Genomic DNA, 144,179 nt, shown 5'->3' on the forward strand with positions numbered 1-144,179 from the left:
TTTGTGAGTTGTAGGGTATGCAGAAGGTGTAGTTACTGTGACGGTTAGTTTTCTAGATTGGGGGAGGCCTTCTGTCTCAGTCTGATCCAATGCTCTGCGTGGTCTCTCTGGTTGTTTGGCAGAGGAGGTCTTAGGAGTCCCTGATGGGGTAGGAATATTGGTTGATAGTTTGGCTGCAGATAATGTTCCAGGACTCTCTGCTAGATTAGGGGAGGGCCCTAGAGCTGCCTGGGAGGCAGGAGCACTTATAGCTGTTGGAGAGAGAGTGGTCTGTAATTTCCCAGTGTAGGGAGAGCTTGCCTGTGAAGGTTGCAGAGTAGGAGGGACAGGGGCTAGGCGAACTACTACTGGCGTTGAAGTGTTAAATTGAAACTTAGATGAGATCACAGGGTCAGATTCATCAAGAGGCACTTTGTTGAGAAATTCTAGTATGGTTTGAGGAGACCGGGGTGTTCTGGTTTTTGCTCTCCTCTTACTTTTCTGTTTCTTTTTCTTGGACTTGTTCACTTTGGGAGGCTGGAGGCCAACTTGGTCTGAATCGTCTGCTACAGCATTCTCGTCAGCCGACGATGAGGATGTTTCTCTTGAGCTCATGTCTAAGGGTTGTATGGTTTGGGTCAAAGACCAATAAAGCTATAATAAAGCAATTGTAAGGGGTTGCTCCTGAGTAATCTGATTTCTTCTGAAAGGTCTACCGGAGGTTTAACGGGGTTGAAATTTTTTACGCCTCAAGAGGACTGAAAAAGCCGCCGAACGAAAGCGTCAGGCCCGTGTGATGATCTGAAGCCGCACATCAACGCCTCGAAAATCCCCGAGTTATCCCCAGAACACAAGTGGGGGGAAGAAGTAGCCAGCGGTGAGCGTGGCCCTAGAGAGAGGAACCGACGGCGTAGCCAACTGCTTTTGTTCTATAGTCGGGAATTGGAAGTACTGTATTGATAAAATCATCCAAGAAATAAATAAAACATTACCTGAGGAAGATGCAGGCGATTTGGCATTATTACCGGACAGATCATCTTTAGAACATCTTTCTCGAAAATCAAAACAGTATAACCGCACAAATTATTAATTTTAATCGGAGCTCATTCGTAGGCTGCCACACACTATACGCGCACGAATTTGCTCCAAATCAAAACTATGTACATATCGTATTCTCAGCAATATCCACTAGGCCTAACTGTCAACAATACGTGTTTGACTACAGCAAAGCGTTAGCAGAATGCTAAGCCTAAAGGGATTAGGTCTATGACGAGAGAGTACAGTCCAGATAACCCTCGTAATAACAAAAATTTTTCACTCACTTAATCCAATTGCGAAGTTCTTTTAGCTGGTACATTTTTCCAGTGGAAGAAAACACTTTAAACACATTAAAATAACTCAACATTCAGGAGCTCCAGAACACGTGGCTACACTGAATGACGGCCATTTGCAAACTCCCATCCTACGGGTGCGGGATTTTAGCGAGCTGAGCACTAACGGTGAATAATGGACCCGGACCTGGCTCCTCGAGCTTGGGATGGGCATTAGGCGGCAGCTGCCCAGGTGTTGGCAGCTCGCTAGTTCGAAGAGGCCTGAAACACTTCTTTCAGGCCGTTTCACAGAAGTTTTGTGCTGTCGCAGGTGTTCAAGGTGGAGATGAGCATTTGCCTAGGTGCCACCCTGACTCAAGAACATAAAAAAAAAAAAAAGTTCTGGCCAGCCCGATCAGTAGATCTCAATTCCTATGATTTCTGGCTATGGGGATACCTGAAAGACAGAGTTTACCATGGCGGCATACAGACGCTTGTCGATTTGAAAACAAGCATTAAACGCATGTAGCCAACATCCCCAATGAGATGCTACGCGAAACTGTGTCGCACGCAGACCGGCAGAGGGCGATTCAAGCCTGCCATGACATTGTGTTTTTGTGCTCCTGCTTTTATTGAATATATCTACTGATCTAGGCCACCCCCTTACTGAAGAAATGTCACCTCGCTTTTACGAAGTATTGGTGAGTTTAGTGATATAAGTTTGGTAAAGAGTGGTAAAGGGGTTGTTAAGAAATAAGCAGATGATGATTTACAGAGTTGTAAATTTTTTTTTTTTAATGAGATTTCTCCATAGATTTTCAATGGTATACCTAAGACTAACGTGGCTGACTACCTGTAGTGTGACATAGAGTCACACAGGAAAAGCATTGGCAGCCATTGTACTTAACAGAAGCCAATAGGAAGTCCTTATTGATGTTTTTGGAGGGAAAACTTTCTTGGTAGTGGCCATCTTGTCTGTAGCGCCATCTATATAGAATAAGTTAAAATAATATAATTGAAATGGAAAATATAAAACCCTCAAAGGGCTCTAGTGTATGAGTGGACAGTATTTTCATACCACTATACATAGAAATATATATTGGCTCTTTTGGGCTATTTTTGGTGTGCCCTTTGAACTCAAATATCTGTTCACCTATTGGTTGAATTGGGATCAAACTTTGTACAGAGATCCCAGTCCAAATTACTCAATTTACATAATTATTTTGGTGCCACCTGATGGCTAGAACAGAAGTTACAAAACTCATTATTTTGCAATTTTTCGTCCGGCTGGTTAGACAGACCATAGTTTTCCAGTACTGTATATAAACTTTATATGTTGTTTTTTTGAAAGGTTATTGGTAAGTACTTTGAATATAAGGATCCAGACCGGAAGAATAACTTGAAAGAAGATAAATTCAAATTGGAGTGATACAAAATATTTTAATTTCAGGGATGGCTGGAATATTATTTGAAATTATATATTTTGTGTGTACTGTTTCATTCATCAACACAACACTATGGATTCTAGTGCATCACCTGTGCATGATTCTGATGGGGACTTGCCTTCGTCGGTTGCAGATAAGCCTACTAAATCAGCTGGGAAAAAATATCCCATAGTACTAAAATTAACAAGAAGTGATCAGGACAATTCGGCAGATGATAAATCTATTTCATCTGCTTCTGATCCCAGTAGTTCTGACCTAAATAAAAATCCAAATCAAAACAAAGATCAAAGCAAAGACACAGTTGCCAACGCTTTGGCTAATGCACAAGAATTCGTGCAAAGTACATCATTCACTGTAGCCTTGGACCTAGGGGAGTCTTTAGATACCTCGGTGGTACTTTCAACAATGACCAAGATTAAACAAGCACTCGGAGAGTTTTTATCTGCAGATAGCAGCAAAATCACTAAGGCAGCCTCAAACTATATACATCGTTTGTGGTCAGACCTGGAGTCACTTACAAATGCATTACTGATCGACAATGAACGATTGAAAATAAAAACATCAGAATTACAAATACGCACTGAGATTTTTCACCATCTAATCAAGGACCAACCCAAACAGCATACCTTTGCTGAAGCAGTTAGAGGATCAACTGCTGCTGCAGCAGGCATTCAACCTACTGAAAATATTGTACATAAACCTAGAGGAGAAGATGAAAAATTACAACATCATTTTTCTCAACTTCATTTGGACGAAGGTGTTATGCTCCCATCAAAAAATAACTTTAGTGACCCTAAAAACACCATTATATTGAGACCTAATGCCGATTCTGAAATTTCATCCAGTCAGGATGTTAGAATTAAAGTGACAGAGGTGTTCAAAAAAGAACATCGAGATATTAAAATCAAAAATATGAGGTTACTAAGAAACAAAGGCCTCGATTGAAACTACTAACCCAATGGATGCAGATAAAATTAGCAAATTGACGCAGCTGACAAATGCAGGTTTGTCTATGGACAAACCACAGTTACTAGACCCCCACAGTTTTAATTTACGATATGCCAAAAGAATATACAAAGGAGGATATTTTATAAGATTTGTTTTTAAAGAACCTAAAAGATCATGGGTTTGAACAAGAGGAAGTTAAAAACGGTAGAACGTTCAGATGTAATTCAGGCTCTGGAAATAAAATAACAAACTGGGTAATAGGATTCATCCCCCAAATTTTTAAATGCTTAATACAGAATGATCGTATCTTTCTTGGCTTCACTTCACATAAATTCCGTCTTTTCACAGTGGTTACTAAATGTTTCCGCTGTCTGGCCTATGGCCATTCGGCTTTAAATTGCACACATAAGACCGTGTCTTGTGGCCACTGTGGAGGCGGTGGACATGTGTTTTCTGAATGCACACACACAGGGAAGAACCCCCTCGGTGTGTCAATTGTAAAAGACGCAACAGAGATTATCAGCATTCAGTCGGAGACAGTAACTGTCCGGAATATAAATGAGCTGTTGAACTAGTAAACCAGAAAACTCAATGAATAATACGGCCACTACAAATTTTTCTAACGTTGTGGATGTGAATTTTGAGGGTACAAAAATCCTGCAAATAAACTGCCAGCGTTCATGAGTGGTCATGGATGAAGTAAGAGTGGCGATGATTGAAAATAATTATGATCTTATATGTTTTCAAGAACTTTATTATTCGGCACAAGTAGGGCCGAATAATAAAGCTTTATTCAAAGAGCTATGGGATTCCCGTTGTCCCTCAGAATTGTTCATTCTATAGAAACCCCTCCTAAAACTGCAATAGCAATATGCAATCATGAATTAGTAGTGACAACCATCTCGGGAGAGTGTACAGACACTGTAACTTGTCTTCTGATCTCGTCTCCAATTATTACTTTTCATCTAGTTTCTCTGTATTGCCCTCCGTCAGTAGATATTTAAACGTCCTTACATCAGCTGGATCGTATATGCACAAAATTTGCTTCAGGGAATTTAATTATATGCGCTGACTTAAATGCCAAATCATCTTTTTGGCACAGCAGAATTTCAGACAACAGGTTCTGCTGTGGAAAATTTAATATTGTCTTATAATTTAGTAGTTCAAAATTTGCCAAACAGACCTTACACATTCTCGTCCTTAAATGGAACATCAAACATTTATTCAACTATCACCTCTGTTAAACTGGACGGAGAGATAACTGATTGGAATGTTCTATCATCACTTATTAACACTATAAAACTTAACAAACTAAAAATATCACCAACAAAGACCAACTTTATGACCTTCAAAGCTCATTTTAATAGACCTCCTAAGATCTTGATAGACAACTCTCAAATCCCATATGTGTCCCAAAACAAATATTTAGGCATCCTAATCGATGATAAATTAAGCTTTCTGCCACATGTATGCAAATTTAGAGATAAAATAAGGAATTTTACTGCCTCAATAATAATAATATCAAGGAAAGAATGGGGACTTTGTAAAAAGATCTTGTTTTTATATTATAAAACAATATTTCTGCCAATAGTCTCATATGTGGCAACCATTTAGTATCACGGAGTCATAATGGTTAAAATGAAAATGAAACTTATTTCTCTTCAAAGATCCACATTATTTGTTTTAAATTCCTCTAGAACTGTATCAAACAATGCATTACAAATCTTAGCAGGAACCATTCCCCTGGATCTGTATATCGTATTCAAGGGGATGACAGGTCGGCTTAGGAAAGGTTTGGCTTCGGAACTAATGGGAATAACATCTGATCCACTGAACGAGGTCAAAAAAGAGAAGAAAAAATTGTGGGAACATCTGACATCTGTGCGGCAGGATTGGTGGAATGCCAGCGAACATGGAATAATTATGAGGCAATTTATAACCAAAGTGGACTTTACTGCCGCCAAGGAAATAAATCCTTGGTTTGCTCCTTCGATGAATACAACTTACTTATTAACGGGACATGGCTCCCTCAAAGCCGAGTTACATGAACGTGGACTTGAGCCAGACTCTTACTGCACTTGTGGGGGTGTGGAAACTTGGTCTCATGTTTAATTCGACTGCCCACAGTATCTTCAGGCAGGTCTAGAGTTGTTTAGCAGTGTACTGGATCTGACAGAGGATAACGTAACTCCCTTGGTCGAAAACTGTAGGAATTTTAATGCTTTACAGACATTTTCAGCGACTGTTTTCAGTGACTGTTTTAAAAGAAGACTAGAAATAAGATCCCTTCACCCTCGAGGTAATTAGACGTAGGATGTACATATGAATTATTAAAGAAACGTATACTAAGATTATTTGATTAGTTTCTCAGCTGGTTGGAAGTCGCAGATCGGATGCTTGGATAGAATTCTAATGGGAGGATATATACAGGAACCCTCTGGTGTTAATAGGATTCTCTAAAGAATTTTTATTGGTTCTGTGGTGTGATACCTGAAATTAAAAACTAAGGAACCAGATGGAAACATAGTTTACAAGCATAACTTCTTATGACCAAGTTATACCTTGTGTGACATCTAGATTTGTGACCATATAGATATGAACTACCACATACATACACTTGAAAACTACATGAACTTAATGAAACGTGTTTTTCACAACGAGAACTTTTTTAAGTGAAAATATTCCATTTGCTTACCTCTGGACTGTCATTGGATTTCCAAAATACACAAGTTAGGATTCTCGAGAAAAAGAGAATAATTAGAAGACTTCAGCAACTGAAGAGAACCACCTGAAGAAGATTTTTTTTAAGACTTATGCTGGCACAGAACGGAGAAGACTACTGGGACTGACTTCTTTCTTGAATGAAATCAAACTGGACAGTTCAACTTGTGACTTCATTTGAAAATAAAAAAATGTACTGAAAACAATTGGACTGTGGTGAAAAAGACCAAGACCTTAGAAAATCATGTATATATGTTAATATAATTGTTATAATTATTTTGCCAGAACATCCTCCTTGCCTTAGAGTGGTTGGTCCTGGTGACTCGGGACCAAAATTACATATCTCCTAAGAACAGGAGTGTTTGGTCAAGATACTCAGACCATAAATGTATATAACCACTAGTTTTTTTCTGGCTCTCAGGTATGGGCTATCTGAGCGAGATTGCAGGCACCCACCAGTATTGCACTACCCCTGGTGGGTGCGAGATTTTCGGTGGTAATTACACCGGTACAGGATGACTGTTGTCGGTGCTAGGGATGGGCACCAGGCTGCAGCTGCCCATACGTTGGCTGCACCCTGGTGGCATAATAGCCTGACACAAACAAAACAACACACATTAATATTGCACACATACACTGACACTTTTCAGGCCCATTATGCAGAGTTTCTGCACCATAACAGAGTACAAAGGTGGAGATGGGCTAACGCCTAGGAGCTACCCCGATATAAGAACACACACACACACAGTACCTTAATTACGATTATATCGAATGTATATATATACAATAATGTCTATAAAACTGTGTATAATCTTGTATATAAATTGCTTATATCATGACAATGTACATAAAATTGTGTGTGTAAATAAATGGAAAAAAATGGAATGGAATCACACGCAGTCCTCCGTTTTCAGAATGTCATCTCAAGTGAAAGAAAGCACATAGAACAATATCTGTAGATTTCTAAGTTCTGCTATTAAAATCTAATCCTAAGTTAAGTATTCCATCTCATGTTTACAGTTCCCCTGGTGGAGGATATTTGAACTAATTTTTTTTCTTCTACAAATCGCTTCCCCCATACCCTAAATGACATACCCACCGATTTTTACAGCTGTCTCTAACTGTTTCGACACTAGGATCTCCTGAATAGGGAAACTTATTTTATAATACCCGGTATTTCGTGTTGTTATTTTCTGTGTGGCTTTAGTAAATTCAGTTCTTGTAAAAAAAGGTTAAATGTAATGACGTATATTTCGTGATTCTGAAAATTTTACACTTTCTAAATAAATTTATAGTATGCTATTTTCTGAACTATCTTATTCATTTGTAAAATTCTGCATTTTAAATTTTATTATTACGTTTCTTTGTCCTTATGACAAAATGGGGAATTAATGATATTTTTAATAATCCAAAATGGGATATTTTATAAAACTATTTTTCTGATAAGAAGTATTAGATAAAACTCTTTTAAGGAATCTTACAAGATTACCTAGGGTTTAGAATCATTTTGAGGCCCTAGATTTTAATATACAAGTAAATTATGACCTTGGAATCTCAGTAAATTTAGGAATCCCTATCGCACCTGCTGTGTGGGTATGCTCCGAAAGGGGTTCGTAAAATGAATCCTTGGCTTTATTATTGATCCCATCTTGCATCCGAAGTTTGGTAGAATTCAGAAGCATTTTAAAGTGTATGAACGAATATTTTGGAGTAACTAAACCCTACTGAACAAAGATAAGCAACATAATAAAAAGTCTAATCCTTTCTCTCACCTTCTTCTTATAAGTTACTAATTCCCCGTAGCTTTGCTGATTTTGCTGAGTGTTTTTTTCGTCCAGCAAAACAGGCAAATCGACTAGAAAACACGCAATTTACAGACACAAATACAGGTTAATGTATTAAATTACAGGTAACCCTAATATACTATATATATATTTTTTTCTGAGATGCGGTGATAGCTGTGTGCGGGTCTCGAGACACACTGCAGGCCAGTGGTGTGACCAAAAAAAATTTTTGAAGGGTAGACAGCACAAACAGCCCTCGCCTGTAGACATTTGGTATAATCATCTTCCTCCTCATACCAGGTGGAAAAGACCTTGGTTCAATGAAGCGAATAATTTTTAAGGGCTTTTTTCACAAGGTGGCTGATTTAATCGAACTCAGGCGAGAGTAGCATATATATTTTTTCTCCCGGAAAGTCGGATTTTTCTTCTGGCAAACTGTAAATTGACCACAGAACCCATGCAATTTATAGACATATTATGTACAGCTCAATGTGGCCTAATTTGCTGATGCACCTAAAACCTTACAACAACCAACCAACCAGACCGAAAATATTGCTAGATTTACAAGTTTACACATAACAAAACAGTGATATAATGGTGAAACATGTTCTCTGCAGGGTTTTATCTCCCCCCCCCCATGGTGGATAGGCCAATGCTGAGAACGCTGGTAATCCAGCTTGCATCATAGAGCTGCATACCAGATCAACAATAGGAATGTTGTGAGAAGCAATCTCTCGCAATAGCTATTCTCTAGTGATATTGATAGAGCATTGATGGACATGACCTTGAAACAATTCTGAGACCAGCTTCTGCCCTTCCTATGCTCAATCTTAAACGCTATTTTCTAGCAGGACAATGGCCACAAATAGCTGTCGTACCAAATAGTGCTTATCATGTGCAGTATGAATGTGTGTATGTACGTATTCTGTCAACAGTGGCACCCGAACTATAGTTCACCTCTGCCGAGTTGTGTTGTAACAGTACATTGTTACAATGTACTGTTACAATGTAGTGTTAATTTTGTGCATATAAGTGTGAGTTGTTAGTACTGGTAATGGCAAATGATGCAAGGAAGCAAGTTTATATAGCATCAGACAAAAAAGAAATAAAACACTACACACATCATCCGTCCATCCCCCTCTAATAAAGTGGCTAACTTTTCATTAAATTATTTTAAACTTGCCTACCTCAGAACAACACCAAATGATTCATTCAACAAACAATCATTCTCTGGCTGAAAGCAAATTTTCACACATCTATCCAACAACTACTCTTTGGCAATTTAAATTTGTTTCCTCATATGTGTCATCTGCACAAGATTTACAAGAGTTACGATACCAACAAGAGTTACGATACCATCCCCGTTTAATTTACTCAATCCGTTAAAAAAAATACTTCAGTCAGGTCTCTTCATAGATGCATACTTTCTGGACGCTGCAATTTGTACGATTGTAGTCTTTATGGTAAGAGTATACTCTTCTGCCATTAACTAACATTGTTGCTCTCCTCTTCACCCGTTCAAACAGATCTACATCCTTCTTAAAATGGGGCTTCCACGGATGTATGCAGTACTGAATATGCAACGTATCTCCTTGCCCCTGCTGCCAAAAGTCTTGTGCATCATTGCAAAACCCAATGACTACTCCAGCAGTCTGTTTACACTCTCAGAGAACTTCATATTAAACTGTACAATTATCCCAGATCTTTTTCTTTCTCTGCTACTTTGAGTGGGATGACAGTACCCAAGTGAAATGTTATCCTGGGATTAGTGCTTTCCGTATGCACTACTCTGCATTTTTTAATGTTAAACCTCAATTGCCACTTATTAACCAATTTTTCTGGGTCTCAACGTCGTACCATAATTTCTGTCATTAACCATCTTCGTGTAGTTAAAATTTGACATTAAACTTGATGCTCGTATATCTTCATCTTCATCAGGACAAAAGGTCCAGAAGTGAATCATGAGGGACTCCACTGATAATATTGTTTAAAAAGAGCAGTGCTCATTAATAACAACAATCTACCTTCTGCTACTTAACCGTCTCTTTACCATAACAGTAACATCACCAAAAGTCAGAGAACATTTAGGTGATTTCGTGTTTGACCAAAAAAAAAGAAAATATTAACTTCCTGGAAATTCCTTAGGCGGTCCAAAGCTTTCAACCTCCATGATATTGATTATAATCACTAGACCGTGGTACCGAGTGGAAAAGGGCTTAATTTGAATTCCCATCAAATGTCCGGACACAAATAGCTGTCGTACCAAATAGTGCTTATCATGTGCAGTATGAATGTGTGTATGTACATATTCTGTGAACAGTGGCACCGGAACTATAGTTCACCTCTGCCGAGTTGAACTATAGTTCAACTCTGCAGAGGTGAACTATAGTTGCCCATCAGTAATATGAGAAATTTTTATGGGCTGCTTTCACAATGTGGTAAATTTAGTCTCAGATGAGGGTCGTGCCGCCCCCCCCCCCCCTTTGTAAACTACAAATTTTCGTCCAACAAACAGCGAACCACCAGAAGAATACATGCAATTATAGAATAATACCGGTATATTGACTTCGCGTAGTCTTAATTGCTTTGGGAAAGCAAAGCTTCCAGGAATCAAAATTGCAGAAGACTGAGATATTGATTCAAATATTCCAAACAACAAGATAAAATAGCGCTGCTTAATGTCACTGACAGTTAAATTTTTCCATGCCTTCACGGAGGAATTTTTATCGGCCTTTTTCACAACGTGGCTGGGGTAATCGGTCTGAAGAGAGGGTAGCATGAATATTCCTCCCGAAAAATCGGGTTTTTCGTTCAAGAAAACAGAAAATCAACCACGAACACGCAATTTACAGGCAATATATATATATATTCGCCTTAAACCCTACAACAACAATCAATCAAATAATTTGAGCAGATGGGCTAAGAAGTGGCAACTGAAGTTTAATCTTGACAAATGAAAAGTGCTGCATATGGGTAGAAGTAACCCCTGAGAAACGTACCAACTGTGTGGTACTACACTTAAGGCGGTAGAAAATGAAAAAGACCTGGGAGTAGTTGTGCAGTCAGATATGAAGTTTTCTGAGCAATGCAGACAGGCTGTCAGGGCAGGTCATGGGGTTTTGCTAGCAGGGAAAAGGAGGTGATTATCCCTCTGTATAAGGCAATGGTCAGGCCACGCCTTGAGTACTGCATACAGGTCTGAAGGCCTCATTATAGAAAGGATGTAGATTTGCTTGAGCGTGTACAGAGAAGGGCAACAAGATTCGTGAGAGGAATGAAGGGATCCTCTTACCAAGAGAGGCTTAAGTTCTGCAAATTGCAGTGGCTGGAGACTAGACACCTGCGCGGTGATCTGATTGAGGTGTATAAGGTCTTGAATGGGTTGAGCACGCTGAATTCTGATGGGATCCTTCCACTTGTTCAGATTACGAACCTAAGGGGGCATAAATTCAAATTAAGAAAAGACAGATGTAGAATAGATGTGCGGAAATTTGCCTTTAGCCAGCGGGTGGTTAATTGCTGGAACAAACTTCCATCTGTCGTTGTGGAACTTGAGAGGTTAAATAAATTTAAGGAGGAACTGGACAGGCATTTGGAGGGAATGGTGTGATTTTTTTTTTTTTTTTTTTGGCTGATGCTGCATAAGCTCATACACATGCTTTCTTGCATCACATGCCACTACTACTACTACTACAACTACTACTAATCAATCAATCAAAACATTCGCTTGTAGCAGGTGACTATAATTACTGTTCTTCCCACACAGGGTAGAATATTTCCGAATTCTAATCTCGTCACTGACGCGAAAATGTTTATGATCTTTCGTAAAATGTGACTGAGTTAGTCGGCTTCAGGCAAGGGTTGCTTGGTTTTTCTCCTGAAAATTCGGACTTTTCTTCCAGCAAACAGGAAAATCGACTACGGAATACATCAATTTACAGACACAATGCATTCACATTAAAAATTAATTTATTTACTATATACAGTTTTTCTCATTGTTTATTATTATAAGGCTTAGATGCACTGCAATAATTTTAACATTAAAATTCACTGTCCAACAAGTAATGGACTACTTCTCTGGTTGCAGGAAATGGTTTATGGCTTTGTTAAAATTTTGACCTGAACCGGAAGCCCTAAATTCATTTAAAGCGTTTACGTCAAACAAGGGGTATGCGGAAAGATATAAGGGAATTTTAGAGAAGGATAACAGTTCTCTTCCCCTTGTGAAAATGTCTGAGAATGATATTTCTCAGGAATGAAACATTTCTAAGTCGGAAACAAGATGAAAGTTCAAAAGCAACTAGACAAGCATAAAATACCGTCAGCAGCCAAACACCCTGTATTAGCTGATTAATTCGTCATCTGGCCATGAGATTTCAATGAATTTCAGGTGCAACTGCCAGTAGCAGGAGCAAATTTCCCCTACTCGTAGATGAATGCCATAAATTTTTGCTGGCCAGAGGCTTTTGATAAGAAAAAAGAAAAGCGCACTGCCAATTGGCTTAGTGCAAGGTATACTTATCCTGAATTGTGGATGAATGGAAATGGGTCCTCTGGAAATCAGCATTAGCAAGGCACATGATGCAAGGAAGCAAGCTTATATAGCATCAGCCAAAAAAAAAAAAAAAACACACTTCTCATTTCACCCATCCACTCTCTCCAAATGTTTGTCTAGTTCTGCCTTGAATCTATTTAAGCTATCAACTTTTACAACAACAGATGAAAGTTTGTACCAGCAATCAACCACCTGCTAACTAAAGGCAAACTTCCGCACATCTATCCTACAACTGTCTTTTCTTAATTTGAATTTATGCCCCCTTAGGTTCGTAATCTGAACAAGTAGAAGTATCCCATCAGAATTCAGCGTGCTCAACCCATTCAAGACCTTATACACCTCAATCAGATCACCTCACAAGTGCCTAGTCTCCAGCCGCTGTAATTTGCATAACTTAAGCCTCTCTTGGTAAGAGCAACCCTTCATTCCCCTCACCAGTCTTGTTGCCCTTTTCTGCACACGCTCTAGCAAATCTACATCCTTCCTAAAATGAGGCTGCCAGACCTGTACGCAGTACTCAAGGCGTGGCCTGACCATTGCCTTATACAGAGGGACAATCACCTCCTTTTCCCTGCTAGCAAAATTCCTGTATATCATTGACAAAACCCCATGACCTGCCCTGGCAGCCTGTCTGCATTGCTCAGAAAACTTCATATCTGACTGCACAATTACTCCCAGGTCCTTTTCATTTCTATTGGTAGATCGATTTCTTTTGGATACTCGAAATTCGCATGCTAATATGCCTATTATATCAAATATTCGCCTTCTGCGACACTGTTCAGAATGAAATATTCAGAAAAACGTTTTGTTCTGTTAATTTTGTCGAGCAGTGTAACAATGCTGTAGAATAAATACAGTGTTGTTTAAACTATATAATATTGATGTAAATACACCATAGAAAACTCTTAAACGAAAAATACTACGTTTGTACTGTGTAAGGGCATCATTTTATCTGTATCTCATATTGTGCTCATCCTTCACAACGAGTTGCCATGTATTGCACTACTTGAATAAGTAACGCTTATTCGAGGTAGAAGACTGTTGTTACTTATTCTCAGTGGGCACCCACACCCAGACGGCACCGTTTAATCGCATGACAGCCCTTCATCTGTGGGTGGGCAGGTACTCTGGTATTGCCTGGTATCGCGTTACTTCGAGGTAGTGCAATACATGACAACTCGTTGTGAAGGATGAGCACAATATGAGATACAAATAAAATGATGCCCTTTCACACTCCAAACGTAGTTTTATCGTTTAAGAGTTTTCTATGGTGTATTTACACCAATATTATATAGTTTATTCATACCCTTAAACATATGATGCCTTGTAGCATTGACTTTCACTCAAAGTGTTGTTTAAGAAATGTGGAAAATTGCTATTGAAATAGCCATTTTACGAAGGCTTGAATAAAGGTTTAATTATAAAATTTAGTTTTCATTTTCTGATATCTGAAATAACAGTACCCAGTGTTGGATTTACAGATATGTAGTGTAGACAATTATCCATATCTATGGACGGTTACTCCTATTTTAGAATATTTCGTTGGGACTTACGAAAAATATCGAGCGGTGGTGGTGGATTGCCCGTATAGCTAATAATGGCCAGAAGCTGGGACTTCAATCTGTGCTGACTGTGGACATCTAAAAGCACGCTATCACAAATGAACATTGTTATAAAAAATTAAAAAAAATATATATATATACTGTATATATATATATATATATGTATATATATATATATATATATATACTGTATATATATATATATACATATATATATATATATATATATATATATATATATATATACATATATATATATATATATATATATATACATATATATATATTTATATTTAACTCATAAGCTATATGTTTATGGTTGCCAAGTCGAATCTATCTTGTATTATTCGAATGTGTGTGTGGCTACTATTATTATTATTTCTCCCTGATTAGGGGATTCCACCTCGTGGCAGGTACTGCTACCAAGTACACAGGGTGGTTATTATTATGTCTGGTGTTACTGTTGGTCGAGGAACTCTCTGACTATCCTACAGGTGTTCAGGATTGAGACACTCTGGAGTTCCTTGTAGGTGTTCAGGATTGCGACACTCTGGAATTCCTTGTATGTGTTCGCTGGGAGACCTCTTGCTGTTAGGCTGTTATACAGGGTCTTTGGCATTATACCTGTGGTTGACACGATGATCGTGATGGTCGTTACTTGTTGCATATGCCACATCTCTTTGATCTCCTGTCTTAGGTTCGTGTATTTCCTGATTTTTTTCCCCATGAGTTTTCTACAGGTTGCCAGTGTTGGGTATCGCTATTTCAATCACATAGGTAGCCTTTTCCGTCTTGTCCACAAGGATTATGTCCGGTCTGTTGTGGTGGACTGTCCTATCCGTTAATATGGCGCGGTCTCAGTACAGCTTGTGGTTTGGGGTCTCTAGTACTGCCTGGGGTTCGTACTTGTAGTACGGTACTCTTTCTTCAATCAACTGGTATTTCCTTGCTAGCTTCTGATGTATTATCGTGGCTACCTGGTCAGTCTGGGTGATCACCTTGCATCCCGCGGTGATGTGTTGGATCGTTTCTGAGGCCAGGTGGCATCATTGATATGTGTCATCGAACACTCTGGGCTCCTTGGCGATGTATTTTCTATTGTTCCTAGTATTGATTACCTGGTCTTTGATGGCAAGCATGAACCTTCAGTCTCAAGGAAGAGCGTCCCGCACCATTTCTTCCCTCTGGTGGGGCATGGGCATGCCTCACTGAAAAATTGGGGGTCACCTACCCTATCGACCCTCTTCTTCCTATTTCACCCCCCAGCCTTCACTCTCCCCTCCCAGCACTTTTTCTTGCACAGCGTATAGCCCTACACGTCCAAATTTAAAATACACCAAAAATTTTCGCCCAACCTTTTAGGCACTTTAGAAACAGGCTTTCAGCGTCAAACCCCATATTAGTGCTTTAATGTAAGTGATTTAAAATCAACCGCGGTCGTTCCAATTTTATTTTAGGTCCTAGCCACTAAAATCCCAGGAAAGTAAGTGGCAGGACCTGCCAGAGTACAATTGACTCAATGGTAACACCCGGCTAGCCTCCACGTGGCGAGGTATGGGCAACGTCTGGTCCCATTAGGGGCCTGGCGGCCAATAAGCCGGAGAAACAATGGGCACAACATATAACACTACTCATGACCCACACACTTCTAAATCTCTGGCTTTGACAGGGTACTGTCACCGATACATAGAACATTCGCGGAGATGGGAGAAATCCCAGGAGCCGCTAGACCCTCAATACCTCATACCTCACACCTCATACCTCGTGAGCCATGCATTGGAAGCAATTTTATCTATGATCTTGATAGAAATCATTGTAGTGTCTGCCAGGTTAACTATCTATGTGTCAGGTTAACTATCGCTGTCTTCTGTTGCTCAATGAGGTCTATCAGGCCCCTTCCTCCTTCTTTCCGGGCAATTGTCAGTCTCTCCACGGCTGATTTCGGGTGCCGTTTGCGACCGTTGGTCATTATTGTCCTTGTCTTTCTCATGATATCCTTCAACTCAGTGTTAGTCCAATCTTTGACCCCGAAGGAGTATGTTAGCAGTGGGACTGCGTAGGTGTTTATGGCTTTAACTGTGTTCCCTGCGTTCAGCTTTGCTTTCAGCAGACTTCTGAGTCTCTGATGGTATTTTTCGGTCAGGTAGGCCTTAATTTCCTTGTGCTGTAACTGCTGAGCCTTCATCAGCCCCAAGTATTTGTAGGCCTCTCCCTCTGCCATGGCTTCGATCTCTTTACCAGTGTACAGCTGATAGTTTCGATTGACTAATTTTCCCTGGTGCTATCCGTGGGACTAGACCAAATTCCACCCTAATATCATTGCTGAAATTTATTATTACTATTATTATTATCGAAATTCATGCAGCTTTTAACTGCAGTAGATTGCTTAACTAGTTTTTAAGTATAGCTGTTCCTATAGAGTGCTGTGCAAAATACATTTAGCACCTTTAAGCTTTATCCTCGTATTTCTATTTGATCACGTGATCGTTTGATCATTTACAACCACACTAAATGATCTGCGAAACTTTACAAATCTTGAATGCTTCTTTAGACATTATATGAAAAGTTGTCGTAGCGCCCCATGGTGAGAATTTAAGTTACTTTTAAGTTGCTGAGTGAATGGCGTTTGTCTTTTGTGGATGGTTTTTATAGTTTGTTAATTAATTTTATAGTGTTCTCTTATTTTATTTTCTTGACCTGTACCACAACAATATAGGTGAATTTTATTTTAAACTAAACTATGGTGCAAAATATATCAAAGCGCAGTTAGCCTTTACTGTACTTAAAAATGGAAACTATATTTCATGAGAAGGTAAGTTTACAGAGCATCTTTAGTGATGTTCATGTGACGTTAAGAAGATAAAAAAACAAATGTTTCCTCCTTCGCGAGATTTCGGCTTCAGGTATTAACAGATATTTTGGAATATGATGATGATCATAAATATGGAACTGGTGTAGTTGAGTTTTTCCTTCAGGTTTAATGCTGTGTAATTTTTAATGAAATTACTCTATATCAGTTATTAAAAAAATGTAACAGCCCAGTTACTATCGAACCTAGAATTTCTACCCTTGTGGAGTGGAGATGGAGCGAGGTGACTGATATTTTGACATTCTGAATATGGCCCTGATGAAGGAAACCGATGTATTTCACAGATTCATTTTTGTTGAATGAAAAAGCTGTGCTTCACATTTCTGAAATCAGTCTTGTTCATAACCATAAAGATAAGAATTTGCTTTTCGTGGCGGTTGTGGCATCTTTCACCAGTATGGTAATAGAATTCAACTTGTATCATTGAACATCAGCTTTTTAATGAGAAAACATTAAGTTCTATTAGGTGATCGGAATAGTTTAATAACATGTTTTATTTGTTGTACTTTCATTCGACTATTTTTCGCACCATTTAATAAAATGAATCGCACGTTAACAGTGGGTATTAAATAAGTGGAATTTTATTGTTTTTTGGGTTTGCTGAGTGTTATTATGTATACTAAATGTTTTTATGATAATTAAAAGCGCTTTATAAAAGTAATTTTTCAGTATTCTACTTGAATGTAATCCCTTCTCCTGATTTTTGTATTGGGAATTTATATGACTAATTCACAATGAGTACTAGAAAGGCTTATTGATGAATTTGGTTCTATATTAATTTTAAAATAATTTCTGGAGGTGACTAAAAATATATTTTCTACATAAAGTACAAGGTGTATATGAAAAGTTTCTGGCCTACCAAGTATTTCATTACTTGAAAATGAAATAAATATGATAATATTAAATTACAGAGATTTATATGCATGTAATCCATTTTTTAGACCAGTAGTTCCTATCTTTTGTCACTCAAGTCACACCTGATGTTAAAAGACTCATATTCACTGCGCACCTAAATAGTAATTACCACTGAACTCTGTGGCGGTTTTTCTAATCTCGTGGCACATCAATGTGCCGCGGAACATGGGCTGGGAACCACTGTGTTAGACTAATATCCCAATTATTATATTTTGAGATTAATAAAGTCTGTGATTGTTTACCATTTTTTGTGAAAAATAATTTTGCAAAACAAAAAAGAGAGATGGAATACCTTTTTGATAGGACTTCTGGGAAACAAATTCATAAAGATATGATGGAGACATTATACCAAGGATGCACAACCTTGGGGGGTGTCACAAGGGAGGGTTGGCAATTAAAAAATGTTGAAAAAGAAATCATTCCCAAGCATAATACTTTTATTGTATTGTGTGACATTGTAGGAACTACGTCATGCCAGTTGATAAGTGTTATGTTTCGGTCTTGTTTCTTTCCAAAATCCTTTAATGAACTACCGCATTATAGTTCCTATAATGCCATGCAATATGATACAATAAATAAAAAGTAGTTGAACAATAGTGATATGGTTCCTTTGGATTACTGCACAGTTCCTGCACTTAAAAAAACATTTGTAAGAGCAACATTTTTGGACAAATAATGAGTTTATTCGTGCATTCAAGGAGTGGTTAGAGAGCCAAGACATTTGGTTTCTAAGTCTTCTGATCTTATCCTCCACCTACGATGGCTGTTATTATACTTTTTATGGAAACTTATTAGTCTGTTTCATGGACGTGACATTCTTGGCTAAGGGTGCCTCCGTAGCCAGGTGGGAAGGAGCAGCAGTGCGTAGCACACGCTTCTTGGTTAGACCGGGGTTCGAGCCCGTCACCACCAAATACGGAGGATGCGGAAAGGTCAGGGAATTACCACCACATATCATGAAGCAATATGGCCTTAGTTGCTAATGCTCCAAATAACAACAACATTCTTGGCTAAATGCGTGGAGTGTAAGAGATGTTTTTCTATTCTTCTGTTTTCTTTGTACTGTACCATCTTCATTGTATAAATATAATAAATACTATTTAAAACCTATAAATGATGTATTTTTCATATTATTCCCTAGGTCAGTGGCATGCAAACTTATTTTGTTCGCGACTCCCTTTGTATATATAAAATTGACGCCACCCCGCAATGTAAACCCTGAGGTAGGATGACTAGTTTTTAGAGAAGAAAAATGGCATTTTATAAATTGTGTAGTAGAAATTTTATTAGAGTATTGAGAAAGGAATAAAAAAATTGTTTCCTTTTTAATTTACATGTTAAAATAATTGTTTTATATTTTATTCGAATAGAGCAAAAACTACAAATGAAATTCTTATTTTTCAATTAAGATTACAAAACAATAAAAAATTAACAATTACAAAACAAAACAGTTAATGAGAAGGATGAGCAGGATAACTGATAATATTTGGTCCATATCTGGTGCAACATTTGAAATTGTTAATTTCACTTCATCTTTGCTATTTTGTTTTTATAGCTGTTAATTTTGAAAAACCAACCTCACATAAATATGTAGACCCAAAAGGTAGCAAGGTTTGTTTCTCCATTTTCGAAAATTCTGGATTGTCTCAAAAAGAGAAGGCCAAAACTTTTTCACAAATTGTAGTCTTGAAATGGGCATGTAATGCTTCGTTAGATGACAGATCAATAAGATCTTCCTTTTGCTGAATGGTAATTTCGAGGCATGAAGAAATTTTTCAAAAGAAAGGGATCATGAATCCAATACAACTTTTTTTCTCGAAATACATTAAATCGTTTGAAAAATTGTTAATTAGCATTGTTAGATGAATGGAAATGATATCCCTAAATTGTAAAATGTCAATCGGTATTATTGCTATTAACTTCTTTTTTCTTTTTTTTTTTGTCCTCGCTTTTTTCCCATTATATATATGAGGTCAGCGTTTTTACTGTTTTGGCATGAAATTTTTACGGCCGAATGCCCTTCCTTGACGCCAATTCTCACCCTTTATCCGTGCTGGGGATTTGCGGTGGTCATTCCCTGACCTTCCGCATCCTTCATATTTGGTAGTCATGGGCTCGAACCCCGGTCTAATCAAGGAAGAGTGTGCTACACACCGCTGCTCCTGCCCACCTGGCTACGGAGGCACCAATATTATTGCTATTAACAAAATCAGAAAAACATTGGAACATTGACATGTTCCCATGAAACGTTGCTTTGTATGTAACTGTATTGTTAGCTCAAATTCAGATTTCCAAAGATTAAGCTTCTTTTTGAAAGCTTCTGTTTTATCCTGAGTAATATATTTTTTCCCTTTCCTTGAAGAATTAAATTTAAACCATTAAGTTTTTCAAATATATCAACAAGGTAACTAAGTTTTCCAAGCCATTTCTGATTTGTAAACAATTGAGCAAGGGTTCTGATGTTTATCCGATAAAACCATGTTTGAAGTCAAAAAGAAGTTGCAACACTTTACCACTTGACAACAACTTCACTTTCATACATAAAAGGAGCATTTCATAAGTGGATCCCATTTAATTACAAAGTATAGTGAAAAGCCTGCTATTTAAGCTTTTACTTTTAATAAAGTTGATCACACTGCATCTTTCAAAACTTTGTGCAAATCAGTTTGCATTCCCTTTGCTACTAATGCTTTCCTATGTATAATGCAATAATTAAAAAACTATATTTGGAGCAATTTCCTTTACTTTGCCTTTTAAATCTTTATTTTCTCTTGTTAATGCAGTTACACCATCAGTACCTATCGTGACGCTATTGTTACATGTTAGATTATTTGTTTGAAAGAAAATATTTATAACATTTATAAATATTTATAATCCCTTGTTCAGATTACAAACCTAAGGGGGGCATAAATTCAAATTAAGAAAGGACAGATGTAGAATAGATGTGCGGAAATTTGCCGTTAGACAGTGGGTGGTTAATTGCTGGAACAGACTTCCATCTGTCATTGTGGAAGTTGATAGGTTGAATAAATTTAAGGAGGAACTGGATAGGCATTTGGGGGGGGGATGGTGTATTTGGGGGGGTGATTTCCCCCCCCCCCCTTTTTTTTTTTTTTTTGCTGATGCTGCATAAGCTCATACACTTTCTTTCTTGCATCACATGCCACTACTACTACATTAAAAATCTTCTCGCCCTTCGTTCTTCTAAAGCTTTTCAAAATAGAATATATCTCCAAAATATCTCCCTCGTAGCAGTATCTGACATATACAATAAGTCGAGTAAGGTTTGAAATATCTGTGGATTCATCTTGTTGGCGTTGGGTTTTAGGAGCATTGGTCATATTGTTCCTTATATGCTGTCTATAAATTGTGTGTGTTGTGTGGTTGATTTTCTGTTTGCTAGATGAAAAATCCAGAGTTTCTGGGAGAAAAAACCATGCTACCTGTGCCTGAATCTGACTAGCTCAGCCACATTATGGAAAAAGGTCTATAAAAATTCCTCCCGTCATCAACAGGTCTTTTCCACCTGGTGTGAGGAGGACAGCGATTCTTCCAACAGTGCTACCCACAAGGGCTTTGGATTCATCTAACTGAATTGCAAAAATCGATCTCTATAAATGTAATAAATTGAATTTTATGTTGTCCACGATAACTGTAATATGTCGCGAGACTGTCTCTGGATAGAGGAATGGTTTTTAAATCATTGCCGTACTTTTCTCCATGCATAATTGAAATAATTTTTATTGCAGCAAGGAAGATTCAGCAATACTATGCAATTTCAAATTTTTTCCTATTAAATATGAAACTTCCAATGATGCTCTTAAAGCTTTACAAGGGACTGCCGTATGTTTCTTCATGAAAGATTTCAGACCATGTATGGCATTGGTGTGTCTTTCGAAAACGGATTCAGTTTTTTTCATTAGCTCTGGATGTTTTGTGTTTAAGTGTCTTTTTAATTTAGTAGGTTTCATGCCTTAGCCAGGTTTTTTGTGACATATTACACACACTGGGTTGTTGTTCATCATCAACAATGCTGTAAGTGAAGCCATACTTAATAAATTCCTTTTGATATTTTCTATTCTTTTTCATTCCTTTTGATTCAGAATATGATGGCTCTCTACCAGAAATTGGTGGTTGCGCTACACTTGAAATAACATTAATGTCCAAATTTTCACATGATATATTTCTTACCTTATTATATATATTTCTGAAGTATATGTAGCAACATTATTGTCGTCACTCCTCAACCATTTTGTTCTGATTACCCAACTGTTCATGGTCAAATATATATTTTTTTTTCTTCTTAAAAACAATGAAAATAACAATGAAACGTTCAATATAAAAAGTAGCAGAAGAATGAAAAACACATCCAAGTTGACATGAAAGCACCAAATTACATGCATGCAACAGACTTGCTATATAACATATATTTACTGCCACCACATATAGTTGTACCTCTGGCCTTTAGGCAATTTGAGAATTTGTGCTGTAGGAAGCACGAATTAGAGCTAAAGGGATTACTGTTCAGCAATTGATAGTACTTCATGGTACTACTCAGAAATTGGACAGTACAGTAAGTATTAATACATACTGAGAAGTCACACTAGTCAGCTGCTATCTGTGTGTCCATAGCAAGTGAGCAAATTAAGGTCCTGATGCAAACAATAAGTAAGAATGCCACCTGCATCACATGTATAACCTAAGGTGACCATTCGTCCCCAATTTTCGAGGACAATCCCCAAAACAAGACTTGTCCTGCCTTTTTTTTGTCCCTGATTCTGTATTTCTTCCTTAAAGTTATAAAATAATGAATATGAGACCAGAGCCACGATTTTGCTATTAAAATTAAAACTATTAAAATTCTGCTAATCTGGCAACAGTGTAACCGTTCTGGGAATCCCCGAGGTCTCAACTCGAACATTCGGCCCTGGGCTGTGATCAGTGATGAACAAGACACCAGTGATTTGATGACAGGTTTCTCGTAGGAGTGTTTTTGTAGTGTTGAACACTTGTCTTTCTATTTACTACGTGTGTTTACTGTGTTATTAAATAAAAAAGTTATACAAGATTAAAACTGTAAGTTGCTTTGTTGAATAAAAGTTGCTTGATTTCCAGATTGCTTCATTTCTTTCAGTAGTAGGCTGGCAACTGAAATGTGTAGCACATATAGGTGCCTATATTGAATGAGGCTTGAAGTGGTGAAACCCATGTTTAGTCTCTAGAGCAAAGTTTCCGGCATCCCCCTCCCCCCATACTTCTCCTTCAACCCATGCACGGTACTAAATACTATAGGTTTTGATACCTTTCGTGTTTGGGGTTTTCATAAAAAAAAAATAATAAAAATAAAAGTTGCTTGATTTCCAGATTGCTTCATTTCTTTCAGTAGTAGGCTGTCAACTTTTCAAATACCTCTTAGTAAATACTTCTGAACTTTCTTTTTGTTTTCTGAATGGAGAATCTCTGGATTGGGTGAGAGCAGTAAATTATTACAAATCATTTATTATTAGCACTAAATTATCATGGATCGTTTATAACTAGCACTAAATTATTTAAAAAATAATTATAGTTAATTAAATCAAAAGCTAGCATTAGTTAAGCACTTTATACCAGTGATATTTAACTGGTGGTCTGCAGTGATGATTATCTTTCAAGGTGTATCATCATCATCATCATCAGCCATTTTCAATCCACTGCAGGATGAAGGCCTCTCCAGCAACTTTCCAGTTCCTTCTGTTTTGAGCACTGGCCATCCATTTACTACTCAAAAACTCATGAATTTCATCTATCCATCTCCGCCTTTGTCTTCCAGGTTTTCTTCTAGCTCCTCTTGGGTACCATTCTGTTATTTTCTTAGTCCATCTGTCATCAAGGTGTATGTTAGCATGCAAAATTGGCTTTGTGAAAAATTATCTATTAAGTTTTAATATCTATATGATAAATTTAATTTTTTAAATTGGGTTTGGGTTAATTTGTAAATCATGAGCAGTATTATAAAAAAGTATAACCTCAAATTTGTATTTACTGGTACAAAAATTTTGTAGAAAAAAAAATATAATGGGATATCATTATTCTTTGAGAAAATTTATATGGAATATATTATAATTGAAAATTATAATGACTTTTGAATTATAATTTTGTTACTTTGTGTGGACAAATTCCATAAAAGAGTTTGGAGAAATTAGAATAGTTGCTCTTACATTTCAAAGAAAGGCTTTCAGTCATGTTTGACATAAAAGACCTTAGCAAGCTTACATCTTATATAGATAATGATTTGAGATGATAATGACAGAAGATGAAAAAATACTGTTCAAGCTAAACAATGTTGCCCAAAAGCTTAACATAGAAATTTCAACCACTAAACAGAAGCTTGAATAATGTTTTTTTTTTTTTTTTTTTTTTTTCTTCTCTCTCAAAAACTTTTGTTAAATAGCAATTCAGGTAAACAGTATCCTGTAGGATTCTTGTTTACAGCACAGTCTGACACAGCAGTCTGAACTTTAAGTACTTAACATCTTCTGGCCATAATCTCTTAAGAATTTACTTGGCTTATGTTCTTGTTAAAAGGAAAGGATAAAGTGGAAAAATCCTCTTGATGAAACTGTAAAAGCACAAAATAGGAAAAGCTGCAGCATTATATTTTAATGCAGTCATTGAAGTAAATACACACTTCTGCATTCGGTTTTTGTTTTTTTCAGAAATACATTTAAGTTATTTCAGTGCCTGCATTGAAAGGTAACCTTACAATTTAAACCTGCCATGTAGGGCAAACATGGTCACGTATTAAAGATTGAAGGTGCACATAACCTCTATCATGTGTTTAATTGGAAGTTTTTCTTTTGCATGCTGCTCACTTACAGACTTAATACAATATTTACAAGTCTGTATAAGTCTGCTAATAGAGGTGCCCATCTTCTAATTAAGAGACTATCAAACCTTGAAACCGCTGTTATTGATGGTGCTCCAAATTTCAGGCAACAGTGGATTCACATTTTTGATTATGCTATTTATATAATACAGTAGTATTGGCTAATTAAGTTTACTCATGGATAACAGTATCATCTTTAGCAATATTGGACAAGTTTTAGCCTCTCACTGAAGGAACCAAAGAATCCCAAACAAAATGCTATAATGCATACCATTTAGGAATGCAAAAATACCCAGTTCAAATTTTTTTTTTGTTATACAGTTATATAATAACTGTATTTTGTTATACAGTGATATAATAATTTTTTTTAAATGATTATATCATATTAAATGGCTTCTGCCCTCTCACCCTTCAACCCTATAATACTTTACATGGTAAATTATTATAAGTTCTAATACCTTTCATGTTTGGGTTCATTCAATAAAAAAAAATGAAATTCCGGTTTCACAATAAGTATTAAAATCACACTACTTGTCTGCATAAAGCACAAAATATTGAATATATAAACATAAAACTGGGATTTTAATGGGTTTTTTTTTGTTTTTTTACAGCTTGCATTTATTAAATAAGGGCAATCATTATAGTTCTTAGAGTAAAAGTATCAATGATTCACCCAAAGGTATAGTTTCCTTTTGTTCATTTAGCAAGAAGGATCACTCTGTGCCCAGCATTGCTTAAATGCCTTACTTCAGGGAGAATATTTCACTGCAGTGGATCTTGCGACTCTTGCTGAACAAATTGATGAGGAAGAAAGGAGAAGGATGGCAGAAGGAGGAATGTATAGTGAAGATTACCACAAATTTCTCCAGGTGATTGTTTACACTTAAGATTATATTATTATATTATATTTTACAAATTTAGCCAAAGAATAGTCAAATTTGATTGCTTTACAAGTTAGGATAGTAGTCTCGGTTTTGTGAGCAACTGTAAGTAAACTATGCTTGCTACAAAATACCTCAATCTCATGTGTAGTCATTTCACCATGAGTTTCTTTGTATTTCACTTTAAATAAAAAGCAGTGCTCCAAAGTATATTTCTGTTTATTTCTAGTGCAAGTACCATTAATGCAATTTTAATTTTGGGATTTAAAAAAAAATATTCAAAATAGCTCTGATAGAGAGTAGCGAACAGTTTGCAGACAGGAAAAGAGACGTGACAAGAAAATGTGGCCTAAAACAGAAAGGACAACTGTTAGTCTGTTTCCCCCCTGGCCTACAGGTCTCCTATTTTCCCCATCATGGATTTAGCCCTTTTGGAGCCTCATCATTGGGAAAGTAGCCACTCTAAGTGAATGACCTAATGACCCACTGATGGGAAATATCCACATTATGCAAAATGCTTGGTGGTATGAAAGTTTTTTAAAACTGAAGTGGATTTAGGACAAAAGACTTAGTACATGGCTATTAGCAAACAAAGTTTGCTACAATATGTATGCATCTCGTATTGTGAGGTACTTCATGAGTTGACTCGGCATAATACTGGTACCGAGTGCATGGGGGTGGTTCATTGTATCTGGTTACTATTATTATTATCATTATTATTTTTATATATGTACAGTAAACCCTCGATTTATCAGGCTAATAGGGGTGGAAGGGGGTGTCTGTTAATGGCGAAAGGCCGTTACATCAAATGTAACCTGGGGGGGGGGCATTTTTTATTGTTCTTAATGTAAAAAAAAAAAAAAAACTTTAATACAATATACAGTATTGTACAATATAAAATTATTAAATTATAATAAAGAATATGTAATATTCTGTTGTAAATATAAAATGTTGCAATTTGGCCTTTGATTTACGGATATCAGAAACAGTTTATTTTTTTATACCATAAATTTCACAAACACGTGCTACTGAGACACCTTGTTCTAATTTCTCAATTAGCTCTAATTGCTATGCCACATTTAAGTTCACACACTTTCTTTTAACTCCTCTATCGTTTGATGCCATTTTAAATTGTAAGGATTACAAAATTATTTAATAAATAAAGTCACAATTCAGAAATCACAGAAACACTCTGTATACAACCTGACCGCACGATAGCTTGAGACAGACTGAGACCAAAACAAAGCGAGTCAGTAGACCTGCAGTTTAGTGTCCCGAGTCACTGCCTGTTCTTATCTGTATCTGGAAAAACAGTTATTTGAACATGTTTTCAGAAAGAATTAAAAAACAATTTTCTGGCTACAATTTCCTGAATTTGATTATAAAAATAGTAGGTAATTATCAAAATAATAATGGAAATAGGTAATTATTATTAATTAAAAATTAATAATAACACTGACGTTTTGTATAACCTAAAAAAATAATATGGTTGAGACTAATATGTATATTACTGTATTGTTATTTGTCCAGTCTGTTAAATCTGAAATCCGTTATATCGGGGTCCATTAAATTGAGGGTTTACTGTATATATAAATTCAATACATATAGCATAAAATGGTACCTATCACAACAGATTAAAATTCAAAAACAAAATTGGCAGTGAATATCTGCAGCATACAAAGGACCCTATCAGCCTCTATATAAAGCAAAGCTAATAATAATCATAATAATTCTATATTTACAAAATACTAAATTTTACCAGTTATTATTGAATAAGGCTTACATTGAAAGGCACGTCATCATGGGGCTAGCACCTCTCAATATATGCCATCAATAACAACCAAAACTATCTGTTTCTGCTAGTTATGTGCCAGCCTAACCAAATTTATGTTATACTAAATATAGTATAAATCATAAGTTAAGTTGAAATTTGAGTTGATATAAGTTCATGTAATAATAAGTTATATGAAATTAACAGCAGACTGGCAAAAATAAGCGCTAGCCCTACAGATAGCAAAAACTAAAATAATTAATTTAAACATTATTAAAAATATACAAGTGTTTCCATAACCTATGAAAAAATTATAACCAAGTCTTTCTGTTACTTAAGAAAAAGATACAAGTGTATCTGTTACTTGTGAAAAGCAAAGGTATAAACCAATATTGAAGCGAAAGGAAAAGGCTGCAAGGATAGAAATAGTACCTCAATCTCTCTCGAATACTCTAATAGATTTTGAGGCATAAGATATTAGAGTTAGATAGTATATAGATAAGAGCAAAGGCAAAGAAAATGAATGTAAACTACTTCGGAAAATTACCAGCGATGTAACGCCCCGTCACTTAGCAGGGTTCCTGATAATTCATTGTGTAAAGAAGCATGTACTTATAATAATTATTAAACGTGCATTTATGTATCTGAAGTAAAATTAAAAGTCAGAATAATTAAAATTGCCTATATCAAGTACCGATTAACAATCTTAAAGAACAAAGCAATCCTTACCAATGCATCAGAACTTCTGGTCTTGGCGCATTATAGCCTTAGATGCTAATGCGCCAATAAAATCCAAACCACCAACAACAACAACAACAACAGCATCAGAACTTACAAAAAACGTGGATAAACCCTAGCTGCCACAGGATATGAAAGGAATTTCAAAGCTACCTCTACAAGAAATTAAGATAACGGTTCCCTATTTCTCCAATTAAAAACAATGTGGACAGCAGCAGCGACCTCCGAACATAACTCAAATGCCGGAATATTAATGCTTAAAATTACCAATATCTATTTATGGAAATTAGAGCTGGAAAAGGATATTAGAGCTGGAAAAGGAATTAGAAAATGTGAATTGGAATATCATCAGTTTGGCTGAAACAAGAAGAAGAAATAAATCACTTATAAGTTTATCAAGTGGAAATCTGCTGTACACCAATGGAAACAGTGAAAGGAGTGAAGGTGGAGTTGGGTTTCTGGTCCATAAAGATTTTAAAAACAACATTTTGGAATTCAAAAGTACATCAAGGGTGTCAAGACTAATACTCAAGATTTCTAAGAGGTAAAAGCTAAAGATTATAATGATTTATGCACCAATATCGAGTCATAATGATGAAGAGGTTGAAGAAATGTACACCGAAATTGAGAGTCTTCTAGATGAGCAGAAAACCCACTACACTATTATTATGGGGGACTTCAATGCTAAGGTTGGAAAAAGACAAAACAGCACAGAAAGGGGAACTATAGGAAATTTTGGAATTGGTGAAAGAAAGGAAAGACTTGTGGAATTTGCAGAATCTCAAGGACTGTCAGTAATGAACACTTTTTTCCAAGAAAAGGGTGAACAGAAAGTGGACATGGAAGAGTCCAAATGGATTAACTACTAATGAAATCGACTTCATCCTCACTAACAGAAGATATATTGTGAATGATGTTACCGTCCTGAATAAGGTAATGTTGGAAGTGATCACAGAATGGTAAGATGTACACTTGATATAGATGTAGGAAAGGAAAGGAAAAAACTGACTCGAGTGAATAATACAAAGGTCTTTGAGATAACAGAAGAGGAGAAAAAGCAGTATGTACTGGAACTTAAGAACAAGTTTGAGCTTCTGCAGACTGCTCAGGACCAAGATATCAACGAGGAATATTACAACTTTCTGAAAGTGATAAAGCCCAAAAAACCTATAGGGAAAAAGAAATCCAAAGAAGAAAAAATTAGTCAAGAAATACTTGTCATGATGAACCGAAGACGACAAATGAAGAGCAAGAACCCCCATGGGCTCACATCTGGTGAGTATGGGCTTGGCACACCCAGGGTCCTGAGCTGGATATCATCATTCTTCTCTTCCTTAGTGATTCCTTTCTACTTCTCTCTCTCTCTCTCTCTCTCTCTCTCTCTCTCTCTCTCTCTCTCTCTCTCTCTCAGGGTAAAAGGGAAAATTTTTTTTGGCTGGTGCAGCATAAGCCTCAGGCTTCCTTGCACCATATGAGTTCACTGCCATAAAACAATGTGCAATCTATTATAAACGGGTAGTAAACTCGATCTGATTGCATTTGCAATAACCCGATAACTGGAATTCTGTGGGTTTTTACGTTACAGTATTATGGTGAAATGTTCCCCTTCACTGAAATCTTCAATCATATAAAAAACATAAATAAATTTTCAGAATCTTCTCTTTATTCCTATTTACTTATTACTATGGTGAAGGGAAAGGGACCAACAGAAAGTGCAAGTGGTGGCAGTGCTAGGAAACGAAACAAAGTTGATTTAGAAATGATGATGATTAAGAAGTATGAAACAGGACAAAGTTTTCATCTATTGCACGGGAATTAAGTCTCGCTGCTTCAACAGTGAATGCTATTTTAAAGGACAGTGAGCGTATAAAAGAACATGTTAAAGGATCAACAGTGATCACAAAACAGCGTTCAGTTGCTATATCAAAGATGGAAAAGCTATTGATAATATGGATTGAAAATCAGATTCAGAAGTAAGTGCCCCTGAGTCTAATGGCCATTCAAGCAAAAGCAAGAAGTATTTATGAAGATATTAAGGATAAGTACAGCGAACCCCAAGCCAAGTTCATGGCGAACAACAGGTGGTTTAATAGGTTCAAGCATCACGCTGGTTTCCAAAACATTAAAGTATGCAGTGAAGTCGCCAGTGCCGATTTTGCAGCTGCAGAGAAATTTTGCGGTGTGTTGGAAAAAACCCCTTCTAAATCTCCACAGCCCTCAACTTCTGGCAACGATGCTCGAAAGGTAAAACTTGCTGACATTATGCCTGTCCCCCTCCCCTTTTTTTGTAATTTTATAATTTTGAAATTTTTGTAATTTTGTACACTTTTGTAATTTTTCCTACACATGAGATAAAAAAAAAAAAAAATTTAATAAATAATTCTATTTACATGTTCATTGAACATTTCTTTTTTGCTTCTGTCAAATTCAGTTGTACATAGTTGCGAGTGCTGTATAATAAGCATTTAGGGAAATTCCGACACGTAAAATTCGACTTACGTAGAGTTCCGCGGAATACAATCCTAACATAAGTCGGGAAGTGGCTGTATATTTATTCATACAAAAATGACAGTTCTTTCTGTAAAGCCTCGGTAAACATTTATCTATCAGTTATAAAATTGGAATTGGACCTGAAATCTTCCCAGAGACCAAACAAAAATTTGGCAATGATTTGACTTTACCTTCTTCGGTAATGGTCAGACTTCCAAAATATACTTTCATTTATAGTATATAACAGAGCTATGATGCTCAATACGTTCTATGTTGATATCAGTATTTGTAGAAGAATAAGAGAAATTTACCTCAATATGATACATAGAGCACTTTCGTATGATACTCTCCAGAAATTAAAACAAACAAAAGATTAACACAAAATGATTACAGTAAAAAAAATTAATTAAAGTTAAAACGTAAATTTTGAAAAACAATTTTCAAAGCAAGGAAAATCGTTTTTCAAAATTTACATTTAACTTTAATTTTTTTTTATTTTAATTAAATTTTGAATTGTTTTCAATTGATTTTTTTACTGTAATCATTTTGTGTTAATCTTTTGTTCGTTTTAATTTCTGGAGAGTATCATACAGAAGTGTTCTACATATCATATTGAGGTAAATTTCTCTTCCACAAACTTTCATTTATGTATGGAGCTGGGGGAAGGGCCTATAAAATTGGATTGGGACCTAAAGCTTCCAAATATTTAGTGCCAATCTGACATTTCCTCTAAGCAAAGTCCAAACAACTAACGCATACTTTTATAGATTTTGGCAAGGGGAATGGAATTATGAAATTGGAATTGGGCCTAAAATCTTTCCAATGGCAAACAAAAAAAATATGCTGAAAATTTGGCATTGATCCTAATTTTCTTATTACTTTCTTTTATATATGTGTAATAACATTGTCCATACTTTCAGGATCAATTGAGGACCTGAAAACAATGAAAAAAAATTATATCAACATGTCCAATTCTGAACAGTTGCAGAGTTATGGCTCTTGAATTTAAAAGAAAAATGGCCATGGAATTTTTGTTGGTAAAAAATAATAAATCAAATAAGTAAAATGTTTATATATACTAGGTACATGTTTGTCTATCCTTATTTCCTTTTTTATTTTTTGCCATTGAAAACAGCTCCATAGCATTTTTTTAAAAATTCAAACAAAGTATAGCCCACATGTTATAAAACACTGTGTAGGGGAGGGGACACACACACACACACACACACACACACACACACACACACACACACACACACACACACACACACACACACACACACACAATTTGATAAATATGTATGTAGAAAAAACATTTTCAGTATAGTGCTAATTAACATGCACTCTTTCTACAGGTCCCAGCAGATGATTTTTGTAATAGACTTACAGCAATATATGTACACACAAATAATCTACCTAATAGTAACACTTAAGCCAGGTAAAAGACAAAAGCTGAAACCTGTTCGCTGCTCTTTCATAGCCATCACTACATGAGTCATACTTGTGAAGGTCAAAAGTCCACCATGTAAGATGTTCTGATTGTTTCTTCCATATCAGGAAGGAAATTGGCAGTCCTGTTGCATTGCAGCATAGGAAAGCTCCTAATAATTATTATATTTGCTATCAACATGTATTTTAAATAATCTAAATTTTAAAACTAAAATTAGCTAATAGTGAATACAAATTGAAGTGTTAAAGGTTTTAAATGGATTGAGTAAAACTAAATGTTGATGACATCCTTATTCTTTCTCAAATGATACACATACACAAAGGGAAAAGTTTTAATTATTTGCAGGATAGTTGGAGATAAACTTCCACCTGGTGTTGTGGAAGTTAGTAGTTTCAATAAATTTAAAGGAGAATTGGACAAATTATTAAAAGGGATGAGAAAAAAATTAAGTGGATTATTTACTTTTTTATTTTTTTTTTTTGGCTGATGACAGGAAGCAAGTTTATTCAAGCTTGCTCCCTTGCATCATTTTGCCATTACTAATACAGTAGATGGGTTAAAAACATACAAAAACATTCTGGTAATTGCTTTTTAACATTGTGTGATAATGAAATTTACTGTTTTTAAATATTTCAGCATTGTAAATACTATTACAAAGGAAATTTAATGCTATTGGGAAGTTTCGCTAAAGCTTGCTTGTAATAAAAACTATATAAAGTGAATGTACACTTTTGTTATCTTGAATGGTTAGTGCTGACAGTAAAAGTAAACATTTATTGAAGCCTGAAATGCATGCTGGGCTATATGGAAAGATAACCAAGAAAGCAAGATAAACTCAAAAGATAATATCTTATTTACTGAATGCTGTCATGATCTTTTATTCATTAGAGAAACATTTAGAAAAAAACGCCTTCTTTATCAAGTACACAAAACATAGCATTGTTACAATTCAGATTTGTTGGCTCTTCTTATACTTGTTAGTGATTGTCATAAAATCTGGATTTAATTTTAAAGCAGCACTGTCTGGGAGTGTCCTACTGTCATGAACTTTCACTTATTCTGGGTAGGTTTGTAGGTATGTTCCATCTTGTAAAGCAATTTTAAATGGTCGTGGTGAAGCTCAGATATTGTCAGTAATAGAGCCCTTCAGTGTGATAAAAGTTTACATCTGTACCCTTCATACTTAATATTGTTATACCTGAATATTTTAAAGATCTTTAGAGCATAGAAATTTAAAGTTACCTAAGTCTTATCATCACTATTAAATGTGTTACTTATATGAGGTCTGTTCAAAAAAAGTACACTTTCAGAAACCCAACTTCAAATACACTGAAAGATGAGTTGTTTTATTATTTATATGTGATCAAATCAACCTTCTTTCAAGGATTTTTTTTTTAGTCTAAGAAAAAAGAAAAAAAAAAGTTACATGGAGTCATATCTGATAAATATGTGCATTGTTGGACTTCAGCAGTTCTGTGTTTGACCAAAAAAATAATAAAATTGTACAAGAAACAGTGAATACAATGGCACATTATAAATAGTGAACCAACCAGCTCTTGGAGTTCCACTTTTCTGGTGGTTTTCTGCAAACTGTATCATGAAGGTGTAGCAAACTATATCTATAACCTGTTGCAAACTGTGCATAATCTTTTATCTAAAACAGTCCAATACTATGAGCACTCCTCCAGCACAGGTAAAAAAATTAATTTTTTCTATGCCAAATAACAAATCAACTAACAGTAAACTGAAACACAACTTAGTTTGGAAATAAGTATTATTCATGCTGAAAAATTTACATGCAACCGTCTTGATCAGACAGGCATTAACTGCTAGTAACACATCCAGAAATGATGTGTTACTAACAGTTAATGACTGTTTCTAACATTACTAACAGTTTCTGGATGTGTTACTGCTGCCAGTGACCAGCCAACCCACAGATTCTAAGTGGGAAGTGTTCAGGGATGTAATTGTAGCTACTAAGCTTTTTGAACCAACTAACAGAGATTGTTCAAATTTTAAACCAAAATGGATGTCAGCTGAACTGATGCAGCTAGTAACAGAGAAGAAAAATGCATGGGATGATTATAACTATCAGGCAGGGGACAACACAGAAGCCTACAGTAAGTATAACCTAGTCTGAAATCAAGTCACTATGGAGATTAGGCATGCTAAGGCAGATTACGAAAAGTCTGGCTAAGAATGTAAAGAAAAGTATCAATGAATTCTTTGCTTATGTTTAACAGTAGAAGAAAAGAGATTAGCCACATTGGTCCACTAGATATGGATTGTATTGCTATCGATGATTCCATTCAAGTTGCTGACAAACCGAATAAATATTTTACATCTACATTCATATGTGAAAATGTTTTTAGGGGTTGGGATAGCAGAAGTATACCTAATTCTAACTATGGGCTAAATAATTTTATGATAACTGAGAGGAAGAGAAATTGTACGTAAATGCGAATAAGGCTCCTCATGGTGGGGGGGGAGTGATGGAACCTATTGTATTAAAAGAGGCTGATCCTTATCCATAATTATTAGGAGCATCCTTTAATTCAGGGTAGGTCCCTACAGATTGGAGATGCACAAATGCTTCTCCCGTGAACAAGGAGGGGGGTTCAAAGAGTGAAGTGAGTAATTACAGACTTTTAAGATTGATTTCTGTGCTAGGAAGAATAATATAGTCATAGTCAGTGATTAAAGAAGTTAGGCAGGATCATCTTGATAGGAGTGCAGTTATACAGCAGTCACAGGATGGATTTGGTAAGGGGGTGGTCTTGTCTGATCAATTTGATCAGCTACTAGGACATAGACAAAAAAGAAATGGATGCAAAAAATAATAATAATTTTGACATTATATACTTAGATTTCAGTAAAGCTTTCTTCATAACAACAGTTCCTGCTACTATTATGAAGGATCATTTGTGATGTCTTTATCACTCTGGCATGTATATAAGCTGAAAGATCACTGTATGACCAATATGTATGCTGTTTCATTTGCACAATATACACTTTAGAGCCATTTTAAGGGCACAAAAGGTGATATAGTTGTACACGTTGGCACTAATGATATTAAGAGTAGGAGACTGGCGGAATTACTTAACAAGTACAGGTCACTGTTGAAAAAAAAGCCATGAATTAGGGTTGAATTTGAAAGTGTCTGCAATTCTGCCCAGACACAATAGGAGGGAGTATGTGATGAGAGCACTGTTGATCAATTCGGCCCTGGAAAGATTGTGCAAGGCTCAAGGGGTAGAATTTTTTTCAGCCTGGTCTGTACTTGTTAACAGGAGAGACTGCTTCTACAGGGATGGGATACACTTAAATAGAAAGGGTGCAAGAATGTTTGCTGATGCTATCGAGGCAGTGTTAGGTGGGTCGGAAAACTGCTAGACTGGGGGGATACAAGGACTAATAGATTAACAGTAGCCACTGGCAGAGGTGAAAGTGATTCTTGCACTGCTTCTATTGGAATGAGCAGCAGCTTGGAAAATAAGATGCAGGATATTTCAGAGACTGCTGGGAGTCATTGGGGTACAAGTAAACACATGGGTTGTGTTAGGGTAGCTAAGAAAAAGAACAGGTGCATGTATACTTGCATGTACACCAATGCTAGGAGTTTGGTAAATAAATTTGATGAATTTGAGGTATTGCTCAAAGCATCAAAGGCAGATATTGTTGGGATATCAGAGACGTGGTGTCACACAGATATAAGTAATGCAGAACTGGAATTTGGGGAGTACAACGTCTACAGAAAGGATAGACAGGATAGGAAAGGAGGAGGGGGTTATGCCATTAGTTAAGAAACATAAAATCCAAGGAAGTGAAGCCAGTCGACATCGCTGGACAGTGCAGTGTCGAGTCAGTTTGGTGTGACATAAGCATTGGGAGATCGAAATTGAGAGTAGGAGTGTGCTATAGGCCTAATGACTCTGATGAGTATAATAAGAAACTGTACAGGGAAATAGAGTGGGCCAGTAAATCAGAGAGTCTTATAATGGGGGATTTTAATTTTCCAGATATTGACTGGAATTTGTGGGCTGGTCACTCACACACTAGCAAGGCTTTTGTGGATTTATTGGATGATTGTTTTCTAAATCAGCATGTTTGGGAAGCAACTAGAGGGAGCAATACTCTTGATTTGATTATCAGTAGTGATTCTTCATGCATTAAGAATCTGCAGATACAGGAACCACTAGGTGGCAGTGATCACAGTGTGCTGAAGTGGGATTTACTCAAGGAGGTAACTACCATCAGGGGTAAAGGGGAAGGGTTATTGCTTTCGTAAAGGCGACTACTATGGTCTGAGACAGTATTTAAATTCTATACAGTGGGACCAACTGATGATGTTACCAACAGCAAACTCAAAATGGGAAGCATTCAAAGAACTTTATCTTGGAAGCTACTGGGCTTTACATACCAACTAAGAAATATTGTTCAAGGTTCAGGCCTAAATGGATGTCAGATTAACTAATGAGACATATGACAGAGAAGAAAAATGCATGGGATACATATAAATTAACATGTGACACAGAAGCCTATGATAGATATAAGTTGATCTGTAACCAAGTTACAAAGGAGGTTAGGCAGGCGAAGGCAGATTACGAGAAATCTTTGGCAAGGGATGCAAAGAAAAACAGCAAAGAGTTCTTTACTTATGTAAACTCTAGAAGAAAGGGGATGAATCAGATTGGTCCACTTGATATTGATGGTTCAACTGTTCATGATCCTGCTCAGGTAGCTAACAAACTAAATCAATATTTTGCATCTACATTCACACATGAGGAGTTATTCAGGAAGGGGAATGCCATAGATGAAGTAAACACTGGCTGTGAGCTAGATGATCTTGTAATAATTGAGAGTACAGTGGAGGAGAAATTGTTGAAGTTAAATACAAGAAAGGCACCTGGGGTGGATGGGATCTGTCCAGTTATATTAAAGGAGGCAGCAAAGGAAGTAAGCAATCCGTTAGCCATAATTATGAGGGCTTCCTTGGACTCGGGAGGTACCCATAGACTGGAGATGTGCAAATGTAACCCCAATTCACAAAGGAGGATCAAAGGCTGACACAAGTAATTATAGACCTGTTAGTTTAACTTCTGTTCCAGGAAAATTAATGGAAGCACTTGTATATATAAAGTGCTTTAGCATCATAATACACAGCCATTTCTGAATAAACAGAAAATTTTTAAGGCGGCATCGTTTTAGGTTATATCTCATATTGTGAATACCTTCACAACGAGTTGCCATGATATTGCACTACTTCGAATAAGTAACGCTTCACCTAAGGAGAAGACTAATGTTACTTATTCTCAGATAGGTACCACCACCCAGACGGCACCGTTTCAGGGCTATTTGGCCCTTCTTCGGTGAGTGGGTAGGTACCCAAGTGATGCAATGATGGCAAAAACAGTTATGAAGTATAACTCCACAATATGAGAGATGCCTGATGGTGTATGATGTATTTAGACTAAGGCGCATTTAGGGCTAGAGTCTCAAGCTGCGAACAAATTTGGACTATGTAGTCCAAATACAAATTTGGATACATAGTCCAAATTTGTTCGCAGCTTGAGGCTCTAGCCCTAAATGCGCCTTAGTCTAAATACATCATACACCATGGAAGCACTTGTTAAAGAAGCACTGCAGGATCATCTTGACAAGAATTCAGTTATAGCTCAGACACAGCATGGTTTTGTTAAGGGAAGGTCTTGCCTGACCAATTTGATTGGATACTATGATGTAGTCACAAAAGAATTGGATGCTGGGAATAACTTTGATATTATATATTTGGATCTTAGAAAGGCTTTTGATACTGTTGCACATGGAAGACTGCTGCACAAATTGGAGCAGTGTGACATTGGTGGCAAATTGTTGCTATGGATAAAGGGATGGTTGAGTGGCAGAAGACAGAGTGGTAATTAATGGACACTGCTCATCGTGGACTAATGTTATTAGTGGAGTCCCTCAGGGTTCAGTGTTGAGTCCATTGTTGTTTTCTGTATTTATAAATAATATTGATGATGGTATATCAAGCTTAATGTCTAAGTTTGCAGACTATACAAAGGTTGGCAGGGTTGTTAAGGATGCTACTGACGCTATGCTGCTGCAACAGGATCTGGAAAGGTTGAGCAGATTGGGCTGAGAGGTGGCAAATGAAGTTTAACATTGACAAATGTAAAGTACTACATATGGGAAACAGCAACCCCAGAGCAACGTATGAACTCTGTGGTACTACACTGACAGTGGTAGAGAATGAAAAGGACCTGGGGGGGAATTGTGCAGGCAGATATGAAGTTCTCTGAGCAGTGCAGATGGGCTGCAAGAGTAGCCCATGGTGTCTTATCAATGATATACAGCAATTTTTTTAGCAGGGATAAGGAGGTGATTATTCTCTTGTATAAGGCAATGGTCAGGCCGCACCTTGAGTACTGTATACAGGTCTGGAGGCCTGTATACAGTACTCAAGGTGCGGCCTCATTTCAAGAAGGATGTAGAGCTGCTGGAATGAATACAGAGAAGGGCAACAAGGTTAGTGAACGGAACGAAGGGTTGCTCTTACGAAGAAAGGCTTAAGTTTTGCAAATTAGTGTCTGGAGACTAGGCACAGGCGAGGTGATCTGATAGAGGTGTACAAAGCCTTGAATGGTTTGAGCATGGTCAATGCTGATGGGATACTGCCTCTTGCTCAGAATAATCACCTGAGAGGGCATAAATTCATATTGAGGAAAGACAGATGTAGGATAGAAGTGCGGAAATTTGCCTTTAGCCAGTGGGTAGTTGGTTGGTGGAACAGACTTCCATCCCTTGTTGTGGAAGTTGATAGCCTAAATAAATTTAAGGCTCACCTGGACAGGTATTTTGAACGAACGGAGGGGTGAAGTGGAAGGGTATTTTTTTTTTTTTTTTTTTTTTGGCTGATGCTGCATAAGCTTGCTTTCTTGCATCATATGCCTCTACTAATGCTAATGATATTCTAGCACCTATTCTCCATTACCACCATGTAGTAGCTTTTCTGCTTTATATCTGAATTCTTATCCTGTTGACTACAAGGAAAATTTATTAATGTGCATTTACCCTTTGGAGCTGTATTTAACCAGTCTCAGACAGTGGTGTAGGGTTATTTCTTCTAGAAACTGTGGGTGTCCCTCCCACATGCATGCAGTGTGGTTTAGAATATATGCAATATACAGAAACTCTTTTTATTGCTGATGGAACCATTGTTTGGCAGTTTGCTTCACTTCATTATCTGTGTGGATTTGGCATGCCATGATTTTTCAGTCTTCCAGAAATATGAAAAATCATAAGAGACAAATCAAGGTTATATGCATAATTCTCATTCATTTCCTAGCATAGTTTCTTTATGGTTCCATAACATGTTGAATGGGATTACATATTGCTGTAACAAAATAACACTGTCAGTTAGATATTCAGATCTTTTGTTTTTGATGGCATGTCACAGACCTCAGTTATGCAACCACTTGATTATAAGGATTGAAAAAGCTTTAAGTGACATTATCACTAAGTTTTTTTTTTTTTTTTTTTTTTTTATTGTAGAAGCTTAAAATGACTGGCTGAATATCTCACCAGCAAACCTATTGGAAATTATTTAGAAATAAGTCCCAAAATTAATTATTATATATATACAGCAGACTCTCGATTTACAGGGATCGGATTAACCAGGAAGTGGGTTATTAACCAGGACACTTAAAGACTCCAAATTTAAAAAAAAAAAAAAAATCAACCAGAAATCATAAAATTCAAGTAATAACTAGAATGGGTATAAACAAATGTTTTGCAAGTCATAAATAAGCAACAAGAAGCGCTGTTATAAGTCGTCATTGTGAGATTAGTGTGCCTATTATTTTGCAACCCCCCGCTGTCTTCACACCCACCGCTCAAAAAAAAGAGACCAAATGTTTAGTTTGTTTTAGTGCATCTCGTCGATTGTTGTGTTCCGTCGCACCACAAAAGGACAAATTTTGTTTCGTTATTTATGTCAGGGATGTCGGATTTTTTTTTTTTTTTTTTTTGTTATATAGTAATGATTTTTTATTTTTTATTTTTTTTTTTTAAATCGCGAAAATGATGGGCAAATGCATGAGTTGTACTTTCAATTAAACAAAAACTTAAAATTATTCAAAAGTTTGAAAATGGTGCATCTGTTAAATCTCTAAGGAACCATTTTAATGTTGGTGACCAAAGCATACACGACATTGTAGAAAATAAAGGGAAGCTATTAGATTTAAAATCGACATCGTAAAAAATAAAGGGAAGCATCGCATTGGACATGCGGTTAGTGCATGTAAGTTTTATTGTTTTTTATTTATCACCATACTTTTTACATAGGTTGCTGAACATTTTTCGATACAGTAAGTTCCCAACTTACGTAGCTTCGGACTTACTTTACATTATTTATATTTTTTTTATATGACTGAAAATTTTCAGTCATATTTCAGTCATTTCACCATAATAACGTAAGAACCCACAGAATTCCAGCTATCGGTATTATCGCAAATGCAGTAGGATCGAGTTTACTACCCGTTTATAATAGATTGCATTAACAGAAAAGCCCAGTAACCCGGAAAGTGCAAATTGTTTTTGTTTTTTGGCAGTGACCTCCAGAAATGGGTGCCTCCGTAGCCAGGTGGGAAGGAGCAGCAGTGCATAGCACACGCTTCTTGATTAGACCGGGGTTCGAGCCCGTCACCACCAAATACGGAGGATGCGGAAAGGTCAGGGATTGACCACCACATATTCCCGGAGCAATATGGCCTTAGTTGCTAATGCTCCTAAAAACCAAATAACAAACAACAACAAACCTCCAGAAATGAGCTTTAATAAAATGTGAGCTCGCTCGGGGTGATAGTGAGTTTTCGCCTTAACCCTGTGAAGTTCTTTTCAGAAAATTTAATTTTGACTGTTATCATGGTGCCAGACTAAGAGAATAAGTGACAGCGGTACTAGTAAATCTATCAAGAAAAGTAAAGCGATCGAGATTGGATCAGAAAATTAAAATAATAACGATGTATGAAAATGGCCAAACGTTAACAAGTATCGTGCGGAATTCAGATTTGTCAGTGGCAACGGTGAATACAATAAAGGAGAAAGACAGAATACGAGAAGCAGTGAAGCGATCGGCACCAATGAAGTCAACTATAATAACCAGGGCTACGAAATACATATCAGTTTTTGCAGTACAATAACATGCGTTTTTTCTTCCTTTTGTGTTTTCTTTTCTTATATGCTACTCTGGCTACTTCACCGCTATCCTCAGATAAAGTTTTTAACTGAACTAATTAAAAATATTAATTCAGCCGCACCTTACCTATGGCATCATCTCATGGGGTACCACCAGCCAAGAAAACCTTGCGAGAATCAACTCCATTCTCAGTCGAGTCGATGCGTTCGCTCAGTTATGGGCCTTCCCTGGAATGCATCGGTTAGTTCAAGATACAAGGAAGTGAGACTCCTCAGCATCTACCAACTACTACAGAAAGTCGAGGCGGTCTTTATTTACAATACATTGAAGACACCAGAGTTTCCCCCCTCTCTTCAGATCCTTTTTCATAACCATAGAAGAAGAAGAAGAAGAAGAAGAAGAAGAAATATCATGCAATCTAAGAAATGAAGCCAACCTGAAGATTCCGCTTTTCATAAAAGCTATAGGTCAGAAAAGTATAAAATACAGAGGTGCTAAACCTGGAACAAACTTCCTGCAAAAAGCAAAAATGTCACTTAACTAAATCAATTCAAGAAACTACTAATTGAACACATCATCAGGGATGTCTGATTCAAATTACCTTCCACTCAACTCCTGGATTTTAGAAACACCAACTTGGAAATAATGTACAAATGTTAAAGGAAGCAGTTTGTAAATTTCTGTGCAGACATCTCATCATTTTTCTTTTCTCTCCTCATTTAATTGTAAAAATGTTCACAATGATATTATAAGTAGTGATGCTTTTCGAAGTCTTCTGTAAAGAAATGTACAAAAAATTCCAATTTATTTATGTCTTTTCTGTTGAACATTACCTGTACAATTTCAGAACTGTATATATTTTTTCAATTGTATATTTGTATATTCATCGTTTTTTTAAGGGAACACCCCCCTAAAAAGCCATTGGCTTATGTGTTCTCCCTCCCTTTTTTGCTATTATCTCCCAAAAAAGTGTAACATAAAATAGGAATAAATAAATTATTATTATTATTATTAATATATAGCTATTTTTCTTCATTTTTCTGAGGATATTATGTAGTTTTTGTAATTTTGGTATATCAGGGATATGGTAGCAATATTTTATTAGTCATTCCCAAGTTAAGTAAATTATGTAAGAAGTCCTGGAACATATCTCTTACGTATGTCGGGGAGACTGTATTTTTGGATTAACCAGGAAATCGATTATCCGGGATTTTTTTTTTTTTTTTACCATCTGTCCTGGAAAATCGAGAGTCTGCTGTATACAGGCAGTTCTCGCTTTACGAGTTTTCGTTTTACGTGTTCCTGGGTTTACGAGTTTTTTTTTTTTTTTTTTTCAAAGTATCGACAAAATCGAAAATACGAACATTATTGCAAAAAAACGAATGTTAAACATTCATTAATACTGCATTTCAAACTATGTGCTTAGCTGTACAATACAGTGTACCCAGCTTTACAATATTAATCTGTTCCGAAGACACCATTGTATCGTGAAAATATCGTAATGTGAACCCAATAACACGTTGTTTTTTGGCAATTCGTTCCATGACCTCGGAAGTTGAAATTTTCACTATATAACTCTCTAAAAGGTTGTTTTTATTGTGCAAATTGTATTAGTTACCAATTCAAATCAATAAAATGCACTACACTTTTATTGTTATCATATTTTCTGTTATAAGAACCAATTCTGAACGCCTTTGTGACATTTTTCTAAAGCACATTTCCGGAGGTCCCGACCATAAAACAAAAACAATTTGCACTTTTCGGTTTATTGGGCTTTTCTGTTACTGCAAGCAATTATAAACGGGTAGTAAACTCGATGTTATTGCATTTGTGAAAATACCGATAGCTGGAATTGTGTGTTTTTTTGCATTATTATGGTGAAATATGTTTCCCTTTTACTGAAATCTTCGATCGTATAAAAAACATAAATAAATTTTCAGAATCTTCTCTTCATTCTTTTTTTTTTTTTAAGCTTCGTAAACTTGTACTCCATGCAAATTGTGTTAGTTGCAATATATAGCACCGTTAAGATAACAGTGCTATAATGTTAATATTAATGTTAATGCTAAAAGTTAAATTTATTGATATGCATGTGATTAAATGTATATATATTTCTTATTTTTTTTCTGGATATAACCAGATATATGTTTTATAATTTTTATTGCCAGAGTAGCAGCCTTCAGGTAACGTAGATGATAGCGGCTACTTTTCTGTTCAAGTCATTGCAAGTGCACTGAAAGTATGGGGACTTGAATTAATTCCATATAGAAGTCAGGATCCTATTGCTCAAACAGCCCAGGCAAACCCCATGTAAGTCTTATTAAGCACTCAAGTATTTCAGTAAAAGTTCGTTGTTCGTTATTTATACCCATATACAGGTCAAATCAAAAAATATATATATACTTTTCCGAAGTGGTTGTGGCATTGCATGGTCGTGGATAAAAGTAAAAAGCTATATCTTTTTTTTTTATCAATAGAATTCTGCCCAGTTCATGAAAATAAAAAGCAGCTACAATTGATGCATAGACCAGCTGACCAGGCAATCTCCATTTCCTGCAATTTATTATTATGTAAGCTGCTTTTTAAATTTCATTACTTGGTTATCTTTTATTTCTGTATGGAATATCACCTTTTAACACTGGTTAAGATTTGTAAATGCTGAGTATTAATGAAATATGTGATTGCCCTTTCTTGGATAAAATGTATTATAAATATACTAGAAGCAGCAGCAATCTTTGACTAAATGACCTTTCAGTCACTTTGATCTTGCATAATATGCAAGAAAATTGCTGAAATAATACATTGTAAAGATATGAGATACAAGAACTACATGGATTTTGGTTTTATTTTTAATTAAAAGATAATTATTTCTTTGAGTAAATTTATACAAGGCATTTTGTTCAAAAAAAGAATGATATATACTTATTTCCTGAATTCTGAGAATTTCCAAATTTTAACTAATGGCTCAAGAGATGGCTATCTCACATATGAAAATTTATTAAAGGATAATTATGTAGAAAAGTTTAAAAAAGCTTTTGGGCTGGCATCAGCTGGCATTGTAAATGCCTCCAAGACAGCAAACTATATTTAGTGTTTCTAACGTCAGATCGTTTTAAACTAGAAGAGTGTTTCTAACGTTTCATTGGATACCACCAGCGACTCACTTTTGCTATTCTCAGTTGCAAGATGGATGTTGTTCAAATTGGGTGTATTGTGCATTTATGTATACAGTTGATTGCAAGTAGAGAGAGAAAACAACAATGGTGGATTCATCCAGCAAATTCAAATAGTTTAAAAACAGGACAGTTTTACATTATGTTTGAAACACACAGGAAATTTCCCGAGAAGTTTTTTTTTTTTTTTTTTTTACAGGATGTCGAAACAGTATTTTGATGAACTTTTAATGTTAATTGGTGAAAAAATCACAAAATTTGATACTGTGATGCAGATATCAATAAAAACTACTGTTTCACTGCAATGGACGTTGGTGCTTATGGACGTGATGGTGATTCGAACATTTTTAAAAATTAAAATTTTGGAATAAGATTGCTAATGAAACAACTATATATGCCATTAAATAGCTCTTCCTGGTACAAACGAGCTGGCAATGCCATTTGTTTTTGTAAGGGATGAAGCATTTGGACTGACTGAAAATTTAATACTATCATACCCATCAAAAAACTTAAGCAGTGAGTGAAGAATTTTAAATTATAGATTAACTCAAGCAAGGCAACTTGTGGAATGCACATTTGGAATACTGAGCGATAAGTTGTGCATTTTTCACTCTAGCATATTACTGCTAGAGTGAAAAATGTGCAATTCTGCTATCGATGTAATAAAAAATTGTTGCATATTGCATAATTTTGTGAAAAGAAGGGATGGGAATGTTTTTGAAGGCACATTAATTTGTGAGATAGAAGAGGGAATGGAAACGACAGCAGTTGGAGGGCAGTCTTCAGGCATATCAATAAGGGATTCTTTTTCTACATATTTCAGTGGTATCAGCACCCTTTCATGGCAAAATACTAGAATATAATTACAATAAAATTTGGCTTTTTTTTTGTTTAAATAAATATTAGTATTTAGTAGAAAATAAAAATTCTGAAAAATAAGAAACTATGTACAATGAATTTGAATTAAATGTATATGGCAATCAAAAGATTTTTAAAATTATTTAATACTTTCCCCCACATATAATAAATTTCATTAAAACCTTTTTTTAGTCCTGTGGGGTAATCCTTTAATGCCATGTTGTCAAGGCAGACCTTTCCACCTCATAAATAAATTTCTCTGTGTCAAATATCTTCTCCAAATAATAACGAATAAAGGCCAACCACCCTATTCATGGGGAGAATTTCTCCTCAGACAATATAAACAGCCGACCGGGCTAGCCGGGTGGGTCAAGTGCCTGCCTGGCAACCCAAATGTCGTGGGTTCGAATCCCGCCTCAGGCTTGGATCAAAGTACTGCAAAAACCTTGGGAGGTGCATTATGGCCACAGAAGCCGATGCGCCAACAACTACCAAAAAAAAAAACCAATATAAACACAGAGTCGCTGGCACTTTCAGCGCCTCCGATGCCATCAGCAGGTGTTAAGCACCAGCTAACGTGGTCCAACACGACGTTGGAAGCCCCTTCTAGTTTGCATACATTTTCCCTCTGCTTCCTGTAAAACCTGGCATTTGAAGGCATTTCCAATGCTGGGCTTTAAGTGCCCATCTAGTATAGCCCTTTAACTTTTATCCATTTTGGCAAATTTTGAAACCTCTGGGAATTTATTCTTTCTTGAATAAAATAATTTTTTTTATTAAATACTAATTTTTTTCTTATTAAAAAAAAAACTGTGTCCACATTCTTAGGTCTCCTGCTTTACACTGTTTTTTGCAGTTTCAGAGTATTAATATTTTCTATTTTGATCTTGCATACTGACAGATACAGAGCTTAGATATAACATTTTGACTTGTAATGAACAAGGCAACTAATCTCTGAAAAACGAATGTTGATAAATAGTAGTCAGTAAACACATGGGATAACTTTAAACTTTGTATACCAATAATTAGTAATTGACTTAACCTATACTCACCATAAAGGTAAATACAGATAGCACAGCTTCGCATAGCATGAAAAATAATAACAATTGATTTAGCTTATAGTCACTAAAAGGGAGAAATACAAATGGCATAACCTCATGTGGCATGAAAAATGTTGTTTACATTTTGCAGCGGTTTTACTGCTGCTGCTAGAAAATTTAGCTTATAAAGTTCAAAAGTGTTTACACTTTTAAACATTCTAAACTGTAAACACCTATGGGAAAGAATACAAAATGTTGCAAAATATCAGGCTGGCATGGCCATGCAGTTCAAATTTTTCTCCAAGTGCAGTAAAAGTATATCTTTCTGCATCATTTCCTTATGTACAAATCAAAAGTAATAATTCAACAAATATTTAGGAATATTACTAACAAATATTCCTTCTACAAAATAAATTCCCAAGTTCTGGAAGAGTTGATAACCCTAACATTGGTATTCTTTGAATTATGTAATTAATGTGTTACTGGAACCAGTGATGTGAAATAAGGTGAAAACCCTTATTTCGGTAATAATTCCCTATAGAAAATAATTTGAATGAGACTGGATTATGATCTGGATTAGAGTGTTAGAATTATTATTATTAATGAATGTGCTTCATGTTAATGTTTTTTAAGCACCATATGATTATAATGGTGTGCCAGATTATGTATATCCATGTGTATGTAAGTACTGTACTTTTTAATCCTTTCATGAATATGTATGTAAATTTACATTTTAAAGGTTGTTTAAGTGTCCATTTATACAGTGAATTGTGCTGCCATCCATTATCTGTGTTTCCAAGCAATAGTAGTAGTCTGATTTGGGCTTATGTAACCTGAAATTAAAGAAATTCAGATCTAGAAATTGATAAAATTGAACCAAGTGATACAATGCTGAATTGTGAAACAACAGTGACCAGTGTTTTTTTAAAATTTTAAAATTATCAAAATAATTTTTTGATTTTTGGCATGTACATACTGTACTTATTAACTCATTCATAAATATATGTATAAATTTACATTTGCAAGGCTGTTTCAATGTGTTTGTTTGTATAATGAATTTTAATTTCACTTTGATGTCAGAATATCAAATCAAAATGAGATTGACTTAATGTTTAAAAACTTTACTTACATAGTTTATCATTTTTACAAAACTTCAAAATGCCACATAAAGTCATTTCTTGGAGCACAATGTAGTTTTGGAAAACTTGTTCCCTTGGAACTGCGCACGATTTACAGTAATAACTAAGCCCATCCCCCATTCGGGCTAACTCAAAATATGCACATATTTCAGTAAATACAGATACTTTTTCCTTCCTGTTGTAGCTCAAGGAGATCTTACCGTCATGTGCTGTATAGATTGCTTCGTTACAGGAAAGTTATAAACTCTGCTTCCCATAGACTTGTTATATCAGAAGGGACCCCTGCTGTAATTTTTTTTACTTCAAACCTGATGCCTGTATATGAAACAGATTTGTAAAACTTCAATCTTACTGTTTATTTTTTTTTAGCCGACCGGGCTAGCCAGGTGGGTAAAGTACCTGCCTGGCAACCCAAAGGTCGCGGGTTCGAATCCCGCCTCGGGCTTGGATCAAAGTACTGCAAAAACCTTGGGAGGTGCATTATGGCCACAGATGCTGATGTGCCAACAACTACCAAAAAAAAAAAAAAAAAAAAAACTGTTTATTTTTTTAAGTTTCATACTTGTTCTCTATCTGATACATGAGGTGGTATCATAGCAAGTTGTAACTTGTCGCATGTTTGGAAACTCATTTAGACATAGTAATGCATGAATCGCCCATTATTCTGCAGCCAGTCTGAATTAGCATGTGTTGAATAGAAAGTGTTCTATGTATGTTTCATCATATTTTACAATGAATGAGCAGAGAGTTTGCAACAAATTTTGTTTCAAATTAGGGAATAGTCAACAGAAACCACAAAACATTAAAAACCGCTTTCAGAGAAGATGCTCTGTGTCATTCAAATACTTTTCAGTGGCTCACAAAGTTTTAAAGAGGGCTACTCGTCTGTGGAAGATGATCCTCGTTTTGGCTGTCCTTCAACTTCATAAACCAGTGATTCAATCAATTGTGTTTGTCATCTAATCAGAAGTGATCAGTGATTAACAGTCTGTAAAGTTGCTAGTGAAATTTGTACTTTTTTATGGGACATGTCAGTAAATTTTAACTCAGGATTTTATAATGCTTCACATTTCAACCAGGTTTGTGCTGTGCATGTCACAATCTTTGCCACTGTGCTGCTACTGCTGACCCACACTTTGTTTCTTCAACCATTACTGGTGACTATTATTATTATTGTGCTATGACCCAAAACAAAGGCCCAGTCCTCTTAATGGAAGATTGTTTTCTCTGAGCATAGAGAGCTTTAATCATGAGAGACAAATTCATAAATCATTATGAATTTGTGTTGCATGATCAAATAGTGAACCAGAAATATAACAACAGTCCTATGGTGATTGTGCAATTTTATGTTTGGAGAAGGATGAAAAAGTAGGCTGCAGATAATTGGAATTTTGGAATTTGCATCATGACGATGCCCTTGCACACTTGGTGCTTTCCTTTCAAGAATTTCTTGCAAAGCACTTCATTACTGTGATCTTCAATCCACTATACCACCACACAGCTCCCAGTGTTTTTTTTTTTTTTTTTTTTTTTGTTTCTTGTTTCCCAAGCTTAAAGTTCCCTTGAAAGGTCGTATATTTGCAGTGACTGAAGAAATTATTCAGATTCTGTCGTGGTACACAGAAACTCTTATGAGTTCCAAATGAAGCTTATCGGGAATGCTTCCAGCAGGATCAGTGTATAGAGTATCAAGAAGACCACTTCAAAGATGATTCATCCAAATGGCCATTTTTATTTTCCAGATATTAGTTCAGTCCTTGAACTTTTTTTGATCACCTACATATATGACTGTCTGCAAGTTGTGAGTTTAGAATCAATTTTGCTGCCTAAGATGATAGGGCAATAGTAAACAAAATTAAGAGCATAAGAGCACATACACATGCTGGAGTACCTAGACAAGCTGAAGATAGGGTAGCATGTACATTGGTTATTGTGTGTTGCTTTATAGCTGGGTGTTTTTGGATATAATTCAGGGATAATTATTGACACAGTGCAATTCAGCAATAGTTATTTCCTATTTCAAATAAAAGCCTTTAGTTTAGCAACTGTATTCTGTAATGTAATATGTTTGAGAAATCTCTTGATTATAATCATAATGAGTTCATAATAATATTATCCAAATGCATTTTATTTTAACAATTTATGGTTAAAATTGATACATAGATTATTCCTTTTCAGTGGGGAGCTTTTATATAGAGAATTACAGAGAATTTCACATTGCTTGTGAGTATTTATATTATTTTTTATTATAGAATGCAAAGGGCTTACATCTGTAATTACCGGGACCATTGGCTTACAATTCGCAAACTTGGGAACCAGTGGTTTAATCTAAACTCTCTTCTTACAGGACCAGAACTGATATCAAGTACCTACCTGTCTTTATTTTTAGCACAACTTCAGAACGAAGGTAGTATCAAATCCCATTATGTGCATTCATTAGTTGAGATTTTTAATTGTGATAATAATAACCCTTTACAAAAAATAATTTAATAAAAATTTTACTTTTTATTTAGAAGTGTTTGTTATTTTTTGAATAAGACAAAAAAAGCAATGCATTTCAATTTATTTTAATAAAACATTTGAAGATGTTTTATTGAAATTTTTTGTATTTAGTTTAATTTACAATCACTTTTTTTTTTAATATCCCAATTACTGGTTTTAAATTAACATGGTGATCTGTGTTAAAGCTGTCATATAAATTTTAAATTGGGGGTGGGCAGCCTTTGTTCAGCTGCAGATCAGATGAAAATTTTATACATTGTCTTTTCATGTATATATATGTACACACTGTCCAGTCAAAACATTGACCACTTACCTAATAGCGGGTATGTCTTCCTCCGAACATTGCAGAAGTTATGTTGTACCATATTGCCAGGATTGATTCCTGTAGTTCTGCAAGAGTCTTTGGTGGTGGATCCGATTGCCAGATTTGTCGATCCACATAATTTGCCAGTTATGAATCCCACAGACGTTCTGTGGGATTAATAACTGGTGAATTCAGCAGCCACCTGGAACATAGCACCTGGAAATCCCTTTCATGTTCAGCAAGCCACTCTCAAACAATACCAGCACCATGGCAAGTCATGTTATCCTGTTGGAATACAATTGTGCCATCCAGAAAGGCAGTCACCATGAAGGGATATACTTGATCACCCACAATGGATAGGTAGTTTTTAGCATTCAGAGTGTAATCTAGGAGTATGAGGGCTCCTAGAAATTTCCAGGGAAAACATCCCCCATTCCAAAACTGCCACTGCCGGCCTGTTTCTGTTGGATCTGGACATTGGGGCGATTCCTGTCTGCAGTCTGTCGCCATACTCTCCATCTACCATCCACACAGCATAGCAGAAAATGTGGTTCATCAGAAAAGGTAGCTTTTTCCAGTCATCAGTTGTCCAATGATGACATTCAGATGTAAACTGTATTTGTCTTTGCCAATGGGTGGCTATAAGCATGGATACTTTGATTGGGCGTCTACTTCAGAGGCTCGTAAGGAGGGTTTGTTGAATTGTGGCCTTGGAAAAGTCCCCCTGGCCAACCATTCCACCGTTTTATGTCTATTGACTTGCACAAGATGGGATAGCTTATATTTCTCACAACCATCGATGAGGCATGGAAGGGGGGGCTCACCATTATCTTGGTGACTGCTGCTCTGTGCACTCTTGGAACACTTTCCAGCCATTAAATTTAATCAGTAGTTCTCTAATAATCTATTGTCTTCTGCTTTTTGAATAAGTTTACTTCTCAAAGTTTGTGTTATTTTTCAAATACATGGATGTATTATTATTTTAAATTGCAAAACCTTCTGAATTTATGAAATGTGCTTAAAAGCTGAGGTTAGGCAGATCTGCTTGCTCACTTTCATTTTTTAGTGCCATATGATGTTCTGTACGAGTTTTCAGTCATTCACCTGGGAAAGAAAAATTCTTCATTTTAATATGTGGAGAAAGTGTTATTCTTAATTTATTTAAAATGTTCATTATCAGTATTTTTCATGGTTGTGAATGATGTGTAATCCATACTAATAACAGGCAAGATTTAATGTGAAAACTTTGTGGTTCTGTGAAAGCCATTACATGGAAATTAATTAAATTTCAGAAGGTAAAAAACATATGCCAGATATATTTGAAACTTAAATGGTTTATTGATTGTTACTTTATTAGAGATGGAAAAGGAGATTTCCTGCACTAAGGTACATTCAATTAACTAAATAAAATTGCAACTGATATCAACGTTTCTGATCTGCTCAGATTTCTGTTCGCAAGGCAAGTCACACTGTAGAAGTGACTGGACTTTTCTGAGAGGTACCTCAGTTTATAACCTGTGTCAGGAGAGTCCAGGCACCTCTACTATATAGCACCTTGTCTTGAGAAAAAACCCACTGCAGATCTGAAGCAGTAACATTAATTGAATGTGCATTTGTGTAGAAAATCCTCTTTTTCAGTTCTGGGTAGCAACCAGTAAACAGTTTAATTTGCAAATATATCTGGATTCTGTTTTGTACCTTTTTAAATTTAATTGTTATTGTTACTTTAAATACAAATAATAATGTCAGGTGAGAAAACAAAGTTATTTTTGGTCTTATATACATATAGTTTCCCTATATTTTGAAGTTACTTTAAATATTTTGGAGTTTCATTTTTTTAAGTGAATTTGATTGTGAAAGATTAAGTTTCTTTTAATTTGTTGAGTGATATAACTATGCTGTGGTCGGTAATCAATTCTTGTAACTTTCCAAGGTGTGCTGTAATTAATTTCAGCAAAATCACAGAACTTAGCAGTTTTGGATGGCCAGTACTACCTAATTGAATAGACTTGCGGGGGGGATGAAAAAAACAAGCAAAGAACTGTAAAATACAGTTATTGCATTTCATGTTGACTTGCATAATTTAGCCATTGCAACATATGAGATGTATTAATTAGTTGCATTAATTTTCTGAGAATACCATTTGGACAGTGACAGAAAACAGTTCCAGAATCTGTTTTTAAAAAAAAATCTTTAATTTTTTATTTTTTATTTCTGAAAGTCGGCCTGTATGTATATATGCAAGGATCTTGTGGCTTTGTGAGTTGCAATTTGTTGCAACATATTCAGTGACTCGTCTAGACATAGTAATGCATGTATCTGAATTCAGCACAAATTGAATAGGTATTTTGTGTTTCATCGCATTTTAAAGTGACAATTTTACTTAAACACTGAATTTGTATAAAATTTTGTTTTAAATTAGAAAAAAGTGCAGCAGAAACCCACAAAATATTAAAATCAGCTTTCAGGTCAGATACTGTGTGTCCTTTGAAGACTTTTCAGTGATTCACAAAGAGGGCTTCTTGACCATGGAAGATAATTCTCACTCTGTCCACCCTTCAACTTCAAAACCCAATGATTGAAGTGCTATTATTCATGATCTGATCAGTAGTGATTGAAGTTTAACTGTCTGTGAAGTTGTAAGTGAAATTGGCATTTCTTGTGGGACATTTCAGTCAATTTTAAAACATGTTTCAATGTGTTTCAGTCAAGTGCTTGTCTCACAGCTTTGCTGATGATCCCAGAAAGTTGCAGGTCAGTGTCACCAACGTCACTGGAGGTTGTTGAAGCAACCTCCAGTGACAAGATTGCTTCAACAACCTCAGAGTCATTTTTGTGAATACTGGTCATACTCTCTAGCTGCTTGGGTATATGGAATATCCTTATAAAAATGACCTTTTTATAGCTCTTTCGAGCCATATATTCCAGTTGAATGTCCACGTCCATGAAAAAAGTTCTGAAGTAATTTAATCTTCAGACTGAGATTTCAGCCATTCTGAAATAGAAGATAATGTTGGTGCAGAATAAAATAAATGAATAAATGTCTATTTATTATAAGCAAAAGATACAAAGACTACTTTATATGCTCTAGATGACACAAGGCCAGTGTTTGTATGATGTTATAATCCTGCAGTGTAAGCCCAGAGGATCTTACATTGCTGAATTATAATATTACACAAACTTGTATACATTCAGATTAAATCATACATTTGATTGAATATTTAAGGGAGGACTACAATACAGTTTAATAACAATATTTAACATTGCACAACAAGGAGAGACAAATTGCAGAAATATTACACCTAATAATATATACAAATGAAGAGCAGTTACACCATAAAGCCCGTTTTGCAAAGTCCAATCACAAGTTTAATTTTGGGTAGCTATTCCATACAAAATTAAATTAATAATTTCCTGTCTATAGGAAATTACATATAACACAGCAAAATTAACCTCATATTTCTTTATTAATACCAAGAAGAAGCTAGGAAACATTCTATCTATAAACACATTTTGATTCTCTAACAGAATTAATTTAGGTTTTTGCTTACTGTTTTTTTTGGATGAATATGCTAGGCTAGAGAAAAGGACCCAGCCATTCTTGAAGATAGTTTGGAGAATATTAAATAATAGATTTTACACTAATAATTTTGCAGAATAATTTCTAAGATTTTAATTAATTTGTCATAGATATGGTGACAAGATTTTCAGCTCTTCAAGCTGAAAATCTTGATTTTAACTAACTTCCTCAACTATATTACTTGATTTTAAGTTTGCCAATTGGAACATTGGATATTCAAGAAATTTTATCAGCTTAACATTTGCTTCTGAGGATTAATAAGGTTTACATATATCACATTTATTCAGCTCCCATTATATATATTTTTATAATGGTCACCTTATACACACTACCACTTTTTGTTTAATATGCCACATTTTCCTTAGAGTGCATTTGTAGATGGAACCCAAATTGAAATTTTTCATCAATCAATAACTCAAGATTGTGAATAGACACTGTTATAGATGAGTAGTTATCCCAGATAGAACAACATAAGCACAGTTTTTTTTTTTTTTTTGTTTTTTTAAATGGACATACATCAGACTTAACTACATTAATACTTGAGTACAAACTTTGAGAAATTATCTTTAACTTTTGAAAGAAAAGATTAAGTTTAATATTTTTAACTGCAGCTTCATGGGGTTCCAAAAAACTACAGTTTTTTTATGCTATCAACATAAGAAATAAAAGGAACATCAAGTGCCAAAAAAAAGGACTCAAAGATAAGAAAAGGACAGAGAAGGGGTACCATCCTGGTGGAATCCTTGTAGAAATTAGTTGTAGTTAAAGCCTGATTACCACATGAGAGAACCTGTGCATGATTAAAATAAAGACTAGATAAAATGTATATATTTCCTTTGATACTCAAAAAATGAATCTGATAGGCTGAAAAATATAAGGGTTTAAGTCTAAAGCTAATGCAAGATCAAGAAAAATTAAATCCAGCTGCCCATTTAGATTTTAGGATTCAAGCATTTACTGTGGCAAAGAAGGGTAGAAACACTTTTCTTGCATGAATGCGAGATAAATTGAGAAAGAATTTGCTTATTTGGTAAGGGAAGTGGCATTTTTTGATGTAATTTGAGTAGAGATTGATCTGAAGTGTTCATGCAGAAAGGGTTTTGTAATTTTAAAGGGGCAGGTTAGATAATAAAAGAGCCAATAATTAGAAAAATATTTGTGTTTAAAAAAAATATATATATATTAAAAATGGAAATAAGTGATCCAAGATATACACACTAGATAATTTATTATTTATGAATAGTCGCATATGATGCAAGAAAGTAAGCTTATAAAGCATCTACAAAAAAAAAAAAAAAAAGAAAGAAAGAAAGAAAAGGAAAAAAAGAAATCCCACGTCACCTGTCTATCCCGTCCGATAGTTTGTCATTCTGTTTCTTCCTTGAATTTATTAAAACTACCCACTTCCAACAACAGGTGGAAGTTTATTCCAACAGTCAATTAATCAACAATAATTAATTGTGTAATTAGAAATGAGATCAAGAGCAGCTACGCTAGACAGAGGAAGATAATTTACAGTAAACCCCCACTATTCGCGGGGGTTACGTTTCTGAGAAATGCCGCGAATACCGAAAATGCAAATACTGAGTTATAGCTCCCATAGTAATAAAGGGGTTTCGTTCCAAAGTATGAAATATATAAGTAAAACTAGTCTAAAATTTTGTCTATGTATATATTATATATTATGTACCTTCATAATATGACCATTAGAAATGCAAGCATAAGGCATCGAAATGAAAATAAGAAACAATTTAATATTAAATGTAATATTTATTAGAAATTTCAAACAAATCTTTCAAACCAGTGCCTTTGCTAGCTAAAAAACTTATCCCGCTAGTGCTATCACCAGTTTCGCTAAAGTGTTGATAAAGGAGATTTGCCTTTTCACGAATGAAGAGTGAACTTAAGAGAATTTTATTTTGAGTTTTTTGTGTGTAATTCCGGCACTTTACATAACAATGTCTTCTATCCACAGATTTAAAGCTTTTTCCATTTTTTCTAATTTAACATCACGAGTTACAGAGCAAATTTTTGAAGCAATTAGCGTGTTTTCATGGACACTACGGCGGATTTTTTCTTCCGATTTTTTGATTGATCGTACCGTTGAATCATTGATTTTATAATGTTTTGCCACTGAGGAGACACTTTCACCATTAGAAATTTTGTCTGATAACTCAATTTTATTCGCTAATGTCATCACCTTCTTTGATCTTTTCACATTTCCCTTGTTATTCGTAGCCATATTTTTGTACGGGTTAGAAAGAACTTATCCACAATAAAGTCACTTTCTTCCGTTAACACACTCGAAAAAGTCTGTTTTACACTGCAAAATAGTAGATTTATCACTTTTGTAAGCATATCAATTTATAAATTGATAAATTTATTCAATTTATAAGCATACAAATTAAAAGCAAACGACGAAACCTTCCATGACAAGCGCATAACACATACTGAACACATACTGAATTAAATTATTAGCAAGAAACATCCACGCTTGCGATTTTGTCACCCCTCTCCCCCCACCCACTAAGTCTGTTTTGACCGGGAAAGATAATTTTAGCCACGCCCATGTTTTTTTATGGCAGAAAATGTTCACGGCACTTTAAAATTCACATTTTTTTAGGTTTCATTTTATATTAAATCAGCGACAGCGAATAGCGGGGGTTTACTATATTTATTTTTTTTATTATTATTTTATTTTATACTCAGAAAAAGAATCAGAGTATGTGGGAAATTGGAAAGCAATATTTAAAATAAACTGATGAAAATTGCAACAATCGTACTGCCACTCTAAACAGGCTGAATTAGCCAGTAATCATGGAGCAGATGAAATTCTGAAGTTATATATCTAAAATTGTTTTGTTCACCCTCCTTGTTCCTCACAGTAATACAGAATGTAAATCTGTTTTTCGTCTTGTCAAAAAGAACAAAACAGAATTAGGATTATCAAAATCAAATAAAGTATTAGTCTATAAAGTTCCTTAAATTATTATACATCTTATATTTTTGCACATGTTTTGTTTATATTGGAGAAATTTTAATAAAGATTTATCTTTTAGTACCTTGTAATTTCAATGTCTGGTTTTGCAGCAGTAAATATTGACCTTTCCATGTGTGTTAATGAAAAAAGAAGGTCCCAGAAGTCTTAGTTTTCTCCATTAACTAAGAAAGTTAATGGAGGAAAAAAAAAATTAAATTGCTTTTAGAACCCTTAAGTGCAGGTCTTCCAACTTTGAAAATTGAGAAGTGGAAAATGTGAAAAAGTTCCTTGAAGTGTGTCTTTTATGAGACTTGTATTATATGCATTGGTGTAAGTTAGGTATACCTTAATCATAACAGTAGAAAAATTTAAATACGATAGGAAATATAAATAATTTAATTGCTGCTCACTGTTGGGTAGAGAAGTTGCTCCTTGCCTTTAATATGTTAGAATCAATAAAATTTAAATCTATATCAGAAAATTTCTTGGTATCACGGTCAATAACAATGGACACATACACTACTTAAGTTTAATGCAGGCACATTTGAAAAGTAAGACTTGTAAATGAAATGTTTTTGAATTTGAATTTTAAAGAAACATTAGTTCAGATAAATTTTTGATAAGTTAGTTCAGTTAATGTACAAAGTGCATTACATTTCAGATTTGTTTAATTTTCTTTCTTTTTTGTGATTAATAGAAGTGAAATGTAAATATAGTTATCTCCTTATCAATTAACTACTAGGATTATAAATTTATAGAAGACTTAATAAACTATATTTTTATATCCTCTAATCTTAGATATTCAGTTTAATTTTAGTTGTATAATATTTATATATACAAGTGACACCATTTTCACGAGTCTTACATAACAATGTTGCATTAAAACTAGGCGCCTCCGTAGCCATGTGGGCAGCAGTGTGTAGCACATGCTTCTTGATTAGACTGGGGTTCAAGCCCATGGCCACCAAATACGGAGGATGCGGAAAGGTCAGGGAATGATCATCGCATATCCCCGGAGCAATATGGCCTTAGTTGCTAATGCTCCTAAAAAAATAAAATAAAATAAATAAATAGGATTAAAACTATTTAATCTATTATTTTTTTATTTTTTTTTTTTCTGTATAAATTGTAAAGTATAAATTTTTTTTTTCCCATATAAATGGGGGAAAAAAAAATAATAATTGCTGGATTTGTCCAGTTTTAACAGAATTTGGAATGACTCAAGTATTAAAGGACCAAATGTAAAATTTCATGAAAATCTATCCACTTGGATAGATTTAGCATTAGCATTAGCATTAGCATTAGTAGAGGCATATGATGCAAGAAAGCATCAGCCAAAAAAAAAAAAAAAAAAAAACCCACCACTCCCATTTCACCCCTCCGTTCATTCGAAATACCTGTCCAGTTGAGCCTTAAATTTGTTTAGGCTATCAACTTCAACAACAAGTGATGGAAGTCGGTTCCCCCAACCAACCACCCGCTGGCCAAAGGCAAATTTCCGTACATCTATCCGACATCCGTCCTTCCTCAATTTGAATTTATGCCCTCTGAGGTGATTATTCTGAGCAAGATGAAGAATCCCATTGGCATTGAGCATGCTCAAACCATTCAAAGCCTTATACACCTCTATCAGATCACCTCGCCGGTGCCTAGTCTCCAGACTCTGTAATTTGCAAAACTTAAGCCTTTCTTCGTAAGAGCAACCCTTTGTTCCATTCACTAATCTTGTTGCCCTTCTCTGTACCCGTTCCAGCAGCTCTACATCCTTCTTGAAATGAGGCCTCCAGACCTGTATACAGTACTCGAGATGTGGCCTAACCATTGCCTTATACAAGGGAATAATCACCTCCTTATCCCTGCTAGAAAAATTCCTGTATGTCATTGACAAGACACCATGAGCTACTCTTGCAGCCCGTCTGCACTGCTCCGAGAACTTTATATCTGCCTGCACAATCACCCCCAGGTCCTTTATTCTCTACCACTGTCAGTGTAGTACCGCAGAGTTGATACGTTGCTCTGTGGTTACTGTTTCCCATATGTAGTACTTTACATTTGTCAATGTTAAACTTCATTTGCCACCTCTCAGCCCATCTGTTCAACCTTTCCAGATCCTGTTGCAGCAGAATAGCGTCAGTAGTGTCCTTAACAACCCTGCCAACCTTTGTATCATCTGCAAACTTGGACATTAAACTTGATATACCATCATCAGTATCATTCATAAACACCGAAAACAACAACGGACCCAGCACTGAACCCTGAGGAACTCCACTAATAACATTAGTCCACGTTGAGCAGTGTCCATTGATTACCACTCTCTGTCTTCTGCCACTCAACCATCCCCTTATCCATAGCAGCAATTTGCCTCCAATGCCACACTGCTCCAATTTGTGCAGCAGTCTTCCATGTGCAACAGTATCAAAAGCCTTTCTAAGATCCAAATATATAATATCAAAGTTATTCCCTGCATCCAGTTCTTTTGTGACTACATCATAGTATCCAATCAAATTGGTCAGGCAAGACCTGCCCTTAACAAAACCATCTGCGTCTGAGCTATAACTGAATTCTTGTCTAGATGATCCTGCATTGCTTCTTTAACCAGTGCCTCCATTAATTTACCTGGAACAGAAGTTAAACTCACAGGTCTATAATTACTTGTGTCAGCCTTTGATCCTCCTTTGTGAATTGGGGTTACATTTGCACATCTCCAGTCTATGGGTATCTCCCCTGAGTCCAAAGAAGCTCTCATAATTATGGCTAGGGGTTTGCTTACTTCCTTTGCTGCCTCCTTTAATATAACTGGATAGATCCCATCCACTCCAGGTGCCTTTTTTATGTTTATCCTCAACAATCTCTCCTCCACTTTCCTCTCAGTTATTACAAAATCATCTAGCTCACTGCCAATGTTTACTTTACCTACGTCATTCTCCTTCCTGAATAACTCCTCATGCGTGAATGTAGATGCAAAATACTCGTTTAGATTGTTAGCCACCTGAGCAGGATCCTCAACTGTTGAACCATCAATATCCAGTGGACCAATCTGATTCATCCCTTTCCTTCTTGAGTTTAAATAGGTAAAGAACTCTTTTCTGTTTTTCTTTGCATCCTTTGCCAAGGATTTTTCGTAGTCTGCCTTTGCCTGCCTAATCTCCTTTGTGACTTGGTTACAGACCAACTTATATCTATCATAGGCTTCCATGTCACCCATTAATTTGTATGTATTCCATGCATTTTTCTTCTCTGCCACATGTCTCATTAGTTCATCTGACAACCATTTAGGCCTAAACCTTGAACAATATTTCTTAGTTGGTATGTAAAGCCTGGTAGCTTCCAAGATTAGTTCCTTGAATGCTTCCCATTTTGAGTTTGCTGTTGGTAACATCATCAGTTGGTCCCACTGTATAGAATTTAAATACTGTCTCAGACCATCATAGTCGCCTTTACGAAAACAAAAACCCTTCCCTTTACCTCTGATGGTAGTTACCTCCTTGAGTAAATCCCACTTCAACACACTGTGATCACTGCCACCTAGTGGTTCATTTATCTGCAGATTCTTAATGCATGAAGAATCACTACTGATAATCAGATCAAGAGTATTGCTCCCTCTTGTTGCCGCACGAACATGCTGATGTAGAAAACAATCATCCAATAAATCCACAAAAGCCTTGCTAGTGTGTGAGTGACCAACCCACAAATTCCAGTCAATATCTGGGAAATTAAAATCCCCCATTATAAGACTCTCTGATTTACTGGCCCACTCTATTTCTCTGTACAATATCTTATTATACTCATCAGAGTCATTAGGCCTATAGCACACTCCTACTCTCAATTTTGATTTCCCTATGCTTATGTCACACCAAACTGACTCGACACTGCCCTGTCCATCGATGTCGACTGGCTTCACTTCCTTGGATTTTATGTGTTTCTTAACTAATAGCATAACCCCTCCTCCCCTGCTGTCCTGTCTATCCTTTCTATACACATTGTATTCCCCAAATTCCAGTTCCGCATTCCTTATATCTGTGTGACACCACGTCTCTGATATCCCAACAATATCTGCCTTTGATGTTTTGAGCAATACCTCAAATTCATCAAATTTATTTACCAAACTCCTAGCATTGGTGTACACGCAGGTATACATACACCTGTTTCTATTCCTAGCTACCCTAACACAACCCATGTGTTCACTTGTACCGCAATGACTCCCAGCAGTCTCTGAAATATCCTGCATCTTGTTTTTCAGGCTGCTGCTCATTTCAATAGAAGCAGTGCAAGAATCACTTCCACCTCTGCCAGTGGCTACTGTTAATTTATTAGTCCTTGTATCCCCCCCAACTAGCAGTTTTCCGACCCTCCTAACATTGCCTCGACAGCATCAGCAAAAATTCTTGCACCCTTTCTATTTAAGTGTATCCCATCCCTGTAGAAGCAATCTCTCCTGTTAACAAGTACAGTGCAGGCTGAAAAAAATTCTACCCCTTGAGCCTTGCACAATCCCTCTAGGGCCGAATTGATCGACAAGGCTCTCATCATATACTCCCTCCTATCGTGTCTGGGCAGAATCGCAGACACTTTCAAATTCAACCCTAATTCACGGCTTTTTTTCAACAGTGACCTGTACTTGCTAAGTAATTCCGCTGGTCTCCTACTCTTAATATCATTAGTGCCAACGTGTACAACTATATCACCTTTTGCCTTTTAACCCCTGGCTTGTAGCCGTGAAGGGAGTTGTATACAGCAATGTGCTTTCTGTATATAATAAAGAATTCTTCTTTTGTGCCCTTAAAAGATGATATCCGCTCTACAACGTCATCAACCTTTGCCCCTGGCAGACATACCCTGGTCCTATTCCACCTATCCTTTTTACAAAGCATGTTCCCCGTTTCCCTGACAATAGAGTCGGATGGACAGATGGATGGACATGGTGAAGATAGTAGGGGCATATATGCAAATGCACCTAAACCTTGACTGCCATTAATTATTGCTATTTTTAGTGTGTCTTCTTCTGGAATCAAGAAACAAAAGTACCATCTAATAATGTATGAAAAACACTCTATGCCAAGAGTTGAAAGCCCCCCGGGGGGGACAGTATTGTTTAACATTAATACATTTGGAGAAAACAGTACTAAAAAAAAAAAAAAACACCATAGGAAAGCTGTATATTTAAAAAAATATTGTTAAAAGCAAGTATAATTAGAAGAATTAGCCATTTACAGTTAAATAAACACGCAAAGCCTGATTCATTGTCGTTTAAAAAAAAATAGAAATTAAAAACATATTCATTGCCACCTGATAGTGGTTTTGAAGACATAAATTGATAAAGCACTTGCTGCTTGATTACTTGTATTTAAAAAAAAAAAAAAAAAAAAAAAAAGTATAAATACATATATAAAATAACCACAAACTCAGCTGAAATTCAGACGAGAAAACTTTCCAGAAAACTAAAAGATGCATGAATACCTAAAATCAATCATTTTGGCAAGTCTATAAATGAAGCATATAACCTTTTAAATGTGATTTATTGCTTCTCATAACAGCATATTCAATTGAAAAGAAATTTACATTGTCTTCATATAATCACATTTCATATGATTATATGATACATTTTCATATAATCATATGAAAAAGTATGACAGAATAACTGTTAGTTTTTAAAACTATTAAAGACACTTCTCCATTTAATAATTATAAATACAAGAAGTATGCCAAGTGAAATGCTAATAGTTACCAAGTAACCAACCCTATTTAACCATAACAGCATATGCAATTTTTCCATTGTGCCGTATGACATTCATTGAATGAGCACTTGGCATTGGTTATTATTTCCAATTTGTAAGAAATGTTCTGGAACACTATTCCAGTAGAACATCTCTTACAAATCTGGATCTATGTTAAAAGTTTTATGATTTATAAAAGTTCAGCAGTCATTTAGTTTGAGAATGATGCTAGATTTGTAGTTCATGATAAAAGTGATAAATCTATGTTTAACAAATTAAACACCATATCAATATCACATTAGGATATTGATACTTACGTACTGTGTACAGAATAAAAACTTGAATTTTTTTTAGGTAGTTTGTACTACTACCCTTTTTCTGTGTGAAAAGTTAGCAAGAGAGAGAGGAGAGGGGATTAGTATAAGGGGACTTTTTACACGGTGAGCATTTGTAGAGAGATTAAACTGGAACCTGCAGAGCATGGTGGGGACCTAGGTATATGCCAAAACTGCCACAGAGGAAGTAGCCCCATTTGAAGTTTGTTTTACGCCATATGGGGGGTGGGGGTGGGGTTAAGATATCCATAACTAGCAAGTTGAGTTATCTTGTTGCAGCAAATGTTGACTTTTTTATGGGAAGGAAACATTTCATTGTGGTCACCATAGTTATCAGTGATGGTTGTTTCCTGACAACCAGCACTGTTTTACTCTTAAAATCTTGATCCATAGATGATTGATGTAGTCATCACAATCTGGTTTGATGGCTTAGTATTGTAAGAGCACATAAATTAAGTCCCTGTGTAATAGAGGTCACATTGGTGCTCTGCTTGATCTGATATTTTCACTCTGCTGTGTTTTTTCTGTTTTGTATTATGATAGGCTAATGATAGGCAAAAAAAAAAAAAAAAGTTAGTAGTTGAACCTGTGTTCAGATTGGGGGATGCTGGGTTGTTTTAAGCTCTACTGCTGATGCTTAGATATGTAGAGCCTCAGCTCTTCCATCATGCAGTATGATTGATGTCTTTTGAGGGCATCATGGTAAGATCCAATTTTCTTGAAATTTTTAGGGTACGGCTCTTAAAACAGTGTTCACATACTGGCCATTAGATAGTCCACTGGACCAAACCTATTGATAACTCTCTAGGAAGCATCTGGATCAGCTAGTATATAATCTTACTGCCTCTACTTTGCTAGTTAATGACTGGACAAAATGGACTCAAGGCCATGTTATGTCAAGAAGCTGGATATATTCTTACTGTGTGCATATGCCATATCCACAAATTTCATTACTTCATACAACATATCTCCCCCTCTACTTTTACTTTATCTACTGAATGCATAATGAATAGTCAGACTAATAGAACAAACTTATCTGCCAAATGGTCTAAACCTCCAACACTTCCTCGTTCATTTCACAAATATACATCATCTCAGTTATGCCCATTTCTGCTTACAATCTGCTAAGTCCCACTTACTTTTCTGACAATCCCAAGTATCAGTTGCCGTAATTATTTGCTGTACAATTCCTTTTCCTTCAAAGGTGTTACTTGTGTATATGTCTGCACTGATATTCCCTGCCAGAGACTTGATAATTTGAAATCTCCTCTTTTTGATCTTCTCTATCCCATTTTGTCAAATTCATCTGTCTCTATTGTTTCACCAATCACATGGAGCTCTTTGACTTCCTCTCTTTGACACTTGACTTTCTACAATCTAACTTTCAGTGAGATAATTTTCTTATGCGGTTTTAATGTTCACAACTCCGGTTGGCTTCACTTTTTTAGTTGCACGGACCCAGTGGGTGAAATGCTAAGGCTTTTTTGCAATTCCTAATGACCACACTCAGTTTGTTCAATTGCCCACCAGAATACCAGACAATCTTAACCACATACTCAACACTCAATAAACAACCTTTCAAAATACACCATGTTAAGGGTTGTGTATGCACTTAGAACACAACTTGGTGATGTTCTCTTCTCAAGTGGAGCTTCTCTCTCTCATGGCCATTCTCAGCCTCATGTTGGTTGACATTACAAGAATATAAAATGGGATGATCTGCTAGATTCTATTCTTCTTTTCCTTAGTTGGATTACTGTTTTAAATCTTTTGATGTCAGTGAAATTATTCTTGTAGGGATGAAATCCTTTATTCCACAACCCACCTTGAAATCTTATCCTTTACCTAAACTTTGATTTTCCAATAAATGTGCTAAGGCTGTTCAAGGTTAAAATGTTGGATATCAAAGTTTGTTCACATCAAAATCTCCAGGTTCATTTTCTGCCTACACTAAAGCATGCAAAAATTGTAAAGCAGCTATTAATCAAGCCAAAAATGGATTTTGAACAGGCCAAGAATAGAAACTTGCTCCAAACAATAGTCGGACATTCTGTTCTCTTGCCAAAGCTATTGGCCACAACTTTATGCATCTATTCTGTCGCTTCTGTTAAAATGTGATGGTTCTATTGCCTTACTATTTTTTTCAATTGGTTATCCAAATTTTTCTCTGACCACTTTCTGTAGGTGATGGTAGATCATACTCTGTCATCTAACTCCTGCTAAGCTAAAGATGAGGGTGACTTACTAGCATCTTGCTTTTCTTCCAACTCTTGCATACAAGAAGCAATCTTGGTAAACCACCTCCTACCATTCCCAGTACATTCCACTCAATGCTTCCTGTGTTCTTCTGTCAAAAAGATGTCAAAAAAATTTTGAACAATCTTGATGCCAATCCAGGTCCTGATGGCATTTATTTACTTGTTCTCAAAACCTGTGCTCCCGAGTTTGTGCCTTCTGTATGACCTTTTTACACTTTCTCATTTCGCTGGTGATTTTCCTTATGTTTGGAAATTTGCTGATATTCAGCCAATCCCTCCCATCCAATTATTATCCCATTGCCCTTACCTCTACTGTTTCCAGAGTAATGGAGAAATCCATTTACCACTACTCCTAAACTATCTCAAAACCTTCCATCTGATCAATTATTGCCAATATGGACTCCATATGGTTTCTCTTGAAATTTCTAAGGCTTCTGATCATGTTTGACATAAAGATTTTCTAAACAAGTTTTGATTCTATAGATGGCTTACTATTTTTTTCAATTGGTTATCCAAATTTTTCTCTGACCACTTTCTGTAGGTGATGGTAGATCGTACTCTGTCGTCTAACTCCTCTAATGCTGGTATTACCCAAGGTTTAGTTCTTTCTCTCACTCTTTTCACCTTATATATTAATGATCTTCCACTGATGATATATTGCATTCCACCTTCCAGTTTGAGAAACGTTGTCCTGCTCAAACAGCAACTTGGATTGCTCTTACGAAGAAAGGCTTAAGTTTTGCAAATTACAGTGTCTGGAGACTAGGCACCGGCGAGGTGATCTGATAGAGGTATATAAAGCCTTGAATGGTTTGAGCATGCTCAATGCTGATGGGATTCTTCCTCTTGCTCAGAATAATCACCTGAGAGGGCATAAATTCAAATTGAGGAAAGACAGATGTAGGATAGATGTGCGGAAATTTGCCTTTAGCCAGCGGGTAGTTGGTTGGTGGAACAGACTTCCATCCCTTGTCGTGGAAGTTGATAGCCTAAATAAATTTAAGGTGCAGCTGGACAGGTATTTCGAACGAACGGACGGGTGAAGTGGAAGTGTTATTTTATTTATTTTTTTTTTTTTGGCTGATGCTGCATAAGCTTGCTTTTTTGCATCATATGCCTCTACTAATGCTAAAGACAGAAACAGTACTGTACACTACACCCATTATGTATGTATTATGTATAAAAACTTCTCAAATATCCACCACCACCACCACCAATTCCTTAATTGCTGATCTCTAGATATTGTTGGGATAGCAGTGACATCTACCCAATCATTGTTAGTCAAATGGCAGTTGCAGGAAGTATGATAATCAAACATTGCAACGATACAAGTATTTGTGATCATATACTTGTATTGTTGTAATCATACAAGTATGATTGGCTGAAGCTGCAGATGACTTAACTCCGCATTGCATTTTTCGTGACATAAAGGATGTAGAGTTGCTAGAACGAGTACAGAGAAAGGCAACAAGATTAGTGAATGGAACAAAGGGTTGCTCTTACGAAGAAAGGCTTAAGTTTTGCAAATTACAGTGTCTGGAGACATCTGTGAGGTGATCTGATTGAGGTGTATAAGGCCTTGAGTGGTTTGAGCAGGCTCAATGCTGACAGGATACTTCCACTTGCTCAGATTAAAAACCTGAGGGGGGCATAGATTGAAATTGAGAAAAGACAGTTGTAGAATAGATGTGCGGAAGTTTGCCTTTAGCCAGTGGGTAGTTGATTGCTGGAACAGACTTCCATCTGTTGTTGTGGAAGTTGATAGCTTAAGTAAATTTAAGGCTGAACTAGATAAACATTTGGAGTTACTGGATGGGTGAAATGGGAAGGGGGTTTTTTTTTTTTTTTTTTTTGGCTGATGCTGTGTAAGCTTGCTTTCTTGCATCATATGCCTCGACTAATGCTAATGTGACTGATCAGATTTACTCGGTTAAGGTGCCCCAAGGATGTTTCACATCGGTAATTTTGATATCATACACTTGTATTTCAGGAAAGCTTTTGTTACTGTTGCACATAAAAGACTGCTGTACAAATTGGGGCAATATGGCATTAATGTCAAGTTGCTGCTATGGATAAAGGTTGAGTGGGAGAAGACAGAGAGTGGTAATTAGTAGACTAATGTTTTTAGTTGAGTCCCCCAGGATTTGGTGTTGGGACCATTGTTGTTTTCTTTATTTATCAATGATATTGATGAAGGTATATCAGCCTTAATGTTCAAGTTTGCAGATGATACAAAAGTTGGCAGGGTTATTAATGAATGTAATGTCAGTATGCTTCTGCAACAGGATCTGGAAAAGTTGGGCAGATGGGCTGAGAGGTGGCAATTGAAGTTTAACATTAACAAATGCAAAGTACTGCATATGGGTAGCAGTAACTCCAGAGTAACATACCAACTCTGTGGTACACAGGGATAAGGAGGTGATTATCCCTTTGCAGTTCACAAGCAGATTTACAATGGTCAGGCCACACCTCGAATACTGCATAAAAGGCTGGAGGCCTCATTTTAGGAAGGATGTAAAGCTGCTAGAACAAGCACTGAGTAGGGCAACGAGATTGGCGAGGGGAACAAAGGGGTGCTCTTACCTAGAAAGGCTTAAATAATTCTACAAATTGCACTGTCTAGAGATTAGGCACCTCTCAGGTGCCGGGTCTTTAGACTACCCACCTCAAGTACAGATTATGCACTTGAGGGGACATAAATTCAAATTTAGGAAAGACAATTGCAGAATAGATGTGTGGAAAATTGTATTTAGCCTGCGAGTGGTTGATTGCCAGAACAAACTTCTGTCTGTTGTTGTGAAAGTTGATAGCTTAAATAGATTCAAGAAAGAACTGGACAAACATTTGGAGCGAATGGATAGGTGAAATGGGAAGTGTTTTTTTTTTTTTTTTTTTTTTTTGCTGATGCTGTATAAGCTTGTTTCCTTGCATCATATGCTAATGCTAACTCAGTTCTATCTTATATTTTGCAAAAAGCAGTCCATTGCTCCTATGCTTATTTTTGATAACACTCAGATCTTTAGACAACATTACATATCTCTATTAGGTATTACCCTGACTTGTAATCTCACTCAGCATAAGCACATCACAAATATTGAGAGAGAGAGAGAGAGAGTCCTTATTGCAACATTTGATTGTAACTGGTTACAAGGTTAAGTATTGCAACTTTACCTTCATGGCCAAAAGGCCAGGGGTTTACAGATAATAGGTGTTACAAAAACATTAAATACTATAAGACATTAAAGAAACAAAAACAAGATGACATTAAATTATATAGGGATAAAACAAAATGAAAAATACACATACAATTTACAGTAGTGACTATTGTCCTCACAGTTCATGGGAGAGTGCAGCAAGAGCACTGTCAGGCTCATTTCCCATTATGCTCACTAATTAATTCACAGGGGTCTCCAACCAGGGCAGTTTCACTTCCTTTGATGAGTTGCAATGCTTTGTCAAGAGATGGTGGTACTACGTGGTCGCCATTCCCTGTATTAGTTAAGGGGATTGGCAGATGCAGCTGACAGTTTGTGGTCTGTGGATTGTGTTGGGTAGAGTATCCCACGTCTATAGCATTAGCATTAGTAAGGGCACATGTGCAAGAAAGCAAGCTTATATAGCATCAGCTAAAAAAAAACACACAGACCCTTCTCATTTCACCCAGCCACTTGCTCCAAATGTTTGTCTAGTTCTGCCTTGAATCTGTTTAAGCTATCAACTTCTACAACGACAGTAGTAGTAGTGGCATATGATGCAAGAAAGCAAGCGTATGAGCTTATGCAGCATCAGCCAAGTTTGTTCCATTCCGATGGAACAAACTTCCATCAGACAGATGGAAGTTTGTTCCAGCAATTAACCACCCACTGGCTAAAGGCAAACTTCCGCACATCTATCCTACGACTGTCTTTCCTCAATTCGAATTTATGACCTCTCAGGCGATTATTCTGATCAAGAGGAAGAATCCCATCAGCATTGAGCATGCTAAAACCATTCAAGGCTTTATACACCTCAATCAGATCACCTCGCAAGTGCCTAGTCTCCAGACACTGTAATTTGCGAAACTTAAACCTTTCTTCATAAGAGAGCAACCCTTTGTTCCATTCACCAATCTTGTTGCCTTTCTCTGTACTCATTCCAACAACTCTACATCCTTCTGAAAATCAGGCCTCCAGACCTATTCGTTGGTTGATGGCAAATTTCTTAAGGTCGGTGTCGATGTCCTGGATTCGTCCAAGCATCTGATAGGTGGAGGCGTGCATGAAGAGGACAAATAGTTGGGGCGGCTCTGAGCTGGGCAGGTGAAATCCTCCAGCCAGAGATCCCGGAATGAAGGAGATGTGATCAGACCAGTCAACATCTTTAATGTGATTATCAGTCTTTTTTCATCAATGAGAGAGGGCAGCCTGGGGATGGCCTGGGCCATTTCAGTTGTATGAACATGGGGTGGTAACCTGTGCTTGTAGGTTATCCATTTGAGGAGCCAATATTCCACTGCCCAGGTGGGTTTTCTGATCGTGGGTGCCTCTGACACCCAGATTTCGGCTGCATAAAGTAGTGGGGAGTATATAATAGTCCTGACATATTTTGTTGCTGTAACTCTGTCTGAGACGTAATGCAGGTGTTTTTTCGCTCTCCATTTCAGGGTGCGCCGCACGACTGATGAATTTCTCAATGTGCTTGTTGAATCTGCGTTTTGTGTCAAAGACAACCCCCAAATCTAAATGATAAGGAACAGTCAGGGTGGACACTCCACTGATGTTGGGCGAGATGATTGTTGTTTCTTTCTTCAGGGAGTAGAGCATGCACTTAAGACTTTGCTGGGTTAATGTTAAGGCCAAATTGTTTAAAGTAGCCCGCTAGTGCAAGGAGAACACTTAATTTCCTCTGTGATCCTAGAGGGGTCTGTGTTTGCTTGGATGATGGTCAATATTTTTAAATCATCCACGTAAGACAATACATCTGGTCTCTGGCTTATGAAAGGGGATGCCATTATTAATGGCAGTAAAGAGGAGACCAGAGAGGCCTCCCCCCTCTGTGGTACTCCTGTAGATATTTGTTTAATATAGTTTTTTTTTTTTTGAATGATTGGAGTATGATAGTATGGTTGAGAAGGGGTGATGAGAGGAAGTGCAATGCATCCCTGCTTATAGAGTAGTGGTCTTCAAGCAGTTGTAGGAGGGTAGGTACCTGAACAGCATCAAAAGCTGCTTCGATGTCGAGGTATGTTATGAGGATTTCTTCTTGTCTCTCAAATGCTGTATGGATGCTGTGGGTGGTGGCAAGGAGATTGGTAATGGCGGACCTATTTGGTAATGAAGAACGAAATGGAGATGGGTCTGAAATGCTTTTCAAATGATGGCGTTCTTATTTTAGGGTGTGGCCTTACCAGATATACATTCCATTGATGAAGGAAGATGCGGCTGGTCAGCACTGCATTAAAGATGCTAACAAGAGGCTCAATGATATATGGTCCCACGCATCTCAACATGAACTGTGGTATTCCATCAGCACCCACAGCTGTAGAGGACGGGGTTGAATTCAAGGCTGTCAAAATTTGGTTCTTTGATATGGTGATAGTTGTCAGAGAGTTCTGTTTCTCATGATTGAATATGTGGTTGAGGTTATTGCTTCCTCTGCATCAAAAAACCGGGCTTTCTCTCCTGCTCTCGGCATTACTTTTCTTCTAAACACCTACTCACTTTGTACAAATCTCAAATCCACCCTACCATGCAATATTGTTGCCACATCTCAGGCAGTACTCACATAACCTCTCTGACTTCTAGACTCCATTCAAAAGAGGTCAGTGAGGTTAATTAATGACCCATCTCGTACACAGTCTTTGCACTCTGTCTCATAGATGTTCATTTCTGCTGCATGCCTTTTCTATAGATGCTTCCATGGACACTGCTCTTCTGAATTGGCTTCTGTAATTCCCCCACTGTATTTCAAATCAGTTTGAACAAATGCCGTAACCAGTCCGCATCCATTTGCTATCCAACTTGAAACTCACCGGATCATTTTTCTTTTTCCTCATTTATCCCTTCAATGTTTGTTTTATGGAACTACCTTTCTTCAGACATTTTCTGAAAATTATGAAATCTTTTCTGAAATCTATAGTTCCTATAGATTTCAGAAAAATCTATAGGAACGTGCCATGTGGAGTTGGAAATTTTGATGGCAGAGCAGAGTTTGTTTATGGCATTTTAGATATTACAGTTGACAAACTCTGGGTATCAAATTTAGAGAATGTGGCTTTGCACAGAGTCAGCCATCTGTGCTACAGTTCTCTGATAGACTTTTTAAGAACCCAAATAATATAGGTGGGTGCATCAAAAAGTCATCATGAGGTGTGTTGGTATACAAAGTTCACTAAGATAATGGTGCATTATAGCCTTAGATGCTAATGCGCCATAAAACAAACAAACAAACAAACAAACATCACTAAGATAAAATAGTTCAAAACTTTGCATTTTATGGTGCAGTCTGTTATTTTAACATTTAACAAATGAATGAGAGGAATATAATTTATTTTGATGTATTTTGGGGTCGGGTTTGGAACTCTTAGACCTTTGATTCTAGGTGCATTAGATCATCGATTTTTTTCTTTGGATGTGGAGAATTCATTTAAGTTACTTTTTACATTCATTTGAATAAATCAAGACTGCTAGCATTGAAGCATTCTACAAGTCATTATTGAGGTAATTCCTCTCATTCATTTGTTAATTGATATAATGTAGAACTTATTGAGCCTTGTTTCTCTGATATTTATTAGTTATTTTAACAATAAATGACAGACCTCTTAGTTTGCTCAGAAAGTGTTAAAAAAATGGATATCTTTATTTTTGGAGGGGAGACCAAGAATAAAGCAATTTTGAATAGAGAAAATTGTTCTTCATTATTTTAACATTAATTTTTTATTTAAAAAAAAATAGTTTTTATAGAATCAGTCATGCTGAAAATGAGTTATTTGCCATTAGTAGTACTAATGCTAACATATCCACAAAAGTGAACATGCTGGTGTACTGCATACACCAGCATTTGAAAGAAAGAAATTTTTTCATAGACATACTTCTTGAATTTTAATGAAGTTAATGAAATGAATTGTAATTTAAAATTATATTGAATGAATTCATGTGGTTATGAATTCCTTCAAGATAATCCCCCTCCCCAGCATTAATCATTATTAGCCTACTTGACAGTTGACTAGATGAGTGCCCTCATAATTCCTGCTTCAATCATTCTGTGTTTTTCCAGCCTAGTTAGCCCTGGATGATTCTGCTTTTTCTGTGATAGGCATCTATCCAGTCAATGTCACCACAGTTCTCAACCAAATCCCATATTCCAAATGCCTGAAATAAAAAAACAGTTCACTTTTGTAAATTTTTATGAATCTTTATATGCTGAATAGAGCCTAAATGTTTGACAGTTTTTTATTTTATTTTCCATTCCCTCTTGCAGAAAATCACCACCACAAAAACACACCAAGAGACCAAACTAACAGATATTCACTTTGTCTTTCAGTGTGTGTTTGTGACAGTACAAGAGTGATGTAATGATCAGTGAAGAAGCAGAAGAGGCAAAATAAATACTGTGAAACCCACTTAACATAACATTTAAGTGAGTTCCACTTAACTGTTTTCTTGTTAAGCTAGTGTTCTAGCATCTATAATTTTCAATGTATATTTATTTACCTAACACAAAACAATTTACAAATACACTTGACAAAAATATTTTTTGGTCCTAATAAATATGAATATATGCAAAATTCTTTGGATAACACAATGGTATTTTAGATTGTTTTTGCATCCTTTCTTTGTCTTTCAACCCCCCCCCCCAACTGAGATTTTCCATTAATTCACCACTATGGAAACTCTCTCTGTGCATGCATGCGTAGTAATGAAACAGTCACCAAATATGCACAGTTGTAACTATAAACAGTCTTCTGGTTGTGCACTAATTACACTATTTTACAGTAAACAAATAAAACCCCTCTTGCCTCTCGTAGAACACATTGAGTCCAAGTGAAAATGATTCCGGCACAAGTCCCAGAAACAAATTTATACTACTTGCATAAAAATTATTGATAAAATTCCTGCCCATTTAAAAGTAGAAAACCTGTGTTCTGTCAATTTGATTGTTTTGACAAAAAATACTGCGAACATATTGCAGCCATGTGACCAGGGTATAATTAAAAGTGTGAAATTTCATTGAAAATTATTACTGTAGAAATTCATTTGAAGCATGGAAACAAAATATTTTCAAGCTTTAACGCTTTACAATTCTCTTCACTTTTTTTGTATTTCCTGGAGATTTTTTACAGAGAAAACATTGTTTTCGTCACTCTAGATTTGCTCTTCCACCAGTATCTGATATCTTTTTAGAGGAAAATAAGGTTAAACCTTGAATGTAATATTGTCAGCAGTGTGTTCTATCTGAGTGTATCAGCAGAAATCATACCCCATGATTACATTTCAGTGGATAAATATATTGCTGCCATACCAATTTTAACCATTAGTGGCATTGTGGATGTTGCCTTGCATACAAAGAGAAAGTTACGACCATAGTGTTAATGATGATAATGATAAGGTATTGTGCACACTAAGTGCTTCAGATATTCTTAGAATTAAAAAAATGTTTTCTGGTTGTTCACTTACTGATGGATAATTTGGAACAATTTGTGGTAAAAAAAAATTGTTGGCAATGCTGTTCAGAAAAAAAGAATTAGATTTTTACTGAAAATTAGTATTAATGTTACTGGTATAGAAAGAAAATGTCATTCAAATTACTGCACTGTACAGTATATAATATGTAAATAAATTTTGTTCGTTTAATTGCTGTGATCATTTATTTTGTTAATTACAGGCTGGCCTCGATTAATGCAATTAATTTGTCCCACGAGCGCAAAACGGAAACGCGTTAATCGAATATAATAATCAATAGGAAAAATTATAATTGGTCCTTGACCTTCTGGAATGTCCATAAAGAATTTTAAAAATACCTTTTAAATAACTTTTTAACTATATACAATGTAAAAGATAATGAAAATAATTATGGAATTAAATGTTTATTGCGTAAAACAGTGGTGGTTCCCAAACACTGTGCGCCGCAGAATATTTTAAATTTTCGAGGTAAACACAGCGATACTCGACATCTATCGGACACCGTGTGAAGTAGTAGCTCGAGGTAGTTCACAGTTTCAACATTTCTTAGTTGTTTGGACCTAACCACTAAACGGAACTGTTAGGTATTTTTTTGGTCTGGGTGCACCATTAAAAAATTACTGAGACGCTAAGGGCGCCGTGAACCGAGAAAGTTTGGGAACTTCTGACAAAATACACCAATTCAGAAATGACTGTTGCGGAAATATTTTGAACAGTGTTGACTTTCTCTTTTCATCATTCAATTTCCGATAGCCGACAAAAATCTTCTCTGGGTCCTGGTGAAATAAATATTGAAGAGAACCTCAAACCTTTTGTTTGAGGTTCTCTGCGATATGAAAGATTTCATCTAGTTCTTTTACCGTTATCTCCTTCACAGTAACATTTTCATCTGGCTCATTTAAAAATTTGAATTTTTAAATGCAAGTCTGCATTGACTTTATTAGCGGGAGACGGACAAGTAACACGTCTTCTTCCGATGGTTGATGGAACACACCGAGGCGGGCAGCAGGCAAACGTTTGTTTATTGCCCGTCTGACGTGCGGTAAGCTTAACGCTTGATTCAAATCTTTTTCAACTACCACATTTTAAAAAAAAAGATCTCATTAACTGCAAATTTGCATCGTATAAAGTGAAAAGGGGTATAATTTTTTCAAATAGCGGTAACTGAAAAACACGTTAATCAAACTCATGTTATGCCGAGGCCTGGCTGTATATCCCATTGTTGATAGTATCATAAATTTTGCTATGATTTGAAACATAGTTTCATATTTCCATACACAATACAGTAGAACTTTGATTATCCGCCAGGGTGCTGGATTGAGACCATGACGAATAATAGAATATGTACATTAAAAATATACATACAATAGACCAGGTCATCTAACTTGTTTGTTTTATTACATAATACATAACCTAATGAAATTTAATTAAACTTTAATTATTATTTATTTTTTAACGAGTCATCAAAAAAATCATAGTACAGATCTACATGCATATCTATTTTTAATATTTTGACATTACATTGGTCTAGTAATGTCATAAAAAATTTAAAAGAAAATAATATTACATAATTAAATTTCTTTTCTAAAAAAGTCAGTCAATTTCTTTTATTTTATTACCCCTTGAGCCTTTTGGGAGGCAACGTTACGAATTTTACACAAGTAACATTTGCTTCTTCTTGTACCTCGAATCACTAAATGCACTTTGGCGACATAGTTTTAGATTCACAGTGGCTAATTATATTTCTTGTTCCATTAGCAGCAGCTTTTTTTTTTCTTCAGTTTCAGAATCAACCAAAATTGTTATCACTCTTTGCACAATTTCATCATCATCTAAAATTTCACATCCGACATCCATTTTGTCTGTATTCAGCCAATCGTTTACTTCATCGAAATATTTTTAAAACCAGGAACATTCGAATGTAACTGCAAAATTTCAGTTTCTATTGGAATGGTTTTTGTATCAGTTGAATATATTTCTGGCCACAACTTATTCCAGCTTCTTTGTATTGTTTGAACTGGAACATCATTCCAGGCATCAGCGACATTGAAAATTGCATCTTTTATAGTGTAGCTTTTCCAAAACTCGATCAAATCTAATTTATTTTCTGCCGAAACAAGCTTTTGAATGAACATTTTGGAATAATGACAGTTATCCCAAATGTCTCTCATTCGGTTGAATGAGTTGAATGAGAGATGTCGTGTTTGCTGGCAAAAAGTGGCATGATATTTTGCCATTATTGCTTTTTAAATCACATACGTGTATGGAATGAGTAGGCACATTGTCCATCAGTAGCATTGCATATTGTGGTAAACCTTTTGATGCTAAATGTAATCTTACACATGGTACAAATTTTTTATGAAACCAATCATGAAATATATCTTGGCTAATCCACACGTTGTTTTGTGAGAAATATTTAACTGGGAAAGCATTTAAATTAATATTTTTAAATGATCTAGGCCTTTGTGGTTTTCCTATAACAACCAAAGGCAATTTATGACTACTGCTGGCATTAGCACATACCAATATAGTGATGCAATCTTTTATCCTGGTGCCATATGTTCAGTCATTGAGGCCAGCATCTTTTGAAGTAATGCCTTCCAATTAAGGCCAGTCTCAGCGCAGTTGTATATTTGGTCTTTAATCAAACTTTGATCAGCTATTTCCTTCTGTAGTTTTTCACGATAAACAGAAATTGCTGCGCTAACTGCATTTAGCTTCTCACCCTGGATCAACAACTGTCAGATAACATAGCGAAACTTAAATTTGTCTAACCATCCGATGCTAGCCTTGAATGAAGGATCTCTGCCTGGTTTTTTATCGATTTCAATGGCTTTTTCGATTATTATAGGTCCCGACAATTGAATTCCTTGGCTACATTTTTGAACAAACCATTGAAACAGTGCAGTATCCAATTGTTCATTTATAGCAAGCTTCATTGTTTTACGACTTTTAACATTACCGTCAGTGGTTTTCAGTTTTGCCTGCATCATGCGTTATATCATTTACTGTTGTTCTTCTTATTCCATAAACCAATGCTATTCTTATAGCACTTTCATCTTTTCCTAGACGATTGATTATTTCAATTTTTTGTAATAATCACAACACTTCTTTTTTACGTTTCTCTGTCATTTCAATGGATTTACTAAATAAAAATTATTAAAATGTGAAAGAAGTGGTTAAAGTACAACTGTATACAGTGAGTTGTATACAAAGACTGGGTGATACATGGTGCCAATATCACAATGCATTATGGCATAGTGGGATTAAGTGACGGTTAACAGAGAGTTAACCATCAGCCTATTTACCATCAGAGACTGACGGTAAATAGGGTGATGGACAATCAAAGTTCTACTGTAATTGTTGCAGTTCCCAGCATTGCACTTCACGTTGATTAGGTTCTACGTAAATTGCAAAACATTAAAAAAAAAAAATACTTAAACTTTAAAACATGCCCAATTTATAGTCTATAACATAGACCTTAGTTACCTTTGTGTGTAATTAGTCAGTCAACAACTTGGACTGCAAAGACAACAAAAATAATTTTATTTATAATATATTTAATTTGATATGTTTATCATTTTATTATACCTTGTGAATGTACAAACTAATGAATATGAGCTTTGTTCTATTCCTTTGACTAATTCATGTTATTATAGTCATCATTTTTCAATTCAAATGTTTGTTCAAACTCTGAAGAAAGCATTTTCATTCATTCTGTTGTTGGGATAGCAAGTATTTTGAAACATCCTAGTTTAATACATGTAGAATTTTGCCCTAAAAAACCTCAGACTGCAGGAAAGGTTTACTGTCATATAAGTTAGTGCACTAGCATCATTTCTATACACAGTGAGCCAACCGAAGTTGTACAGTGGCATCATTACATATGATAAGACTTCCTGCAGTCTGAGGCTTTTTAGCCAAAATTTTACATGTATTAAACTATACCCCCCCCCTCACTTGGCATCTCTCATATTGTGAACTTAATTCACAGCTGGATTGTCAGCTGTTACACCATCAGGGTACCTACCCACTCACTGATGAGGGGCCAAATAGCCCCTCATCAGTGAGTGGGTAGAATTTAATTAAATACCTGTAATGGCTGTCTGAGTGGTTCCCTGAGAATAAGTAACAATAGTCTTCTCTGCTGGGGAAGTGTTACTTATTTGAGGTATAATAAGAGAGGCAAATCATTGTGAAGGAATTCACAATATGAGATGTTATGTAATGATGCCACTGTACAACTTTGGTTGGTTTACTGTGTATAGAAATGATGCTAATGCACTAACTTACATGACAGTAGACTGTTTCTTTGTTCAATTATAATTATATACGTTTTCATTATTCTGAAAAATCAAATGTCATATTCCAGAAAATCTCTATAATGAATGATATTTAATAATGGCATTATGCTTCCTTATTAAATATTTTATTAGAGAATTTTTCTTTTGATTTGCAGGGTATTCTATATTCATTGTCACAGGCATCCTTCCTGATTGTGAAGCTGATAATGTTCTGAGGCAAATGCCTGCTGTTCAGTATGAAAAACCCCGTCTTATTTCAGAAGTTCAAAGGGCAAAACAAGGACAGACAGCATCAAAAGGTGGCACACAGCCAGAAGATGATGTTACTTTCAAACAGGCTTTACAACAGAGTTTGGAAAGCTCTATGCAAGCAGAAGATGCACAGTTACAAGCTGCATTGAGTATGAGTTTATATGGTAAACACTATTTATGATATGGCATTTTATAGGAGAAAAAAAATTTGTGAATTGCCTTTCAATGTTGTAATACAGTTCTTATTACCTTGTGTTGTTTTTCTACATTTTTATCATTGTTGAAATACTGTAACAATGATCATCTGAAATTTTTTAAAAATTTCATTGACTCCCAGATTATAGATTATAGCCTTTTTTGGGGGGATTACAGATGACCTAGGATGAGAGTGTTGCTCAAAGTAGTTAAATGTGTTTTAGGATAAAAATGTCCATTAGAAAGAAGCTAATTGTAATTGAAACTTTTCATTTCTGGGATTCAGCTTTTAAGATCTTTAAAATTCTTTTTCAGTTGTTTCTCATACAGATAGATTGAATTAAAATATAGTTGGTCTGAGGCTGTCTAACCAGTAGAAAAGTCTCCTAAGCTAGGATTGTGGGGAACCACTTGGGATTCAGACTCATTATTTACTCTTCACCTACTCATGGCATAACCTCTTGGTAGGATGCCAGCTATATGGTTGCTCATTGAATGAGGATGGGATGCCAGTAGGGAACTAGGTTAAATTATAGGCTAAAGCCTTTTCACTGTGGTAAGACAAAACAATCAAGACACATGTTAGCAATGATATCACCGGAGCTTCCTCTGTGCTCGTCAGGAACCAGGTTACATGGTTCTTAATATGCTACTGGAACAGCTATCAAGATAAATATTCATTAATGTGAGTTGATACAATATTAGAATATTAGGTATCATAGAAACCGAGAGGATGAATACAAGTGAATTGCAGTTAAACAAATAAATTTACTCTTGTGATAAGATACAGTGCAAGAAGGTGGCAGTAGCTTTTAGTACTAGCTTTGAATAGTGTTTAATTGGCTGAGAAGCACTATCCAGTAACTCTAAATGGACAGTTGATGAAATTTATATGTGCATATGACCCAGTTAAATGTTCAAGACAAGGATAAAAATGGAAGAAACAGCATTCTTTAACGTGTTAGTAAGAGCAGCAGTAGAAACAACTGACAAAGGAAAATAGCAGTCAGAGATTGAAATAGCAGAATAGGAAATGACAGTTGTGTAGATATAAAAATATACAGAGATATTTTAAGAAAATAAATGGCAGTCGTAAAAAGAGACTTGTTTTGTGCAGGGTGTGCACTCTTAATTATAAAGTATTTCAGCAAGAAGATAACGAAAATTTTACAAGGTGAGAATGTAACAGAAACAAGAAAAGTATAATTGACTCTATCATTATAGAAAGGATCTTAAGGGTCAAGAGCATAAAGAGGATTTGTGATAGAAGTGAGCATCACCTTCTATCGAGCAAATTCAGAACTGTAATTAGTTCCAAAAATAAGAGATATAAGGAATATTAAAGCAACTTTTGGTAAGCTCTCAAATTTCTTAACCCCTTAAATATGGAAACTTTGCTTAAAAATTAAATGACATTACATACTGATGACAATGCAATTTTAGATGAAGAATGACAATTTATGAGAACTAGTGGAGGCTGCAAGATAATCAAAAACAAGTCATGGAAAATATCAAGTATTGAAAGGCAACAAGTGTAGATGAAATTAGACCCGAAATGCCGAAAGCTTGAGAAAGCTTGTTACTGTGGCTATATTTCATTATCCAAAGGTTTGGCAAAATAAAGTAGATTATAGAAATTACAGAGGAATATCATTCCTTAGTATACCAAGTAAAATCTTCAAATATTAGCTTTAGTAGAGGCACATGATGCAGGAAAGCAAACTTATACAGCATTAGTCAAAAAAAAAAAAAACATTTCACACATCCATTTGCCCTCAAGGTTTGTCTAGTTCTTCCTTGAATTTATTTAAGCTATCAACTTCCACAATGACAGCTGGAAATTTGTTCCAGAAATCAAATACCTGCTGGCTGAAGGCAAATTTCTGCACATCTATTCACACTAACAGCGTGAGTAGATGTGCAGAAATTTCCTTCCTATCCTTTCTGTACACATTGTACTCCCCATATTCCAATTCTGTACTGCTTATATCTCTGTGACGCCATGTCTCTGATATCCCAACAATATCCACCTTTGATGTCTTGACCAGCACTTCAAATTCATCAAATTTATTTACTATACTCCTCCTAGCATTGGTGTACATGCAAGTATACATGCACCTGTTCTTAGTCTTAGATAGCCTAACACAGCCCATGTATTTACTTATTCCACGACTCCCACCAGTCCTTGAAATCCCCAGCACCTTGCTTTCTAGGTTGCTACTCAATCTAATGGAAGCAGTGCAAGAATCACTTTCACCTCTGCCTGTGGCTACTGTTAATCTTTTAGTCTGTGAATCCCCCTAAGCTAGCATTTTTCCAACCCACCTAACACTGCCTCCATAGCATCAGCAAATATTCTTGCACACTTTCTATTTAAGTGTGTCTCATCCGTGTAGAAGTAGTCTCTCCTGTTAACAAGCACAGACCACAATGAAAAAAAAAAAAAAACAGTGTACCCTGTATGCACGAAAGATGTTTTATTTTATGTGAAAACATCCTTAAAGGGGTTTAGTATGAAAAGAATCGAAACATGTTTAACATTTTAAAGTATTTCTTTTTTTTTCGACAGTTTCATGAATTTGAGATTGCAATACATGATCAATAGGTAATTTACTTATAATGGGTTTGTGATAGCTAAAATACACTTGAGATTGTAAAGAGTATAAATGTCTTTGCAACACAGCATCAATTATAGTTCCATGATTAGTAGTCGATACAGATCTAGAAGTATTTAACATTAGTCCAAATTTATTATCTAAAAAATCAGTCAAAGGTTTAAATTGAGTATCTGCAAAATTAACATTGAAATCTCCACTAAGTATCATTAGTATTCGGTTGCATTTCTTGTGAGAAAATTGTTGCAGCAATGCAGTTCCTTCAGTCGTGTCAGGAAGTAAAACGAAATGGATGAATTCAATGATGTGTTTGATCTTTTGGTTAGGTGAAATGTAAATGACTACCGACTGTCATTTGACCATTAGAAAGAAGGCATTCAGCTGCACAAATGTCTCCAACAGGTCTAACACTCATGGATTTGTCAACAGTTTGTCAATAAATCACTTCCATATGAGAAGTAACAACATGAGTACGATTTTCTCTCTTATGATAAACTGCTACACCACTAGCTTGTTAATCTTATCGTTTGAATTGAACAACACAATCGAAGTTAGGTATGCTTACTTCTTTGTTATTTAGCCACGTTTCAGAAAGTAGAAGTAAATTGGATTGTTGTGTGACTGCATCAGTTAGATCGTCACTGTGAGCATGTAAACTGACAATTTAATGTTAGAATGGAAAGATCTTGTCATTTACTGATGAACTCGTATAAAGTATCTTGCATGATAAATAGAGGATTACTTGACAACCTGGTCATTTCAGCTTGAAGTGCAAGAGTGGATGTAGCATTTCTCAGTCCATGATAAAACTTCCTTTCTCCATTTGCAACAATAATGTAAAGTTCATTGATATCAGTAACTCGAGATAATGCAACATAAACTAGTTGTTGTTCGTGATATTTCTTGTATTCATAAACTATAGAATCGAAAGTACCTCCCTGAAATTTATGGATGGTGATAGCACAAGCCAGTATTAGTGGGAAATGATTCATTTAGCTGAGATCGTTCCATTGTTATTTAATGAAACACTCATACTTCTTGTGATCAGTATGGTGTATAAATTGATTTTTCTAGCCATAGTAAACCGACGAGCCTTTGCTCTGGCAGGTCACTCCAAGTTGAAGCTGTTTGTTGCAGTATACTCTGCTAGCCGGTATTCAGAAATCAATTGAAAATCCTCAGTTAATTCATTTTAACTCAAATCTTCTGGATTGCAATCTTCAGGAAATTCTTGAATATAATTTCGTGATGTTGATGGTCCAGCTTCTTGCTGAGAAGCAGATTTTAAACTCTGCATTTTTTTTTTTTTTTTTGTTCTCTATGTTTTTGAACTCGTTTTTTGTTGACATGGGAAGCTTCTTCAGTGGCTTTGAAGCTTTTATTCTTGCATACTTCTCTCGATTTCCCTTAGCTGGAGTTTTACCCATCTTTGAAATATTTTTATAGGTATTTTTACAATTCAATAGTTAGCGAAATCCATTTGTAGACTAATATGACGTCATAACCAAAAACTACTGCAAGAAGTTATTGTTTGTTGAAGTGATTGTTTTATTGTTGAATTCTTGAATCAAGCCATTTAAATTTTAAGCAATGAAATGGCCATGTGTGAAAGAATATTCTTTAATAAAATCTGCAGATTTCATTAAAGTCTGCATTTTTTTCATTCTCCATGTTTTTGAACTCATTCCTTTTTGACACAAGAGGCTTCTTCGGTGGCTTTGAAGCTTTTATTCTTGCATAACGTTATTACCCGCTGGTTACTCTACTGAATCAACGTTAGTGACTGAGTTAGTGGCCTTTTGGAAGTGACGTCATTTCCGTATCTTAGTATGAACTTACTCTACTGAATCAACTACTTACCCTACCGAATCAACGTTAATGACTGAATTAGCTTCATTAGCACCATTTAGGAAGTGATGTCATTTGCATCATTTAAAATCTAACAGCCACCTAATAGGAAGTCACGTAATTTGCGTCATTTAAAATCTAAACAGTCAGCTTTCTTCGTTACCAATCAATTGCATCATCATCCGTCACAAGAAAATTTCGTTACCAATTGATTTTACTCTAGTGCCGCCATAGATGTTTTCCCATCAAAAATTCTACCCCATGAGCCTTGCACAATCTCTCCAGGGGTGAATTGATTGACAAGGCTCTCATCATATGCTCACTCCTATCGCGTTTGGACAAAGTTGCACTCTTTCAAATTTAACCCTAACTCGCAACTTTTTTTTAACATTGACCTATACTTAAGTAAATCTGCAGATCTCCTACTCTTAATGTTATTAATGTCAAATTTGTACAATAATATCACCATTTGTGCCCTTAAAAGATGATATCTGCTCTACAACATCATTAACTTTTGCCCCTGGTAGAATACCCTGCTCCTATTCCACCTATCCTTTTTGCACATTATATTTCCCATCTCCCTGACAATACTATATCCGACAATAACTAGCTCCTGTGGGACCAGTGCATTCTGCCCTGAAGTTTTCCGTTGATCAGCTGAGAGCTTGATGGTTCCCCCACTTTAATACCTTTGAAGGCATCTACCCAATTCTTAACTCTTTTAGACACCCATCAGAATGCTGAGTTAGCACCTAATTTCTTGACCCTCTCTGCACCCAGCACACACAAAGACATCCTCCGTGGCTAGATCATGTCCTGTTCCAGAAAGTCTGCAAACATTTCACAAGTTACACATTTTTTTAGGCTGTGACGCATTGAAGAATTGTCCCCTTTGGTTCTCCCCCGAGCCACAGCACTCCAGCTACTTTGTACTCATTACTTTGCTGCTGTACTCTGGAGCATGGTTTTTGTTTGTTTGAATACAATTGATTAACAATGAAAGTTAATAAAATTGATAAATTTAATTAATTAATTAATTATCAATACTATACTAATCTAATGGGTTCCTAAATGCAATGATACATATTACGCTATCTAGTTTTATGTTATACCTTGCGCTAATAAGTTCGGAATATATGTTAACGTTATACCGTAACAAACAGAATGTTAAATTGGTGCAGATCCTTAGCTGAACACAAAGATACAAAGGGTACTAGGAAAGTTTTGCAATATGACGCAACAATGAATCACAGGAAGCTGCTTGTTGCTGCATGTTGAGACATGTTCATACGTGCATAGTAGCCGCCGCGCCAAGTCGATGGGCTCAGTTATTCATTAGTAGTGAGAGTGTAAAGTGCTTGTGATGGCATCGTGGTCACGAAATGAGATAAGGACAGTTTTGCGGTATAATTTCGTGCGTGGTTTAACCATAGACCAGTGCTTAGAAGAAATGACTCTTGCACTAGATGATGATTGTCCACATCGTACAACGATATTCAGGTGGTATAGAGAATTCCAAAGGGGAAATTTCACTCTGGAGGATTCTGAGAGGCCGGGAAGGCCACGAACGTCAGTTACGGAGGAAAACGTTACTGCTGTGAGGAAAATGCTTGACGAAAACAGGCGAGTGACCTACCAACAGATAGAGGATACTTTGGGCCTAAATGCACCAGCAATTCGTTCGATTCTGCAAGATCATTTGCACGTGAAGAAACTTTGTTCTCTCTGGGTGCCGCATCAACTGACTGAAGAGCAGATGACACGACGTGTGACTTGGTGCCGGGAGATGTTAAAAAAGTTTGATAAGGGACAATCTCGGTATGTGAACAACATCGTGACAGGTGACGAGACTTGGCTGTACTATTACGATCTGCCGACCAAGGCTCAAAACAAAGTTTGGGTCTTTGATGATGACGACACACCCATAATTGTCAGAAAATCCCGATCTGTAAAGAAGAAAATGATAGCTGTATTTTTCAAATCGAGTGGAATTGTGGAATGTGTCGTTTTGGACACGCAGAAGACAGTCACAGCTAAGTGGTATACTGAACAATGCCTGCCTAAAGTCATTGGATCTATGAAGAACCTGCGGCCAAAGTCAAGAATGGACACCTGGTACCTCCATCACGATAATGCTCCAGCTCACCGCGCCAAAGCCTGCACCGAATATTTGACCACGACAGGACTGAAACTTCTCGAGCACCCTCCCTACAGTCCAGACCTTGCTCCCTGCGACTTTGCACTGTTCCCGCATGTGAAAATGAAGCTAAAAGGGAGGCGGTTTTCCAGTGATGAGGACCTTCTACGGGCTTGGGACAACGAGTGTGCTTTACTCCCTAGTGAAACTTGGCAGAACTGGTTTAAAGATTGGTTTCGGAGGATGGAGAGGTGTATTGAATGTAGAGGAAATTACTTTGAAAAAATTAAATAAACAAAGCTGTATTGCAAAACTTTCCTAGTACCCTTTGTATATCTTGTAGAACAGGGTTAGAAGTGTTGTTGAATGTAACTTTGGGGAAGAACAATGAGGTTTTAGGCAAAACAGAGAATGCCAGGATAGACTGTTGAAACTTAGACAAATAAAAAACCATGGGAACATAAACATATTTAGGATTTGTTCATTTTTGAGGAGGGAAGAAAAATGAAAAAAAATCATGACAAAATACCTGTAAATCTGCCCTTAAGAGTTTTAGATAAATATTGCATCAAAGGATAATAGTATAGTGTTCAGGGTCTTGCGGCACCTGGGGTTTCCCGCAACCCCACAGTGAGCTATTATGATGCAATACAACCTCTGTAAAGGCCAAAAAAAGTTTGAAATTTTGTACAATTTGTGCCGGGTTATGTTGGCCTGTTGTTCATCTGGCTTCTTGGCCTAGGAACCTGCGAAACACCAGTCTCCTAGTTGATGTCCGTGACCACAGGGAGGTGAGCCAGATAGTAAAGTGATAAGTTCTCTGGTAGGGGGAAACCTGGTGTTGCCTAAGCTTGCTAGGGAGGATCCAAGATGAAAGCAAAGGAGGAGGATGATAGCAAGACTTCCAATAGGAAATTGAGGTTAAAAGGATAGAGGGGCACCCTTGTAGAGGCAACCCACCCTCCACCAGAGGGTGATTGTTAAGGACAACTTGAAGTGTTTTGGATGGTAGGATCTGCCATGCAAAAGCAGGTGGGGGTGGTCACGGATGATAAAGCCATAGGGGCAGAGTGCTCTATGTGAGGATGGTTGCTGTCAGGCTATTGGTGAATAAACCCACACTGACCAGACTAGCTGGAGCCAGTGCCAGAATCCTATATCATGCCCTCAAAGTCAGTTTGCATGACATGAGGAGTGGTGTGCATGAGTGTTCCTGCCCATCACAAAGTCACAACACACTTGTGCCATTTAAGTGCCTGACATACCACCATGCAGACAGTCACGATATATATATATATATATATATATTTTTTTTTTGCATAATATTCAGGTGCATGAACAAGGGACGGTACATTTAGCATCCATCCATCATTTGCCCTTCAGTCTCTCGCTCTTGAATGCAGACCATATAACAATAGCAACTGAATGACATTACACTTTCTTTTCTTTTTTTTGTGTTAACATTGCACTTTAACATTCACTGGCCATTGCAAGGCTTACATACATGTCCTTTCATTCACTCTACAGGTACACATTTAAGCCTAACAGTATACTATTTGTAGATTTTTTTTTTTTTTGGACATATATTCAGAGCAAACATTTATACATCTATGCAAGTGGGATGTTCACTCACATTCATTCTGTTCTCACTTGTGACAGTCCTCTGAATATAGATGGGGGGTACTTTTAACGGACTAAGGGTACAACAAATATGGGTACCCCAACCAAAGCAAAAGCCCCAACCACATATACATACAGAAGAAACACAGCCAGCCTGTCGGGGGTATCACCAGAACATAGTGGCATAGTATTTGGGGTTAGGTACTACTGGTAGTTTCCCATGCCTGCATTGTGTACTCTCTGATGAAATGCAAACCTACTGCAAAAGCCAGAAAAAAATGTAGTGTCTGGTTTATGTGTTTATGTAGCATTGTGTTTTGTTCTGTTGTTGTGTCTTTGGCTGCTTGGCTCCTAGTGGGATTCTACTTTGCCCGCCACCTCTGGGAGGTGAGCCAGGCTGCCCACTCAACCATCCTTCCAGGATTTTTGAGTGGGGAAGATAGTACAAATGATAGTCAAAGTAGGCAAAAGGAAGAGGATGAGGAAAGAAGACATTCTCCAGCGAAAAGAAGTAGGAATCACCTCTGGTCTGGGAGCCCACTGAAGGCCAGGGAAAGGAAGGCAGCTTGCAGAACGAGAGGTCTGCAAAAGTGAGCAACAGATTGGCAACTCAAATGTCTGCACCTGACCAAACTGAGGGTATACAGGTGCAAGGAAACCTTGACAGGTCAACAGATTCCATGCCCTGAAGAGGACAATTGCACAGTTCTCACCGGTTTACCAGGAAGGCAGAAGTGAGTCCGTTGGTAAGGTAATATTGTGGCAGAGGCTTATATTGTGGTGGGGTGGTGTTGGCCTGTGTTACAGTTACTTTTGTTTTTTTTTTTTTTTTTACATTTCAGTTTCTAAAGAAAAAGACCTTTTGGGAAGGCTGCCTGTGCAAATGAGGAGAGTTCTTTGTAGCTGCTCATCTATAACGAAAAAATGTTCATCTCCATGTGGGAAGGGAGTTGGAGGTTTGCCAGCATGATGCTTCTGAATGGATGGTAATTTTTATAGTGATATAGCACATGCTCCCAGTTCTCGGGGGGAACCACAAGCACAGGATGAACTGTCGGTGAGATCCATGTTGGCAAGCTTCTGCTTTAATGAGCCATGTCCCATTAGAAGATAAGTGGCATAGAGACCTGGTGGAAAGGTTATTGGTGACTCTGTGAATGAAGCTCTTTGTAACCAACCCTTTAGGGGTGGTATTCCAGTTGTTGGTTGGGTCCAGTGTGAAGTTTAGTATTGTTGCTGGAAGCGATTTCCTGTAGTAGTAACAAAGCCCCCTGGGAATGACTTCAGGGTGAAGTGGCATGTCCCCAGCCAGTACTTGAAGGGTAGCTGTGATGATGGTGCAGCAATCTCAGGTGATGGCAAATAGAATGTGTTGCTGGATGGAATCAAGCTTCCTTTTGTTTCTTTCAATAAAGACCCTGTGAAACCAAATGCCAGCACCATAGCATACTGCCAGAATGAAGATAGCCTAATAGATGGTGGCTAAGGCACAGCACTTTAGTCCCCAATTGCATTTGGAAATCCTAGCAATTAAGGAGGTATATTTTTTTATCTTTCCAGTCAAGTGGAGAAGGTGAGAATAAAATGTAAGTTTTATCATCAACAGTCACCCCTAGAAACTTGAGCTTTTTTACCAGTTTAATGGGTTGGTTATCAAAGTGTACAGTTGGTGATCTTCTGGGACTCAGGGTTCCTTTAATCAGAAGGGCTTGCATTTTCTTGGGTGAAATTTGCAATTTATAAAGATGCAATCATGTCTGGATTTAGGTTAAGGCAGATGTAGATCTGGCTTCTAGCTGTGCTCTGCTGTCTGCTTTAATTAGCACAATGACATCATATGCTAGGAGGGTGGAGTGCTCTACTTCCAGATTTAGGAGTTCATTCAGGACAACTGCCCCAAGCAGAGGGTGTGCAGCGCTCTTTTCAAAGAGCTAGAAAGTCTCACAGATCGGTTATTGAGACTCAACGTCTCTATGAACTTTATAAGGAAGCTAGACGCACTTATTTTAATTCCATCTATAGAGAGAAGCATGCCTCCTGGGAGCATCTTGTGGAGAAATCTGTAAATCTGGATCCCTGGGGCCTTGTCTACAAGTTGGTTGCAGAGAAGGTTCACCCATGTGAAATTTTCTCTACTATTCTTTATTCTGACAGTCAGGGATCCCTGGCTTGGTCTGATTCCATGAATGTAATACTTGATGAGTTAATCGGGCAGGATTCCTCTGTTCCTGAAAATGATGCTCAAACTGCTCGGATTGCAACATCTGACTTACATTGGTAATTGTTATTAAGATCAATTCTCCCCTGCTGAAATTGATTCAGCTATCTTTTCTATGCGAGATGGAAAGTGTCCTGGTCTGGATTTAATGAAAGTGTCGGTTTTAAAGCATTTCTGGAAGTGTTGGCCTCAGGTCCTTGTTGACCTCTTCAATAAATGTTTTGCAGTTGGTCAGTTTCCCCATTTGTGAAGCAGGTTAACCTTAAAATTTTGATCAAGAATCCTGAAAAGCCTGCCAGCCTTGCCTCCTCTTACAGACCCATTGCGCTTCTTACAGTACTTTGCAAGGGTGTTGGAGAAGCTTATTGTCTCTAAATTTTTGACTTGTTATCTTGGTAAAGGTCTATGGTCTTCTTACCAGTTCGGTTTTTGTAAAGGCCACTCTACGGTTGATGCTATTAGGCATACCATGTGTGCAGTCTCTGACTGTCGTTCTAAATATGTCCTCGGCCTCCTTGTGGACTTCAAAGGGGCCTTTGACACCGTTTGGTGGCGGTGTCCTGGCGAGGTTCTGGGAGGCTGAGGTTTCTATCCCTCTTTACCGGTTGATCACGGAATATTTTTCTGATATGTGCCCTGTTGTCTCCTCTGGCCTGTGTGCTGTTCGGAGACCATTTATGCGTGGCTGCCCTCAGGGATCCTTTCTTGGGTCGTGTGCTGGAACGTGGTCCTTGATGGGTGGCTCAGTTCTGAACATGATTTTGTTACTAAAGTGGCATATGCCGACAATCTGGTTGTTCTGGTTTCTGGTGTTTCTAGGCTCCAATTGGAGGAATGTGCCAATGACATTTCATCGGACCATCATAGTTGGTGTCAGGTTCATAAATTGGAGATCTCTATCTCCAAAACTAAACAAATGCTGTTTAAGGGTTCCCTTAACAGAATTAGCATTAGTAGAGGTATATGATGCAAGAAAGAAAGCTTATGCAGCATCAGCCAAAAAAAAAGCTCCCATTTCACCCATCCGTTCATTCCAAATCCCTGTCCAGCTCAGCCTTAAATTTATTTAGGCTATCAACTTCAACAACAAAAGATGGAAGTCTGTTCCACCAAACAACTACCCACTGGCTAAAGGCAAATTTCCGCACATCTATCCTACAACTTTCTTTCCTCAATTTGAATTTATGCCCTCTCAGTTGATTATTCTGAGCAAGAGGAAAAATCCCATCAGCATTAAGCATATTCAAATCATTCAAGGCTTTATACACCTCAATCAGATCACCTCACAGGTGCCTAGTCTCCAAATACTGCAAACATCTGCAAAACCTAAGGCTTTCTTCATAAGGGCAACCCTTTGTTCCATTCACTAATTTTGTTGCCCTTCTCTGTACTCGTTCCAACAGCTCTACATCCTTCTTAAAATGAGGCCTCCAGACCTATACAGTACTCAAGGTGTGGCCTGACCATTGCCTTATACAAGGGGATAATCACCTCCTTATCCCTGCTAGAAAAATTCCTGTATATCATTGACAAGACACCATGAGCTATTCTTCCAGACCGTCTGCACTGCTCAGAAAACTTCACATCTGCCTGCACAATTACCCCCAGGTCCTTTTCATTCTCTACCACTGTCAACGTAGTACCACAGAGTTGATACATTACTCTGGGGTTACTGCTTCCCATATGTAGTACTTTACATTTGTCAATGTTAAACTTCAAGTTAACTTCAAACATTACAAGGGCTTCTGTGGGACTCAGACCTTCTGTTCTTAGAATTTATTATAAAAGCATTTTTCTTCCTATAGTTTGTTATGCTGCTGGTTCTTGGGGTCCTAGTGTGTCCAAATTCTTAGTTAATGAATATTTGACTCGGGCCCAACGTTTCTTTCTGCTGGCTACTTCTCGCGCTTGTAGGACTATTGCTTCCTCTGCCCTCCAAGTCATTACTGGTAAAGTTCCTATTAAATTTGAAGTGATTTTTAGTTACCTTCAATATTGTAGAAGACAAGGTATTCCTTCTGAGGTGGATAGATATTATTTAGCATTAGCATTAGTAGAGGCATATGATGCAAGAAAGCAAGCTTATGCAGCATCAGCCAAAAAAAAAAAAAAAACCACTTCCACTTCAACCCTCTGTTTGTTCGAAATATCTGTCCAGCAGAGCCTTAAATTTATTTAGGCTATCAACTTCCACGACAAGGGATGGAAGTCTGTTCCAACTACCCGCTGGCTAAAGGCAAATTTCCGTACATCTATCCTACATCTGTCTTTCCTCAATTTGAATTTATGCCCTCTCGGGTGATTATTCTGAGCAAGAGGAAGAATCCCATCAGCATTGAGCATGCTGAAACCATTCAAGCCTTTATACACCTCTATCAGATCACCTCGCTGGTGCCTAGTCTCCAGACTGTAATTTGCAAAACTTAAGCCTTTCTTTGTAAGAGCACCACTTTGTTCCATTCACTAATCTTGTTGCCCTTCTCTGTACTTGTTCCAGCAGCTGTACATCCTTCTTGAAATGAGGCCTCCAGACCTATATACAGTATTCTAGAGCCGACCGGGCTAGCTGGGTGGGTAAAGTGCCTGCCTGGCAACCCAAAGGTCGCGGGTTCGATTCCCGCCTTGGGCTTGGATCAAAGTACTGCAAAAACCTTGGGAGGTGCATTATGGCCACAGAAGCCTATGTGCCAACAACTACCAAAAAAAAACAGTATTCTAGGTGTGGCCTGACCATTGCCTTATACAAGGGAATAATCACCTCCTTATCCCTGCCAGAAAAGTTCCTGTATATCATTGAAAATACACCATGAGCTACTCTTGTAGCCCGTATGCACTGCTCAGAGAACTTCATATCTGCCTGCACAATTACCCTCAGGTCCTTTTCATTCTCTACCACTGTCAGTGTAGTACCACAGAGTTGATACATTGCTCTGGGATTGCTGTTTCCCATATGTAATACTTGACATTTGTCAATGTTAAACTTCATTTGCCACCTTTCAGCCCATCTGCTCAACCTTTCCAGATCCTGTTGCAGCAGCGTAGTGTCCTTGACAACCCTGCCAACCTTTGTATCGTCTGCAAACTTGGACATTAAGCTTGATATACCATCATCAATATCATTTATAAATACAGAAAACAATAATGGACCCAACACTGAACCCTGAGGGACTCCACTAATAACATTAGTCCACGATGAGCAGTGTCCATTGATTACCACTCTCTGCCTTCTCCCCCTCAACCACCCCTTTATCCATAGCAGCAATTTGCCTCCAATGCCACACTGCTCCAATTTGTGCAGCAGTCTTCCATGTGCAACAGTATCAAAAGCCTTTCTAAGATCCAAGTATATAATATCAAAGTTATTCCCTGCATCCAGTTCTTTTGTGACCGCATCATAGTATCCAATCAAATTGGTCAGGCAAGACTTCCCCTTAACAAAACCATGCTGTGTCCGAGCTATAACTGAAGTCTTGTCTAGATGATCCTGTAGTGCTTCTTTAACCAGTGCCTCCATTAATTTTCGTGGAACAGAAGTTAAACTCACAGGTCTATAATTACTTGTCAGCCTTTGATCCTCCTTTGTGAATTGGGGTCACATTTGCACATCTCCAGTCTGTGGTTACCTCCCCTGAGTCCAAGGAAGCTCTCATAATTATGGCTAAGGGTTTGCTTACTTCCTTTGCTGCCTCCTTTAATATAACTGGATAGATCCCACCCACCCCAGGTGCCTTTCTTGTGTTTATCTTCAATTTCTCCTCCACTTTACTCTCAGTTATTACAAGATTCTCTAGCTTACTGCCAGAGTTGAATACACCTCTGGCATTCCCCTCGCTGAATAACACCTCATGTGTGAATGTCGATGCAAAATATTCATTTAGTTTGTTAGCTACCTGAGCAGGATCATCAACAGTTGACCCATCGATATCAAGTGGACCAATCTGATTCATCCCCTTCCTTCTAGAGTTTACATAAGTAAAGAACTCATTTAAATTTAGATTTTCCCATAAAATTGGATATTCAACATATAAGAGATCAATTTCTTTCTGAATGGCAGCTTGACTGGATTAATGGAGCTACAGGTCGTACCACTTTTCTATTCTTCCCAATGGTCATTGAAATTAATAAGAAAAATTTAGCTTGGTTTTCTCCTGGTCTTTATGCTACTTTTTTGTTTTCCGATCATGGAAGTTTGAATGAAAAATTGTTCTCCTTGGGTCTTGTTCCTTCCCCAAATTGTTCCTGTGGTGCATAGAATCTGCCACTCACTTAATTTTTGATTGTATTCAGTACATTGACTTTAGGTCTGAATTTCAACTGATCACTGGGATTTTACATGTTGATGATCTTCCAAAATTGATGGAGACTTTAGAAAACTATAATGCTTTTTCCACTTTTGCAGAACAAATCTTCAAACGTTGTAAGAGATTGGCTTCTCTTGATTTATAGTTTTGTCTTTTCTTTGCTTTGGACTTTCTGCAGTTTCTTTGGTTTTTCTGCACTGTTGCTTGTTTGATAAAAATTTTGGTTGCTTGCTTGGGGTGCTGTTTTTCTTTTTTAATGTTTTGGTTGGCCCCCTCTTGCTTTTTTTTTTTTTTTTTTTTATGAGTGGTTCTGGTTATTGTCAATGGCTCTAGATCGAGTTTTTCTGTATATAATGATTTGAGTTAAATCTTGTTATTATTAATGAGTTCTTAAACTGGTTTTTTTTTTTTTTTTTTTGCCTACTGCGGGTGGCAATAAACTTTTATCTTGTTGAATTATTGTTTAATGCTAAATTACCTTGTACAATTATTTAAATATATTTTGATTTTTGATAATTACTTGATGTTTTGTATGGTGTTTCTAGCTTATTATTAGTAGTAGCTATGTAAGTTTCTTTTGCAAACTTCAATTAGTGTTGTGAATTTTCTTTTATGAGGATTTAAACTTACTGTGTTGTTAATAATGTAAATTGAATTTTGCAGTCTGCGCCTTACATGGCTCCATCTGTATATTACGATAATGTCGTGAACTGTCTTCTTAGGGTTATAAAATTACTATGTTGTTAATAATGTAAATATTATTTTGTTGTCTCTGTGGGTTGCAGAGAGCCATTTCGTTTGTTGGCTAATTGTATTTTGTTAATTCACTTGTTTCATTTGTGAATTATGTATGCTACATTACTTTAAATTGTTATGTTCTTAATAATGTAAATATCATCCTGTTGTCTCTGTGGGTTGCAGAGGGCCATTGTGTTTAGTTGGCTAACTGTATTTTGTTAATTCACCTTGTTCTGTTGATGAATTGTTCGTGCAATTATTTTTAACTGATGATTCTGGGTTTTAGTGGATCTTTTATTTTACCCATATCTTGGGTCATATGTCTTTGGCAGCAGGGGTTCTATTGTCTTAATAACCTTAATAGTTGTTTAAGCCTAAACTTATTTAAAATTTTATGCGAGTTGCTGCATAAAGGGTTTTAGATTTTATGACCTGTTTTATCGTTTTAACTTCTATTTGTTTGTTCGTGCTGATAGTTTCAGCTGAACTTGTATATTATAGAAGTTGTCATGGCTGTTTAGTAAATTGCTATCAGTACTGGTTGAGGATTCTCAACATTAGTGTTTTCTCCTTGTTTTGTTTGGATGTCTCTGTCAGCCTGACAGAGACATCCAACTTTGTGTTTGCTGGCTTGACCTTGATCTCAGTTTTCTGGTGTCGGGGTTGGGTTCAGACTATCACTTGTTAAAATGTTTGTTTGTTTGTTATTTGGTTTTTTGGAGCATTAGTAACTAAGGCCATATTGCTCCGGGTATATGCGGTGGTCATTCCCTGACCTTTCCGCATCCTCCGTATTTGGTGGTCACGGGCTCGAACCCCGGTCTAATCAAGAGCGTGTGCTACGCACTGCTGCTCCTACCAACTTGGCTACAGAGGTGCCCCTTGTTAAAATGTAAAATACTGCTTGATTATTGCTAAGTTAAATTTTGAGTTGTCTATTTGGACTTGCTCTCTGATTGTGTCTTGGGTTTTGGAAGTGGTATTAGATTAATTACCTTGTTATGTCTTGTTATCTTGCATTAATCGTGTTGTTTGGCATTTTGCTGTTTGATTGGCAGTTTTAGTTGCAAGTTTTTCAAGGTTTGTAATCTTATTGATTTGCAGTCTTTCAATTGCTTATTGGTATGATTCTTGCCTTGTTGTTTTTGCAGTTTTAAATTTGATTTTAAGTTATTATCTGCCCTAATGGTTGATATTATGACTGGGTTTATTATGATTACTGGGTAAATTTGATTGTATGTATATATGCATAGCTATTGATAATTAGTTTTTAATTACATGTTCCTTGTAGTCTTCTTACTTTTCTCTTTTATATTCTTCTGCTTATATTTCTAGAGGTATCTGTATTCCTCTTCTCTTCTGTTCCTTTTTCTTCATCCTCTCTCCCCTTTTCCCTTCTTCCTTTCTAAATTATTTTGAGGTTCTCCTTGTGACAACCTCAGTACGTGTCTCTTGATAGTAGAACCTGGCTGCCTCCTCGTGGCTTGGGAGTCGGGGTGGGGGGAACCTTTGTTCTCCTGCTCCCTGACTGCTAAATGCCAGGTGCTGGCTTACAACATACAACAAAACACACATTAATATACACATAAAGATACAAACATTTCATTAGATCTTTTTTTTTTTTTTTTTTTTTTTTTATTAAATGCTGGGTTTGGCACTTTGCCATTAGATGACTCGGCAGCATATAGGGGAACCCTGATTACCGTCTTTACATACAAGAATACTTTGTCCAAAGCAGAGGGACTAGAGCAGCCCCTGGAGATGTGGTGTGATATTTCTTTGTATTTGGTTTGCACGACGACTCGGCAATCTTAAACATAATCTCAGAGGCAGTGAAAGATTGGAAGGAATGCCAGCCTGCCGAAGATGCCTCAGGACACTTGGCCACCAAATGGTGTCAAATGCCTCGGTGAAGTCAATTGAGATTCTAACAAGCACTTCTGGTCTGTAGCAGTGGGGACTGCTGTAAGAGTTTGGAAGGCATCCTCTGCACAGGATCTGAAGCCATATAGTCTGTGACTGCAGGTTTGCAATGAAGTAATGTTGGCGTGTTCTTTTATAAAGTAAACGTTCAAAATCTTGCTGAGTACTGGTAAGAGTGCTATGGGCTAATAGGAGTTTGGGCTGTCAACGGCTTGTCTGGGCCCTTTAGGATTAGTCTCAAGGAGGCTGTTTTCCAGTTGGTAGGAAACGTTGCTTGTTTGAGGCATTTGTTGAAGATCACCAGAACAGATAGGAGTGTGGGAAGGGACCACATATAAAATTGGGTTTGGGCTAATGTAAATCTATTTTCAGAGTTTTGTTTTGGTGGACAGCCACTGGTTCCTCATCCTGCTCCCAGCAGAGAGAGCCATCCACTATAACCATAGGTTGGTATTGAACTGGAGGCAGTCCAGGAGTGAGGGGGGGAAACAACTTGAGGCACCTAATTTAAGTGCCAGTGGCCCTCCGCAGGAGACAAAAGGTAATTTGGTTTTCCCTCATCAGCTAGCCATGCAAGGCACTCCAAAAGATACCGTTTCAACTGGCATTGTGTCAGGGGCCACCATGGGAGGCAGCAGGAGAGGGGAGGAAGAAGGTTATGTGGATAGGTGGGTGAGTTGGAGTCCATGTCTCTGGAAAATGTTTTGCAATGAAATTGGAGGGTTCCCCCGACCATATGAAAGGGACCATATTTCCAAAAATGTTCTGACAAGTGGATCCTAACCAAGGTAAGTCACCATGCAAAGTCAGTCAAGCAACACAGTATAGTGTTGCTTGTCTCATATATACTGGGGTTTCTTCATCATGCACACCCTCACGACTGAGAGCCTCCAACAGAAAGCATCCTACAGGGTCCAGAGCACTCACTCGAAACTCCCTTCATATAACAGATACATGCATGTACAGTCACATGCTCTCCATTCACTCACAAACCACACAAGTCACTTTCTCCAGTCGTACACACACAGGCTATGTCAGTAGTCAGCAAGCTCATGCACTACTAGGCAGCTTGCAGGCATCAAGGGTATATTCAAGATACCATTAGCCTAATTTGCTCTCCAAACCGGAGTTTATACGCAAATTTTGACTAACTTTAATTTTACTTATCTGTGTTAAAATACCATTTTTTTCAATAGAAAAATACTAACTTTATAACACAACACAAAATTATGGAGTATGCATACCACTTAGCCTTCACCAAGAAGAATGAGCCTAAGTTCAGTATTAGCCTATTCTAATGGGCTAAGTTACCACCCCAGCCACTGGGAGGCGGGTTCTACTATCTAACCTTGTTTTCGTCCTCCTTTTAAAAACACTATTAACGAAATTATTAAAGTAATCAAACTTAGTTTGATCTGCAAACATGGTCCAAAGAGTACTTTGCTCCAGAGATCCAATGGATCTCTCTTCAACTCCATTCTTAGATCAACATAGTTGATACATTGGAGCTTTATGTGTTCTGCACTCTCTTCAGTTCCACATGTACGGAATCCATCATCAGCAAGCCCTAACTCATGTAGCTGCTTGGACATGCCATGCCCTGTTATCAAGGAGGCAGCTTACATACCAAACTGTTGCCAAGCATTCTTTTTGACATCAAGTATTCCTACACTTGGCAGGAACAGAAAGGTTGCTCTTCCCTTATCAGGCACCTTGGTGGGCAGGAGCAGCAGTGTGTAGCACATGCTTCTTGATTAGACTGGGGTTCGAGCCCGTGACCACCAAATACGAAGGATGCGGAAAGGTCAGGGAATGACCACCGCATATCCCCGGAGCAATATGGCCTTAGTTGCTAATGCTCCTAAAAAAAAAAACAAAAATAACAATAAGCTCTTCCCTTATCTGAACCTGCACACAGTCTTTGCCATATCTCCATCAGTTCGTTCAAGATTCTCTCCCTCTCAATCTTGATATCCAATCTTGAATATATCCTGGTTTGATCTGAACAGGAAATAATATTCAACACAGTGACTCGTATTTTTCTAGTACAATACAGTAGTATAATCAAGAGGCCCACAGGCACCGTCCAGCAATCACCTGCAGTGCCTCTGTAGATACTGTCCAACAGATCCTGGTGGTGCATAGGAGAGCGAACCTCTGAGCCTGCAAGACATTTCTTAATCACAGAGTTGGTCATTTGATGCAGCCAAGCTATGGATGCATATGTGACGATTGGGACAAAAAGGCAGTTATACAGCATATTCAATGACCTTCCCTTAATGCCCCAATCCACACATAAAACTCTTCTAAGTTTAGCGTAAAGTCTTTGAACTTTATCTCTGAGATATCTTGCATGCTCTGCAAAGCTCAATCTCTCCCCCACACAAACCCACAAATACCTGATGGCAGTCACATATCATAGTAATACCTCCCAAGTCTGTACTAGTGGACTTCTATTCAAACTCAGGCGACCTTTTTAATAGCTTCTGGACAGTTTTAATATTAGAGTTAATCACATATCAACTGATGCACAGTCTCTCATAAACTTTTGTCATCACCAGTAGCAGGGCAATTGGACAATACAATCTCAAGACATCAAGGGTAAAGTGTGTTAGTAAAGTCACACTTTACCCTTGATGTCTCAGGATCATATCATCCAATTGCCCTGCTACTTGTGATGGCAGAAGTTTATGAGAGACTGTGCATCAGTCAATACATGATTAACTCCACACAAACTCCACATAGTATACTCTGTGATGCAGTACAACTTCTGTAAAGGCCAGTGATAGTGAAGTTTTAGTGGGTAGCACAGTGGTTATAATCACTGTCCTCCTCCTCAAATTAGGAGAGAAAAGGCCCAGGTTAAACTGAAGTCAATGAAACAAGGAACTTTTGTGGACTTTTCCAGTCCATGGCTGAGTTAGCCAGTTTCAGTCGAGGATAGCAAGGTTTTTGTCTAGCAAAATAGGCAAACAAACCAAATAACACACACAATTTACAGACATAATATACTTGGGTAGAGGAGGTAATTCTGTAGTGGCCCTAATATGACTTTTTTTATCATAATGATCAGACTTGAAAGAACTTCAGGTTCACCAGAAATACTGATATACGGACTCTCAATCTAGTTGATGTCCATATAGAAATTATATAGCTGAAAAGCAGTGTGACCATTGTGAAGATGGTTTCTGGAATATTGAATCTGGCATTGGATATGAATTATGTACTTGTTATCCATTTGGTTCTCTCAATCTTCAGCTGAGGCTGTTAATAGCTGATCTCAGGCAGAAGGAGTGAGGTCCCCCCCCCCAATGAGTTATTCCAAGTTTTTCAGCCTGCACAAACAATCAAATCAGCTCATGAATGCACACTTCTGCAGACAAAATGAAATACACAGATAAGAACAAGATTGTCCATATCTGTCACAACAAACTGTTCATGAGCAACAAACTCCAATGCTGATAAAATAATTTGGATTGCCATAATGACCAGTAAACCCACCAGGTATAACAAAATTTGACGTCGATGAAATTCTTTTTGATTCTGAACTGTGATACTTGCGGAATAACTTCACTTGTAAGGCATGAAAATATCTTAAGTGTCCAAGATGTTTTATTGTTTCTTTTGTTCTTTTTTCCCCATAATATTTTCTTTCATTTTAAAGATACATTTAAAATTTAATGATTGGCATTAGCATTGGCACATGATGCAAGAAAGCAAGCTTATATAGCATCAGCCAAAAAAAAAAAAAAAACCCTTATTTCACCCATCCACTCGCTCCAAATGTTTGTCAAGTTCTGCCTTGAATCTATTTAAGCTATCAACTTCTACAACGACAGATGGAAGTTTGTTCCACCAATCAATCACTCGCTGGCTAAATGCAAACTTCTGCACATCTATCCTAGAACCGTCTTTCCTCAATTTAAATTTATGCCCTCTCAGGCGATTATTCTGAGCAAGAGGAAGAATCCCATCCGCATTGAGCATGCTCAAACCATTCAAGGCTTTATACACCTCAATCAGATCACCTCACAGGTGCCTAATCTCCAGACACTGTAATTTGCAAAACTTAAGCCTTTCTTCGTAAGAGCAACCCTTTGTTCCATTCACTAATCTTGTTGCCCTTCTCTGTACTCGTTCCAACAGCTCTACATCCTCCTTAAAATGAGGCCTCCAGACCTGTATACAGTACTCAAGGTGTGGCCTGACCATTGCCTTATACAAGGGGATAATCACCTCCTTATCCCTGCTAGAAAAATTCCTGTATATCATTGACAAGACACCATGAGCTACTCTTGCAGACCGTCTGAGATTAAATAGCTGAATGAAAAGTCACATCACAAACAACACAGATACAAACTGTAAGGCTAAAGGGATTTTGGTAGTAAATGAAATTCCAGCTGTAATTAGAAAAAAATTGGGAACCATTGTTCTATTTCATCTCTCTTGTTTTTTTTTTTTTTCTTTTTTATCTCTCAGAATGTAAACGTGTAAATATTCCATCTTGTTCTTCCGTGTTCAAGTATCCATATATATGACTGATTGACTAGCTTGGCAGGTTACACTTTATTTCTGTTGATAACAAGATTCCCATTTTTGAAGTTGTGTGAAGTTTTCTTAATATTATCCCATCTGGCATTTCTGTTTGGTTTTTTGCTTCTCTGTTAGATTTTTGGTAGCTCTATTCTAAATTAAGGTTCATAGCTGAACTGCTTAACTTTTTTTTTATTTGGCTCATAAATATAATAATGACTTAGTATTCCTAAGAATGCCTGTAATCAGTAAACGATAAAAGAAAAGAGACTAAGCTTTATATTTTGTTCCATTGAAGGGATACAGGTATAATTATGTCTTTTAGAATACCAGAGTTCTAACAACCAAAGTGCAGAAGAAAGCCGTCCAATAAACAGCCCTTCATTAAGTGACAGTGGCTATTCTGTGCAACAACAGTCTTCCACATCCCCTACCAGTGTAGGTAAGCAATTTAAAATTATATTAGCAAAATTAAAAATAAATATTCTCTCAGTTTTAACAGCCTCTATGGTAGATGGTGGCTATGCTGACTTTCAGCAGATATGCATCATTTTCCCCATGCCTTTTTAATGCTACAGACAGACAGACTGATCTTAGAACACATGCAGTGTACAAAGAATGCAAACTTCATGGCAGTGGTGGTAGACTTTGTAAATTGAATTGCTTTGACATTAATTAAAAACAACTCTCAGCCTTTTTGAGTATAAGTATTAGCAAATGATGCAAGGAAGTAGCTTATACAGCATCAGCAAAAAAAAGATAAAAACCTCCATCTTTCCACTCATCTAATAATTTGTCTAATTCTTTCTTAAATTTGTTCAGACTATCCACTTTTAAACACAAGATAGAAGTGTAGGTCCATATTTGTTAATAATGTAGTTAAAATATGTCGGAAGTAGAACAGCAGTTTGAATGATACCTTTGTCCAGTGGTTGGCAAACACTTGATGTATTAGCAGGAAGAAATAATAAACTGACATTACTTAAATTAAAATTTTTGGTGTGACATTGGAGCGTTTTCCACTAATGGTAAGAACTTCCTGTTTTCTTTTTTTTTTTTTTTCATTTTTTTGTCATCCATGGCTCTTTGTTTTTTTTTTTTCTTTTTTTTTATTGGCTTACCAATCAACATTCATAGATGCCGTATTCATTTTTTTAAAACATGTTGGTCCCAGTGCAGTATTAATTATCAATGGTCATTCTTTTTATCCTGAAGAATTTACACACAGTAAAATTATCATCCTTTGTTTTTCTTTTTTCGGACCGAAAGAATTATAACCTTTAAACACTAATGATTTACTCGGTAAAACACAATAAAACAGGCCGGTTTCATCTACATTAAAGATGTCTTTAGGTTCACATTGTTGCATTAAAGGTGGCAAATGTGAAATCCACTGTTCCACATAATTTTCATTCACAGATGCACTTTACCACACAATCTTCAAAACAATGTTATTTCTGGTACAAAATTTACTAAGCCATCCGTTTCTAGCAGAAAATGTCTTTTTTTAAAGCTTTTGAAAATTTCAAACTTTTTTTTTTTTTTTTTTTTGTAGCATTGAACCATCTACTGGAATTCCTCTTGCACGAGCATCATCAAACATGCCATGTTAATTTGTTAATTTCTTGATATGTTTCTCATTTAATTTTTTTTTCTTGTAAACTTTTTTAGAATTTGTGTTTTACCACAATTATACTTTATACTTTTTCTGGAAACCATCTTTGCGATAAACCCTGTGCTGCTTCATCTATAACGTTCACTTGCATTTCTAAATTTAAAGCCCTCATGGGTAACAGAGTTAGTAGGATCTCCATCCTCACCATGCTGGGTGGAAAAGACCTGAGTTTGAGTAACATTGAATTAGGAATTTTTATGGGCCTTTTTTTGCAACGTGGCTGATTTAATTGGTCTCAGGCAAGGGTAGTATGGTTTTTTTCTCCTGAAACTCAGGTTTTTAGTCCCACAAACAGAAAATCAACCTCAGAACACATGCAATTTACAGACAATACACATGCAGAAATATGGATTTAGTTACTGATGCTCCTAAAACACAGTTCAGTTTAAAATTTTCATTTTACTCTTTTCTGTCATGTTATATTTAAGATGGATAAATCAGAAATAAATGAATGAATTATCTGTTTGGTAGAAATATTTATAGTTACTTCAGAAACTCCAGATACATAAAAATCTGTGAAAAAACACTGGCTGCCAAACAACAGGATTAATGGTCCCAGTCAGATAAGGTGGTGGTCGTCTTAGAAAATTATAGATTCCTAGAAATCTATGGAATACACTGGCTGCCAAACAACAGGATTAATGGTTGCAGTCGGGTAAGACACTAGTCATCTTAGGGAATTAAGATGACCAGTGTTAGTTTAACCACTGTTCTGTGTAAAATACTGGAGTCGTGGTTAACGAAGCATTGCAGGATCATCTAGACAAGACGGCATTAATAATTCAGACACAGCATGGGTTTGTTAAGGGAAAGTCTTGTCTGTCAAATTTGATTTGCTTTGTGACTTACCCCCACATAAAGACTGAAACTAAAGATTAGGATACTGTGATGTAGTTACAAAGAAACTGGATGCAAAAAATAATTTTGATATATACTTGGATTTCAGGTAAGCTTTTTGATACTATTGCACATGGAAGACCACTGTACAAATTAGAGCAGTCTGTTATTAAGGGCAGGTTGTTACAATGAATAAAAAGGTGGTTGAATGGGAGAAGACAGAGAATGGTAATCGATGGATGCTGCTCTTCATGGACTAATGTTATTAATGGAGAATCCCCGGGTTTGGTGTTGGGCCCACTGCTGTTTTGTATATTTATCAATGATATTGATGAAGGTATATCAGGCTTAATGTCCAAGTTTGCAGATGATACAAAGGTTGGCAAGGTTGTTAATGACAGTAATGGCAGTGTGCTACTGTAACAGGATCTGGAAAAGTTGGGCAGATGGGCTGAGAAGTGGCACCTGAAGTTTAACATCGACAAATGCAAAGTACTGCATATGGGTAGAAGTAACCCCAGAGAAATGTACCAACTGTGTGGTACTACACTTAGGTTGGTAGAAAATGAAAATGACCTGGGAGTAATTGTGCCATCAGATATGAAGTTTTCTGAGCAGTGCAGACAGGCTGCCAGAGCAGATCATGGGATATTGTCAATGATATACAGGAATTTTGCTAGTGGGGAAAAGGAGGTGATTATCCCTTTGTATAAGGCAATGGTCTGGCCATGCCTTGAGTACTGCATACAGGTCTGGAGGCCTCATTTTAGGAAGGATGAAGAGTTCATTGAGCAAGTACAGAGAAGGGGCAACAAGATTGGCAAGGGGAACGAAGGAGTTGCCTTACAAAGAAAGGCTTAAGTTCTGCAAATTGTAGTGTCTGGAGACTAGGCACCTGCAAGGTTTTCTGATAGAGGTGTATAAGGCCTTGAATGGGTTGAGCTGGCTCAATTCTTATGGGATTCTTCCTCTTGCTCAGATTACGAACCTGAGAGGGCATAAATTAAGGAAAGACAGTTGTAGAATAGATGTGTGGTAATTTTCCTTTAGTCAGCGGGCAGTTGATTGCTGGAACAAACTTCCATCTGTCGTGGAAGTTGATAGCTTAAATAAATTCAAGGTGGAACTGGACAAACTTTCAGAGGGAATGGATGTGTGAATTTTTTTTTTTTTGGCTGATGCTATATAAGCTTGCTTTCTTGCATCACATGCCTCTACTAATACTACACCAGCCACTAAACAACAAGATTAACAGTCACTGCTGAGTCAGTGAATGGTTGCCTTAAAAACTAGTTTTAATACACAGGGCACTTATTTCAAAGTGTTCTAAGAAATAATTGTCAGTCAGTGGAACAGACTGGAAGACAAGAGGAAAAGAGTAAGAGAAAGAACTGAATCTTGTAGAACTGCATTACTTTTTTTTTTTTATGAAAATTCCAAACACAAAAGGTATTAAAACCTGTATTACTTAGCCGTGTAGAGATTGAAAAGATACTTGTTGATATTAAACTTGAATTTCTGTAGATTGTAATTTTCTGGAAATTTGTGTGAAGGGAGCTTGTTCCAGAAAATGGAAGTTGAAGTTAAGACAGTAAATGGATGCTGACTAGGTGTGGCACATGTCTGTACAGGTTTGCAAGGGAGAGAGAGGAGAAATTACAGAAACTAATTCAAAAGAACAGTGCCCATGGAAGTATCTTTAGAAAAGGCATGCAGCAGAAACAGAACGTCAATGAAACAGAGTGGAGAGACTTTGTAAAAGATGGGCATTAATTAACTGCATCTTTTGAATGAGGTCTGGAAGCCTAATGAGGTTAGATAACAGAGAGCCATTTACCATCACCATACAGTCAGTCAACAATGGGTGTGAGTGTGAGTGAGTGAGTGAGTGACATTTTCAGATGTTTATGTCTCATCGATTATTGCTAACATGACTGGCATTTCTTGTCAGTCAAATCATTACACCTGGTTCTCTAAAGACTGAATATAACCATATTCTGAAAGTTTTTAGGTCATCAGAGTTTGGTATTGAAATAAAAGGAAGTGAGTACAAAAATGAATGTATATGAATTGAGAAAAATATTCACGTAAAAAAAAACTGCATGGTGAAGATTTACATTCAGAATCATCCTGCATAAAATCTTAAAGAATAAAATTTAATTTAGTCAGTGTCCCTAACTTAATCATGTCTTAACAGCTTCATTGCATTAGATAAACTTTGATAAATGATTTTTCTATTTATGATGTTGGGATGGGGCAAGGGAATCATACCTTTGGTCTCCCTAAACAGTTTTAGAAAACTTTGCTGTTACTGACATGGCCAGCTGCAAAGGATATCCCTCATTTAGAAAAAATACCAAATGATTGATGTTGTAGAGTGGATTTCAGTTGGTCAGAAATTTCTTAGTGTAGATTACAGTTTACTGTGTAGTGCACAGACATTAGTTAATTAATGTACATGTATGATTACTTGGTTCTGTGCACATTTATTGATTGCTGATTTCTCCTTTTTATCAACTTCTGCAGAGAAAATTTTGACACCAGTTCAGCAAAAAACCCTGAATTCAGAAATAAGTACCAAATTATTAATGGTGTATATTGCCATGGGCCATTCACAGTGCCAATAAAGACCAGTCCAGTGTGTATTATTAAACATCAACTCACATAGTATTGTATCTGATGCATGGCTTTCAAAATTTTTATGATAGGACGGTAGAGATAACTTGTACTTAAGAATAAAATGAAAATAATGCATTTTCATTTCTAAATATGCAGGGTTGCCCTTGAGACACTAAAAAATTTTGGAAGTTGTATAAGTCTAAAAGAGACACGACAATATTATCATACTGCAAACTCTACCATCATTGGAGAAGTTAAACACTGTTATGAATTTTTTAAAAGACAATAAATAAGGAGCAGCAGTGCGTAACACACGCTTCTTGATTAGACCGGGGTTCGAGCCCATCACCACCAAATATGGAGGATGCGGAAAGGTCAGGGAATGACCACCGCATATTCCCGGAGCAATACGGCCTTAGTTGCTAATGCTCCTAAAAACCAAATAACAACAACAATAAATAAGAATAAATATTTTATTTCATACATTGCTTTATTGAAAGTAATAACAGGTTAACACTTTGATTGTTGCATAATTGATTAGTCATGCATAAGATATGGCAAAGTTTTCTGACATTGTTTAGAAGGACCTAAAATATAGTTTCAGCTGAAACATTTTTACAAAAAAAAAATATTTTTTTAAAAAAATGGTGACCACTTGATTTTCAGGTTTTACATACTCAAAATTTTTACAGCATTCACTGCTCTAACTTAAAATGTGTAAAATATAAAATGCATTTATCCTAAAGAAATAATTATAATAATGAAGCTAGAATAACTTTTCTTTTATTGCAGATGATATGAGTGAACAGGAAATGCTGGAAACTGCTTTAAAAATGTCCATGGAATCCTCATGATCAAGTATAGAAACTGCTAGTCATGCTAATTATTTTCCTATCCTTATAATTCATTTAGGTTCATTCATTTTTCTTCTCATTTAAATTTGTTATTCTCTCTCTCTCTCTCTCTCTCTCTCTCTCTCTCTCTCTCTCTCTCTCTCTCTCTCAGCAGCTACATTTAAAAGCCATGGTTGTAGCATGTCTTACTTAAGATGTTTTAATATTTTAAAACAGCATGCCTCATCTCTTATGCTTTGACATAACTTTTTTATCCTGTTTATATATAGACATATTTGTCTAGGAGTGATATGTACAGTTTACTTCATTGTATAGTATAGAAATGTTTATTAAAACCTCTATTAAGTTTAGTTAATTGATACTGCCCAAAGACTATAAACTGGGAACAGTTCATGTGGAATACATTTCAAGGAATATGTTTCATTTAAAGAATTTTCTTCAGTTGAAAATTCTTTCGACTTGGATGGTATTGTAAGTTATAACAATATTATTTTAAAAATAGTGATACTCTTGCATTTGAATTTTACTGCAGTGGCTTATGGGGAAAAAAAAAAAAAAAGAGAGAGAGACTATGCTTGGAAGACTGAAATGAAAATTATAAATTCAAGGAGTTAAAAATATGCAGACAGTGGTACCCTTAACTGTAAAAAAAAAAAAAAATATATAGTTAACAGTCGTAATTATATTGGATCTAGTGTCATTTTTTAATGTATTTATTGCTCATTGGTAGGCCATTTGTAGTTCAGAATAGATATGTGAAATGCTGAATGTTTAAACTTATATTTTGAGATATTGAATAAGTCAGACATCTCACTAAAATTAAATATGAAATTGTCAAGGATTTTTTTCTTTCTCTAGGATAATTATATATGTGAAATGTATCTTTGTAGCCCTTGCATTCAAGGAGAATTAGTGGCATTTTCATTTTAGATAATTATTATTAGTAGTTCAAAATAAATTATTATTTTTCATATACAAATCAAACATAAATGTACTGAATTAAAGCCAAAATTTAAAACTTTATAATTAATAACTACTGGAATGCTTTAAACATGCGCACAACTTTTTTGATGCATTAAAAGTATAGGAAGAGAAAAATGGATGAGTACCAGCCTATGTACGCATATACACAAACACAGTATATATATATATATATATATATTAGAATAACGAAATAGTTGAAAAAGGTAATAAAAGAAGAGTTGAAAATGGTAGTAAAAAATTAAGAAAATTAAGAAATGAAGCAATTATTAGAGGTAGAAAAATGCACATTCCTCTACATGATGCCCAAAATATAACTAATATTAAATATAAAATCAATACTATGCCTCTAATGATTCTCTGTTGAGCTAAAATAATAAATTAAACTTAATAATTAAATCAACAGGGAGGGAGAAGAAAAGGTAATAAGACTAAAAATTGTAGCAGAAACTCTCCAAATAATTTAGAAAATCCAATTAAGAATCATAAAAATCCATTTAATTTTAGTGCCAATTACATAAAAATTTAATGCCCCCCCCCTTGTAAGGTGCCGTTCCAAATTGTGTGAAATATCACAAATAGAGACTATACTAACTGCAATAAAATAAAACCAAATTAACAAAAATAGACTGACCATTATGCCCCATATCGACAGAGGACCACAAGGCCAGTAATGGTCAGAGAATCGCTGCATTTCAATTGTTAGACAAATCGCCACAACGGCGAACCAATCAAAGGATCAGTCCACCATCCGATCCCCCGTCGAACCACCAATGCAGAGAATTTGGATAAAGGTGGTCCTTATGCAGCAAAAAATAAAAATATAGAACAGACTAGCACTCCAGAGCAGAGCCACACCACTGATACAACGTAAGTTTAACCAGCTTATATAGACAAATAAATAAAGTACTATAGATAGCACATCAAACCCACTACTACCATTTGATTTACATATATTAGAATAATGAAATATATATTAGAATAATGAAATAGTTGAAAAAGGTAATAATAAAGGAAATAGTTGATAAAGGTAAAAAAGTTGAAAAAGGTAAGTAAAAAAAAAAAAAAAAAAAGAGTTGAAAACAGTAGTAAAAAATTAAGAAATTAAGCAATCATCTGCTACAATTTTTAGTCTTATTACCTTTCTTCTCCCTGCATGTTTGCTCAACAGTTTTGCTATGCTTCTGGCATAGTTTTGATTTTATATTTAATATTAGTTATATTTTGGGCATCGTGTAGAGGAATGTGCATTTTGCTGCCTCTGATGATTGCTTCAATTTTTTAATTTTTTACTACTGTTTTTAACTTTTTTTTTAAGTACTTTTTCTTTTTTTTTAAGTACTTTTTCTTTTTTTTTTTTACTACTGTTTTCAACTCTTCCTTTATTATCTTTTTCAACTATTTCATTATTCTGATATGTAAATCGAATGGTAGTAGTGGGTTTGATGTGCTAATGCTGTGCCCACACTGCCATCTATGGTACTTTATTTATTTGTCTATATAAGCTGGTTAAACTTACATTGTGTCAGTGGGGTGGCTCTGCTCTGGAATGCTAATCTGTTCTATATTTTTATTTTTTGCTGCATAAGGACCACCTTTATTCAAATTCTCTGCATTGGCAGTTCAATCAGGGATCGGATAGTGGACTGATCCTTCAATCGGTTCGCTATTGAAATGCAGCAATTCCCTGACCATTATTGGCCTTGTGGTCCTCTGTCAATATGATGCATAATGGTCAGCTCTTTTTGTTAATTTGGTTTTATTTTATTGTAGTTAGTATAGACTATTTGTGATATTTCGCACAATTTGGAACTGGCACCTTACGGGATGGGGGGGGGGACTGTTAAATTTTTATGTAACTGGCACTAAAATTAAATGGATTTGTTTGGAGAGTTTCTGCTACAATTTTTAGTCTTATTACCTTTTCTTCTCCCTCCCTGTTGATTTAATTATTAAGTTTAATTTATTATTTTCGCTCGACAGTTTTGCCATGCTACTGGCTTAGTTTTTATTTTATATTTAACATTAGTTATGTATATATATCAAGTAGCCTGAACTCTAACATTGTTGCTTAATATTAAATTTGCAGGGTGAATAACTTAAAATATATTTTTTAAATTTTTGTTAGGATGTATGCAAGAAGACTGCTATATATGACAGTCATAAATATTAAATCGAAAAGAAAAGTAATTTGTTTTATTTAATATGAATAAGGTTTGCAATTATGTAAATTAACATTGAATTCCTTGTGTAAAGATACAGAACATTCTGGGCACATTTTAGTTGCAGCATTTCTTATGCTAAAAATCCTTCAACCAACCAACCAACCAATCTTGTGTAAAGGTTGGTTGGTTGAATACTTAACTCGGAAAGAGCCTTAAAAAGCACTACAAAAACTGGTAAAAGACAGTCGGCCTGTATTTTCAAATGTGTTACCTAAGTAAGCAGTCATTATTATGTTAGAACTCTGGTCTACACCTTCATATATTTCAGCTAACACTGACAAATGAATAGAAGACAATCAGATAGGTAGAGCAGGGTGTCCTAGTTGCAAAATATGTGAACTACCTTTATATATATGTATATATATAATTTTGTTTAAAAACTATTCAACAGTTATGTTTTATAAAATGTAGGATAAATCCCAAATCAGAGAGATATTCAAAAGTTTTTATGAAATTTATATTATGTGCATTTAATTACTTATGAATATCTTTAAGGTCTTCCAACTCTAGTTAACTTCCACAAAATAGTCCATTACTCATCATTTTCTGTAGAAGTATTCATGTAACATTTCTAGTCCTCTGGAATATAAATGACTATACTAACAAGAAGGAAGGTTGTACATAATGGGGATGCAGATATTAGCAAGATATTCAAAAATACATAATTACTATTTTTCTTTCATATGGGATGAAATATAATTTTTATTATTATATATGCTTCCTTGCTTCCTTTTTTAATTATATTCTTATATTAACTTCTGTCATTTATTAAATCTTGTTAGTGCTTTGGATATACTTTTTCCCATTCTGCTGTTCTCATGTTTCCTCCTTTACAGCACACTTTCCTCCTTCTCCCTCCCCACCATATTGTGTCATGGTTTTATTCTAAATACATGTCAAAATATTAGTGTGTGCATCACACTACTCTCTATGTAGTACAGTGATATTTCTTATATTTTTAAAGAAGCATTTTTTCTACTAAACATAACAAATCAAAATAAAATGTCTAATTTGTCTAAATTTAGCTGGATAATATATGTTTGTGTTCTTTCCATATGGAAAAAGTGAATATTAATTAACAAGATGGAATGAAATTTTGAATTTATTTTCAACTTTTTCCCTGTCACCTCATTATGTAGCCAACTATTTAAATAATTAAACTCTACAAGTCAATGCAAGCATTTCACTGCCAGCAGAAGATACTTTTCATATGATGAAATTTTGCAAGTACAGCTGTCATAAATATGCACTGTGTGTATATGTGTGTGTCTGTAGGAATTAGTTTCTTCTCATTTTCAAATTGAAAATGAGAAGAACAATCCTAAGTGATTGCTGGAGTATTTCAATGCAGTAGTCAAATTAAACTCAAAATTCATTTACATGACCTGCATTCAATGTTGGGTTTATTTTAAAATTAATTATGATCGAATGATGGATAATGTCAAATACTGTTATCCATCTTTCTCTTTAAGTTGTTAATATCTTTTTAAATTGTATAGTATCACCTGAATAGGTGAATCTACTATACATTAACAATCTGAGAGATGCCACCAGTACAGCTGTTTCAAAGCTTACTGGCTTCTCACAAGCTAGTCAATATGTAATGAATCGTGAATAATGTGTTTTGTCTAAATGAATAGCTAAACAACAACCTATGAAAGCAAAGCTTCCATTTTAAAAACATAACTGTTATGTTTACCTTTAACCTCTAGAATTGGGCCACGTCTGCTCTATGCAGTACAGTACTATAGAATTGAAGGGGTATTTCAAATAGCAGTTGAAATAAAATCAATTTGTATGCATTACCCACATTCAATTTCAATCATGGAGAAACTTTCTGCCCTCACTAAAAATCAGATACTCTGACTGAGGCTTGAGCTTATGTGCAGCTTAGAGAAAAATACCATTGAATATGCTATCGTTGTGATGTCTCATACTTTCAAATGTATAGCAGATTTACCTATTCGGATGTTGCTGTACAATTTAAAACGATATTAGTAACTTAGGCAGAACCATGAATAACGGTTCTGCCTAACTTGAACATAAGCCCATGTCTTAGTTCAGAGTACTTACCACTTGATCTTCAGTGAAAACAGGGAGTCTCTCTGAACAAAATTGAATGCAGGTAACAGGAACAAACTTTGATTTTATTTTACCTACTGCATTGAAATACCCCTGCAATCCTAACATATTGTACCACAAAGGGCAAATACAGCCCAGCTTTAGGTGTTAAAGGCAAAATAAAATTTGTTTTTAAAATGTATATTTTGCTTCCATACACTACTTGGCTATTCATTTAGACAGAATACATTATTCTGAGTTCGGCATGTGTTTGTTGAGAGTCTACCCACAAGCTGATGAAGGAACTAGTAAGCTTTAAAACAGATGTCCTAATAATGTCTCAGATTTTTAAATGTATAGCAGATTCACCCTAAGGAGAAATGTGGATAATGGTATTTGTGTCTAAGTTGAATATAAGCCCAAGCCTTGATCTTCGGGGAGAGCAGAAAGTCTCTCTATGATTGAAATTGAATGCCAGTAACATAAATTTTGATTTTAATGAGAATAAAATCAAAATTTATTCTCATCCTATACTTCTGTTGCATTAAAACCCCAGAAAACATGCCAGTGGTTAAAAAAGGTAATTAAGCAATAAAAGGAGGGCTAGATACATTTTTATATATTTTTATTGTGGATATTCTAAGGTTTAAATAGTGGAAACTGCATTCAGTAATGCTTCTGTATATATTTTTTGTTGGTTTTTGTTTTTTTATTTTAAAAATTAAATGTTATCTGTTTGGAATGCAGTGTGTGTGTGTGTGTGTGTGTGTGTGTGTGTGTGTGTGTGTGTGTGTGTGTGTGTGTGTGTGTGTGTGAGAGAGAGAGAGAGAGAGAAATGATCTTGCAGCAGTTATGGGCGTTTCTTTTTTTTTTGCAAAATTACTTTTTATATGTAATTAAGATTTCGAATAAATATTTTGAATATTTTGGTCAATCGATGTGTATATTAGTAAATTTTATTCATGCTGTTTCCTATTAAGTGTAAATTCTATTAATAAAGACAAGTTTTATTATTGCTCTGGAGCTATTGCTTGCATGCCTTCTAAGTTTTATTATGTTTATATATGTAAAACTTAGAGAATATTCATTTGTTAAGTTGTTATATACAGTTGGACAGGCAAAGAAAAATGCAGGTGTTCAGGTTGCATGTATGCAGGTTGAAGGAATTAATATAAGAAGTATTCAAACACTGTCATTACTTTTAAAGAAAAATTTTTTTCCTATAAATTAAGAAATATTGCTAAGTACTGTTTTCTTTAACAGTTACAAGTATGCAAACTTCTTTTCAATGGTTTTTTTTTTTTGTTTTTTTTTTCCTCGAAAATATTGCAGTCATGTAATAACTTTTTTCTCTTTATTTATTTATATTCTTAACTAAAATATGAATTACAGTCAGCTTTCAAGATACCACCACAATAGTTTTGTTTTTCAACTGAATCATAATTCTGTAGCCAGTCATATATCAACCAATTTGGTATGCTCTTTAACCATAGCAAGGTATGCGTCATTACTCTACCAGCTCAACATTAGGACAGTCAATCATGTTGACAATCATCTTAACCAGGGTTTTAAAAAAAAAAAAAAAAAAAAAAGTGAAATGTTCCCCATTTATATTTATATAATGTATCCTGATTCGTGTACTCTGTATCAAGATACATGTTTAGAATAAGTTTTGTGTGGGGGGAGCTGTATTCTGTAAAAATGGGAAAAAATTTCAATAAAAGAGTGGTGTGTATATAAATAGTTATATCAGTACCAATGGGGAAAATATAAAACTCAATATTATATTGTATATAATCTTAAGTCTGATTGAGAAGAAAATGGAATTTCTTCCTTATGTTGAGATTATTCAATATTGCAAAACTGGTAATAAATAGATCATTAACTTGCCTTACCTTAAACTCTGGAATGCTTTTATTGAAATGAATAAGGTCATCTCAAATGAATTCTTCTCTACAGTTCTAAAATTACATTCACTGAACTGATAAAAACCAAAAATTTATTGTTAAGAAAATAAATCACACACACCACTTATTTACAGTGAAATAAGTCATAAAGCACACAATAAATATACTAAAACCATGGATACTTTCGACAAATGTCAAAAGTATCCATTGCCTTTTATCAGTTGTTCAAATTCTAGAATGTGGGGACCATGAGAAGCATATGATGAGTAGCCAACCTGAATATAGAAGAAGATATTCTCCTTCCCCACCTACCTTAAGTTTTAGTACAAACATGAGTGAGACATCAAAAGTGTTGGTAGTGGTGGTAGCATTAATCCAACCCAAAAGGCCCAACACACTGCCTCATTATGTAGCAACAGAGGTTCAAAAATAGATGATTCGCATCCCTTCAGCTCTGTTGATATTAGGTTTATTTCTGCATGTATAAACAAGTACTGCACGCAGGTCTGGAGGCCTGCAAGGTGATCTGATTGAGGTGGTTAAGGCTTTGAATGGATTGAGCAAACTCAATTCTGATGGCATTCTTGCTCTTGCTCAGACATGGCCTCAGACCAGAGTGGCATTGTGCATCCCTTGCTGAGTTGATGTGTGCCTCTCTTCAGGTTGATTTGATGACTCTATCTTCAGAAATGAGAGGCAGTTGCCAACTCAACTGTATGGGTACCAGTTTTGTGGTTAGTGATACAACTATTGATTTTATTTTGCTTTGCTGAAATATTGTAACCATCTGCATCAACAATTGATCCTTTATTCAGTTTGTATTGAAATTCAAGGCTAGTGGCAGGGAGACAGTCCTCTTGAATATGTACAGGCCATTGTTCTTTTAAATATTTTTGTAGCTTGCCATACTCAAGAATTCATATGATCGATAAAGGCAAAATCTGTTTGCCAAAAGCTGCCATGGTTTTACCGTATACAGCCGCTCCCTGACTTACGTAAGGGTTGCATTCCATGGAACTCTACATAAGTCGAGTTTTAAGTCAGAATTTCTCTAAATGCTTATGCACTCACAACTATGCATGCTGAATTTGATTGAAGCAAAAAAGAAATGTTCGACAAACATGTAATTAGAATTATTTATTAAATTTTTTTATCTCGTGCGCAGGAAAAATTACAAAAAGAGAGAGCAGACAGGCATAACGTCAGCAAGTTTTACCTTTCAAGCATTGTTGCCAGAATTAACTCTCCAGCTGATAAGCACGTGCGGTGTGGAAGTTGAGAGCTGTGGAGATTTAGAAGGGGTTTTTTCCAACACATCACAAAATTTCTCTGCAGCTGCAGAATCGGCACTGGCGACTTCACCGCATACTTTAATGTTTTGGAAACCAGCGCAATGCTTGAACCTATTAAACCACCCATTGCTTGCCACTAATTTGGCTTAGGGTTTGCCGTACTTATCCTTAATATCTTCGTAAATACTTCTTGCTTTTGCTTGAATGGCCATTAGACTCAGGGGCACTTGCTTCTGAATCTGATTTTCAATCCATATTATTAATAGCTTTTCCATCTTTGATATAGCACCTGAATGCTGTTTTGTGATCCCTGTTGATCTTAAATGCATTATTCCTTTAACATGTTCTTTTATATGCGCACCGTCCCTTAAAATAGTATTCAGTGTTGAAGCGGCAAGACCTAATTCCTGTGTAACAGATGACAAACCTTGTCCTGCTTTGTACTTCTTAATCATCTTCATTTCTAAATCAATTTTGGTTCATTTCCTAACCCTGTCACCACTTGCACTTTCTATTGGTCCCTTTCCCTTCACCATTGTAATAAATAAATAGGAATGAAGAGAAGATTCTGAAAATTTATTTGTTTTTTATATGATTGAAGATTTCAGTGAAGGGGAACTAATTTCACTATAATACCATAACATAAACACCCACAGAATTCCGGTTATCGGGATTATAGTAGATGCAGTCAGGTCGAGTTTACTACCCATATATAATAGATTGCACTAACAGAAAAACCCAATAAACCGAAAAGTGCATATTGTTTTATATTAGTCACCTCCAGAAATGTGTTTTAGAAAAATATCACAAAGGCGTTCAAAATTGATTCTTATAACAGAACATATGATAACGATGAAAGTGTAGTGCAATTTCCATTATAAAAATGACCTTTTAAAGAGAGATAAATAGTTTAGTTATATAGCGAAAATTTCAACTTCCGAGATCTTAGAACAAATTACCAAAAAAAAAACGTGTTATTGGGTTCGCATTACGATATTTTCACAATACCTCCATTTATTCCTATGGGATGCAAAATATGTTTCCACGATTTTTTTAAGTTTACACCGGCCAGCAAAAACTTACATGAAGTCAAATTTCCGTAAGTCTAGTATTGCATAAGCCGGGGAGTGCCTGTATATGTATAGTTTTCTCAGTCAGTTTATTTCATTAAATAATGGTGTGCATATGTATCGTATAGAACAATATGTAGAAAACCATTAAAGCAGAAGAAATGTTAATCGAATGTAGCTGTAACCTCTAAAGTCATTATAATATAATTACAAGATCAGATTGGTATAAGAAAAATGCATATTATGTATAGAGACATAAGGTCCAAAGGTCAATAGCTACCATTTATCTTATCATTAATATTCATCTTTGCATTATATTGCATTTTTACATTTAATGTTAAAGTAATTTGTGGATATTGACCTTCAGCTAGTTTCTGTCTCTACACATTACATGCATTTTGCTTATACATATGTAGGGTGTTTAGAAGCATGTGCAAAAAATTCTGGGAAGAATTCTACATTAAAAAAAAAAAAAAAGTAATATGAACATGTCTAATTCTGAATGGTTACAAAGTTGTGGTGGTTTGAATTTTAGAAAAATGATCCTGGAATTTTGACTGGTAAAAAGTAACAATATAGTAGTGCTTATTTTGATCATAAAGTTATAGTTTATATTATTAAAATCTAACTCATTGGCTGTTTGCAGGCAGCTTTTATAGCCTTAATGCTAGTATGAATCTTTCAAATACGGATAAATCAGGACCATATTTTCATGTTTGTACGTCCTAGGTACTCTTCATTCTGAGATCTCACTACATTATATCATATGGATACTCTTCATTTCAAGGCCACACTACATTATATCAAACATATTAAAATATCACTACATTTTCTTTAAAACAAAATAGATTTTTTGTTTTAAAGAAATTCAAAAGTGCTTCTATGTATTTGAAGTTATTTACACAATACTTAATCCTAAGTTACTCGCAGTCGAAATTTTGATGTTGTTAATCATTTAGCTAACAGAAAAGGCCAAAGAAAGAATTTATTTTAGAAATCTGTAAAAATGTAGAATTATATTTTTTCGGGCATATTTTTTCATAGGCCCAAAGCATAGTGCCTAATGAAAAAGATGGCCCTGGATAAATACTGTTACATCTAATTACGTATTGTTTAATACTAGCTCTTGACAGTGTTTAATCAAATGTGTAAATGGTATAATAGCCTTATGATTTTTATCATTTATATGTTTTAAATTTCAGTTTTGCAGTGCAGTGATTATTTTACCTAGTTTATTCTTTTAATGCTTGCTAGACACATTTAGGCAGATTTCTGCACACATATGATTTTGTTGATAAAGATACGTAATGGGTACAAGTAAATACTGAGTGTCATATCACGCTTTGCATTTGAGTGTATATATTCTATCCTACAAAAGGGCATGGAAAAACATTATGAACAAAAATGTATTTATTCAAGGAAATTAATAGCATGATGGACCACCTATGGCTGTAATCACAGTTTCAATGCATTATAAAAAGATGTGTACTTGGGGTTTCATGCTGTCCTCTTATTCTCTTCAAGCCAAGTATTGACAATCCTTGCTTTGTGACATGAATTGTTGTTGTTTTGTTGGAAGGTGTATGGGCTGCTTCCATAAAAGTGCCACAATATGGGGCAGACAGAATTGTTCAGGATATCAAAGCTGGACACAGTATTGATGGTTCCATGTACTAAACCAGTGGACCCAGTCCATACCATGACACCTCCTTACCCTAATTTCTCATACTCTTGTCACCTCCAGACTTCAGTTTCTCTAACACTGCCAATGTTTGACTTGTGGATGTTTAATTCCTGGCAAGTAATTACTCTCAAGTATTTTCCCACACAATAACCAACTATCATTTTTCCCCCTGAAAGTCTGTTAATAGCTTTCATGTGCTTAATATTCACATTCATGGGTACACAGTTTCCTGCAGACAGATGTTCCTGTGACTTTTGGTAGTGTTGTGTGTGTACATTGTTGTTGTTGTTTTTTTTTTTTAATGGTAAATTTTTGGTTTAATTTTAGAACTTCAGTTGTATCCCCAGTCATGGAGTCCTTTGTCATCATATTACTTAACAATACACTGCAATTGTTTTACTTATGACCAGTGTGAATAAGGGTTTCAAATTTTGATTTATATGCTGAACTAAATACTTTATGTTTGAAACCTCCAAAAATCATATTATGTGAAACTGAATCTTTGGATAACCTTAATTTTTGTAACAAATGTTCTGTTACAAGCTATTTTGAATTTTATTGGTATTAAAAAAATAATTGAAATGAAACTAAAATAAAAAAAAATGAAGTAGTATGAATATTGTCACACACAGTTATTGTTCTTTTTTTTTTTTTTTGTTAACACCACAAAAGTCTCTCTCTCTGATATATATCTTCATATTTGCCCATTGAGTATATGCCTCAAAAGATCCCTGTTTCCCATCATCATTATCAGGAACTAATTAAATGGTGATAATTTTGGTATGTCTATATTTCATTTTCATCATAAACATATTTTTCAAGACTTAAAAGGAAACCAAACAAAATGTCAATTTTCTTGCATGAACTGAACTTACCAAAGTAATTTTGCATTGTTGGGGTTTGTTATAGATATTTAACTCATCTTCAAACATTTTCAGAATTAACCAAATGTAGTTTTTAAGATATACTTTTAAAATTTGGTTACCTTATTGTATTTAATAGTCAGTTTTATCAAAATTTAAGATGTTTAATTATGCAATATTTGTAACATTTGTTCCTGGTACTTTACTGTATCAGCTGTTAAAGCATATTAAGCATAGCTTGTACATTTTTTCTGGTTTCTCTTTAAGGGCTTTAAAAGTCTGATTATAATGACTCGGCCACTTTTTTTTTTTAACCCTAGGTTTTTCATAAGTAAATTTGTTAAATAGGTTCTTTGAATGAAAGTATTATATAGTAAGTACTCTGAATTTGTTGAGAAACTGCATTTATTTCACTATTCAGAATATTAGGATAAACTTTAAATTTGGATAAATATGGAGAATTTGAAATTTAAATTGAAATTTTTGCAAAAAAACAAAATTTTTTGGAAAGCTTTTATTATAGTGATAAAATTTTAGAATATAATACAGATTCATCGGCAGGTATTCTTTTATTTCTTCATAGAAATGGATTGGCACAGTGAGATAATCAAAACTGCCAACCATGTTTCAGATATACTCATTGGAGTAAGTGCTTAGTGTTATTATTCAAGGCATTAACAGAATTTTCAATATTTTTGATCTAATTCTCATCTTGAAGATACATCTTTATATTTCCTGCACCAAATTTTCCAACATAATTTCTCCTTATAAATTTGGCCATTTAATTTTCTGGAATTCTGTTTCTCCCCTCTGTGGTAACCTATGTATGAATCACAAATCAAAATTCTCCTTGTACTTCTGGGGCTTTTTTTTTTTTTTTTTTGAAAATTTCTTTTGAATATTTATTGGTCAGTGCACCAGTTCATATGATACTGCATGAGATCTTTGCATTATGTCTTTAAAAGTATGTTTGTTGGCCAGTTTCCCTTTTTTATATGCTGGAAAATCGAGAATAACTTACAGGGGGAAATGCTTTCCCAACCTAACTTTCTTTATTACATAAGTAAAAGGCCACAAAAATATTACCCCTAGAATTTTGTTTGATATGACTCTAAATATAAGCATTGCAAAATTTTTTGGCTTCCTAATTTTCACCCAGAAAATCGGTTGGAAAAATTACAAATTACAGAGATTTCCTCCCAGTCAAAAGTAAATTAATTTGGTTAAATGTGTTTCTGTGTATTAGCATGCATCTTCAGATTAAACTGACCTTGAAAAGGTGTAATGAAATATTAGAAAATATGAAACAAATTTTGTTGGCTGCTTTGTGTTTTCTCATTTGGTGTAAATTATTTTAAATTATAACATTTATCATGATTATTTCCCTTTTTTTTTTAACAATTTCTGAAGAATAGAGCTTCAGTTTGTTTGTTTGTTTTTTTCAGTAATATTGTTAAATAATTATGATAATACCCATGAATTCAAAAATAAATATATATTTTTTGTATGCTGAAATTAACCAGATTTTCTTTGTGTGGAAGTATTTAAGGCTTGGCAGAGATATTGTAATGCATCAGCTTAGCCAGAAATATATTGAACTTTATATTTTGGCCCAAATCAAAGCATTCATTCATATAGTGTCATATTTTGTTATTTTTCCTCTTTTTTTCTGTATTGGTTATATTAGCTTTCTTAACTGATGCAGGGTTTTTTTTTATGATAAATATTTCCTGGTGCAATAGTTTTGAGTTGTACTCATTTATGCATGTTAAGTTAGGCATATCTCTGGGACCTTTACTTTTATCCATTACTGAGAATGGTGTTTTAATCAAATCAAATTATACATTCTGTCGTATGAAATCATTTTCATAAAAGCATTATGTAAAATGCTTTGTATATATATAACATAGGCATAATGCATGTCGCTTTGTTGTAAGACCAGAATTATTTCTGTAACTTAATATAACCTAACAACAAACTATTTTATGATTCTTTTATGTTGCTTATTGTTATATTTTCCCTCTGTGTATATTTCCATTTTAAGAGTTTTGTTCAATAGCTTCTCAGGTGCCATTTGTATAAAGTAAAATTGGATGGAAAATAGCTCTAATTTGTTGTAGAAGCTTGTGATATCCATTATGAATACACATAAACACATGCTTCCCTACATGCATATATAAATATTTATACATATATATACAGTATCTGCGTGCACACACACACACACACACACACACATACATACATACATACATTTCCAATTTTAAAATTGCAGAGTATGCCTGGTTTAGTCTAAAAACATTCCCAAACAAAGTGTTTCTTGGAACTTCATTTAAACACAAATAAAATGAGTAAGCTGTGCAGTTAGCATGCTGCAAGGAACCTAATGGACTTCAAGTAAATTCTCTAGAAAATAAAACAGAATTTTTATTCCTTGGAGAATTATCTGTACATCTGGCTCATCTTATATGTATTATGAGTGTAAATCAAAAAGGGAATTCAGTTTGTGTGTAAAATTAACATTCTGTATCAGAATATGCTCAGAGTCATTACTGTATACATTATTAGACTGTGCATGTGTGTTGCCTGTTTCATAATAGTCTGTTCTGCTTAGTCTGTTTTATAAAGTCAAGGTGTAATCATGTCGCTTTGCTTTCCAGTTATACCATTAGTGAATAGTATGCTGAGATCAAATTTTTGTAATTAGAAGGGGTTAGACCCCCTCCTCCGCCCCCAGATTCACAGAAGAATGTCAGCACAATACGGAGAAAAGTATATTAGTCAAGTAAAGATGTAAAAATGAGTGGAAAGGTTTGTAAATGGCTGAACAAGTGTGGTTGATGAAGACCATTCAACAGTGATAAATAATGATAATCAAGTTAATGCTCTCATTCAAGAAAACACACAGATTACTGTTTCTGTTCTTGACAGAAGGTTAGACATCAGCTACAAGGTCTGCATATTTGGGGGGGAAAGCATTATGTGGATCTGCTTTTTTTTTTTTTTTAGAGGGGAAAATTCTTGATTTTAAATTATGACAAAGTCAAAGAAGCAGTTCTGAAGTGGCTTCTTGAACAACAAAAACTGGTTTTTGTTGTTCAAAAACTTCTTTGCTAGCATTAAATTAAACTAGCCAAACTCTCTTTTATCAGTTTGTGCAATTTTGGCAAAATCTCAGGCTTTGTAAATAACTACTTAATTGTAACTAAATAGGAAGTGATTAATTTTTCAAACTCTCCCCTGAAACAAGTGCAGATTTTTAAAAAATGTGATATGCAACCACTAAAAATATTCCCTATTTTAAGAAAGTGTTCACTTTTGGATGGATTTGTCACAAATTGAAACTCCTAAAAACTAGAAGTCAAAACGCAGGGTAACTTTCGATATCTTCAGCTCTTTAGTAGACTATGAGGAGAAATATGTTGAGCCATCCTTATACACTCCTCCTCCTTACTTATTAGATGATGATATCTCTCAAAAGTTACCCACATTCTGACTTAGTTTTTAACCCTGTTTATTCTTAAAATTTGCAATGAACCCATGTGAAATGTATGCCATATAAAAATGGATCTCTTGGGAAAATGTCCGAGAGAGGCTGAATGTTAATGATGCCAAGGCAACTTAGCTGGAATATAAAGGTCTAGTTTCTCAAGTTAGGTGTACATGTCTGAAAAAAATGCACTTAAAAATGAACCTACCATTTTAAGTTCTGACACACTCCAGTTGAAAAAATTTGACACCTAAGTGTTGAACTTACAACTTACTGATGCATAGTGTTCCCTGTATTGACTAATTTCAGTTTTTTCACCTGGGAACTTGAAATTTTTTCCTATTTGCCACAATGTTTTTTTTTTTTTAGCTTGTTTCATTTTTTGTACATTAATTTTTGTTTTACATACATTTGTAACTTATTTTGCATAATCTGCACTGTTTATTGTTGTTTCATGATACAGTATCATATTAAAAACTTAAGAAGTAACATAAGGAAATTCATTTATTTTTTTGACAGCCATCGTTAAGATTTCATGGTAAGAAAATTTGAGTTTGTTTCTCTAGAAGTGAGATTTAATTGTTAGTAATATATCAGTCCATTAGGAATTCTTTAGTTAGGTTTTGAAAAACATACCATATTAATTGTATTTCATAACACAGATTTTCATTTATTTTCTTATGAATTTTGAGAATAAGAGGTACACAAAACACAAATTTATCAGATAGAGAAACTAAACTATATAACACTGAAATGAACTGCGTGGTAAATCTATCAGTGATTTATAATTATTCTAAAAACTGTTCACTTCATGGCGTTATATTTTGCATAAATTTCTTTAGTTCCTTAAAGTTTTCTATTTGTATTCACTAATTGTGATTTATGTGTTGAAAACTTACACTTTGAACAGAGGTCTCTGACATTCCACTATACAGTAGTGCATCAGTTATCCGGAATAATTGATGTCAGACCTCTTCCAAATAGCCAAATTTTCTGGATAATCAAACGTAAGGTAAGATTAAATAAATTCTGTTATAATGTATTAAGGAAAAGAGAATGACTTTAAATAGTGTAAAAAAAATGAATTTATTTAATTAAAAATAATAACAACTTATACATAAAAATTTGCACATTTATATGTATATATATTCAGATAGGTATTTTACTGCAAATTTTGTGTAAAAAAATTTAAAAGTAATTTTTTAAAATAATGTTTGATCGTTTTTTGTGATCTTTTTTTTTCTGCTAAATCTATCAAGTTCCTTAACAATATCAATTTGGTTATATCACATTCTTCCTGGTTTTCTGCCCATTTCAGTGCTGTTTCTAATGCTGTAATAGTTTCACTACTTGTTGGCCCTGGATTTTCTTTAATGGGAACTTCCTCTTCTTCACTCTAATCCCCAGAAGTTTCTTCTTTCAAATGAGCAGAGACAATGTTGTCATCTGATAACATTTGAAGCCCTTGGTCAGGAATATCTCATAAAAGCCATTCGTCAATGCCTTTTTCGTCACAATCTTTCCATCCAGGAATGACGGAAAGAATTTTAACAAATTCTTCCTTTGGGAGTGACTCTGGTCGGATATTTTCACTACATGTTTTTCTTGAATCAGCCTCTGGCCAGTTTTTGCCGTCCACAGGCAAGTGTTAGTTCAGAAGCCCCTCAGAAATCATAAAAACTGATTCCAAAATGTTCAAATTTTTATAAAACAAAATGATACCTTCCAAAGGTTATTATGACGTTTGGAAGCAAACGTCATAATAACCTTTTTCTGTAAATCCTTTTAAAAGTCTCAATAATGCTTTGGTCTAAAGGCTGAATAAGAGAAGTCATGTTTGGTGGGAAAATAAAACTTGAAAATTTGGATCAGTGCTGTTAATGTCATTCTCACATGGATGGGAAGATGCATTATCTAATAGAAGTAAAGCTTTGCCTTTTTTTTTTTTTTTTTTTGTGGTTTTCTGTCTGTTTTAACTTCAGGAATAAAAAAAATTTATAAACAAGTCTCAGAAAACAGTAACATCCATCCAGGCATTTTTCTGATTTTTATAAAAAACAAGAAAATTAGAAAGATTTTTAAATGCTCTCGGTTTTTTTTTTTTTTTTTTTTACTTACCAATAATGAGCAATCTGTGTGTCCCAGTAACATTTGCACACACGGCAATTTTAACTCGCTCTTTTCTCATCTTAAAACCTGGCACAGACATTTCTTTTAGTGGCTAGGGATTTTCTCGGTAATGCTTTCCACAATAAGCCCATCTCATCAACATTATAAACATTTTCTTTCTCGTAATTTGCTGTAACTGAAGCAAACTTACTTTTAAAGGAAGCCACTGCCAATTCGTCTTCCGAAAGTTTCTCGCCTTGAATATCTGGTTCACGTATACCATGTCTCAATTTAAAGTTTACAGCCAACCTGTGCTTGCCTTAAAATCTTCATTACCTCTTAATTTTCAATTAAAATCTAATGCTTTTTCCACAACATTGGTCCAGACACTGGTTCACCTAAACTTCGCTTCTGAAGAAACCACAAAGTTCACTCTCTCTCTCTCTCTCTAAAGTGGCATTTTCAGGTTTTGACATAGTCTTGTCTGCTATATCATCCTTCACTATTCATACTTACTTACTTCACTTTACTTTATCTGCACTGTTTGTCTCAGTTAAAGGTCAGCGACATGGATGGAACGCTCCCACTTAGTACGGTTGCACAGTCTGCTGGAGTGAGCCCTAGTTCCTGCGTATCTTGCCGCACTCTGCTCTTGATTGTCATCTTCAGCCTGCTTCTCCTCCTTCGACCTGGAACATGGCAGCTAAGCACATGCTTGGTAATGTGGATAAACTTGCAGAGCTGGATGTTCCCCCCAGAAGGGAGTAATTGTGCAGTCAGATATGAAGTTTTCTGAGCAATGCAGACAGGCTGCCAGGGCAGGTCATGGGGTTTTGTCAATGATTTATAGGAATTTTGCTAGCAGGGAAAAGGAGGTGATTGTCCCTCTTTATAAGGCAATGGTCAGGCCACGCCTTGAGTACTGCGTACAGGTCTGGAGGCCTCATTTTAGGAAGGATGTAGATTTGCTTGACCGTGTACAGAGAAGTGCAACAAGATTGGTGAGGGGAATGAAGTTATCCTCTTACCAAGAGAGGCTTAAGTTCTGCAAATTGCAGTGGCTGGAGACTAGGCACCTGCGCGGTGATCTGATTGAGGTGTATAAGGCCTTGAATGGGTTGAGAACGCTGAATTCTGATGGGATCCTTCCACTTGTTCAGATTACGAACCTAAGGGGGCATAAATTCAAATTAAGAAAAGACAGATGTAGAATAGATGTGCGGAAATTTGCCTTTAGCCAGCGGGTGGTTAATTGCTGGAACAAACTTCCATCTGTCGTGGAAGTTGATAGGTTAAATAAATTTAAGGAGAAACTGGACAGGCATTTGGAGGGAATGGTTGCGATTTTTATTTTATTTATTTTTTTTTTTGCTGATGCTGCATAAGCTCATACACTTGCTTTCTTGCATCACATGCCACTACTACCATCTAAGTCTGTTCTCCATAACCTTCAATTTGATGGGTGCAGTTTTCATCTCCTGCCTTGCATCATTCCGCCTTCTATCTCTCAGGGTTATTCCCAAACACCACCTTAGCATTCTTGTTTCTGCTGGCATTAAAGCTTGTTCTTCTTTTCTTCTGACAGCCCAGCACTCTGAGCCATATAACATACATGGCCTTACCACCTGTTTGTAAATTTTTGATTTTAGTTTAGTTGGCATCTTCTTGTCTTTCAAAACACCAGACATTTCCCGCCACTTGGCTCATCCAGATTTTATTCGACTTTAGACATCCTGTTCACAGCTGCCATTTGTGTCTAGCACTGACCCAAGATAATTGTAGTTATTAACCCTATTAAGCTGTACATTGTCAATGCTGAGAGAGCCATCTCGGTTGCCAAAGCACTTCGCCACTAAGTATGATGTCATCTGCAAAGAGTAAACGTCAGAGCCATTGCTCTGAATGTCTCTGGTTAGTGTGTCCATTATGATGACGAATAGAAATGGGCTAAGGGCAGAGCCCTGGTGTAAGCTGATGATAACAGTGAAGGTATCACAAACTATAGCTGCACTACGTACTCTAGTTCTACTATCCTGGTGCATATCCTGGATAAGCTTGACATAGGTCTCAGGAACACACCTCTTCCTCAGACACTTCCACAGAAGACTCCTAGGTACTCTGTCATAGGCCTTTTCTAGGTCAATGAAGGCTAAGTGGAGAGCTTGTTCTTTCTTCCTACACTTCTCTTGCAAGACCCTTGCTATAAATATTTTTGTTTTTATTTATTTAAATCAGATTAAGCTGAACACCTTACCCCGGAAATGGCAAACGAACCCAGAGGGTTTCTCGCTAATATACAAGGAGAGTAAGATTTAAGTGATTGTCTCAGTTCAACAGACATAGAATTTTACAAAATTACTTAAATGAATCATTATGAATACATAAATGAAACATGAGTGAATATAAATAAATAAATAGGAGAATACATAAACAGTTGGTGCCTCCGTAGCCAGGTGGGAAGGAGCAGCAGTGCGTAGCACATGCTTCTTGATTAGATCGGGGTTCGAGCCCGTCACCACCAAATACAGAGGATGCGAAAAGGTCAGGGAATGCCCACCGCATATCCCAGAGCAATATGGCCTTAGTTGCTAATGCTCCTAAAAAAAAAAAAAAAACCAAAAAACATAAACAGTCTCATGACTAAAACACAAGAAGAGTGACATTTTAGGAATAAAACAACATAGTATATTACAATATTACTTAAATGCATATGATGAATATAGAAACAGGGAAATAGTCATATTATTAATTGGTCAGGACCTTTCTTTCACCAATCTCGATCTGGTAGTTGTTTGGCAGGATGGCATACACGTGATGCACAATCTCAGTATTGTAGTTCTTTTCTTTGTGAAATCGGTCACAGTCTATGTCCAGGGTGAGGAACATACCTATAATATTGGAAGGGAACATCCAGTCTACAGATTTTATCCTGTTCCTGGGTGGCTGCATTGTAGTTTGGCTATGTCGATGGGGTCTACTGGAAGTTGGGTTGCAAAAGACTATCTCAGCTATGCTTGGGATTTCTATCTTTTTGATGATGAGTTTTGATAGGGTAGAAATGTTCATTTTGATTAGTACCAGTTGCCAGGGTACCCAATCTAGATTTGCTTGAAGGGTTCTTCTAGAGGTGGTAAAGTGTTTCCTAGGTAGCGGTTTAGCCACCTCAGGATCCAGTATTCCACAGTCAGGAATCTCCTCAGATTTTCAATTGGTGTGGAAGTCCATACAGGGGAAGTGTATAGGGCAATGGGAGAAAAGCATCTCACCACATAGCTTGTCACGAGATTATAACTTCTTATCCCTGTCAGTTCCTGTTTAACATGCCACAGAGCCCCAAGAGTTTTCTTTCTTGACTCTGTGAGGTGAGGGGCAAAGGTGAGTTTTTCATCCCAGATCATACCTCTAGAGGTCTTTGTATTGTTGCACTCTCTGAACAGACTGCCCATTGAGGACAACACTGATATCATTCTTCAGCCTTTTCATAGTGAATGACATTTTAGCGATCTTGTTCGAGGTCAAGGCAAGTCCAATGTCATTTAGGAACGAGGCAAAGTCTTCACGTTGTCTGGAAGCACCCTTTGTAATTAACTATGGATTGCGATCATCGCTGGAAGGAATGAACATCTTTAGGTCGTCTGCATATGAAAGGAAATTGTCATGTAGCACCAGATAGGGATCAATGGCGATGGCAAAAAGTAAAGCAGAAAGGACTCCGCCCTCTCTGTTCAGGGTGTATGTTAGGACTGTATTGTCATGCAAAACTTGTGTTTGCCTGTTGGTTAGTAGAGCTGCAATTGTATCAAGAAGGGGGCTCCTGATCATATGGTAGTCATGCAGTATTTTAGTAGGGCTTTGATGGAGAGTTTCCATATTCCATCGTTAGTGCTTCTTCCCTTCATAAAGCATCTGGTATCTTGGCTGCTCTCATTATTTTATTCATTAGCCTTGTCATAAATGGGACTCCTCTCTGTTCTAACCCCTTGAAAATTTCAATGGGTATCATGTCATGCTGCCTTCCCTAACTTCATACTATGCAATGCTAGCAAAACTTCTCCTCCTTTATATCCTCAACATCCTCATCATGGTCATCTAGCTCCAGTTTACATCTTCTGTTTTTGTAAGAACCTTACCAGTCTGATCTTTTACTACTCTTATCGCACTTATATCCTGCTGTTTGTTGAACTGTGTTCTGGCAATCTTGAATATCTTAAATTCCCCTTCTTTAGTGTTCATATAATTATACATCCTTCCACAGCTCTGTCTCGGGCTTTAGCTACTGCCTGTTTAGCTTGTCTTTTCTTTTCCTTGTACCTATTCTTGTTTTCATCAGTTTTGTCTCTCTGCCATTCTTTAATAGCTGACTTCTTGTCCTTCAATGCCTTCTGAATCTCTTCACTCCACCACAGAAAATGCACAGAGAAACCTCTGTGCATTTTCTTTCCTCTTTTGGCACCTCCATAGCCAGGTGGGCAAGAGCAGCAGTGCACAGCACACGCTTCTTGATTAGACCGGGGTTCGAACCCGTGACCACCAAATACGGAGGATGCGGAAAGGTCAGGGAATGACCACCGCATATCCCAGGAGCAATATGACCTTAGTTGCTAATGCTCATAAAAACCAAATAACAACAACAACTTTCCTCCTTTGGTCTTTCCTAGAATTTCTTCTCCTCCCTTCATACTTTCTACCTGGGCCTTGTTCCATATTTGGTCCACAGTCATCAGGTTTGGATCCTCCTTAATTTCTCTAAAAGCCTGTAGTAGCAGCTCGTGTTCTTGTAGCCTAAACCATTTGATGGACTCCTCAAACTTCTTTTGAAAGCCTTGGCAAGTTCCTTCAATAATGAGATCACATACCAGGAGTCTGTGTTAATTGAACAAGCTTTCTCCTGGGATGACTTTGCTGTCTTGATACCATTTCTTATTTTTGGCTCTCAAAATCATGTAGTCGGCCTGAGTACTATTAGCATTAGTAGAGGCATTTGATGCAAGAAAGCAAGCTTATGCAGCATCGGCGAAAAAAAGAAACCACTTCCACTTCACCCCTCTGTTCGTTCAAAATACCTGTCCAGCTGAGCCTTAAACTTATTTAGGCTATCAACTTCCACGACAAGGGATGGAAGTCTGTTCCACCAACCAACCACCCGCTGGCTAAAGGCAAATTTCCGCACGTCTATCCTACATCTGTCTTTCCTCAATTTGAATTTATGCCCTCTCAGGTGATTATTCTGAGCGAGAGGAAGAATCCCATCAGCATTGAGCATGCTCAAACCATTCAAGGCTTTATACACCTCTATCAGATCACCTCGCTGGTGCCTAGTCTCCAGACACTGTAATTTGCAAAACTTAAGCCTTTCTTCGTAAGAGCACCCCTTTGTTCCATTCAGTAATCTTGTTGCCCTTCTCTGTACTCGTTCCAGCAGCTCTACATCCTTCTTGAAATGAGGCCTCCAGACCTGTATACAGTACTCTAGGTGTGGCCTGACCATTGCCTTATACAAGGTAATAATCACCTCCTTATCCCTGCTAGAAAAATTCCTATATATCATTGACAATACACCATGAGCTACTCTTGCAGCCCGTCTGCACTGCTCAGAGAACTTCATATCTGCCTGCACAACCACCCCCAGGTCCCTTTCATTCTCTACCACTGTCAGTGTAGTACCACAGAGTTGATACGTTGCTCTGGAGTTGCTGTTTCCCATGTGTAGTACTTTACATTTGTCAATGTTAAACTTCATTTGCCACCTCTCAGCCCATCTGCTCAACCTTTCCAGATCCTGTTGCAGCAGCATAGTGTCAGTAGTGTCCTTGACAACCCTGCCTACCTTTGTATCGTCTGCAAACTTCGACATTAAGCTTGATATACCATCATCAATATCATTTATGAATACAGAAAACAATAATGGACCCAACACTGAACCCTGAGGGACTCCACTAATAACATTAGTCCCCGACAAGCAGTGTCCATTGATTACCACTCTCTGTCTTCTCCCCCTCAGCCACCCCTTTATCCACAGCAGCAATTTACCTCCAATGCCACACTGCTCCAATTTGTGCAGCAGTCTTCCATGTGCAACAGTATCAAAAGCCTTTCTAAGATCCAAGTATATAATATCAAAGTTATTCCCTGCATCCAGTTCCTTTGTGACTGCATCATAGTATCCAATCAAATTGGTCAGGCATGACTTCCCCTTAACAAAACCATGCTGTGTCCGAGCTATAGCTGAAGTCTTGTCTAAATGATTCTGCAGTGCTTCTTTAACTAGTGCCTCCACTAATTTTCCTGGAACAGAAGTTAAACTCACAGGTCTATAATTACTTGTGTCAGCCTTTGATCCTCCTTTGTGAATTGGGGTGACATTTGCACATCTCCAGTCTGTGGGTACCTCCCCTGAGTCCAAGGAAGCTCTCATAATTATGGCTAAGGGTTTGCTTACTTCCTTTGCTGCCTCCTTTAATATAACTGGATAGATCCCATCCACGCCGGGTGCCTTTCTTGTGTTTATCTTCAACAATTTTTCCTCCACTTTACTCTCAGTTATTACAAGATTCTCTAGCTTACCGCTAGAGTTGAATACACCTCTGGCTTTCCCCTCGCTAAATAACTCCTCATGTGTGAATGTCGATGCAAAATATTGATTTAGTTTGTTAGCTACCTGAGCAGGATCATCAACAGTTGACCCATCGATATCAAGTGGACCAATCTGATTCATCCCCTTCCTTCTAGAGTTTACATAAGTAAAGAACTCTTTGCTGTTTTTCTTTGCATCCCTTGCCAAAGATTTCTAGTAATCTGCCTTCGCCTGCCTAACCTCCTTTGTAACTTGGTTACAGATCAACTTGTATCTATCATAGGCTTCTGTGTCATGTGTTAATTTGTATGTATCCCATGCATGTTTCTTCTCTGCCATATGCCTCATCAGTTCATCTGACATCCATTTAGTGACATCCACTAAACCTTGAACAATATTTCTTGGTTGTTATGTAAAGCCTAGTAGCTTCCAAGATAAGTTCTTTGAATGCTTCCCATTTTGCATTTGCTGTTGGTAACATCATCAGTTGGTCCCACTGTATAGAATTTAAATACTGTCTCAGTCCATCGTAGTCGCCTTTACGAAAGCAATAACCCTTCCCTTTACCCCTAATGGTAGTTACCTCTTTGAGTAAATCCCACTTCAGCACGCTGTGATCACTGCCACCTAGTGGTTCATTTATCTGCTGATTCTTAATGCATGAAGAATCACTGCTGATAATCAAATCAAGAGTATTCCTCCCTCTAGTTGCCTCCCGAACATGCTGATGTAGAAAACAATCATCCAATAAATCCACAAAAGCCTTGCTAGTGTGTGAGTGACCAGCCCCCAAATTCCAGTCAAAAATTGGGAAATTAAAATCTCCCATTATAAAACTCTCTGATTTACTGGCCCACTCTATTTCCCTGTACAGTTTCTTATTATACTCATCAGAGTCATTAGGCCTATAGCACACTCCTACTCTCAATTTTGATCTCCCAATGCTTATGTCACACCAAACTGACTCGACACTGCACTGTCCAGCGATGTCCACTGGCTTCACTTCCTTGGGTTTTATGTATTTCTTAACTAATAGCATAACCCCTCCTCCCTTCCTATCCAGTCTATCCTTTCTGTAGACGTTGTACTCCCCAAATTCCAGTTCTGCATTCCTTATATCTGTGTGACACCACGTCTCTGATATCCCAACAATATCTGCCTTTGATGTTTTGAGCAATACCTCAAATTCATCAAATTTATTTACCAAACTCCTAGCATTGGTGTACATGCAAGTATACATGCACCTATTTCTATTCTTAGCTACCCTAACACAACCCATGTGTTTACTTGTACCGCAATGACTCCCAGCAGTCTCTGAAATATCCTGCATCTTGTTTTTCAGGCTTCTGGTCATTCCAATAGAAGCAGTGCAAGAATCTCTTTCACCTCTGCCAGTGGCTACTGTTAATCTATTCGTCTTTGTCTCCCCCCAAGCTAGCAGTTTTCCGACCCACCTAACACTGCCTCGATTGCATCAGCAAATATTCTTGCACCCTTTCTATTTAAGTGTATTCCATCCCTGTAGAAGCAATCTCTCCTGTTAACAAGTACAGTCCAGGCTGAAAAAAATTCTACCCCTTGAGCCTTGCACAATCTTTCCAGGGCCGAATTGATCGACAAGGCTCTCATCATATACTCCCTCCTATCGTGTCTGGGCAGAATTGCAGACACTTTCAAATTCAACCCTATTTCACGGCTTTTTTTCAACAGTGACCTGTACTTGTTAAGCAATTCTGCCAGTCTCCTACTCTTGATATCATTAGTGCCAACGTGTACAACTATATCACCTTTTGTGCCCTTAAAAACTATGCCCACCACTATGGTATGTAATAACGTTTTGGTCTCTCTTCTTGTACTGGGTATTAGCTATCCACGAGCCATAGCCATCTCCAGGATCCTCTCTCCATCTGCATTGTGCTCACTCCATCCAAAGCTGCCGTGGACTCCAGGGTAGCCTTGTGTTCTCTGGCCTACATGTTCTTTGAGGTCTGCTCCAATAATTATTCCTTCCTCATCAAGCATGCTGTTGATCACCTCATAAAAGGCGTTCTTCTTTTCTATATTATATCCTGCCTGTGGGGTGTAAGTGCTAATGATATTCAGTTTAATTTTAATTAGTCAGTCACTTTTCCTGCCCACCTTCGCTACTGCATCCTTTAGATTATCTTCAGCCACAACTCCCACGCCACTCCTCCTATTCTCCATACTGTAGTATATTAATTTTTGTAGCCCTCAGCTAGTTCTTTGCTCCTCATCCCTCCATTTAGTTTCCTGGATGCACGATAAGTTAATTTTCCTTTTCTTCATAACTTCCACAAGTTCCATTCCTTTCCCGGTCATTGTTCCTACATTAATCGATCCTGCTCTGACCTTTGTCCTCTTATATTTCATCCTTCTGTTATCCATTTTTGCCCTTGATTATTTCCCACTACAGCCGGGGTACTCCCTAGCATTGTGTTTTTTCACTATTCATAGTCAACACAAATTCTGATATAGCATTGGAATTTTTCTTGATGTCGTAAATTGTTGTAGTCCCCACATTAAACTCTTTGGCGAGATTTCCTAAATTTTCACCTTTTCTAATTCTATTAATAATTTTAATTTTTTGTTGCAATGTTAAAATGTCAACGAAAAGAAAACTACTTTTTTTATTTTTGTTGACATTTTACCGTAAAAAACTGAGAAAAAAACACAGTTTCAGGCCGATATTACTATATTCTTCCTGAATCTGGAGTTAAACTAAACATAATATGAAAATAAAAAAACAATATGTCAGGGGAAAATTGGGTTCACGGAAGTGAATGACTAAACTCTATCACTCGTTTCCGAGAAATCCTGTTAGTCCTAATTCAACATTTCACCAGATATACGATATAAGAAAATAGAGAGAAATAATTGTCGTAACATAATAAACATTTGTCTCAATACCACCATTAATAAATAAAAAAAAAATAGAAGAATCAAATTCAGGCTTTCAAATTATTCCAGATAACTGACATTCTACTGTATTTGTTTTTTTATCAGAAGAAAGCAGTCATTGCAATTGAGTAGTGTACTCAATTGCAATTGTACAATAGATTCAGTTTCAATTATGTTATGCATTTTGCAATTTGACAGAGAAAATTTTTTGTAGGTGTGTTTTTCTGAATGTATCGTAATATTCAAAAAAATTACACTTACCGAAAATATTCTCTCTGAATTTGCAAAATGCAATAGCAGTTTATTTCTAATAGTACACCAGTATGCTGTAATACTAGGGACTAAACAAAGCATTTTTGTAATTTAGAATTAGAGGATGGGTGGTTTCCTATCTTTTTAAAAGATAAGACTGCTATGACAGCCTGTTTTAGGATTAGCTCTTCATTCATTAGATAGCAGGTGGTCTCTAGTGACAACATGCAGAAGTTGTTTGATGAGCTGTAATGCAATATACAAAATTAATTTTCAGACTTGTAATATAGCTGAAGCTGTTTATTGAAAATAGTGCAGTACCAGCTCAACTTGTTACCAAGGCAAGTTTGTTCTTCAGTGAGAATTAAGACCCCTTTGTTATCCGTGCAATTTAAATCCTACTGCCCACAAAAACAAATTAAAGGACAAGATATTTATTATCAAAGCTTACTGATGTAAACAAGTTTAGTTGTTTTTGCTTAATGTTTATTGAAATACAGTGTATGCTCTTTTAAAACTGCTCAGCTAAGTATACCTCTCTAAAATCTCAATCCTTGGGGATGCCAGGTTTTAAAGATTTACTATAATTTTAACCAGAATGGGCCCATCCAAGTAAAGAATTGTACGTGTAAAGTAATTTTTCCATCCAATGGATGGAAAAATTACTTTACACGTAGAATTCTGAACCTTAGAGGTGACTTGATTGAGGTGTTTAAGGCTCTGAGAGGCAATAGTAAAATGAATGAGGATGAAATTTTCATGGTTATAAATTCTGGAACTAGAGGCCATAAATTCAAGTTATAGGGAGCAATGTTTAGACTGGATGGCAAGAAGTTTTATTTTAACCAGCAAGTTATAAATTACTCGAATAAGTTACCTACTTGGGTAGTAGAGGCTGACAGTTTGGAGAAATTCATAGGTCAGCTGGATAGTTACTTATGGGAGCAGGGAAATGCATAAGTTGTCTATTTCCTTTTCTCTTATTATTATTTATTTATTATTATTATTTTATTTTATTTTTTTTTGACTGGTGCAGCATAAGCCTTAGGCTTCCTTGTATCATATGTCCAGTACTAATACTGTTCATTTCTTCATACTTGACTTAGGCTATGGTTCTTATTTCCTCATATAAAAGTACTATATTCACTAATAAATATCATCATTATTTATTTAAAATTATACAATTGTAAATAGAAAAACTTGGTATTTTCTTTTGTAATCATCTTAAATCCATACATTTATTTTATTAATTAATACAAATGCATGCATTATAAATATATATATGTGAACTGCATGTGTCCTACGGCTGTTTTTTTTTTTTTTTTTTTCTGAGATTCAAAACGGAAAACTCCTCAGTAAGTAGAGGATTCTTACCACTGCATCTAAGAACAACTAACTTGGCACCATTCAAATAAGTCTAGAAAAATAAGGCCTCATTTTATCAATGGTATTCAGACTAAGACTTGGCCACTTAACACTTATGTTAAGCTGACTGTGAAACATGGAGGCAATACTGTTAAATAGTTAAGTACAGTGTGTCTGAAAAATCCTTTATTATTAAAACAGATACTTGTGCTTTTCATCTTAAAGATTAATCTTAAAGTTTTTGCCAAGCAAATAAATTTTCCATATCTTGATAAATTAAAACATCACGCCATATGTTTGATAACACTTCCAGTGAAATGGTAGCAACTGCTTCAGTTATTCAGGTCTTTACCATTGGAAAACCAGGGACTTCTGTTCAGCATGCAATATCTGTAATATTCCATTTTTGGAATTATGTTACAGTTATGTTACAATCTGGAAAAACAGCATGAAGACCCTCACATGTGGTATGACGAGAGCATGGTGCAAGTGCACCACTTTTGGATTTCGAAGTAATACAATTTTTAATATTTTCATTAATTTATTGAAACATGCTATTGCATGTATTCTAAAATTTGGTGAACAAAAAATTTATTACCACATGCACCACCTTACCAGATATCCTGCCAGTGCCAATGGCTGCAGTAATCCATAATGTTAAGTAAATTGCTCCATTTATTGACTCTGTAGTGGAAAAAAATGAACCGGAAGCTCTTGTAACATTAATTTTTGGGCTCTTATATATTTGTTCATGCACTGTATTTAGTTCTGAGAAACCCGCGTATTTAGGTTGTTGTTATCATCAATAAATTAAGACATCTTGGTGTAAACTGTTTCACAAGTTGGTCAGTTGGTAGCAGTTCTTGAACCGATAAAATGAATATCCTTTCAAAAGTTGTTAATTATTTCAATAATAAAAGTTTTTTGGACACTATTGCTTTTTACAGAGCAGTCATCTAAGAAACATACAGAATTGTAACTTATTTCTCCAATAATTATATTATATTGTATTGCTTATTGTAATGACTTTTTTTTTTCTTTTATCATTCACTAAAACATGATAGTCGTGGCATAGACATGTTCCATATTTTATGGAATGAAAACTGACTTCCCTTAATCTTTGAATGTTTTTAGAAAATTATATATAATAGAATTTGTTTGAATAGAACAATTTTTTACATTACATAAGCTTGAAATTGAGCCTTCTAGTTAATACAGTAATTTCTTGTTTGGCAAGTTTTTGTACTATGCATTTTCATAATGCTGCGATTCTCCTGTTAGCAATTATTTAGCTTTAGTATTATCAATGGCCACATGGTGCAAGGAAGCCTATATGCTGGTGCAGCATATGGCTTATGCTGCACAAGCCAAAAAATAAATAAAATAATAATAAAAAGAAAATTTTAAAAAAAATAAATAATTAATAAGAGAAAAGTAAATAGACAACCTATGCATTTCCCTCATTTCATTTCTCGTAGGTGACCTTTGAATTTCCCAAACTGTCAGCCTCTACCACCCATGTAGGTAACTTATTCCAGTAATTTATAACTTGCTGGCTAAAATAAAACTTCCTGCAATCCAGTCTAAACATCTCCCCCATAACTTGAAATTATAATTCTAGAGTAATTTATAACTGAAAATTTCATTCTCATTCATTTTACTTATGCCTCTCAGAGCCTTAAACACCTCAATCAATTCTCATCTAAGGTGCCTAGTCTCCGAGCTCTGCAACTCATATGGACGCCCTTTTGCCATCTCATCAGGCATGTTTACCTGTCTTTAGACCTTTTCAAGAAGCACAATGTCTTTCTTTAGGTGCAGTCTCTGTACTTGAACGCAGTATTCCAACATCCTTATCTCTACTTGCATAATTTATCGCATGATATCAAAAACGCTAAGTATTTTATGCCATTAATATATAATTGTGTAGTTGGTGACAAACTGAGTCTTTTACATAATGTATACTGATCTTACCTCTTGCTCCCACTAAATACCCACACATATCCAAATTTTTTCACAATTTACCTTTACACTCCATTCAAATTTGGTGTCATGCAGGGCTAACCACCAGTTTCATCCTTTTCTGTGGAACCTGTGGCAGTATGGTGAACTTTCCCCCACAAATGAAGTAAGAAATATTGCCTGTTTAGCATATAATTCACTTAGGCATTTCAGATATTCATATTTGATTATGTGATTAATTGTTGTATAATACTGTAACCTCAAGCTGCAATATCTGTTCCCTGTGATTGTCAGCTTCTCTGCTTATAGTTTTAAAAACTGCCCCAGGATTTCTAATAAGTTAAAAGTCATAATAACGCAGAAAATGTTATGAATGAAGTTGACATTAGACTACATGGTAGAAATTGATTTTTTCGAAAAGAAAATGTACTTCCCATTGCTACAGGCTCCATTGTGACTCCAGCAGTGTAATGTATAAACCCCCCCCCCTTCCTGGGGGTCAGTGTATAGTTCATTTTCTTTAGGAATAAATCAATTATTTTTATCAGTTAAGTATATTTTTTAAGCTTTGGATATTCTTGCCAAAGAAATGAAACACTTAGAAAAGAGCATTCTGCAAGATTTAAAACAAATAATACAAAATAAAACGGTTGTTTTAACAAATACAAAAAACTACGGGAGACATTTGAATTATAATAATTCAAATGTCTCCTGTAGTTTTTGGAAATTATTGGGAAGAAGCATCTAGACATGGAAGGTGTTTAATTCTTAGAGAGAATTTACCTTCATTCTCGAAGTTATAGATAGGGTTAATATTGATTTTTACATAATATAATGATTTTAAAGGGAAGGAGCAGCAGTGCGTAGCACACGCTTCTTGATTAGACCAGGGTTCGAGCCCGTCACCACTAAGTACGGAGGATGCGGAAAGGTCAGGGAATGACCACCGCATATCCCGGAGCAATATGGCCTTAGTTGCTAATGCTCCTAAAAACCAAATAACATACAAACAATGATTTTTTAAAAAAATTTGTTGCAACTTAAAATGAGAATTTGTGCAGAATGAACATAATTACTCTTTAAGGTCAATGTGAACATTCCTGAGATGCTTTCAGTTTTGCATTTCAGGGGTGCTTAAAATGATTTTAAAAAATGTTATGGTTGTACACTGGCATGATTGACTAAGTCAGAGACCTTTATAATTAATCATTTCAACAATGAATACAATCTTTTAACTGTATTTAGCAGTCATATGGGCTTGAACTGCAGCCCACTCAAATCCATGTGCTACTGCATGCTAATTGCTTGACCACTCGGCTATGTCAAATGATATCACTCAACCAGCTTGTTATAGAGTAAATGATAAAATGAGGTTTACTCCAGTGTTGTTATCTATCTACATACAAAAGAAGAACTTGAATGACTTGTTCATTTGATTAGAAAGATAGCTAATCTTGTTCTTTGGGTTAGCGATCAAGTTATTTCTTATCTTATAGTATTTTCTTACTTGCACAGCTTATTTGTTGCTTTGTTCTTGTGATTTTTAATTACAGTTCTTGTTTGAAATTTAAAGAATACATTTTCTGTCTTGTAGCATCCCAGACATGTTGCCTATTTTTTAGTCAGTTTTCTTACAGAAATTATCACATGAGGCCAATAGCAATTGTGTCTTTTTTTTACAAAATATTGGTTAGATAATTATTGATTGATTTATGCTTAACTTGAACTGAACTTGGTGAATACCAGTTGGGTTAGAAGGCTGAGATTGAAGTAGACATTTGTTAATTTATCAAAGGACAAATACTACTATCAAATGTAGCCTTAACTGAAATAAAACTTCCGGATGATTATTGATCTTAACACACACAGTTGCATTTCTGGCAAGGAACTTGTTAAAAGTGCAAGAAATTTGTGGTGATGAAAATCAAAGAATACAGAACTAACACTACTGACATTGAGATATTTGCTTGCGTTGTATTTTAATATGAATACATTAAAACTTTTGTGTTGGTTTCTGTGTAAAATATGAAATCATATTGAATGGTGAAGTCATTCCAATGCAACCCTGACTTTCTTCTGAAGTCATTCCAATGCAACCCTGACTTTCTTCTGACCCATAACCCCCACCCCCATGAAAGTATAGTGGCTTCAACACTTTTCACTGGTTCGGGTTCAAATCCCATCAATGATGAGGAAAGAGCTGAATTTTTAGTTTCTCTCATTAGCCAAAGCTGGGAAATACTTCCCATCCAGATGGGAGAAACCACTTTGTTCACATACACACAGGCACCTTTAGCCAATTTAATCTGCCTCAGGCAAGGGATGCATGGTTTATTCTTTGGATAACACCTGTTTTGCAATTTGCAAAACAGCCATAGAATACATGCAATTTACAGACATTATATTCTATATTAGTGGAAACTTAAAATAATCCATTCCAAACCAGGCTCTCAATTATAACATTGAAAAGTATTTTAAATTAAATCATTAAAAGCTGTCTTGACCTCGTCTGTTTCAATGATAAGTGAACCTTTAGTAATTTGTTCCGATTTAAAAATTGAATAAAAAAAAAAGTGGCTCTCATTGGATTTTTATGCGTATTATCACTGCCAAACATGTGGCTATATCTGAAAGTGTGTTGTCTTTCAATGCTTCTGTATATTTTTATTATATATGTCTCACAGGTTTTTAAAAAAAATTATCACTACAGAAAATTCACCTTTCACACAATCATTAAGTTTGTAGTGTAAACGTAAGTGCAGCATATTTGTCACTATTTCTGTTACATCAGTTTCATAATAAAATTAGTTTTTAATAGAGCAGATAACATGTTTGTGATAACTAGTTTCTTGTGATTTAGCTAATTTCTCTCTATCTCTCGCTCATTTCTCACCTCACTATGCAAGTGATAATCCATACCTATATAATAGTTTCTTTCAGATATGTAGCATTGTCATTTTAAATAGCTGTCAGTATGAAGCATGATTTCTGTTGGTCTTTCAGCTCAATACGAAATGATTAAATAAATTCAGATGACTGTTGTTAACATTGCTCCTTAAGGGTGTATTGGAAAAACTTTTCGATTTTATTAAGAAGGAGTTTTATTCCTAGATTATTTTTGTATAACTTAAAAGAATCATAAAAATAAATAGTTTTTAGTTGAAAAAAATTAAATAACACAGTTAACTTCTGGTGTGTGGTTTACATTTCTATTAAAGTCCATTACGTTTGTTGATGTTGGTACAATAAATGGGCCTTGATCAATAATTCCTATTTTTGTGTTTTTTTAATATAACAAGACTTTGCTTGTATTACTAGAACTTACTGTGAACTCAGGAATGGGTGTATACTTGTTAAATGATCCATTATTAAGAATGTAGTGAAAGGTATACTGTATTGAGAATTTGTGGTTTTACATATTTTCCGATTAAATTGCCAGTTAATACAGGTATTTGTGAAAATGCTGGTGATAAAGTGCTTCAGAAGTGTGGAACTAATGCAATTGATCAATGTTAATCTTTGTGAAGTAACAAATGTAAATAAATATATATATAAGCATGGTCTGTCTAACTTTTTTTTTATGTAACAGGCATTACAGATATTTTGTCACTTTATTATTATCGTAACATAACTACTGTTCCAAGACATTATTACATAGGCACAAAACCAGAGATTTCCAAAATGTTTTAATGCCATTTCCCTACATACATGCTAAAAATAATTCAGTATCCCACTCAGAATTTAATTATTACTGTCACTTGTTTTAGTATTATACTTGCTACAGTGAAACAGTTAAATTGTATGCTGTGGTGCTTCTAATGTGATCAAAGAAACACATGGTGCCATGAACATGTGACTTGGAGCCCTGACAAATGGGGTACAATTCTGTTCTCTGATGAGTCCCATTTTGTCCTTCAAACAGATTCTAGACATTATTTCATATGGAGACGACGAGGAATGCAGTCCAACGTCTGGCCTAGATTCTCTTTTCATGCATGATGCCACTGCACATAGAGCTCAAGTGGTGGAGGAATATCTTGAAACAAGATATCCAGTCACTACCATGGGCAGCACAATCGCCAGACTTAAATCTGATCAAATGTGTGGGACGCCCTTGGGCGTCGCATTGCAATCCGACAGCCAACTTGGTCACTTGGTGAGCTGAGGTCTGCACTGGCGGAAGAATGGGATTTATTGCCACAGAATCTTATAGACACCCTTATATCGAGCATGGTTTGCCATTGTCAGGCCTGTTTAGTTGTTGATGGAGATAACCATACTGATGTCATATGACCATATTTTTGAGCATCTTGTGTCGACTTCTGTAATTTGACCTCTTTGGTAATTCTTATACAACCCCTATAAATGTCCCTTATACCTGTCCAAAGATTCTTGCTGTTACCCATTATTCTATGGTACACCACAGTACCAAATTTTGTCGTGCTTCATTGCAAACTGCACAAGTTATACCACGTCTGGTATGCGGTCTGTTAATTTTGTCGAGCAATATAGCATTGCACTGCCTATAAGAGGTTCCCAAAGTGTGGGATGCCTCCCATGGGGGAGCACACTTGGTTTCTTGGGGAACTAGTTTTCACGAAGCACTTTAAATGAAATAAGGACAAACCATGCTAACCAAGTACAGTGCATTTTCTTTATTTCTGTTATTTGTATTTTGTCTGAGATTAAGTGAATTGAAGTATATATTAATTTATAAAAGTATCTATATTCATAGCTGAATGTTATGTCAAATCTGTTTATTTGCTCTTCTGGAACTTTGGGGGGGTGACATTTTAAGGGGGCTGAAGATGTAAAAGTTTGTGAACCTCTGGCCTATAAAATAGCTCAAAACTTGCACCACAGATGAGTATTATTGGAGTGCAGAGAGAGAAAAAATAACAAATGAATCCTAATGTAATCATGATATGTATGAACTTATACTGATTGTCCTCTGTGAAAGTATAGTGAGTTTACCACTTGTTTTGAGAGATCTCTGTTCAAATCCCATCGAAGACTAAAGGATTTCTTAAAGGCCTCTTCAATTGGACTGTAATTAAATGGAGGAGATTGGATTTCTCTGTTATTTCAAATTTCTCAACCCGCATGGTAACTCATGAATGTACACTTCTAGTCATAATTATAAAACCATATGAATTGAATACCTGACACAAAATTACATTATTATTAAGTGAGTTTTTATGTTCAATGACTCACGGATTACTTCAAGTAATCTGTGCATCGACCAACATAGCATATGTGTACTGAACATCATATGCTGATTGTGGCCCTCATAGGTAGTCCAGTTAATAGAATCACCATCCTCCACTCATAGGTTGGTAAAGACTAGTTCAAGACCATCAATATTGTGAGAAATTTTTATTACAACATGGATGAGTTGGTCTCAGGTGAGGGTACAATGGTTTAGATAATTTAAAGATAGTTTAATCACGCTTTGGGGGAAAGGATTTGCACTTCCTCCCTCAGAAGGTGGAAGGACACTTTAAATACTCTTGAGGTGTGTAAGGCCTTGAATGGGTTGAGCATGCTGAATTCTGATGGGATCCTTCCACTTGTTCAGATTACGAACCTAAGGGGGCATAAATTCAAATTAAGAAAAGACAGATGTAGAATAGATGTTCGGAAATTTGCCTTTAGCCAGCGAGTGGTTAATTGCTGGAACAAACTTCCATCTGTCGTTGTGGAAGTTGATAGGTTGAATAAATTTAAGGAGGAACTGGACGCATTTGGAGGGAATGGTGTGATTTTTTTTTTTTTTTTTTGGCTGATGCTGCATAAGCTCATACACTTGCTTTCTTGCATCACATGCCATTACTACTACTGTATTTTCTGCACCATAAGACGCACTACTTTCTGGAAAATGTTGCCTAAAAAATTCCTCTGCATCTTAAAAGTTCAAATGTATATATAAGGTTTTAGGAGTGATATAGGTTGGGTTTTTTTTTTTTTTTTTTAAGATCATGTATACACGGTTGTTGCCAAGTGGATTTGAATGAAGTCTTTTGGATGTTTCACTAAAACTTCTTTATTGCCAAAAAAAAAAAAAAAGTTAATTAACAGCTTCTCTCCAGAAACTACAAATTTCAAGAAATGTAGAATCAGTAATCCCCTGGATGGCAGTGAAAACGAAATCTTTGAAGAAATTGAAAAGTTCAGACTATAGCATCGGTAATGAGAAGTGACTACTGAGTATTATGAGATTCTACAAAAAGTAAATTCATACCGCACTTGTGATTTTGCGTTTCAGATATATGCAATAAAATATCCCCAACATTTGCCTTCTAAAATTTGAATGCACCTTATGGGAAAATACAGTATTTGTTATAGTCTCCAATGATGATTGAAAGTTTTGTTTCAGTCATCATTGAAATGAAAACTATAATAATCGAAATTAAATGTACCATGGCTTGCATCTGGGTCTGCCACCACTTGGAATTAACCCCAGTTTCTGTTTCTCCCAGTAGTACTTTCCAGGAGACAAATTCAGAATTTGAAAATTTGTAGTTGTACTGATTTTGTACCTTGATGTACATAAAGTTTTCGTTACCAGTCTTAACCAGATGGCACACAGAATGTTGACACATTTAAATGTTTCCTAAGAACATTTGTTACCTTTGTGAATTGTCATCCAGAGATTCTTGGAAAGCCTTATTTTACAATATGTCATAACTTTTGGATAGTTTCTGAAGGCATACACAAATGCATAAAATTTG

General features: G+C 36.0%; 1 protein-coding gene across 1 annotated transcript; it reads left to right on the forward strand.

Annotated features, from left to right (window-relative positions):
• The first annotated feature begins 17,092 nt into the window (after positions 1-17,092).
• LOC150083957 (ataxin-3-like) lies at positions 17,093-106,748 on the forward strand. Its single transcript, XM_090374968.1, has 7 exons — positions 17,093-17,116; positions 25,658-25,822; positions 43,656-43,792; positions 49,945-50,099; positions 78,485-78,745; positions 101,035-101,151; positions 106,633-106,748. The coding sequence occupies exons 1-7, from the start codon at positions 17,093-17,095 to the stop codon at positions 106,692-106,694; spliced, it is 921 nt and encodes a 306-aa protein (XP_090231094.1). The 3' UTR covers positions 106,695-106,748.
• The last annotated feature ends 37,431 nt before the right edge of the window (positions 106,749-144,179 follow it).

Source organism: Mastigoproctus giganteus, chromosome 6 (assembly GCF_048544385.1).
Source record: "Mastigoproctus giganteus isolate SK-2022 chromosome 6, ASM4854438v1, whole genome shotgun sequence".
NCBI classification, from domain to species: domain Eukaryota; kingdom Metazoa; phylum Arthropoda; class Arachnida; order Uropygi; family Thelyphonidae; genus Mastigoproctus; species Mastigoproctus giganteus.

Excerpts from the sequence above, each read along its gene's own strand:
- LOC150083957 (XM_090374968.1), top strand. The coding sequence starts at position 17,093 with ATGGAAACTATATTTCATGAGAAG. Across the intron at positions 25,823-43,655 it reads ATTACCACAAATTTCTCCAG|CAGCCTTCAGGTAACGTAGA; the intron begins GTGATTGTTTAC and ends TTGCCAGAGTAG. Across the intron at positions 101,152-106,632 it reads CACATCCCCTACCAGTGTAG|ATGATATGAGTGAACAGGAA; the intron begins GTAAGCAATTTA and ends CTTTTATTGCAG.